The 144,179-nt window shown below is 40.3% G+C and overlaps 1 protein-coding gene across 2 annotated transcripts; it reads left to right on the forward strand.

Moving 5' to 3' along the window:
* The first annotated feature begins 19,961 nt into the window (after nucleotides 1-19,961).
* On the forward strand, nucleotides 19,962-22,149 carry LOC132396325 (general transcription factor II-I repeat domain-containing protein 2-like). Of its 2 annotated transcripts, none has more exons than XM_059973843.1 (2): nucleotides 19,962-21,069; nucleotides 22,034-22,149. In XM_059973843.1, exon 1 carries the CDS (start codon nucleotides 20,463-20,465, stop codon nucleotides 21,063-21,065), a length of 603 nt encoding a protein of 200 aa, XP_059829826.1. In that variant the 5' UTR covers nucleotides 19,962-20,462; the 3' UTR covers nucleotides 21,066-21,069; nucleotides 22,034-22,149. The 2 variants fall into 2 exon arrangements, with proteins under 2 accessions (XP_059829826.1, XP_059829825.1); XM_059973842.1 differs by lacking the exon at nucleotides 22,034-22,149 and adding an exon at nucleotides 21,155-21,505.
* Nucleotides 22,150-144,179: the final 122,030 nt, after the last annotated feature.

Here is a 144,179-nt window from a genome sequence, read left to right on the forward strand (position 1 = left end):
TCCCTTCTGTATTTTTTGTGACAGTGTGTATATGGTCATAACCTCAAATGTGCATTGATTAGGTGGTATTGGAGTATTATGGGTATAGTATCTGAGGCGGTTTAACCTGCATAATAATCAGCCAGGTCTTGTGGCTCTCTTGAGAAACAGCATCACCAATCATGCCCATTTTTGTTGTACCCAATGCTGACCACAGCCTCCTTCTGCCATGTGACTAGTCTACCAGCAGATGTAGTGTCATTAACTATTCCCATGGTCTCCACTGAGGTTCATATATCAGCTCATTATTACTAACTTGACCTCAGTTGATCTCACAAAAAGCTCCAGAACTAACTCTGATTCAGATCACTTTTTAAACTCTGATTGTCCTGCCTCACAATTAATCTCCAAATGGTTATTGCAGTTCATCAATTTGTCATTTTATTTCAAAAAGAACTGCCAACCTTGCGCATGATTGAGTAAGTCATAAGTATAGTTTTGTTTGGGTATGTAACTAGCTTTTCCCTCAGGGAAATAACCTTGGAAGCAACCCAAGTCCTTGAAACACGTGTATTGACTTAATGTGGGGACATGGAGGCTGAACTGAAATATTTCTTTTTCCATTCTTTTTTTGTTGTAATGTGACTAACCTAAATGAATCATGATCAAGCTAAAATGAAAATTAAAAATGCTTGCATTATCCAGCTCTTAACAGTGAGATGTACACACATGAAGCAGTCACAATGGGTACAGTTATAACTTTGTTCTTAGTGGAAGGCTTGAAGGCAGACTCAGTATTCAAATTAAACACTGAAGAAGGTTAAACTGCAGCTTTAGGTTTTCTGCTTTGGCATTTGTCATCCAGCAGTTGGCCTGCAATTAGGAATGTTGTCACGCGGCAGATTTACAGCATTGTCTGACCTTCCTTCCAATAAGTAGTCCCTTAGAGTCAAACTAACTTACTTACATTCCAGTTCTGTGGATTCCAAGGTGACCATTCAATGTCCTGATAGTTTCCACCCAATGACAGACATTACCTTCGTTCTGACCATTGCCCAACTTCTCTGCTGCTTAAATTAACTTTCTCTCTTTCTTAGTTCTGTTGAAGCTTCTTTGATCTGAAACATTGACTGGTTTCACTTTCCACAATGTAGCTATGCTGGCTGAGTTTTTCCAGCATTTCTGTTTTTGTTTCATGGCATCTGCCCGTCCACCACAGATGAAACATGAGTGGATGACCATGACCTCTTCCATCACTTGAGATCCTGAAGTATTTTCTTTCATACCTAGGCCAGCAATTGCATGGTTTTCAATAGTTCTGTCTTAGGAAAGGGTCTCTCACATGCCATGTGTATTTCTCAGATGGGTTTTCCTCAAGAAACTTATCAACTTGCAAATCTACATGCCATTTAGATCCAGAGCCTTTTGCAGTTGCCTGTTTTCAACTTCCTCTGTACCTAGGCAACCATCTCCCAGCTTGGCTGTACCCACAGAGGGGGTAATAGTTATGAAGGCAAACAGAAGACAATGAGTGTATGGCTTTGACCTTGAATGCATGAAAATGTTTGCCATGCTGATTTGGTAATTAACTATAATGGCATCTAGGTTTTTAATTTTATGCATGACTTGGGCTCAAGTGGACCCTGAGATCCCCACAACAGAGTGATGAAAGGAAGACTGGTTTCCTTTAAATCAATCTTCTTTCAGAGGTGGGCTAGATGGGAGTCAATCATTATCAAGGTTGAGAAGCTGTATTTATGACCTATTGCGAAACTTCAGGTAGAAAACCTTCACCTGTTACGTAGGCAGCTCGACCAGATGAGAAACTGAAGAGGAATGATAACACATTTCCAGGGCAGGATCACAGGCAACTTAGAACACAGGAACACTGGAAAATTGGAGTAGCACAGCCAGGCTCTCAAGCCTGCCCAGCCATTCAATATCACCATGGCTGCTCTGACCATAGTCCTCAATTACCTGATATTTAAAAAAAGATCTCCCACCCTTAAATACTTCCAACTATCCAGTTTTTATAACCCTGTTTGATACAGAATTCCAGAAATCCACAGCCCTCTATAGACCTGATTTCTAAATGACTGCCTCTAATTTTGTAATATTGCCCCTTATTGAAATTTCTAACACAAATGGAACCATTGTAACATCTACACTGTCACATTCCCTAAGGAACTTTAATGCTTCAACTTACTGACCAACTTGTAGTGATCAGCCTAATCAAGTGGTTGCTGTCTTTGCCCTATGAAGTGAAAGAGGTGAAGATTTTTCTTGCGTTCTGCCAAGTTGCTGATATTTAGCTGGAAGCAGAAAATTGCACAGGAACTTGGTAGATGTAAGAGAACAGTGAGCATGGCTGATGTAAGTGAGGCAGGGTTTTACTTTGTACATTTTCCATTATCTGGCAAAAAGAGGCAAGAAGGGTAAGAAAAGGCAAGAATATCTTCAGTATTTGGGTGCTTCTCCTGAAACCATAACTATTCAGGCCTCAGATCTAGTGGCAAACCTTAGGAAAGTTGGCAGCCAAGTTCCAGCCCACGACAGACACTGGTATTCTCTTGCAGCCTCAGTAACTGATCCATACCTGCCTCTTGATAGCATTGTTGCCTGAGATGTTGACAGGAGGGAGAAATGAGTAAAAGCCACCGTGTTGAATGCAGAAAATAAATGAAGAGACTTCCATTTCATGGAGAAAGTGATTGGCTGATGCTAGTGTAGCAAACCTGAAAAATGCCCAGATACTTGTTTACAGACTGCCTGTGCAGGTGATCCTCGTTTGAGCTGCAGGAAATTAAGTGTGCCTGAAAGCCATGTAGAGAGGAGTCTCTTTATCACAGCTTCCTTTATTCTTTGTTTTCCTCTTCTTCATGGTGCTTTGAAATGGGCAAGGACATTGTCTGAATTATGATAACTTGGTGGAACTGACCTTCATTCTTGATACAGGTAAACAATGGAGAAAGCAGCAAGTTCCTAATAACAACCCCTCTGTAAGTCTTGGGCTCTTATTCATTGCTCTTCGAACATCAGATCATCACTGCTGGAAGACTCGGCGAGTGAGGGGGTTTGGGATTTGGGAGCTTGTGGAAGCTACTTAACTCCTCAGCCTTTGTTTTCTTCCTCCATCGCTCCATCAGTATTCTCTTGGTTATCCAACAATCTCCAACAAACCCCTAAGCAATCCATAGTCACTTTAAACAAGCAAAGTGGTAGCTGTCCACTCTCTCTGTGTGGCTTTAACCATATATATGCAACCGGTTGGCATCCGTCTGTCTCAAAGGACAATGGCTACTGATTATCAACCATCACAAGCCTGGCGGAAAGTATAGAAATTCTGAGATGCCCAGTTGTCAACATCTCTCTCTCAGCCTCACCAGTGTAGTCCAAAGGAAAGCTAATGAAACATTACGTTTGGCACCAGGTTGGCTGCAGAAGCTGCTGGAAGGATGTTCAATGACATTCAGCCATCTTAGGGGCTCCACTCCAGATTTGCTGACTGGGTTTACTCAGTCTCTTGCAAGGCTGTCCACAAGGCAATGGCTTTATTTACCCATACAGGGGATCTGGTTCATGAGCACCAGGGTGTGTCTGTAAGGGCCTGCATGCCATGTGTGCAGGGGCCAAACCTCCTCCCTGTCCTCTCTAGTTCAGCCTGTGTCTGAAAGGAATTCTGTTTCCATGTGTTGCCATTGAGGAGGCACTACATGAGGCTTGCTGTTGGAGAGGCTGTGTCCTGGCAGGGAGAGACCTACACACTCAGCTCTCCTTTTTGCAAGACTGCTACCCAGCAGTGGAAGCTGAAAGTGAGAGCGACAAGCACTACCCACTACACTACCACACTAGACATGTCACAACAACCATTTTGACACCATAAGCAACTACCAGATATTTAAACATAGCAGAACTCCAGTGAACATCACATAAACATACATGCCAATGCTAGGTTATGATGTACTTTTTGCAAGTACAGGTGTTCCTTTCTCAAGTTGTGTAACATTGTCATCAAAATTTCCCACATTCATGGAGCCAGAACATTTTAAAAACCAGAAACTCTAAGAATGAGTTACTACCTTAAAGAATTTATTTCTAGTCTTTTAATTTCTAATGCTTCATTCTGAAGCTTGCTACTTTAAGTTAACTTTCCTGAAAATGAATGGTATACATTTTATTGCAGGTATTAACAAATGGGACAAGACAAAAGTCGATGACAGCCACTGGATTTGGTGTGCTTCTGGCTTAGTTGCATGACTGGGAGAATGGTAAGACCAAGGAAAGAGGTGTAGGACGCATTATTGCTGTTTGAATTGATCCAACTGCAATGCCATATTTGCTTGGAAGAGAGCAAGAAAAATATTTCTTGATCAATTTCTATAACAAGAGCTAGATTATGAAAAGGATGTGGAAGCCAGAGTTCTTTTTAAAAGAGAAAACTGTGGTTTCAAGATTGCTGCAAGCATGGAAACCTTGTCTGTGAGTTGTAACTGGACATGCTGGCTGAATAACAAGCTCACATTCCTGCTCACCACTCTAAGTGGTAAAGGCCGCACGCAGCCTGATCTTGGCAGCTGTAAGTAATATTTCAAAGGGCAGCATTGAATGCTTTGGTATATCCATCTAACCATGGCCCCTACAGCTCACAACAAGCAGTATGATATCTTTGGCAATATGCCTCTAGCAAAATGGGAAGAGAATATCTGCTGATATTGACTTCTACACAACCAGAGGCCTCAACATAGCCTCATTTGCAATGCAATATCAGAATGGAACTGCTGGGAGCACTGTCGTAGAAATTTTGCTCTAGTTTTAAAATTCCATCATGATCCTGATATTTTCATTTCACCAAATACATGAGGACTCTTCTTTGAAGAGTCTTGTCTGTTGTGTTCTTCAATTATGTTTGATAAAAAATTTAACATAACAGTTGCACAGCTGATTGCAAGAATCAGACTGAAAAGCCTTTTATCACTTAATGATGAAATTATTGAAGAGTTATCAGGGATGATTCTGTCAATACACCTGATTAAAGATGATTTTCTTTATGCCTTTCTTAAACTCTAGTATGAATTTCTTTGTTCAAAATATAAAACATTAATGTGATGACTATTTTACAGTGCTTACAGAATCCTTGAAAAATATTATTTTGAGGCTATTCAGCCAACTGCTCCTCTGCCAGCTTTTCAAAACTAATTTGAAACATTCAGCTGTCTATAGACTAACTTTTATCTTGGTCAACCTCTACCCACACACTCACCTGAAATTTGCTGCAGAATCAGTTTCAGGCACTACATCCCACAGTATGACTATAGGTTCCATAATAGAAATTTTCAACACCTAATCTGCAACCCGTGCTTCAATATATTCTTGAATATTCTTACATCAAATATTTCCAAAAACCGTCCTTTAGGTCATGAGAGCGAGGATAAGGGAGAGACTATCAGAGTTTGGCAAAATATCAGCTTGGAACATAGATCTTTGTTTTATCCTTCCTTTCTTATAGCAAAATGCTTGTAAAAGCATAAACATTATATAGTAATGAAAGCACAGCACAAAGACTACTGAAATATTAAATACAGTTGCATAGGCAGAGAAAACATTAGGAACAGGCCATAGTTCTTTTTATCTGAACGAAATTCATGAAGATCAGCAAAGAAAACTAATGTTTTGTGTCAGGTATCATCTGTGGATTAGTGCTTGGGAGACCTGAGACATATTAAAATATTCTTCCTTTTTGAATTCTGTTGTGTCCTATATGTTAGTGAGTGACATAAGCTGTAATTTTGAACAGTGGGTCTCCAGTTCTTTTTTTAGTGAAGAAAACTACTGCAGTGCAGTATATTCAAGCCACAATAAATTTTCCATTCAGTGAAGAGTAACGTCAATTTGTATAATAACAGTAATATAAACATGCATCTGCATCTATTGTGCATTCAACCTTCACTACAGCTTTGACTGAGATCATACCGGTTTACAACGGATGAATGGTGATTAGGAATCAGTAGGGAAATGAAAGCTCAAAGTTGTACGTCCACCTGAAAAGTATGCTAGAAAATGTAATAATCTTATTATAATAGTTCAAAGTAAATTTTATTATCCAACTGCATACATGTCACCATATACAACCCTGAGATTTAGTTTTCTTGTGGGCATGGTCAGCAAATGTATAGAATATAAACTATAACAGGGTCAATGAAAGATCAACCAAAGTGCAGAAAAAAACAAACTGTGCAAATGCAAATATAACTAAAAGGCAATAAATAATAGGAACATGAAATGATGAGATAAAGGTACTTTAAAGTGGGATCATTGGTTGTGGGAACATTTCAATGATGGGCAAGTGGGTGTAGTTATCTTGAATAAAGGTCCTGATGGCTGAGAGGTAGTAACTGTTCTTGAACTTAGTGGTGCAAGTTCTGAGGCTCTTGTACCTTCTACATTTTCTCTGTACTCTTTCAACCTTATTGACATCTTTCCTGAAGGTAGGTGACCAAAACTACAGACAAAACTGGTCTTTCAGGACTTTTGGGATGTGATGTGCACTGCCACAAAATGTTATTTGAACTTGAGGTAGTCACACAGGCTGTGATTATGAGGAGTGGGTCAGGAGGATGGTGTCCCAGCTGAGTGGCACTTTATAATTGGATTGTCTCCATGCTACAGGACTGCTTTGATGACATCAACTGGAATATCTTTTGTGATGAGGATGTCACCGAGTTCACAGAAGGGGTCATGAGCTTCATCCGGAAGAGCATCAAAGATGTTGCCCCCAGAAATCGGTCATTGTCTCTCCAAACCAGAAACCCTGGATCAACAGTTCCATGCGTGCTGCACTTAGCGCATGAGACAGAGCTTTCACTGCCGGTAACCACCAAGAACTCAATAAAGGCAGCTACCATCTACATGAAGTCATCAAGGCAGTGAAACAACAATACAGGAACAAGACCCAGACACAACTCTCTACCAACAACACAGGCAGCTTATGGTAAGGTTTTCAAACATCCACCATTGTCCCTATACATAAAAAGACCAAGGCAACATGTCTAAATGACTGGCGTCCTGTCACACCCACCTCAATAATAAACAAATGCTTTGAGAGGCTTTCAAGGACTACATCTGCAACATGCTACCACCCAAACTGGACCCTCTACATTTCAACTACCGACACAACCAATCAACAGATAAAGCAATAGCCACAGTTCTACACACTGTCCTTGCACACCTGGAGAAGAGGAATGCTGTTCTTGGACTACAATTCAGCATTCAACACCATAATTCCCTCCAGGCTTGACAAGAAGTTCAGAGACTTTGGCCTTCTCCCTGCCTTATGCAGCTGGATCCTGCACTTCCTGTCAGGTCGCTGACAGGTGGTAAGAGTGGGTTTCTTCACCTTTGCCCCTCTGACCCTTAACATAGGAGCCCACCCCCCCACCCCCCCAGGGCTATGTCCTAAACACCTCCTTTACTCTCTGTGCACCCATGATGTGTCGCCACCTGCAGCTCCAATCTGCCAATTTAATTTGCAGATGATACAACATCGATTGGCCTAATCTCAAACAATAACAAGACAGGCTACAGAGAAGAAGTCATCACCCTGACACAGTGGTGTCAAGAAAACAACCTCTCCCTCAATGTCACAAAAACAAAGGAGCTGGTTGTGGACTACAGGAGGAATGGAGATAGGCTAACCCCTATGGACATCAATGGATCTGGAGTTGAGAGGGAGAACAGCTTTAAGTTCCTCTGTATACATATCACCGAGGACCTCACGTGGTCTGTACACACCAGCTGTGTGGTGAAAAAAGTACAACAGCACCTCTTTCCCCTCAGCCAGTTGAAGAAGTTTGGCATGAGCCCCCAAATCCTAAGAACTTTCTACAGGGACACAATTGAGAGCATCCTGATGGGCTGATTCACGTCCTGGTATGGAAACTGTACTTCCCTCAATCACAGACTCAGCAGAGAGTGGTGTGCACAGCCCAGTGCATCTGTGGATGTGAACTTCCTACTATTCAGGCCATTCACAGTGACAGGTGTGTTATAAGGGCCTGAAGGGTCATTGTGGACCTGCGTCACCCCAACCACAAACTGTTCCAGCACACAGAGTCTTTCAAATATTTGGGCATCATTATGCAAAAAGATCTGGCAAAATTATCAGAATGTAATTATCAGCCTTTATATAAAAAATTAAGGAAGATGTGGCAAGATGGAGCCTGATTCCTTTTTTCAGTCTCAGTTCAAGGATTGAGGCTATTAAAATGAATATACTGCCCAGACTGTTATATCTCTTTTAGACCCTACCAACAGAGATTAATCAATTCAATGCAAAGAATGGAACAAGATGCAATCAAGGTATATTTGGAAGGGTAAAAGGCCTAGAGTTCATCTCAAAACTTTGCAATTAGCAAAGGAAAAGTGGGGATGGGGCTTGCCTTCTCTTAGAGATTATTATTTTGCAGCACAGTTGAGAGCCGTGATATGTTGGTGCAACCTATCATATGACGCTCAATGAAAGAACATTGAGGTGCAGGTACTTCCCATCCCCATATAAGCAATTTTGGCTGATAACAACCTGCAAAGGTACATAAATACTATTGATAACCCATGGGCAAAATTGACTCTTAAAATATGGAAAACCACTATAAAAGAATATAATCTAGAGGGAGATATTGCAATTCTTAAATGGTGTGCATATGACTCTGATTTTACACCAAATAAGTTGGATGCTAGATTTAAGGACTGGACAGCTAAAGGAATAACAGTTCTTTGCAACATAATGAAAGAAGGAACACTGTTCAGTTTTGAAATGCTTAAAGAGAAACACTTATTAGAAAAACAAGATTTTTATTTACAGATGCGACAATATGTTAATAAGACGCTTAAAAATGTAACCAAGGCAAATACATTCTTGATAGAGCTCTTTAGAAAAGCATATAATTCAGATAATGGTAGTAAAATCATTTCAAGCATGTATAAGGTGTTGTCAAATCTTAAAACACATTTGATTTCATACATTAAAACAAAATGGGAGAAGGAAGGAGGGATAATTATATCTGAGGAAGAATGGACAACAATATGGAGATATCAATGGAAGTGTACCAGTTCACAGAAATGGAGGGAGTTTGGATGGAAAAACTTGATAAGATATTTTATTACACCCTCTCAGAAATCCCATTATGATAGTAACCTCACTGTTTACTGGAGAAATTGTGGAAATCAAAATGCAAATCATTATCATATTTTTTGGGACTGTCCTGTTATCAAAAACAATTGGAGGGGGATACACAATGCCCTACAAGACATCTTTAAATGTGAAATACCCTTGGAGAGTAAGACCATATATTTTGGATATATACCTCAAGAATGGTTGAAAAGAGATAAATATTTAATGAATATACTGTTGGTGGCTGGTAAAAAGACTCCTACGAGGAAATGGTTATCACAGGAGAGCCCAATTTTAAATGCATGGATGGAAATTACAATGGACATTTACAAAATGGAGAAGATAACAGCATCTGCTAATCATAAGCTGGAACAATTTGATTCATACTGGGAAAAATGGTTTAGCTACCTAATGCCTCATAGGCCTGATTTTATTCTCACATATCAATGAATCTGTTGTAAAAAAAAGATCACTCCCTACTTGTACATAGTTCTTTCCTTTCACTTGTTTTTTCTTTCCACTCTTTTCTGTAAGTGTATACCTCAGATAAGTACTTTGTGAAGATTTGTGATATATATGATTATATGATGTATATGTACAATGTTTGAAATACATCTTATGGAAATGTTTGTTTGATGAACTTCAATAAAAAAAATAAATTACAAAAAAAAACCACAGAGCTGTTCTGGCTGTTTTGTTGTATATCTTATTGTACATACGATTTATTATAAGTTACTATAATTTGCATATTGTCCACTAAGACAGAGATGTAACGTAGAGTTTTTTACTCCTCATGTATGTGAAGGATGTAAGAAATAAAGTCAATTCAATTCAATTCGATGTGTTCACAACATTTAAAGAGTTTTCTGTTTTAATGGTGGATGTTGAGTTTTGTTGACATTATATCTGCACACTGACTTCATCAATGATGAATAAATGAAAATAAAATATTACATTGATTCACATCACAATTGTCTATTTATGAATCTATTTATTATCTATGGCCATATAGTCACTAATTGGGTAATACAAATAAGAGAAATACATTTTCCCCAGGTGCAGACTAGATAATAAATGTATGCTTGAGATTTGTTGGTTTTTTTATTTTGCTGATTTCACTATGATGCATCTGTGTTCCTATGCATTTCATTACATGTGTATACCCTTTGAATAATATTCTTGAGAGTTTGAGGTAAAGAACAGCAAGAATAATTTAGGAGAGTGTAATAACTGCTCTGTTTGTTGAAGTCAGAGTTCAACCATTGAGCAGAAATGAGCTTGAATCAAGGGACTAAACCAGGGGTTCCCAACCTGGGTTGCCCGCACCCCCAGGGGGTGCGAAATGGAACTTCAGGGGGTGTGACAAAGAGTGGCTTGTGTGCTTGAGTGACGAGTCACGAGTCATCACTCAGCCAGCTGCCAGTGTGCCTTGAGAAGTGGTAGTTACGTCTGTCCCAAGCACACTCCAGTCTCCCTCTGCCCGAGTCGAGAGAGACGTAAACTCACTCCAGTCTCCCGCTGCCTGAGTCAGCATTGAGGATTCTCATCAGTGTTACATGGGAAGTTACACCTCAGAGTTGAGGAGTCTCATCGGTGTTAGCTAGACGGTTACGTATTAGAGTTAAAAATCATCTCATAATGTCAAAATCTTTATACAGCCCGAATCAACCATTGAGTAACAACTTTGCATTAAAATCAAACCTGTAGACAGTAGGTAATTTTGGATTGTGTTAGTTGAGGAGGTATCATGGTTAGCACTGAGGACTTTGAATCGTGTGATGGGAGTTCATATCTCCGGTAATCATCGGAAATAGGTGTGTAAATTCAGTAGAGAGTAGCCTAATAAGTTGTGTTGCGTCCCCGTAGCATTTCCACCTGACGATTTATCTTGGCATAACCGCAGATAATATCATAATATAATATTCAAAAGCATATTTCTCGCAATACATTGCTATAGGCGTCACGAGTGAATCTGCAGATGCTGGAAATAAATAAATAAATACTCAAAATGCTGGCAGAACTCAGCAGGCCAGACAGCACCTATGGGAGGAGGTAGTGATGACGTTTCGGGCCGAAACCCTTTATCAGGAGTGAAGTAACATGGGATGGTGGAGAGGGGATAAGAAGTGGGGGGAGGGATAAAGTAGAGAGCTGGGAAGTGATAGGCTGAAGGGAAATGGGCTAGGGGTAAGGTGGAGAATTATGTGAAATAAAAGAGAAAGAAAGGTAGGGCTGGGGGAGATTATAGTGAGGGGGGAAAAAGAGAGAGAAAGAGAACCAGACTAAAATTATAGATAGGGATGGGGTAAGGGAGGGGCAGGGGTATCAACGGAGGTCTGTGATTTGAATGTTCATGCCGGCAGGTAGGAGGCTACCTAGGAAGGCGATAAGGTATTGCCCCATCAACCTGCGTGTGGCCTCATCTTGACAGTAGAGGAGGCCATGGACAGACATGTCAGAGTGGGAGTGGTCTGTGGAATTGAAGTGTGTGGCCACGGGAAGATCCCGCCATTGTTGGAGGACTGAGCGCCGCTGATCGGTGAAATGGTCTCCCAGTCTGCGGTGGGTCTCCCCAATGTATGAATGGCCACATTGGGAGCACCGGATACAGTATATCACCCCAGCTTGTCTGGTTGAGTAACGCAGTCATCCCTGACTTAGTCAGATAGTTTTTCTCATATTAGCTCATACTTTTTTCTTTACCTTTAACCCTTCATCACGTCACAATAAAGGAAATGGAATGATGACTATGTGTGCTTTGGTTTCACTTGCACAACAAGAAATGATGGCTTGCAAAAACCCCAGTGCATTCTTAGTAGCGTTGTGTTTTCCAACTCAACTCTGAAGCCATCCAAGCTTCAAGAGCACTTCAAGAACAAGCATGGCGGAGCCGATGTTGAAGGACATGATGTCGGGTCATTGAAAATCAAAAGAGCTAGTTTTGATTCACAAGGAACTCTTCTAAAATTAGGTTTTGTTTCTGTTGAAAAACCACTACTTCTTGCTTCATACCAAGTGGCATATAAAGTGGCCAAATCCAAGAAGCCCCTTACAATTGTGGAAGATCTCATCAAGCCATGTGCACTGGAGATGGCAACAATTATCCTGGGCAAAGAAGCAAGAAAAAAAATTGAACAAGTGCCCCTATCAAATAATGTCATTCACCACTGAATCAGTAATTTGAGTGAAGATATTTTGGATCAAGTCTTCTCGGATGTCAGAGCTAGTCTTCTTAAAATCTCTATTCAGTTGGATGAGTCAACTGATGTCTCCAGTTGTAGTCAACTCATCATGTTAGTGAGGTATGTCAATGATGGTGCTGTGAAGGAAGATATCCTGTTTTGTCTGAAAACAATCACAACTGCAAAGGATGTGATGCAGCTGGTGAAAGACTTCTTTGCCAAACATGATTTAGATATCAAAGTCATTGGTTCTGTGTGCACTGATGGGGCACCTGCAATGCTTGGAAATAAATCTGGCTTTTCTGCATTGATGAAAAAGGAGATTCTAGACTTGCAAGTTAGCCATTGTTTTCTTCATCGGCATGCTTTGTCATCAAAAACATTGCCTCAAAATTTGAAGAAAGTCTTTGATAATTGTGTGAAGATCATCAACTGGATCAGGGGCATGCTTTGAACCATCGCATCTTCAAATCATTTTGTGAGGATCTGGGAAGTGAACATTCAGTTTTGCTTTTCCACACTGAAGTCCATTGGTTGTCACGAGGACACGCTTTAACCCGCTTCTTTGAACTGCGGGAAGAAATCAAAGGTTTTTGGAGGAGCATGAATGTGGTCTGGTTGGGGCAATGGAATCACAGGAATTCGCCCAAATGCTGGCTTACTTAGCTGACATTTTCACTTGTATGAATGACCTGAGTGTTTCTCTTCAAGGAAAAGGGATAAACATATTGCAGGCTTGTGAAATGTTGAATGTCTTCAAAGAAAAGTTACGTCTTTGGTGTTGAAGGATGGAAAGAGGCAGTCTCTGAAATTTTCCTTCACTAGAAGAGATGGTTGATGATGCTGGATCCATAACTCCTACTGTGCGTGAAGAAATTGAGGCTCATTTGGAAATGCTCTCAGAGTTGTTTGATGGATATTTTGCTGCCTGAGACCTGAAGATTTCAGAAGAATGGATCATGAATCCATATTCCTACAATTTGGAGAAAACGTCAGATGATGAAGAGCTGAAGGAAGATCTTATTGATTTGCAGACAAATCAAGCTCTTGAAATGCAATTTGAAAGCAAGACTTTGGAGGAGTTTTGGTGTGCAGCACTGGATATGTTCCCAAGACTTGGTGGAAAAGCACTCCGTGTCTTCATTCCATTTGCAATAACATACTTGTGTGAATCTGGGTTCAGTTCTCTTTTGTCAATCAAGACAAAATCTAGGAATCTCCTGAATCCACAAGCAGACCTGCGGATCGCAGTCAGCAAGAAAGTTCCACGTTTTGACAAAATTATGAATGGGAAGCAGGAGCAAAGAAGTCATTGAATTTTATGTTCACAATTGGGATTGATTTTACTGTTTACAATTTTTTCTGAATAAATTAGAATCTAATTGCTTGATTTATATTTGCATTTTATATACTGAGTTCAAAGCTTATTTTTTTAAGTTCAATTTGTTCACCTGCAGTATTGTATGTGGTTCAAAAATTAGAAATTAGACTTCTTCATCTTCAAATGTGATATTACTTTTGTAGCAGGTGCAAACATTAATCAAACATTTCCTAGGGGTGTGGGGCATAGAAAAGGTTGGGAACCACTGGACTAAACAATTATTGGTCACTCTTGAGTAGCACTCTCCCAAAGCTTCAAAAGTAATCAAAAGTGACAGTACTGCATAACCCAGGAAAGTGCAGAATGATGGGTCATCGACTCACTGACTAGTGTGCATGCTTCCTACTAATCGCCCAACTGCAGTCTGTACCACTGTTATTTCTGCAGATTGTTTCAATGTTCAATTTGTCATATCATTTCATGTTAGTATCAGTGTCCAGTTCTCAATGTTGATTGTATTTAAAGAACAACAACTTCCTTAAGTGGTTTGGAACAGCACTGTACAATGTGTCTTCTTTATTCAGCCAATACTACATAAGTATGCATTCAAACACAGCATGATTTTGTGTCATGTCATTAGGTTCAAAGCTCAAAGTTCAGAGTAAATTTATTATCTAAGTACATCTATGTTGCCATGACCTACCCTGAAATTCATTTTCTCACAGAGATTCCAGTAGATATGCAGAAACACAATAGAATCAATGAAAAACTGCACACAAGCAACCAATGATCAAGAGGTCATCTTATCATTCTGAAGGCTCATTCGATAATCTTATTACAACAGGATAGAAGTTGCCCTTAAGGTTGGTGATACATACTTACTGGCTGTTATTTACAGTGGGGGACAAAGAGAGAGCATTTGAGGTGGTCGGGTCATTTTGTTGGCTACTTTATTAATGGAGCAAAAAGTGTAGACAGAAGGAAAACAGATTACATCTCTAAAAGCAGTTTAATACCTAGAATAGTGAAAGTCATGATATGCTTGCTATCTTGACATTGTAATAACATGAATTTTCCTGAACTAAAGACAAAATCAAGTGGATTAACCCACCTAATATTGGTAATTGGGGTAACTGCTTAAAATCGCATTATCAACAATAGGAACAAACTACTGATAATTCCTGTTTCCTAAGACCATAAGACATAGGAGCAGAATTAAGCCATTCAGCTCATTAAGTCTGCTCCACCATTCCATAATGGCTGATCCCGGGTCCTGCTCAACACCATACACCTGCCATCTCGCCATATCCTTTAAAGCCCTGACCGATCAACTTCTGCTTAAACCGATCAACTTAAATATACCCATGCACTCGACCTCCACTGCAGTCTATAGCAGAGTATTGCACAGATTCACTGCTTTCTGGTTAAAAAACGTCCTCCTTACCTCTGTTCTAAAAGGTTACCCCTAAATTTTAGGGCTGTGCCCTCTAGTTCTGAATAACCCCACCACAGGAAACATCCTCTCCACATCCACCCTAACTGGTCCTTTCAACATTCAGAAGATTAAAGAAGCATATTTAGGGTGAGAGAGGCAGACAACAGAATAAAACATATGATAAGGATGGAAATAAAAATCACCAATGGTATCAACAAATTTAACGTATGCAGTTACAGGATTTGGATGCTCAATTTGACAAGGGCTTAGATGAATTGTATTATGAGGAATCAACTCAATAGAACTTGATATTTTTACTGATTGGCTGGCCAAGTAATTCAAGTCTCAATTAGCTGGCTGAGTTATTGAATTTCAATTGTTCCCTGTCTGAGACAGAAAAGCAAAGTGCCATTTTAGGGACTTCAGTTTTATCTCTGAAAGAGGTCCTTCTGCTATCAAAATCAGTTGTAATGTTTTGCAGTGAGTTTACTGGGTAGTTAATCTGCCAATGCATTCATCCTTTTCAAATACTTTGAGGAAGTTAATGGCAGAACAGTGTACATCTTTCAACAGTTTGCGATGTCTGGCAATTTGCACAATAGCTTTTGCTTCACTAAATGTGGACCTCTTCCTTTCTCTAGATTAATGAGTAACTCATGGTTTACAAGCTGCAAATCTCACTAAACTCACCACTGTTTCATTTGAAAATCTAGCTCAATTTTTTGGATAGATTGCAGTGGGAAATTGTTGGATTCTTCAAACATATCCTGACAGACAACCACTTTATCACTACATTCTCCAGCAATTTTCCAGCTATTGACCTTTCCTCCACTGTAGGCTTTGATAAGCAAGGGGGTGATGAAGTCGGCTGGGTCCGCTGGAGCAAATGGAAAAAAATTATACTGTACAGAGTCTAACATAGCCAGTCTTCCAGAATTGTGTTGGAGTCTTAAGGAATTAAAAGCTAATCTCTATTGCTCTGGTGCAAATTGTTCTGGAATAATACTTTAGTGGTATCATTTTTTTAAAACATCTGTTTTGCTTCAATTTGCTTTGCGCACTTTCATTTGATAAGAATAAACATATTAGGCATGGCAAACATCTGACTGTTGACTGATAGCTAAGAAAAATGCAATGGAGTACAAGATGCTATTTGTCTTTCAGCTGCTGCAGAATGAACAATTTGGTAGCCAGATGCACATGTGTGAGGCTAAGACAGAATATCATTAAATATTTCCAGGAATAAACCCAAGGTGGTAAACTTGGCTTAGTTACACGAAGAACAAGAAAAAGATAGTGAAGCTAATTTCTAAACTTGCATTGTCAACAGATAGCATTTGGATGAAAGTTAATAGGTTTACATAACCCACAAAAACTGAGATAAAACACTCAAAAATCCTACTACACAAAGAAGAGAACTAAATTAACTATAGTTGAGTCATTCACTGCATGGAATCAACTTTGTAGCTGTACACTGTAACAGTGTACATGAATGGCAACTGAAATAATGCACAAGGTAATGCTGAGGGTGAGATTCTGAGCTACAGTTTAGTAGGACAAGATATTCTTGTTGCAACAATGTTTGTTATTGACTGTGATATGCCATACTTCTGACTGCAAACTGATCTCTTTCTCCTCCACCATCGTTAAGCTTTCAAGAACAAAACCAGCTTAATTTGTCACAAAGACACACACACAAACAGGATGAAAATCTATGAGTATGCAAGCATTGGCAAAATTCAACTTATTGTGTGTATAATTTCTTAATTGTAATTAAAAGTTTGTGGAGAAATAATTATATTTTTTTCAAAGCTTTCACACTGGCCCTCCAAATACTATTTGAACACCCAAACTGACTTTAGAGAAGTTAAAGTTCTTAACATTTCCAAATGGTCTGCTCGTTATTCATTTATGCAGTTTATGAAAAATTGCAAAATGATCTTACCGAGCCTCACAAACAACATCTGGTATTGATTTAAGCTTTGCATCTTTCCAGTGAAGTCTAACTGTAGCCATGCAAAACCTACCAATTGATTTAAATGTGTTTATTTATTTTGTTGATCATGTTATAACCTAGGGGTTTCTTTTATTAATGTTGGCTTGTAGATTATCACATTGGATATAATCTATTGGAATAATCTAAACTCTTGTTTCCTTGGAACTGCTTGCTCTCCATCACTGTAACCTGGCTGGAATCCAACAATCCTTCAGTACTCTGGTAAAGTTATGGCAGTGGAGTATCAGCAGTTCTAATAAAATTTTCATCTTTTTGTTTCTTCTCTCCACTTCTCTCCTCTCGAAAAGCCATTTTTTTCCATTAAATTTCTGCAGAAATTACAGTGTTGCCTGGGGTAGTGCATTAGTTGCTACCATAATTGCCCTCATTAAATTACAAATTCTTAGTCTATCAGTACACAGAGCTGGAAAAGTGACTGAATTTGTAACTTGTTTTATATATATATAGTACAAAATGTACAATTTTATTAAGAGCTTGACCACTTAAATCTAGATTGCTGTGTTTGCAACACTTGTTGTTTCTGGTTTGATAAACTGACAACAGCCTGCTCGAATATCATTTTTATTGCCTGTTGCTTGCTGCTATTTTCTTTCAATTTAATGTTCCTTCAGTGCACACCTCCCATAACAGCAGTCCAACTTCCACCAGTTTATCCTACAGCTGCAAGCAATGGAAAGACTGTGCAGTCTATCAAGTCTGCCTGTGGTGTGTTTTTGATTTCTGAGACTGAGTCCTCAGAGAAAAGCCAACGTGGGATAACATGAACCTAGCGCCAACCTGGAGGCAGGCAAAGAATTTGAGAAGTGGTATTTGGAAAGCCTTATGAAGACCGGATGTAGACAAAAGCAGTGCCGTTAGTAATTATCACATTCAGCATCTATTCTGCGAGTTAATTTAAAGAACTAATGATTGCATATCGGTTAATGATATGATCAACAAAACAAGATGCCAGAAGATCTCAATGGATCAGGCAGCATCTATAGAGGGAAATAGTTAATGCTTAGCATTTAGCGTTCTTCTTCCAGAAGAAGATGGCACCAGCAAACAACGCTACCAAGAGCGACGTCCTCAAGACTGTTCACAAAGCAAGTCTTTTCACTTATTTTACATTTACATTTTGTTTCAGATGTGAGCCTGCCATCTATATTCTGTGTTTTCGGGATGATCGGGTGATCTGGTGCTTTGCTGTCTCTGAGAGGGTTCCACCGGCTGCGAACAAAGTGTGTGACATGGAGGCCAGGTATCCTGGAGATGGGGCGCCAACCCGTGATCGGCTCCATCTCTTCGGTTAAAATGCCAAGGAAGGTTGAAATCATCAAGGCGGGTGCAGAGGGCGAGCGAGTTATCGGTGCCATCTACCGGCCTCTCGCTTGCTGCTGGCGGAGGAGTATGCCTGCATGTGGCAGTCTCCCTCTCTCTCTCTTCCTCGCTGCTCTCAAAGGAAGGTCCCTGTGTTTGAGTGATCTCTCTCCCTCTCCCTCGTTGCTGTCAGAGGATGGGGGAGGGGTGAATGGGTTGTTTCCATGGTTCTTTCTTTCGTGGCTGTCCATGGGAAGATGAATCTCAGGGCTGTATGCTGCATACATACTTCGATAATAAGTGCACTTTGAATCTTAACCTGAAATGCCAACTGTCTATTCCCCTCCAAAGTCACTACCTGACATGTGAGTTCTTCCAGCAGGTTACTTGTTGCTTCAGACTCCACCATCTCCAATCCCTTGTGAGTCCATAGTGATATGAGCACCCTTGGACAATCCAGACCACCAGCTATTATTTGTTCAATTCTCTTTCCATGACAAAACATAAAATATGGAAATATACACCAATTGGGTACTTGAGAAACTGCTCATTGTTAGAGATCTGTCCTTTGTATGAAACTTAAATCCAAAATCCTATCCAGAGTATTCACAAATGTTCAAAAAGAGATAATTTGTTCCATTGTCCCTCCTGGTTATTGATATCCTGGTATATTATGCTCTCTCTATGTACATCTAGACTCTAGACTGTACCTTCCTGCTCACTATTCATTTTCTATCCCTTCATCTCTGACATAATTCTAGAAGCTTGCTTTACACACACACACACACTCACCAAAGCTTTGACAACATTTCTAAAGTGGGGACTCAATATTTCACCTGCGGCTCAACCAGTGATACCTCCAAGAAGAGAACGCTCCCCTCTGAATCAGCTCCAAACACATTAACTGACCATTTATAAAATGTATTTTCATGGTATTTGCGGCGGGTAAGGCGTCAGTATCATTTCCGTGCTTACTGAAAATTACTGTTTAGCAGAATTGAGATAATATCATACAGTGTAAATAACCTAGAAATTCTGCAGTGCATTACTGCAGTATGCAATGCTGAATTTTTAAAAATTATTAAATAACTAAATACTGTTAGATATAAGGGCTCAGTAATCCTTTATAGACGTCTTTTTTCTACAATTGCAAGACAATGTTGGACATTAAGAACTTCAGGTATTGCAGCTCTACTTCATCAATGAGTTTTTCTTTGGCAGAAGAGCTAGAGGAGCTGGATTTGGTGTGGAAAACGTTACTGCCTGCTACAGAAAAGCATCAAAGTCGGTGCACGCAGTCGGTGTGCAGTCTAACAGCAAGTGATTGTCTGGAACGTTTTTCTTGCAATCACAGCACCCTGTTGGACATTATAAATGTAAAATACTGCAGGGCAGGTTCACTGGTTATTGGCGAAACCAACGGTAGGGTAAGCTGCCTGGCCTTGGTTGTAGCAAGGAGAAAGCCTCATGCTGTGGGCTTGCCTGTTGCAGTAGTTCAGGAGGAGAGACATCAGAAGTGATGTGGAGCAGTGTCCATGTTGATTTAGGGCGGGGGTCGGCAACCTGCGGCTCCCGAGCCATTTGTGGCTCTTTCACCTCTGTGCTGCGGCTCCCTGTGGCTTTGGGAAATAATTGGTCAGTATTTAATTAAAATGTATTTTATGTTAGTTTGTTAGCTTTTGAAATGTAATTATGGTGATCTTGTACAACCTAAGTGTAGCGACACATTTCCTGCCACATCATAAAACGGCTCACAATTAGCCAGCATTCCGGCTAAGGGAGATAGCCTACGGGGGTTTGTGAGTACGCGTCTTTTGCAGCATCTGCGTCCATGGGGGCTGGGTTGAGGGAAGCTGAAAAGCAAGGCTGTTTAGTTCGAATAAAGCTATCTTTGACTGCAGTTTACTGACACCGCTACAACGTGTTTTTATCGCTGGCTGTCCAGACGGAAGGTGCTGAAACGCTTTGTCGCGTGTCTGGAAGAAGTGAAAACTTTCCTGGGCAGCAAAGGGCTCACCTTTCCTGAGCTGGAACAGCCAGAGTGGCTGGAAAAGCTACACTTCATGGTAGACATGACAGCACACCTGAACACGCTGAACACAGCTCTTCAGGGGAAAGGACGTACAGCCCTGCACATGTTGGAGGATGTTTTGGCATTCGAGCGCAAGTTGACAGTGCTTGCCAGAGATTTACAGAAAGGCACTTTGTCTCACTTCCCCAATTTGAGAGAGTTCAAACAAGGTCACGACATGATAATTTCGGAGTATTTACATTCTGCAATCATCGCAATGCAAACATCGTTTGGGAAACGCTTCTGTGAGTTCAGAGAGGAAAAAAACACATTATCCTTCCCGGTCACTCCCTTAAGCATCGATCCTTCCCTACTGAATACGACTGCATTGGCAGGTGTGAGTCAACCTGATCTTGAGATGGAACTGGCCGACATAGCCGACAAAGACATATGGGTGTCCAAGTTTAGACGCTTGACAGCAGACCTTGAAGATGTTGCCCGTCAGAAGGCCGTTCTTGCTCAGAAACACAAATGGAGTGATATTGAAAACCTCACAGATGACAGCTTGCGATCCTGTGTAAAGATGAAGGTGACATCATACAGCCCTGATGTGCAGACGCTGTGCGCTGAGGTCCAGGAGCAGAAATCCCATTAACCAAGTATGATAAATATTTTAATTGCCTATTATTTTACTTATATTCATATTTTTTCATTGTTCAGTGAAATAGTCCTTTCATTTTTCAGGATGACAGCTGGCTGACGTTATTTTTGGTTTGCTGCTGGCGGAAAATTTAAGTTCGGCGTTTTTCATAAATACAAGAAGGACTCAAATAGACATTGAGTATTTTACTTAAAAGTAACTTTCAACCCAACGTCTTTTTTTCGGAGTTCAAAATGTTTTTGTTGCATGCAGAAATGTAATTTCGTTTTCTCTGCAGGAGTTCATCAATTTCATAAATGCAACACATTATAGTTTGTTTATACTTAGCATAAAGGCAAAAAAAATGTTGTATGCAGTGTTATTTCATTTTAAATGTCAAACGGGTTTTGCGGCTCCCAGTGTTTTCTTTTCTGTGGGAAACGGGTCCAAGTGGCTCTTTCAGTGGTAAAGGTTGCTGACCCCTGATTTAGGGGCTTGCTCCTCCCATTGGTACTGCCCCCCCAGTGTTCACTTGGTAGAAGACAAGCTGGATTGTGTGTGTGTGTGTGTGTGTGTGTGTGTGTGTAATTTACAGGACATGTCACTCAGGAATTTTGGATATGTAAATATTTGTGTGACTGTATGTTTACTGCTATCCTATATGTCCTATATGTGCCTTATACTGTGTGTGACTATTGGTACTGTGTTTTGTACCTTGGAACTGGGGGATCACTGTTTCGTTTGTCTGTATTCATGGATATTCATGTATGGTTGAATGATAATGAAACTTGAACTTGAACTAATGCACCGTGGGACATTAAATGTGGGGTATCAGTGAGAATGGGAGTGTGCAGTAATGTCATGAGGTGTGCAGGCTCAGTTTGATAACACCTGCAAAAAAAATAATTGCATGTTCGTATAAATGACTGAAGAAATGTTCTGGTCATTGATGTGGAAAATTAATTCTGTTTTTCTCTCCACAGGTATTGTCTGACCTGTTGACTACTCTGCTATATTGCTAGAAATTGAGATACAGTACATCCTCTGTAAAGTTATCAGAGATGCCAATAGATGATACCAGTCCTAAAGACAGTCCCACACTAGCTGTCAGTTGTGGCAGGGTTTACATGCTATAAAGGGCTACAAATAAAGTCAAGCAACATCACTACAACAGCACATCCCTTCCCTGATGGGCTTAACACAGTCTCAGCACATTTTGAACAGAAGATTGGCATGTCAGCACGCATCCTGTTAGTATCCAATACATCTGAACACACAGTCACCACTGCAGACATAAGAGAGTGAACCCATGGAAGGCAATTGGACAGGATACTGTCCCTAGCTGTGTCCTTAGATACCATGCCAATCTGCTGGCTGGGGTATTTGCACGCATTTTTAACCACTTCCTGCTTCAGTCCGGGTTTCCCACCTGCTTTAAGACCACTGCCATCCCAGTACCTAAGAAAAACAAGGTAAAGTGCCTTAATGACGACCACCCAGTGGCTCTGACAGTCACCATCATGAACTGTTTTGAAAGGCTGGTCATGGCATGGTCATCCACTCCAGCCTCCCAGGCAACCCCATCCCACTACATCTGGTCTACGGCAGATGCCATCTCCCTGGACCTACATTCATGTCTGGAGCACCTGGACAGTAAAGACATTAGATTATTGCTTATTGACTACAGCTCCACCTTCAATACCAATTCCAAGCAAACACCTCATCAAATTCCAAGAGTCAGCACTTCCCCCTGCAAAGGGATCCTCGACTTCCTGACGAACGGATCACAATCAGTAAGAATATGCTGCAACACTCTTTCCACAAATATTCTGAACACTGATGCTGCACAAAGTTAGGTCCTCAGTCCTTGCCCGTACACTAATGACTGCATGATCAGATTCTGCTCCAACCCCATCTACAAATTTGTAGATGACCCCACTGTAATGGGTCATATCTCAAATAACAATGAGTTGGACTAGAGGAAAGAGAAAGAGATCCTAATTAACATGGTTTCATAACAACAATCTTTCCTTCATCACCTTCAGGAAGGGGATATTGCACATGCTCCTGTCTATATCAATAGTGCTGAAGTTGAGAGCTTCAAGTTCCTAGGAGAGCACATCACCAATAGCCTGTTGTAGACTTAAACTACTCTGCAGATGCTGGGGTCATAGCAATACGCACAACACTTCAGTCCTGACAAAGGGTCTCAGCCCAAAACGTTGACTGTTCATTTCCACGGATGCTGCCTGACCTGCTGAGTTCCTCCAGCGTGCTGTACGTGTCGCCAATAGCCTGTCCTGGTCCAACCTCTTAGACAGCACAGAAAATAAGGATCACCAATGCTCCTGCTTCCTCAGAAAGCTAAAGAAATTTGGCCCTTACCAATTTTTATCTACACTTCATAGAAAGCACCCAATTTTTGAATTCAAAATATTAAATTAAACCTTTTTAACATAAACACGAACTCTTTGGCAAATTGCAATGGACGAGCTAGGGGGGAGGGAAATTGGTGGACAGACTCTGTTCCAAGCATTTACATAGGTGACTTCAGCATAAGTCTTTTTCTTCCCTCCTCAGAGCATTGCATTATTTTCAGGATGAATTAAAGTTTATAGACAAACCTCAGAGGGTAGAGAACAGCATCTGTGGGGATGAAGGAATTTTTCCTTCAGATTGTTTATTGAAAGGAGTAGAAAATGCTGGAAATATTTAGTATATCAAACAGTTTCTATGGAGAGTGAAGTTGAGTTAATGTTTTAGGTCAATGACTTCCTTAAATTTTAAATGCTCCCAGCACCTTGTCCCCAGTGCCTGATGTAATGGGAGAACAGGAAGCAAAACATCAGCTGCAGCAATTTGTCAAGACTTGTTCCTTGGTCCCTTGGCAACACTGCTGTGGAATGTGGCTAAACCAAGACAATAAATTAGAATTACAAACATAAAATGCTGGAAATACCTCAGTAGTTCAGGCATCGAAAACATCTGTGGAAAGAGAAACAAGAATTATTTTTCAACTCCAAAACCTTTCATCGGTCTGGGTTGAACTGAAGTACTAGCCTTGGTCAAGTACACAGCATGAATATGAAGTTGCTGCAGCTACAATAGAAGGACCCAGAAACTACTGAGTGACAGAGAAACTCAAATTACCTAGCCCAGTGATACCAAGGGAACTTTTCCTTCCAGCTGTGTCCACAGTTGTAGTGGCAAGCTTGACTGTGAGTCTGCAATCAGAATCCATGGCTGTAAATAGAAGCAAACTTGGTCTTGCCTTGTCTTAGCATTTTTGCCATTACTTATTGAATGAATTCCATGATTGGGAGTTGTGATTTGAATGACGTATATAGCTTGCAAATTTGGTGAAAGTTCTGCATAGCTTATTGGCAGTCCTAAGGCAGTGATTAACTTGAGACCACAAACATAACTGTTACTTCAAACACCATATTCTTAAGTTTCTTCTAACTTCTCTACTATTGTTAATTTAAATTTAAAATATACATTAACATATCACATGTTTCATTCTGGTCAATCACCCTTCTGAGCAAATCCAAAAACTGCTGCAAATCAGTCCCATGGGTTTTCAGAGAGCTGTCATTCCTTCATTCCCATGCCTTACCATGCATCAGGGGGTTATCACTGACCCTGATCAGTGACAGAAAATGTTTTAATGTTGGCTTACCATCTGAGTTCTAGTTCCTCCGTAGCTTTATCAATCTCCTTTTGATACATTTCAGTTGTTCTTCCACTTCATCAGTTCAGCTTTTCTCTGAAGGCATTATAGAGTTTGCTTGTCTTCTCTTATTCAGACTGTTTTGTTTATCTATTCTCTGTCCTGCATGCACAGTCAGCATCAACCAAAGCTGGCTCTTTACTAAGGAGGTACTTTGAAGTGTATTCATGCCATCTGTTGTGATCTTCAGATTTTGGGTCTGTAAAACATGATTTGTATCATTTTGGGCTCTCTTCCAAATTCACTGAGAAATAAAGCACTCCACAGCTGGATTGATGCCCTGTGCACCATTTTTATTCTTGAAGCATCTGCTTAGCTGATTCAGCAGTTATGTAATGGATGTAAAGGAAGAGGTGGAAGATATTTGACTGTAGCTGCAAAACAGTTTGCTGGAGGACTGTGTCAGGTAGCATCTGTGAACTGAGGTGGGGGGACAAGAGGGATTGTTGAAATTTTGGGTTGAAACCCTGCAGCAAGGCTAAGTATGGGGAGGGAAGATAGATACAAAGAGGAGAAAAGGAGGAGAAGTGGGAGATAGGGGCCAGTAGGTGATTGAGGAACTAAGGAGGGGTGAATGTTAATGGGCAGATGGAGCCTGTTAAGTGAAAGAGGCAGATGGGTAACAGTGGGAGACAGACAAAATAAAATAATTTACTGTGAATTAATTTGATTGTGAATTGCACTGTATTTCAGCAAACTAATCCCCAATGAGCAACAGACCAATGACAGAAAAACACATCTACAAGACAGACAGGGACAGAGAATCCTCTTCTAAGCTTCCTAATAATCCTAACTCTATCCAAGGATGTACCACTGCTAAAAATGAAGTTACCCTACAACCAAGAACATTGTATATGTTTAGCTACTTACATAATTTTAAGAAAATGTCATCGGACTGTTTACTTCTTTGATTTGCCTCATTGCGTTATGCAATGAATTGGAGACCACAAAGCATTTTTCTTCTCCAGGACAGGAGGTTCAACAACCAGAGAACGTAAGTTTAAAGTGAGAGGGGAAAGATTCAACAAGAGGGGAAAGATGGAACTTCTCCATTCAGAGGGTGGTGCACATATGGAATGAGCTACTAAAGCAAGTAGCTGAGGTAGATACAGTAACATTTAAGATACATTTGGATAGTGCATAAATAGGATAGGTTTAGAGGTGTCAAACATGGGCAAATAAACTTGCTTAGATGGGCATCCAGGTTAGCATATACTACCTGGGTCAAAGGGCCTGTTTTCAAGCTGAATGATTTTATGACTTCCAGTGTGTGCACACACGTAGTTCTGCATAGAATCTCTGGGACTCCTTGGCCATGACGTTGATGCAAGTTCCAATGGACAGAACCATCCTCTGAGTTATGCACCCCTTTTTTCCCAGTCCAACCATTTCACCAATAAAACAAAGTAGACATATATTGAGTCAGAACAGACCACCGCTGGAACCCTATCAAACACACGGAATTCTCCTCTCATCACCACAGACCAACCATATTATCGCTGCTACTGTACTCTCACCATTCTCTATTGAAAAACTTCCATGACATTTCCTTTAACAAAATACAATGTTTACAATCTCATTTGAGAAGGACTTGAACAGAGCAAGTGCCGATTGATTCATCAGATCCCCAGGACACTGAGTGAAGTCTTTCGTTTCCACTGCGATGAAGCGGATAAGATTGAACCTCAATGTGAGTATTATTTTATTCATTCACAGATTACATGTAAACAAAAATAAGATAATTTGTTTGTTTTTAATTGCCTCCATCTAATTCCAGGATGGAGCAAAATCACTCAACTCAGATTTGTAGATTCAACATGCCAGTCTTCAGTACATTTCAATGGTTTTTCATATTGTGATTTCTATTTGAGTAAAGACTTCTCTGAAGAAGTCTAATCTCTGTTTACAGGACACTGAGGATGCTGAACCTGGGAGGGTCCACAGCATTGATCAAAAAGTTGCAACACCAAACTGGATATTGTGTCCATCAGGCATTCTGACTTTGACATTACTCTAATCCAGGAGCAGATTATTATAGTCTGATGAGAAATTCTTAACCGCCTCATAGATGTGCTGAAAAGATTATGATTGGAAGGTCGGTTAGATCTACATTGTTATGCGCTTACCAAGCTTTTTGCTGCCACTAGAATAATTTTATCTGATTTGAAAGAGGTAGGCTGGCATGTCTTCTACTGAAATTAGTTGTAGTTAACTTTCTAATTAGTCCGTGAGCCAGGACCCCAAATTTGGGCCACTGATACCATCGGGGGTGGGGGGGAATCATTCTTATAGTGATTTTTGGCAAGGTATACACCCCTAGTGCTAGAAAATATGTGATAGCATTGTAGCAGTGGTGGCTTTCTGTGTTCTGTGTGGGATGATCAAATCATTGTTAGACCATGTGAACGACATGGCCAGTGACTTGAACCAACAGCAGTTGAACAGTCTGCTGCAAAGTCCACTCTTAGCTGAGCTGATAACCCTGTGGACAGACTTTCTGGAACAACTCCGTCACAACAATGGAGAGCTATCCGCATTCTGGATATCATACATTGACATGGTAGAGAACGTAGTACTTGGGTTTCTGCACACCTCTCGTGAGGAGGACTGGGAGTTGCACCTCCATGCTATAAGAACCACAATCCCATGGTGCTTTGCCTATGATAAGATGAATTATGCCAGGTACCTGTCCCCTTACTTTGCTCAGGTGATGAACCTCCCGGAGAGGGATCCTCTCGTGTATGAGGCCTTCAAGACAGGCCAATTCTCAGTGCAGCTGTCAAGTAACAACCCCTTTGGGCAGATCCCTGTGGACCAGGCTGTTGAAGCTATAGTGAACAAAGACACATAGACTCCTTGGAGGCACATCACGATTCAGCCTGAATGCTGGAGTTATCAAGCGTTATTACACAACAGCTGAGCACCGCAGTTCATTCCTGGGACGGTTAAGGGAGACGGTGCAAGGCAACAAATCAGAGCTTTGTCATGTGGAGCTACAGAAAGATGAGGAAGCAGTTTCAGCAGTGGTTAGCCTCCTACCTGAATGGATCAACCCATTTGCAGAGAAGCGGGACCTCATTAGCATCTCTACAGCAAAGGCATCCCCCAAGGACATTGCCTCCGACCTGATGAAGGCATATGAGATTGGTGAGCAATGCTATGCAACCTTCAAGGATGAGAGACTAGAGGAAGACCCGCCAGCAAAGAAATTCCATGACCCATTGAAAACCAACAATCTGAAAACATCCAGTAACATGTGTAAGAAGAGAGAGGTGAAATCAAATGGGAGGGTGATCATCTTGAAAGCAGACAGGTCTTTGTTTGAACGCATCATAGTGATGGCAGAAGGGTGCAGTCTACGTTTGGAGGATATCCTTTCCCATCCCCTTGGACCATTGCCCTGGGCCCTGTCCACACCAGAAAGATTGCTGAGAAAGACAAATAAAACTACTTTAGCCACAACCTTGCAGAAAAATGTAGCAGCAGAAGAGCAACTCCCAGGAAACTCTGCCACAGTGGTTTATGGAATGAACTTGGTCCAAAGAGTGAAAGGTGATCAAGTTACTTTCAGAGATGTTGTATGCCTGGGAACTGATGGCAATAATTCAATGTTGATGAGAGTTTTTCCATTTTGACAGATTAGTACCTTGCCAGGGATTTAGAAGGTAGTGACAAAACAGTGTAATACTGTCTCATGCATTGAAGTACAGAGCTCAATATTACACCTACGGCCTCATGATTTCTGTTTGCTCATGGTATGGATGGAGACCAGCAAAATCTCAATGGCAGTTCAGACCAGTTCCTTGCATTGATAGCAAATGAATTTCTTTACTGAATTTAATTAAAGAAAACAAAATATCCCTGATTTTGTTGAACAATACAAAGTGAAAATATGACTTTTCAATGAAAGCAAAAGGACTGGGTGTTTCTCCTAACTTTAATAGGTTCAACTGTATGAAAAGTGATTGTAAACTGAGCTATGGTTAATAATCCCAGTCCAATCAAATCTGAGATTGGAAAGACTGCCTAAGTACTATGGTCTGGAAGCAAGGTTTGACTGAACGTTAGGAATGTGGGAGTTAACTTCCAGCTCTTACATGAGATTCTGCTAAATTTAATATATAACTGGAAGTATTCCAGTATATTGACTTCAACACAATGCTGGCCACAAAAGCTAACCCCTTCCCAGGTGAATAGCCACTGTAATAACAGCAGACCTGAGAAGGACTCAACTTGAGTCAACCTCGCGAGGCAACCGGGTCAGACAACCCGGGTCCACGCTGGGTACTCAGGGACCTTGCACAGCAGCTCATACACACATTGGCACATTTCACACACATGTAATCTTGCATGCATTGATCTATAAATCAGCAAATGTACATACCTGCTCTAGATCAAAAGTTCAAAGTTCAATGTAAATCTATTATCAAAATATATATACTGTATGTCATCATGAGATTCATTTACTTCCAGGCATACTCAATAAATCCATAATAGAATAAAAACCACAATAGAAACAATGAAAGACCAAAACTGCAGCAAGTTGAGTGAGGTTTTCCCTTTAGGTCCATGAGGATGATCATTGCAGGGTAATGACTGTTCCTGAACCTGGTGGTGTGGGTCCTGAGGCTCTTCCCAATGGTAGCAGCAAGAAGAGAGCAAAACCTAGGTGCTGGGTGTCCCTGATGATGGATGCTGCTTTCCTGCAGCAGTGCTTCATGTAGACGTGCTCAATGGTGGGAAGGGCCACTAATGTTTTTAAGATTGTCTGTTCATGGGCATTGGTGTTTTTGTGCCACACTGTGAAGCAGCCAGTCAACCAAACTCCCACCACACAAGTTTATCAAAGTTTTAGATGTCATGTTGAATCTTCACGCATTCCTAAAGTAACAGGGGTGCTGTTGTGCTTTCTTCATAATTGTACCTACGTGCTGTGCCCAGGGCAGGAGCTGCAGAACTATAACACCAAGGAATTTAAATTTGCTGACCTTTTCCACCTCTGATCTCCCTATGAGGACTGACACATGGACCTGTGGTTTCCTTCTCCTGAAGACAATAATTGGCTCCTTGGTCTTGCTAACATTGAATAAGAGGTTGTTGTTGTGGCACCACACAGCCAGATTTTCAATCTCCCTCCTATATGCTGAGTTGTCACCACCTTTGATTCGGCGCCACTGGCAGAAGTTTGTGCCTGCATGCATACAAGACCTGCATGTACCAACCACAGACATGTATTAATGAGACTGCTAAAGCTTCTCATGATTCATACTCTGGTTCTTGAGATCATGATGTAATCAAAGCCCTCGTTGTTCAATAAAAAAACAAATGTAAAGGCAAACTCTTGATCTATCAATCTACCTCATCATGGCCTTGCACCTGCCTGCACTACACTTTTGCTGCTGCTGTAACACTACGCGTTCTGCATGTGGTTGTTGATTTCCTCGGAACTAACTTGATGTACTAAAATTTTGAAATGATCTGTATGTATGGATGCAGGTAAACAAATACTGGTGCAAGTGACAAGAGCAAACTAATTATCCATAATTTGTTAGAGCTTGTCTTGGACCTTTGGCTAACTCCTTTGGAGTCAGCTGACCTAACATTAAAGCTTTTCCATTGTGACAATAATAAACCAATTCCAATTGGTTCTTGACATCCATTGATCCTTTGCCTGACCTGATGTAACTTCACTGAGGTACTAGCAGAGATCTTTTCCAGCCATTCGGCCCATTTTTTTGTCTAACGCCACGAATATCCTTCCACTAAATAAAATAGGGTAATTCTTTGTAGCAAAGAAACAGTATTAAAATCTATCCAACTGCCAGCACACAAATAGTTAACTGCAGCAGCTATTATGCATTCTATTTCAGGAGTCTTAAATTGGATAAACAATAATCTTGGGAACCGTGTGCATTTAGCTTGGACATTGTTTTTAAATGTGGTTCAATAGCGCAAATTTACTTAAGGGCCAGGACTGATTCCAAGTTCATCCAAAGCTCAATTATAGCTACTTCAATACAGATCATGCACAAAGTAATGAATGTTCAAGGCAGTGCAAGAAATCCAGTGTGGTTATCAAATGAAGATGTAATCAAATTTGACCATGATTCGTTCCCAAGGTTTATAAAGGAGATTATTTTTGCAATTAATTCTTGAAGAAAGCTCTGGAGTTCACATAAAACATTACCGTACACAGGAAACATTTACAGGAACTAGGAAATGTCATTTCTTGAGATTCTGAGTAACTTTTGTGAAAAGAATGATATCAGTTGCCTATGAACTTAATGGCAACTTAGCAGGAAAACCAAATGCAATTAATTTGTAAAGCTGGAGGGTATTAAATGATTGAATCATCAAAATATTGGCTGAGCACACTTATAGTCAATTAACAAGTTGTTTGTCAAGAAACTGATGCATTCCTAATAATAGAGAAATCCAAAATAAAGTCTCCAGTTCAAATTACACAGAGTTTTTCAAACGGCTGGTGATGGCACATATCAAAACTCCATTCCTGCCACATTGGACACTCACCAATATGCTTACTGACAGAACCACTCTACAACGATGCCATAACCTCTGTCATGCACCTGGCCCTGACACATCTAGAAAACAACACTTATGACAGAGTGCTGTTTCTGGATTTCAGTTTAGTATTCAACAAAACTGTCCCTCGGCCCTTGCTGAACAAATTCCAAATCCTTGGTCTAAATACTGTACGCCACTGTGCAACTGGGTGTTGCATCTCCTAACAGCAGACCTCAGGTGGTCAGTCTGTGCAACCATTCCTCCCTTCTCATCACTCTCAACATGGGTGGCCCCAGGGCTGTGCTCACATATGATTGCACGACTAAACACCTGAGTAACAACATTGTCAAGTTCGCTGCTGACGTGACAGTGGTGGGGCTTGTCAACAATGATGAGATGGCCTATAGAGAGGAGGTCGAAGAGCTCAAGGCCTGATGCCAGGCAAGTAACCTCTTCCTCAATGTCAATAAGACTAATGGAGTGATTATCAACTTCAGGACGTCCTGCACCACTCACACTCCTCTTAGTGTCAGCTGCACAGCAGTAAAATCTTCAAGCACTTTCAAACTCCTAGGATTGAACATCATACGCAATTGTCATGGTCCATGAACACATTCTACCAATCAGGAAAGTTCACCAACACCTCTACTTTATGAGAAGGCTGAAGAGAGCTGGACTATGCACATCTATACTCACATCATTCTACAGACTTGCAGTAGAGAGCTTCCTCACTGCATGGTACGGAAACTGCACTGTGGCGGACTGGATAGCTCTACAATGGGTAGGCACCAGCCTGCTCACTATCAAGGACATAGATACAGAAAGGTAACAAAAGAGGGCAAGTAACATCATGAAGGATCCCACCCACCCTGTTGATGGACTGGTGTCCCACTCCCATCAGGCAAGAGGCTACATAGCATCTAGGCCAGAACTACTAGTTTCAAAAGCAGTTAATTTTCCTAAGCAGTAAGGCTAATCAACACCTACAGCTACTATAACCCACTCTCCATACCAGCAACCACCACTACTTTATCATTTCCAGACAGTCACCTTATGTACAGACACTCCCGTGCCCAGTGGCAATTTATCGACATACAATCGATCTATGCATATAAGCTATCATATGTATTTATACTTATTGTGTGTTTTTAAATTATTATGTTCTTTGTCTTATTGTGTTTATTTTGTGCTGCATTGGATCCAGAGTACTAAAAGTTCTGCCCCTTTTACAGTTGCATATTGAAAAAGACATTAAACAATCTTGACAACAGACAATAGGTGTAGGAGTAGGCCATACAGCCTTTTGAGCCAGCACCACCATTCACTGTGATCATGGCTGATCATCCACAATCAGTACCCGGTTCCTGCCTTCTCCCCGTATCCCTTGACTCCGCTATCTTTAAGAGCTCTATCTAACTCCCTCTTGAAAGCATCCAGAGAAATGGCCTCCACTGCCTTCTGAGGCAGAGTATTCCACAGAGAGTGGAATCTTGAACCTTAAAAGAAGAAATAAATCTAATTAAACAACCTTGAATTGTCACAGAGACTATCACACAGCAAAAAATTAACCTCGTCTTCAGACCCTTTGTCCTTTACAAAAGCTTTTCAAGATAACAAATGCCCACATGTTACCTATAGAATGCTGATGTAACATTTACTTTGAGGGAAAAATGTTACCATACGTAAATATAACTTTCACTCCATAAGGGAGACATGCTTGTTTTGATTATAGGTATAACGTAAGAACATCATGGGGTGACTAAGTTTGTCAACAATACAATAATTGGTGGAGTTATAGATAAAGAAGGTTGTTCGAGGTTACAGTGGAACATAGATCAGATGGAAATTTGGATAGAACGGTGGAAGATGGAATTTATTATAGATAAATGTGTCATAATACACTTCAGGTGATCAAATTTTGGTTGAACATATAAAATAAATGGCATAGACCTTTGCACTGATGTACAGAGGGACCTCAGAGTGAAAATCCATAGCTCCTTTAAAATAGTGACATGTGTAGACAGGGCAGCGAAGAATCAATTTACTCAGTTGCCTTCATAGGTTGAGCATAGATAAGAATAGGGATATCATCTTGTAGTTGGACAGCACTTAGAGTAGTGTGTATAGTTCTGGTTGCTACAGTACAAGGATGTGGTAGCAATGGAGGGTACGGGAGAGATTTTGCATAGAGCGGAGGGCTGTAGTTATAAGGAGAGATTGGATAGGTAGGGTTTATTCTCACTGGAACATTGGAGGCTCTGAAGTTTATAAGGTTATGAGAAGCATCAATAAGATAGATTGTAAAAGCATTCTGCATCCCCATCCCTTCCTTCCCCACCCCCTCCCCAAGGCAGTGGAGTGTAGAGCTAGAGGGCGTATGTTTAAGGTGAGATGGGAGAAATTTAAAGGAGATCTGAGGGGGAGTTTTTCCACAAAGAAGGTGGTGGTTATCTGGAATGAGCTCCCAGAGAAGATAGTAGAGGAGCAATTACATTTGAAATGCACTGGGTCAAATACTTGATAGGAAGAAAACAGAAGGACATTCACCTAATACAGACAAGTGGGATTAGATGAGATACGCAACACAATTGGCCATAAGGATCCCTTTCTGTTGTGATGAGATCATAAGGTTTATTCATTATGGACTGTGCCTTTAATAAGAGAGAGGGAGTGTGTGCCACTGATTCAGAGAGAGAGAGAGCATCAAGCAGCTCGTGAGTCACTATGGTGATGGAAGGGCGGAGATATATAACGGACAGCTGGTATTCAGCATGTTTGAGATAAATACAAGGTCAGCTGGCCTTTCAGACAGATACACAGAAGACACAGACAGAACTACAGAAGAAACAGACACTGGATGACCTTTGAGTGCCCACGAAAGGGTGGGTTTTGGTCGCCATGTGGAAAAGGGGTGACCGGTGGGAAGCTATCAGTGTGTTTAACCCTTGCTTGAGTTGATAGCTTTACTGCGTGAAGACGGTACCCGTTAGCGTGGTCACAGTCAATGACTTTGACAGGACTTCGGAGGACAATGTGGGAAGATTGACGGCACCAACTTATTTGGAAAACAAATCATCTCTCTCTCTCCCCTCAATTCTACTCAACTTAGTATCATGAACTGAACTGACTTCATTCCTATACCATCATAAGACTGTATCATTTACCACCTGAGCTTGAAGAAGTTTGGGGTTTCATATTTACACACCATATATATGTATAAACTCTACTAATCTGTTTGATTTATCTGGTTTTATATTACGTAGATACTAATAAATAGTGTTTTGTTAGTAGCAAAACCAGACTCCAGGTGTGTTCCATTTCTGCTGGTTCTTTTAACCCGTTACAGGGTATGTAACGTTGTGCTGTATGTTTCTACAGTTCTACATTCTAAGGCCTGTTCAGAATAAAAAAGAGATGGTGTTCTAAGGAAGAAGGGCCAACTTAGGGTCAGTGTGACCTTAGATCAACATTTCAACTTGACAACCTTTAATCTAAAATAGGATCAGGCATGTGAAATACTAACCACTTCTCTCCTCACTAGGTCAAAGTTGAGTTTATCATCCTTTGCACAAGCACATGTATGCAGAAGTGTAATGAAAATCAAATGCAGCAGGGTCACAGACAGAGTATCATAACTAGCATTAAAAAACAAATTATATACCTTTTAAAAGAAAACACAATTAGAAGAAAAAAACATTTTAGTGCAAAGTGGGCAAAATTTTGTTAAACTGTGGTGATTAGGGTTTAGCCAGTTGGTTCAAGAACCAAATGGTTGAAGGGAAATAACTAGTCTTGGTCTCGCTGGACTTCAGGCTTCTGTACCTTCTGGTACCAGATGGTAGGTGTGAAAAGATGGTATAACCCAGATGTTGGAGATCTTTGATGACAGACGTTGTCTTCTTGAGGCAGAACATTCAATGGTGGGGAAAGATGTGTTCATGATGCATTGGACAGAGTCCACTACTCTTTGAAACTTCTTGCATTCTTGCGCATTCAAAATCCTGTAACCCGATGCAACAGTACCATTTGTAGAAGTTTGTGAGAGTTTTTGATGATAAGCTGAACATTCTTAACCCCAAAAGTAAGGAAAGCATGCCAGCATTTTATGTCTGCTGTACTTGCTGGGCCCAGGGCACCAGACTTGTAAAGACTCTGATTCTCTCCAATGCTGCATGCTCACCTTTCGTCTCCTTCCTGCTGCTTCCCACAACTGCTGACTGGCCCGCTACGTGTTTATGTTTGTTTTCTGTGTTTTTTAATTTCAGGTTTCCAGAATCTACTTGCAAGTGAAACTTACACAAAACTGACTCCAGTGCATGGAGATTTGAGGGTGTGAGAGAGTGAGGAAGTCTAATTCCTATATCAATTGCACAGTATTCTAAAGAATACTTTTGCTTGTCTTGATTTTAAGCTTTCTTTCCTCTTCTCCTTATTCACTTTCTTTCTCCAAATGCAGCAATCTCCTGAAGTTCTACAATTCAGCTAGAGCCATGCCTGGACCTTGATGTATCTATGAATTCCAATACAAAAAAAGAGAAGCTGTTTTTTTTAACTGATCGGGGCAAAGAGGCTAGACTGCGCAGGTGCGTGACGAAGTGTGCCAAAGGTTTAAAAGAAAGACCGCCATATACAGCGGCCATCATCGTAGCGGCCATTGTCAGAGTGTACTGAGGCAGAGTTGAACGGCTTTGGCTCAATCAGGCTTCAGCAAGAACAGGCAGAGGCAAGGTTGAACGGGGCACGACTGCGCAAAAGCGTGAAAGTCGGCCTCTGAGATCAGCAGGGGGACTTTAAAAAGTGAGCAGAGGCTGAGTATGAGCTTCACTCCAGGTGATGTAAGGCCGGGTAAGCTCCTTTAATTAATCTAATTAGTTTAGGAGTAGGTAATAGAGGCAGCAGTTAGGGCAGTCGAGTGCTCTGTCTGCAGTATGTGGGAAGTCAGGGCGAGCACAGCTGTCCCTGATGACTACACCTGCAAAAGGTGCATCCAGCTGCAGCTCCTGACAAACCGTGTTAGGGAACTGGAGCTGGAGCTGGATGAACTTTGGGTCATTCAGGAGGCAGAGGCAGAAATAGACAGGAGTTTCAGGGAGATAATCACCCCTAGGAGTCAGGAGACAGGTAGTTGGGTGACCGTCAGGAGAGGGAAGGGGAATAGACAGGAAGAGCAGAGCACCCCTGTGGCAGTTCCCATCAACAATAAGTATACCGTTTTGGATACTATTGGTGGGGACGACCTACCAGCGACGTTGCAGTGGTTGCACCTCTGGTACCAAGACTGGACCCTCAGCTCAGAAGGGAAGGAGGGAAAAGAGGAGAGCAGTAGTGATAGGGGATTCGACAGGGGGACAGATAGGAGGTTCCGTGGAAGAGATCGAGAATCCCGGATGGTCTGTTGCCTCCCTAGTGCCAGGGTCCGCGATATCTTGGATCGAGTTCTCAGTATTCTCAAGAGGGAGGGAGAGCAGCCAGATGTTGTGGTCCATGTAGGGACCAATGACATGAGTAGGAAGAGTGAGGAGGTCCTGAAAGGTGAGTTTAGGGAGCTAGGTGCCAAGTTGAAGGACAGGACCTCCAGGATAGCAATCTCAGGATTGCTACCAGTGCCACGTGCAGGTGGGTTTAGAAATAGTAAGATAGTGCAGATCAACACATGGCTGAAGACATGGTGCAGTAGGGAGGACTTCAGATTTATAGATAATTGGGCAGTTTTCCAGGGAAGGTGGGACCTGTTCCGGTGGGACAGTTTACATCTGAACTGGAGGGGGACAAATATTCTTGCGGGTAGGGTTGCTAGAGAGGCTCCAGTGGATTTAAACTAGATACGAGAAGGGAGGGGAACCAGAGTGTAGGAACAGATGTATGGGAGAAGGAAGAAAAAGAAGACAGTAAAATTCTTTGTACTGTTAGAGTTAAACAGAGAGGAAGAAGTGGAGAGTTTCTTAAATGCATTTATTTTAATGCTAGGAGCATTGAAAGAAAAATGGATGAGCTTAGAACATGGATTGATACCTGGAAATACGATGTTGTAGCTATTAGTGAAACATGGTTGCAGGAGGGGTGTGATTGGCAACTAAATATTCCTGGATTTCGTTGCTTCAAGTGTGATAGAATTGGAGGGACAAGAGGGGGAGGTGTTGCGTTGCTTGTCAGAGAAAATATTACGGCGGTGCTCTGGCAGGATAGATTAGAGGGCTCCTCAAGGGGGACTATTTGGATGGAATTGAGGAATAGGAAAGGTGTAGTAACACTTATAGGGGTGCATTATAGACCACCTAATGGGGAGCGAGAATTGGAGGAGCAAATTTGCAAGGAGATAGCAGATATTTGTAGTAAGCATAGGATTGTAATTGTGGGAATTTTTAATTTTCCACACATAGACTGGGAAAGCCCATACTGTAAAAGGGATGGATGGTTTGGAGTTTGTAAAATGTGTGCAGGATAGTTTTTTGCAGCAATACATAGAGGTACCAACTAGAGAAGGGGCAGTGTTGGATCTTCTATGGGAATGAAATAGGTCAGGTGACGGAGGTATGTGTTGGGGAGAACTTTGGATCCAGTGATCACAATGCCATTAGTTTCAATAAAATTATGGAGAAGGATAGGACTGGACCCAGGGTTGAAATTTTTGATTGGGGAAAGGCTAACTTTGAGGAGATGTGAAAGGATTTAGAAGGAATGGATTGGGACAATTTGTTTTATGGGAAGGATGTAATAGAGAAATGGAGGTCATTTAAAGGCAAAATAATAAGGGTACAGAATCTTTATGTTCCTGTTAGGTTGAAAGGACAGGTTAAAAGTTTGAGAGAGCCATGGTTTTCAAGGGATATTGGAAACTTGGTTAGGAAAAAGAGAGATATCTACAATGAAAATAGACAGCATGGAGTAAATGAGGTGCTCGAGGAATATAATGAATGTAAGAAGAATCTTAAGAAAGAAATTAAAAAAGCTAAAAGAAGATACAAGATTGCTTTGGCAAGTAAGGTGAAAATAAATCCGAAGGGTTTCTACAGTTATTTCAATAGAAAAAGGATAGTGAGGGATAAAATTGGTCTCTTAGAGAATCAGAGTGGACAGCTAAGTGTGGAGCCAAAAGAGATGGGAGAGATTTTGAACAATTTCATTTCTTCGGTATTCACTTAGGAGAAGGATATTGAATTGTGTAAGGTAAGGGAAACAAGTAGGGAAGTTATAGAAACTATGACGATTAAAGAGGAGGAAATACTGGTGCTTTTAAGGAGTGGATAAATCTCCGGATCCTGACAGGATATTCCCTGGGACCTTGAGGGAGGTTAGTGTAGAAATAGCAGGGGCTCTGACAGAAATATTTCAAATGTCATTAGATACGGGGATGGTGCCGGAGGATTGGCGTATTGCTCACGTGGTTCTATTCTTTAAGAAGGGTTCTAAGAGTAAACCTAGCAATTATAGGCCTGTCAGTTTGATGTCAGTGGTGGGAAAATTAATGGAAAGTATTCTTAGAGATGGTACATATAATTATCTGGATAGACAGGGTCTGATTAGGAACAGTCAGCATGGATTTGTGCGTGGAAGGTCATGTTTGTCAAACCTTATTGAATTTTTTGAAGAGGTTACGAGGAAAGTTGATGAGGGTAAAGCAGTGGATATTGTCCATATGGACTTCAGTTAGGCCTTCGACAAGGTTCTGCACAGAAGGTTAGTTAGGAATGTTCAATCTTTAGGTATTAATATTGAAGTAGTAAAATGCATTGATTTAACAGTAGCTGGATGGGAGATGCCAGAGAGTAGTGGTGGATAACTGTTTGTCAGGTTGGAGGCCAGTGACTAGTGGTGTGTCTCAAGGATCTGTATTGGGTCCAATGTAGTTTGTCATAAACATTAATGATCTGGATGATGGGGTGGTAAATTGGATTAGTAGGTATGCAGACGATATTAAGGTAGGTGGCATTGTGGATAATGAAGTAGATTTTCAAAGCTTGCAGAGAGATTTAGGCCGGTTAGAAGAATGGGTTGACTGATGGCAGATGGAGTTTAATGCTGATAAGTGTGAGGTGATACATTTTGGTAAGAATAATTCAAATAGGACATACATGGTAAATGGTAGGGCATTGAAGAATGCAGTAGAACAGAGTGATCTAGGAATAATGGTGCATAGTTCCCTGAAGGTGGAATCTCATGCGGATAGGGTGGTGAAGAAAGCTTTTGGTATGCTGGCCTTTATAAATCAGAGCATTGAGTATAGGAGTTGGGATGTAATGTTAAAATTGTACAAGGCATTGGTAAGGCCGAATTTGGAGTATTGTGTACAGTTCTGGTCACCAATTCATAGGAAAGATGTCAACAAGGTAGAGAGAGTACAGAGAAGATTTACTAGAATGTTACCTGGGTTTCAGCACCTAAGTTACAGGGAAAGGTTGAACAAGTTAGGTCTTTATTCTTTGGAGCGTAGAAGGTTAAGGAGGACTTGAAAGAGGTATTTAAAATTATGAGGGGGATAGGTAGAGTTGATGTGGATCAGCTTTTTCCATTGAAAGTAGGGGAGATTCAAAAAAGAGGACATGAGTTGAGAGTTAGGGGGCAAAAGTTTAAGGGTAACACGAGGGGGAATTTCTTTACTCAGAGAGTGGTAGCTGTGTGGATTGAGCTTCCAGTAGAAGTGCTAGAGGCAGGTTTGGTATTGTCATTTAAAGTAAAATTGGATAGGTATATGGACAGGAAAGGAATGGAGGTTTATGGGCTCAGTGCAGGCCACTGGGACTAGGTGTGAGTAAGCGTTCAGCATGGACTAGAAGGGCCAGGATGGTCTGTTTCCATGCTGTAGTTGTTATATGGTTACAAATCAATCCAGCATGGATATTGGCTTGATATTGCATTAATTAGCAACAGCAGTCAGCATTCACAATCATTTTTTCCCTGTGTGGATGAAGGCAGCAGCCATTAGATTCTGAGTCTTTCACATGAACTTCCAAAGGAATTCGTTACTAGTGCAAACTAGAACCAATCCTATTGCCTACTCTTAAACACAAGAGATTCTGCAAATGCTGAAAATCCTGGTCAACACACACAAGATGCTGGAAGGACTCAGTAGGTCTGGCAGCATCTATGGAAAGGAGTGAAGAGTCGAGGTTTCTGGCTGAAACCCTTCATGAATTTCTGATGAAGGGTCTTGGCCTTAAACGTGAACTCCTTATTCCTCTCCAAAGATGCTGACTGAGCTGCTGAGAACCTACAGCATTTTGTGTGTGTTATGTTGCCTACTTCTCCCTTCTTGACAGTTTCTTCCTCTGCTTCAAATTTTGTAGAGTCAAACTATGTATTTGCTCATACATTCCACCAAATGGGTTGGCATAGGCATGGTGAACCAAAAGACCTCTTTCTGTTTATGTAAGATCTGAAGACCAACTGCTAAATACTAATGCTATTTCACTTTGCAGTTGATGTAAAATTCCTTAAGAACTATTCACTAATCACTCATGTATCTGACTGGGCTTTATAACTTATTTTAATAAATCCTTCATTTTGTAATAATGTTTGCCAATGCGCATCAATTTACATTTCACTCATTAACTTCCATTTATAATTCAATTTCCAAGTCACTGAGCAATTAGTCTTTTCTTTGAAACATTACAGCTTATTGCTAAACTGAATAGTCACTCCAAGTGAGCTTGGATCGAAATCTGTGTAGTTCAAACACAGAGTTATTCACTACACCTGTGCATATAAGAATTTGTGCAAGTGACAATAAACTCAACATTGACAATTGATCCACCCGTCTTAGTATTTAGCTGTTGATTGGGACAGGTGCTCTCTAGGTTAAAGCTCAGTTTCTGTTTGTACCTTGATCAATTTGCAAGTTGGAAATGCATCTACGAACAGAGTTCCCTCATGTCACAAGATGCCGGCAGCCTCGCAGTAACCAGTAAAACCATCCTGCTGGACTCCCTGATGTTTGTCTGTATATACAGGCTGTACACAAGTCAGGTGCTGGTAAGATAGGAGAGTCTCTACTTGTAAAATGTTTAAACGACACTATCTGCCAAATAGAAATCAGGAATTAAAATTGCTCCTTTGTCAAAGTTTGAAGTTTCTGCACCATTCCAATAGGATTGGTCAATTTTGATAGTTATTAATGCTGTCTACATTGCTACAACTGTTATATACTCCTGAATGATGCAGTCCTCTAATTTAATATTGACTATTAAAATCTGCTCTTGTATTTATCAATTTGAATCAATTTAATGACATGACCAGAGAATTATCCTAATTTATTATTCACTCCTGGGAAATAGGCACAGGTGAAAAGATAGCAGCTGGAGTTCACCCTGGTTACATTAAACTAGCTTCCCAAACTTCTGTGCAATGAAATATGTTTCCTACTGCTGCAAGCCTTGTCAAGGTGAGTGGATGGGTGTTTGGTTTATTGTCAAGTACAGCAAGATACAGTTACAATGAAAAACAGGTTTGATGCAACACTGATTCAGTTTTAGAGAATTTTAACACCGTGACAATGAAGGAATGGCAAAACGTAGGCCAATTCAGAATTGTGACAACTCTCGGGGGAGTGTGGGGATAACGGAGGTTGTTTGGTTGTGTTCCAAAACTTTGGCTACCCTTGTTCTGCATGGTAGTGAAGGGTACACTAGTGGGGTGCTGGAAAATTATAGTAAGCTGAACTGTCAAAGTGCGTTCTAGATACAATATACTGTATGGTGATGGAGGAAACACTTTATAATGGTGATAGATGGGATGTTTAGGGCAGTCTGACCTTACTGAAAATGCCATCACCAAATGTCTCTTCTGAGCACTCAAGAGAACTCACAATGGGTCAAGGATGGCTTGATAATCACAAATTTCCAGTCTTTAATCATTTTGAAAATCAAGCAGAGTGTGCCTATAAATTTCCCCGTTTGGGCAGCAAACAGTCGAAGCTCTCCTCTAGGAGCATGTCCCTCTAAAGGAGACTTTTATTCTGTTGGCAATAGAAATTCTTTCAGAAAATCACCAGCACACTAACTAGCTTCTGGGTTTTCTTTTTTAAAATGATAGCAATATTACTAAATTTCTAAGAGATTTTCAAGCACACTGGATGTGTTTGGTATTGTCTTAACATGGATTTCTGGCTTGGTAAGATGTAATTGTTAAAGCATTATTAATCAGATACATTTCTGTTTGTGCAAAAATCAATTCCCGAGCTGGCTGATGGCTACAAGTTCTATAATCAATTGAAGTGATCTCAGCAAAGGCCTGTTATATATATCTCCAGGCAAACTCATCATTGCAGATGGAATGCGGCAGGGAGCAGAAAAATCTTTTCACCTTTGATTTCATAGGTAGCATTCACTATTGATAGGATTGTAAAGGGCTGAAAAGGGAAGAGAAAAATCACTCATTCTGAAGATCTACATTCTGTACAGCCCCATTTTTCCTTCCAGAAAGCAGAGTGCTTAAAGCAGATCAGAGAATATTTCTCAACTGCTGGGCATAATCCTGCTTCAGAAGAAATCAGAGTTATGCTTGAACTGAAAGAAATTGCCAGCAGGCTCCCCCTGGAGGTAGTCATCAGCTGTAATGAAACCCTAAATAGAGGCATCCAGATGGTACCAATAAAATCTTTTGTTTCTATTCAATCAAGGTCAGTGCAAACACTAAAATTCGTGCAAGGCAATGGAGTGGAAAGGAAATGGGCAAGAGATGAGTCTTGCTGTTTCAATAGGCACAAAGACATCTGGTTTACAGAAATGTACCATGAAGTTGTGTTTTAAAACTTCAATTTCGATTAACTGCCATCTTCTTACTTGGGTAAACTTTAATCTTAAAGTATCTTGCTGAATTTGTCTTCTACCTTCATGGAATATTGTCCTGACACTGAAGGGTTTGTGCGGGTGGTGGGGGGGAAGGGTAAGAGTGGACTAATAGGGTTAGGATTTTTATTTGTCATTTTAAAAGTGGTTTCAGCATGGTTCATGCATATAAGGGTTATGCCTATTTGTTTCTAGCCTTCCCTCTGAAAATCAGCTAAGAAGCATTTTTAGATATTACTTGCTGTTGCCTGGAATCAATTCTTTGGTAATACTTGATACTGGCCAATATTCCAGTATATAACATAACAGCAAACATTTCCAATGGAAATGGAAATGTTTAAGCCCGTGACTTGTTCCTCCCTTACACACTCTCTGACCAGATACGACAAGGATGAATGATCTGCAAAGTGTTCTTGATGATCCAGTATACGGTAATCAAAAGTTGAAAAGGACTGGTCTCTAAGGGAGACTTCAGCGAAGGAAAACCTATACTCTCAGTAAATGTACTAGTTGGGGGGAAAAAATGAAAGGGTTGAAAACCTGTGGCCAGGTTTATGGTGAGAGCAGTGTTCAATTCGTTACTGGTGGGCTCGGTTGGAGCAGATTCTGCTCCATTTTCAGTAGTCTAATACTGGTAAAGCAGGAGACTGTGAGCAAAGTATGAGGACTGGAAAGCCAGTCAGGGGGAAACCAGAGGACATCAACAAGAAGTAGGTTATTTGATCCCTCCTATAGGCTGTATTGTTTGGCATCATGACTGATAAGATAACAGCCTCAATTCTTTGCCAGTCTTCCAAGATATTCTTGTGAAACTTTGTGCTGCTTCAGTAAACTGCATATTTATTGCATCTCCAAATGAGGGAGGAAGAGGAAATTCATGCTAGACTCTTTTGGAATGCCAGGTTTTTTGAGACAAGTTTGGAGAACTTGATTCAAATGGATATGCCCCATTTTGTGATTTTTGTGGGAATAGCTGGTTTAAAAATGGTGCCAGAATGAAGAAGGGGTTAGGGGATGGACATTATTGTAGAAGCAATTTCCAATTCTTCCCAAACCTGAAACTCAAATGTTAGTTCTAGAGAATTTTTGGCAATTTGCAATGGTAAAGCCCAGCTGAAGGCTCAAAGTAGATACAGTTGATTTTAATTTTCCAGCTTCATTTACTTCAAGGTCAAATGTTACAAGTTCCCCCACCTTGTCTGGGTCAAAAGTCAGGATGCGGCCTTGGGTAAATAAGTAATCTGGGCTTAAAACAATTTAAAGATGGAGCCTTTTATTTGAATTCTGACATACTAGGAGATCTTAATTTGTCAATTTAAAAGAAGGATCCTTGGACCATGATTTAAACCTTTGTTAAGCAGGCAACATTTTTTTAAAAAAACCTAGTCATGAATCCTGAAAGTGTTAACTGTAATGCTCTCTTTGTGAAAGAGAGAAAATGAGTACATTTTTGGACAGACCAAACTAGTATGAAAGTGAATCAGAGTTGAGACACAGGAGTCTGCAGATATTCAACTCTAGAGCAATACACAAAAACAGGGGAATCTTATCAGGTCAGGCAGCATTTATGGAGAGAAATAAATAGGTTATTGAGACCTTTCATCTTGACCCAGAATTTCTTTCAGTAGATACTGCCTGACCTATCTGGTTCTTCCAGCTTTTGGTGTTGGAGGCAAATCAAGGCTGAACAGATAGATTTGTGTCCATGATTTTACCTCTCTAACCTTCAAGTAAATCTTAGTCTTCCTATCAGTGATCTGTTCTCCTGATCAGTACATTATGAGAGCATCATTTGGCATCTGATGCTGAAGTCATGAAGTGGACAACTCTAGGTCAATTATCATTCCTGTCAACTAACCACTAGGCTGTAGAATTGGCACGACATTTAGAAGACTTGAAATACGCTCCCTCTTTTTATTCTATTCAGGCAAGTTTGAACTGATTCCAGAGCAGACCAACTGAAAGCAAGGGCCTAGTTTAAAATCAAGCTGTAATCTATTCTTATCTATTCGTTTGTGAGACCCTAAAACTCTGGAATTCCCCACCCCATGAACAACCTATTTTTCACAAGTATATTGCTAAGTTTAACTCATGGCAGACTCTCTCATGGCCTCTTTTCCAAGTTGTTCAATGGGAGACACTTCGATGAACCTTTGGAGAATTGTTTAGGGGAAATTCTTCTAATTAAGTTCCAAGATGCATGGATAAACTTATCCCTCTTAAAATAAACTTGCTGATGTCTAGATTGCGGGTGTAGTAATTCATTCACTTTAACAAGCAACCAAACAGATTTTCAAGTCTTTTCTCCTTCTTCCAGTAAAGTTGGCTTCAACTTTAATTTTTGAAAATGTGGTTGATCGCTGAAACGTGGCAAAATGTTTGCAGATGTTTTGGATCCGATCAAGAAGCCATCGTCGGTGTGCAGTTGAGGGTGTTGCCTCCTCAGAATGCTGGCTTGTACACTCCTCCAGGGTCTGAATGGACATCATGATCTGGCTGGCTGGTTCAAAACACTGAACAGTTTAGCAGTAGAAGATTCTGACTGGCTAGTTTCAAGGAAGATTGAGTTTTGAACTTCAATGGCAATCACCCAAAGTGTTTCAAGCGAAGTTGCATGAGGACCTTTTTCAAGAGGATTGAGTCCCACTACAACATCACAGACACAAACCTAGAAGAAGAAAAGCACCTTTTCAGGACTTTACAGCAGAACAGATATCCAAAAAGTTTCATCTGAATGTACCTCAAGGTAAGAAACTCGAATATACCAAGTACACGTGTGATGAATAAACTAGTTATACCTCCATCCATAAAGACAATGTCATAAATGACAGCAAAACTGCTTCAGCATCATAGTTGTTCACAAACCAACTGCAACTTTGAGGAGGAACCTATCAAAATTCAAAGCGCAGCAAAATGTGAACAAATGTTATCTACAAAATCCAGTGCAGTGACAGTGACAAGTACTACATTGGTCAAACAGGAAGGAAACTACAGGAGGAAGGTTACAGGAGCATCAGCCAGTGAGCAGAAGGCACGGCCCACTCTCACTAGTATCAGCTCCATGAAGATGAACTAAGGACACCAATTCAACTGGACAACAGCCAGCATCTTGACTCAAGCAAGAAACAGAGTAGAATAGGAATTTCTTGAAGTGTGGTTCTCTACAGAAGGACCTATCAACAGCACATCACCACAGATTAGGTATATGAACCCTTATGGAGAAAGGAGAAACAACTGTATTGACAATCAATGAATCACCGATAATCTTGGTTTCTAGACAGCAAAGCAAACACTTCCAAAGGATTGCCCTTGAAACTAGCCAATCAGAATCTTCTACTGCTGAACTGTCCAGTGTTCTGAACCAGCCAACCAAAGCATGAGTCTAATCTGTACCCATTCAGACCCTGGAGGAGTACGTAAGCTGGCATTCTGAGATTCAACAGCTACAACTGCACACTGATGATGGCTTTTTGATTGGAGCTGAAACGTCTGCAAACATTTTGTCAAACTCTGCAATCAACCAAACTCCAAAATAGCTACCAATATTCCACATTTCAAACTTCAGTCTTTATTGGTTTATGTCATTGTCTCTGAAAGTGTACCCAATTTGGCAATATTGTTGAATGGACACAGGATATGACTGATGGACACGGAGTCGGGTAATGGTGAAAGGGAGAAGGATGGAATAGGTTTTTCTGATATTGGGTTTTTTTAGGTATAATTGAATTGTGGGGGCAGGATACGTGAGGCTTTACTGTTGCATGAAATGAAAGTGTAAATGCATGACATTGATTGCTGGTGGTGTGTTCAAACCCACCTGGGCCCCAGAAAGTTGACCTGCATTATATCAGATCAGTGAAGATAAATTCAATCTTGAAGAGCATCACAATAAAGAAAGGAAACTTATTGCAAATATGGCAGGTCCTCTTGAACTAAGTGAACACAAAGGTTTTCTGAATTACAACTTCATGGTTCACTCAGTTTGTTACATCTGCACTTTGTAAACACAATTCACTTCTTGGGATAATGTGGTTTTGCTGACCGTGGAGGGCAGAGGTCTGGTCCTTTGCATATAGAGTCCAGTTATGATTGGTATTTTGGAAAAGATTTGAGTTAAATTTGCTAGCAGTTTGAAATTAAAATACCTGTGGTGAAACTACGTAATTCTCAATCCAAATGTTTTTGGTGGCTCAGTCCCAGAACACAGTGCTGGTGGATATTGATGATTTCTTTTCATGCTACGAGGAAGGGAGGGATATGGGACTAGTACAGGAAAATGTCAATGAGATTATGTATCAGTCAATCAACAGGCTAAAGGGATTGAATGGCCAGATATGCCTCTATATAATAAGCTCCTGTATGATCAAGGAGATAGTATAGAAATGTTCCTCAGAGATGCTCAGTAAGTCAGCTGACCCCAGGAGGCCAAACGCTTGGAAACACAGGTGAAATTTGGCACATATTTCACAAGAAAAGCTGTAGAATTTTCACCTCTCTGTTCACAAAGACTTGAGGAGAAAGTCAAACATATAAATTAGCACCCACTGTTTCCAAGAGCGTTGAGAATCCAACACAATTCATTCTGATTTGTTTGTATGATTGGTACAAAAGCAATTATTCCATGTACAAGATGGCGCCAGTGAACAATGCGACAAACAGCTACATCCTGCAGTCCATTCACAAAACAACCTCTTTCAAATATGAATCTACTACTAAGTTTTCTGCAGCTGGAGCCTGTGATTTACATTTTGATGATGTATTTTGGGGCTGATTGAGCAATTTGTCTCTGAGGGAGGTCGTTGAGGGTTGGAGTGGTGTGTGCAGCCTGGAGACAGGGTGCGAGCCAATGATCAACTCGTTACTACTCTCTGACTGAGGTGTTGAGCGAGGTTGAAGTTGATGAGGATGACAACAGAGGATGAGCGGATGTTCAGCACCTTCTGATTGCATTTGACTGGTCTTCTTCTCCCTCTCACTAGCTGCTTTCAGAGGAAAGTGTAGGAGTCCTGGGATCCATACGGCAAGGATTGATTGGCAAGGCTGTGGACTTGTTTTGAGGGACTTTGATGTTCATGTTGTATGTGGTTCTGGAGTCTGGTTACCTCTATTTTTGCTGCTTTTGAGCAGTTTGAATGGGGTCATCGATGCAGACTGGGCACTTCGGTGAAGAAATGGCCCAGTAGCCTGCAGTGGTGTAGTGCTGAACTGAACTGAACGCGACTGGACTCCCGGCTTGATACTTGTCATTCCATATGTTGTTCACTCGCTCTTTGCCGTTTGCACAATTAGTTCTCTTTTTGCACACTGAGTGTTTAATATTTTCTTGAACAGGTTCTATGGTGTTTCTTTGTTTCATGGCTGCCTGCGAGAGGATAAATCTCAGAGCTGTATACATACTTTAATAATAAATGTACTTGAATGTATCCTGAACGGCTACATGTGAAAGTATAGGGTTTGCTAAACACTAAGTTCTAAACTCAAACAAAGACCTTACTCCCTATCAATTACAAATAGCCAAGGGTACCATCACTAAAAGGAGGTTATACTGTAACTATCCAATCTTCAAAGACTAGTTCACTCCTCTGTTTATCTCCATAGTGAATTTAGATATCAATATCCACTATTTGAGCAGTAGATCCCCTCTCCCTACCAAGGAGAAGGTACTTACAACTAACTATATATATATTTATCTTTCTCTCTCTCACTGTCTAACATTTTGTACAGATGTCAGACTCATTCTTTCCTCATGGTCTTTGTGGACAAAGACAAACGTTTGATGCCACTTTTTATCATCTGCCTTTTGTAGCTTGAACCATCGAAGTACTTATCTGAATCTTACGTAACAGAGCCTGTCTGGGAGGTAGAAACTCACTTTTGTCTTGGGGTCATTAGTTTTCCATTTCTTCTATCTCAACCCACCTCGATTCTATCTGAGCCACTTTCTAAGCTGCATGCATTTTACATATCTGTGTTGGCACTTGTGTTGCTTATGGTTCTTCTGACCAGACTGCAGTCCTGGCCTGTCTGAGAGAAGACAAATAAAGCAATGTAGGGGTTTACTTGTGGAGAGAGGAGGTGTGTGTTACAGCATCTGCAACCTGCAAGATGGAGATTATTGGATATGGTGAAAGAGAGGCAAATAAATAGTTTAGTTATGATGTTACTATACATGGTAAAGTTCCTTAAGGTTGTTATAGCCAGGAGTGGGAGGGGGGGGGGATGACTTTTGGTAGTGAGGATAAGTTCCCACTACCTACTAAATGCTCCCAATAATGTGCATCTTAAATGGCCTCTGACAACCAAGTCCAGCACCTGGCTTTCACATAAGGCTTGGCTACTAAGCCCAGCGGAACCACTCAGATTTCAAACCTCCGCTGCCTTGTGGCTATACCCACTCATGGGGAAGGCTTCGGAGGCAACCCCTGAGGGGAAAAATCCAGAGCTGGAGTCCCTAAGGCAGTTCTACTGTGAGTTCTACATTGAGCGCCGACTCCTGCAATGACACTGGTGCCAAACAACATCAGATTCTGACACTCCTTTGGATTCATCAGCTGCGTGGAGGGGGGTAGTCTGCTGCATGGTAATAGCTTGCTCTCCATATTGAACTGCCCTGGATTGCGTATCATGTAGACTGCTTGGGTGCAACATCCATGTAGCCAGCTTCAGTACTGGCTACCCTGATAATGGTGATATAGTTTTCCTTTTGTGCCTGTCTGTATTTCAGGTGGTACATGGGTTTGTCCTGGAAAACCAGGGATTGTTAATGAACATCTGTCAATGTGTATCATTTGTCTGTCATGGTTGGAAATCTGCTGCATGTAAGTTATTATGGGTGTAAGTACATATTAGTGCTTGGTGTGTGGCTGATAAATCAAGATGAGTGGATATCTACTGAGCAGTGTTTGAGAGCTGGGGGGGGGGGGGGGGTGGCAGCTGGTGGAATAGGGTATTTGAAGCTCCAGTCACCAGAATGACTGTGAAGCAAATTGACCTTGTGCTATTGTATTGTGGTCTTTGGGGATTTATTCCTGGTAACAATTACTTAAACCGAACAGCAAAGGCAGCTGTGTAGGTACAGGGAATCCAGCCTAGCTTCTGGATAATGTGCATCTCTCCTCCACAAGTGCAGGGTTAAAGTCAGACAGATGGAAATGGGGCTTTTGGTCCATCACATCCACGCAGACACTTTGCCCATCTGCAGAATTCCTATTTGCTTTCGCTCCGTCTGTACCCTTCTATACCTATCCTATTTACATTCCATGTTTAAATGACTCTTAAATGCAGTGATAGTAATGGTTGTAGAATAATGCAGCACAGATACAGGCCCTTTAGCCCAGTGAGTCCATGCTGACCATCATGCCTACCCATCTAATCCCAGTTTCCTGTGATTGGTCCATATCCCTATAAAACCTCCCCCTGCATATGCCAATAAAAGTGCTTAAATGTTACTTTTCTATTTGCCTGAACTACTTCCTCTGGTTGCCTGATTTATATACTAAACACCCTCTGCATGTGGGTGGGGACAGAACTTGTCCTTCAGGACCCTTTTTAAAATCTTTTCTTCTTACCCTAAATCTACATCCCTTAATTTTGGACTCCCCTACCCTGTATCCTGCATCCACCTTGTACAGTGTATGACATTCATCACCTTCGTGATTTTATACTCTATAAGGTAACCTGTCATTCTCTTGCACTCTAAGGAATAAAGACCTAGCCTTAGCCTGGCCAACCTCCCTTATAATTCAAGCTTTCTGTCCTGGCAGCATCCTCAAATCTCTGCTCTTTCCAGTTTGATCATGTTTTTCCTATAGCAGGGTGGCTAACACTGTACTCTGTTGCCACATGTGGCTTCATTAACAATTTGCACAACTGTAACTGTATGCCCACTACCATGGGAGAAAGATTGACTACTGTACTACCCTATCTATACCTCTTGTAATCTGATGCACCTCTATCAGGTCTCCCCTCACTTCAGGGAAAATAAATCCAGCCTGTCCGATCCCACCCCGTAACTAAAGCCCTCTAATCCAGGTATCATTATAGTGAATCTCTGCACTCTCTATAATGCAACAGCATCCTTCCTGTAGGGTGGTAACCTGAAATGCACACAATACTCCAAACGAAGTTTGACCAAGTTCTGTAAAGTTGCAACATAACGTCGTAACTTATTTATTCTGTTCCAGCCTCCTAATATTAGAGTCCCAAGATTTATCATTATTTTCAATGTCAGAATGACTTAATCCTTGCAACAGGCATCATCCCCCTCCTTAAAAAGTACTCACTAGCTTTAAGTGGCACTGACCGTGAGTCTTGCTATTTTGACAGTGTGTTCAGCCACTCAAAGTGCATGTTAGCTTTGGCTCCACACAGAAATTACATCTGGGGAAAAAATATCAGCCAAATACTCTAACTTAATTGTATAAACTCTTATCAGATCTCCCCTCAGCCTCTGCCACTCTAGACAAAACTACCCTGGTTTGTCTAACCTCTTCTTGTAGTACTGGTCCTCTAGTCCGGACAGCATCCTGGTTAACCCTCTTCTGCACCCTTCCCAAAGCCTCCATATCCATCCTATAATGGGGTCACAAGAACTGGATGTGGCCTAATCCGAGTTGTATAAAGCTGCAACATAACTTCCCAACCCTTGAACCTCATCTCAACTAATATGCCTCCTTTAGTGAACATGGTGATTTGTACGTGTACAACATCAACGAATCTGTGGTGCATAAGTGCACTAAGTGGGCTAATGATCTTCAGTTCAACAAGGCAACCAACCTGTTTAATTTCCAATGGAGAAGAGGTAGCAATACTTTACAATCATATGCACAAATGGAATTCTGAAGGTGCAAAGGGTAACTGATCAGAATGTGAAGTGACCTATTAACAGCAAGGGCTTTCCAAACATAACTGTTCACACATGATTGGCGGGCAGCTTTGCAAAATAATCCTGGTTAATGCCTCTTCCCAACCATTAGCAGAGATTCCTTTAAGGTCCTATGCCACAATTAAATTATTTGAAGCAAGATAGATGTTTAGGAATTGCTTTTTGGGAATTATAACCAAAGACATGTTTCCTAGATCCATAGATTAAAGGTCAATACAAAGATAAAGAAAACAATTCAGTTTGTTTTGGGTATTGGCAGAAAACAATGCATTTCTTGCTATAGATTTCCACCATTCTCCGATCATTATTGTCCTTGTATTGGACAATTTTATTACTGAAAAAGATCTATAAAGGCATTGGAGCTGTAACACGGTGGGTTAGAATTTTTTGCACTGGTCTCATCCTGGTTGTGTATGAGTTAAAAATCTCCCTCAGCACATTTTACCCTCACATGTAACAAGTTGACATAAACATGTGGTTTTCTATAGCCTTTTTAATGTAACATTTTTTGTATTGTCATTGGACTGTTTCTAGCACAAAGTCAAAATTGACAGAAAACTATGAATAATAATGACTGCAAAATTGTATACAGTTGGCTCACTCATCATGACCATACTTTGCACCACTTTAAGCTTAGCTTGAGCCAGCCTAAATCTTTCTGTTTGAGTTAGTGTAGGCCATGAGTTGAATTAAATCTCGATTTAATTAATTTCTAAAAAATCAGCTTAAAATAACACTATGACATATTCTCTGGCTTCATTTGGGTGGTATTGGTTAATGTGAATTGCCAAAAAATGTAGATCATATACTGTTATTCTATACATAAACTTCCAAAGTGTTAAGCAATATGCAATTTTTTCCCCTTTAATTAGTAATGTTTTACAATGCAATTCTACATTTTTGAACAAAACAGTATTATAAAATACAGCAAAAATAAATAACAGCATAGAACATAGAATAGTACAGCTCAGGAACAGGCCATTTGGCCCACAATGTTGTGCTAACCTAGCTAAAAAGCAAATCAAAAACACAAACACTAATCCCTCCTACCTACACAACGTCCTTAGCCCTCCATCTTCCTTACATCCATGTGCGTATCCAAACACTATCTTAAAGCCCTACCACCTTACCAGACATCCACAGCTTTGATTTTAAAAAAAAAACTTGCGCCTCACATCCTCCTTGAGCCTAGAGAACACAGTTTAGATTGGAGAACTAGAATGAAGAGATGAAGTTATGAAGAGAGATTGGAGAAGCTGGGTTTGTTTTGCCTGGAGTGAAGGAGGATGAGGGATGACCTGATAGAGGTGAATAAGATTGGGAGGTATAGATAATCCAAAATCTTTTCTCCCTTGATGAGGATATCAAAGACAAAGAAGCATGATTTTAAGATGAGAATTAAGAATTTTAAAGGGAATTTTGAGGCACTGATGTTTTGTACAGTGATGGATATCTAGGATGTGGAGGTGGTGGGATCATGTACTGTTATTATATTTAACAGACAGTTAGACAGACAAAGCATAGAAGGATGCAGTCCTAATGCAGGCAAACAGGATCAGTATAGATGACCACCATGGATCTGATGGGTCGAAGGGACGGCTTCTATGTTTAACTCTTAACTCATAAATCATTGGCATTTGCATGAGAATTAAAGTTGCATCAAGGTTAGATTTGTATGTTTACTGTAATCAGTTTTCAGAGTACAACTCATTGTTTTCCCAGCATTTTGTCAGGGGCAAACTACAGGCATAGTGTATTGATGTTGACCTGCTACATGCTAAATTGTTTTCATGTTCTGTTCTTGGGTTCTTCAGTTTTTTTTTGTTTTTCCATGACAAGTTTGCAATAGGCTGTTCATAAGATCTGAAAAGTGCTTTGCTATCAATCATAATGTTGCCTCAGGATTTTTAATGTGACCTGCTCTGTAGAAGGTTAAGCAATGCTTTAGATACGCAAGGTTCCTGGTATTTTTGGTCCTTTTGAATCAGATCAAACCAAGAGGTTGTTTTGCCCGTGGAACTGTGATGCATTTATTTCTGTATAAGTAATGGTATGATGGAACATGGGAAATGAATAAAGTATTCCACAGTTTCACCATCAATAACCATGGTTTCTCAGTGCTAATCATGTCTCCCTCGGAGAATCCTTCTTTGGCTAGATTTTCAAAGCAGACTTTCAAATCTCTGAGGAAAGGAATTATTAGTACATCCCTCAACAGAATATTCAATGTGTTGACTAGACTGTATATAAATTATATCTGAATCCTTAACCTTCACCTCCATTTATCTCTCACTAAATCACTGACATCTGTTTTAACTTGTGCACTAACAGTATACAGGCTTAACCTGGTTCATCTAGTGTTGACTATTTCTGAATTCTAAATCACTGCAAGGTAATAATTTCACAATTTATCAGCCTGTGTAAGCTTTAAGTAAGTTTCCTCATCCAGATCTGTGAAAGTAATTAAATCATATTCTAGAGCAACACACGCAAAATACTGCAGGAACTCAGCAGCTCAGGCAATATCTATGGAATGAATGAACATTCAATGTTTTGGGCAGAGACCCTTCATTAGGACTGGAAAGGAAGAGGGAAGATGCCCGAATAAGAAGATGGAGGAGGTTTATAAGTAAAAGCTAGACCACCTTCTAGTTTGTACTCCTTCTCCACCCCTACCTTATTTTGGCACCTTTTCCCCTTCCTTTCCAGTCCTGATGAAGATTTTAGCCAAAATGGCGGCTGTTCATTCATTTCTATCGATGCTGCCCGACCTGCTGATTTCTTCCAGTATCTGCAGAATCTCTTGTGTTTAAATTGTATTCTATGGCCTTGGACATGAATTTCCTGTACAGATATAACAAAAAGGTTATAGATCAAGTGCTAGTAAGTGGGATTAGCGTAAGTAGATACAGGGACATGGTGGATCTAAGAGCCTGTATGTGCTGTATGAATCTATATTTCTAAATCCATCTTATTGCAGCTCTCATCTCGTTCACGTAGATAGAACTTTGTTTGTTGATTTGTGTAACCATTTGGTTATTAATATAGTAATCCCTCCAAGTGGCTGCAACACTTTTTTTTTCTCTGTAGCATAGTCATGTCATATGCCTATGAGTCCAGAAATGTGAATTTGAAAATTATTTTTCCAACATTCTGTGACAATGAATTTTATTCAATTCTAGGTAGTGATCTGTAATTTCTATAAGGGTGGATTTCTTAAACCCAAATGGGTGTAACACAAGGGTCACCAGCACAGGTAATATGTAAAGCCAAGTATAAGCATTGTCTTTTGAATCTGCCCCATAATGTTTTGGATAAGGGCTCCATTTCCTGACAGCCTAACATTCAATGTTTGAGTTATACTTTACATCATCAAATTGTCATTGGAAATCCTGAGGTCTGTGGCAGGAGGGAAAATGTTGAGTGGAGGTTGTAAATGGGTGGGGATGTGAAATAGCAGAGTGTAGATTGTTTAAACCTATTTCCCAACCAATTGCCAACTAGAGTTGAGGGGAGGGATTGGTGATGCAAATAAATTGTGATGGGTGTAATATGAAGATATAGGTAGAGTTGGAGAGGGGAATGTTGTTACTTTGAAGAGATCGTGTCTGTGGAAAATTCAATAGGTGTGTTCGTGGAAAGATGCAGGCTGTTGTGGAATTTGTGTGAAGGCATTAGGGGCAATAACTATGGAGAAATCAGGACAGGCTGTGGTAAACTTTGCAGAAGTGTGGAAAAGGATATGTTAAGAAGGTGATGTCAGGTCGAGATGGACTGAAAGATGAAGAAGAGATCAGGTCAATGGAGATGGTAGGAAGAGGAGGGGATGTCCAATGTGGAGTTTGGATTATTGGGCTGGGGAGCTGTATGGAATCTTGGCTGATTTGGTTAAAAGCTTCTTGCTCTTCACTCACAGACTATTCAGGAAAGACATTCCATGGTTACACTCAAACTTTCTCTCCTTCCTCATCTGTTGGCTCCCAGGACCCTACATTTGCAAACAAATCCATGCTAAAACTGGAAGTATGTTGCTTCTTTGAAACATTTGAGGGAAGTGAACCACCTCAGGAGAACAGCTTACTTAATGGCTGCCATCCAAGCCAAAAGCAAATGTATATAGAGATATGATAGGTGGGGGGGGGGGGTGGAATGGTAAGTCCCCTTACTTGTATTTGTATCCTTTCCATCCCTACAATCAACAAGAAGCAGACCTATATTCCATTGATCCCTTTATTCTAGAAATAATACTAAATAGGAATATTTGTCAATATTTCTTCATATTCCAATAGTTCAATCCTGATGAAGGGTCTTGACCCAAACATCAATTCTTTATCCCTTTCCATAGATGCTGCCTGACCTGTTGAGTTCCTCCAACATTTTGTATGTGTTACTTTAGATTTCTCGAGTTCATCTTCAACATTTAAAAGATGATTGGATAGGTACATGGATGGAAGGGATATGGAGGGCAATGATCTGGGTGTAGGTTGATGAGACTAGGCAGTTTGGATAGTTTGGCACAGACTAGATGGGCTGAAGGACCTATTTCTGTGCTGTACTTTTCTATGACTCATTTCAGTCATAATTGTGCAGGATTTACTTTCGGTTACCTTTCACAATAATCAGTGTCAAAACTTGTTTTTTAAAAAAATGGTGTAAATGGTTATTAGCCTGAGCCAGAGCCATTTAAGAGAAAGTAAAATTGTCAATTTTTCCACCAGATCTTCTCTATGATTTCCATCAGCACAGGTGCCCCAAGGGTTGTGTGCTGAGACCATTCCTACTCTACTCACTTTACACTTCTGTCTGTGTGGCTAAGTACAGCTCCAACGCCATCTTCAAACTTGCTGATGACACCACTATCATAGGCTGATTCAAAGATTATGATGAACCAGCATATAGGAAGAGACTGAAAACCTGCCACACCATCAGCTCTTACTCAATGTCAGCAAGACCATGGAGCTGACTATTGACTTCAGGAGATGGAAACCAAGGTCAATGAGTCGGTTCTCATTGGAGCATCAGAGGTGGGGTGGGGGGGGGGGGGGGTTGGTCAGCAACTTTTAAATTTCTGTGTTATTATTTCTGAGGACCTGTCTTGGGCCTAGCATGTAAGTGCAATAATGAAGAAAGCTTGGCAGCACCTTTACTTCCTTAGGAGTTTGTGGAGATTCAGCATGACATCTGAAACTTGGACAAATTTCTATAGATGTGCAGTGGAGGGTATATTGACTGGTTGCATCACAACCTGGTATGGAACCACCAATGCCCTTGAATGGATAACCTACAAAAATTACTGCATATGGCCCAATGTATCATGGGTAAAGCCCTCCCCACTGTTGAGCACATCCACATGAAACACTGTTACAGGAAAACAGCATTATCAGGGGCCCTCACCACCTGAGGCATGCTGTCTTCTCACTGCTGCCATCAGGAAGAACATACAACAGCCTCAGGACTCTCACCACCAGGTTCAGGAGCAGTTATTTTCAATTTTCAGGCTCTTGATTGAAAGAGGTAATTTCATTTGCCCCATCATTAAAATGTTCCCACAACCAATGAACTCACATTCAAGAACTCTTCATCTCATGTTCTTGTTATTTATTTATTTCTTATTTATTATTACTATTTTTTGTATTTGCACAGTTTGTTGTTATTTAGACATTGGTTGAATGCCCAAGTTGGTACTATCTTTCACTGATTCTGTTATAGTTATTCTATTATGGATTTATTGAGGAGGCCCACAAGAAAATGAATCTTGGGGTTGTATATGGTAATGTATTTTAGTATTAAATTTACTTTGAACTTTGTAACCCATTTGTTCATGTTTATAGATTTCTTCCAGAATATTTTGATTTGAGTTAATTCCTTTCTGACAACTGTTCATCGTATTAATGATCAGATGTTAAGTCTTCCTGTTACTCCAGAGCAGTTTCCAGTGTATGCTACAATTTCACAGAACCTGCCAATATATCAAAAGTCAGTGTTTATTGTCACGTTTAAGTACATGTATGCAATGGGGGCAATGGAAAACTTGGCATGACAGAAGCATTCAGAAGAAAAACATTAACATTATTTGTACATCAACTTTTACAAGAAAGAACACAACTAGAACAACACACACAAAATGCTGGGGCCAGGCAGCACCTTTGGAAAAGAGTAGACAGTTCACAGTTCAGGCAGAGTCCCTTCATCAGGACCAATTTCTCAAGATTTTCTCATGTTTGTGATGGCACAACTAGAAAAGCCCATTTCATAGGTTTCAAAGCTACAGTTAATGTCAGAGAAATGTATACAATGCACATCCTGAAATGCTTTATCTTTGCAACCATCCACGGAAACAGAGGAGTACCCCAAAGAATGAATGACAGTTAAATGTTAGAATCCCAAAGTACCCCAGCTCCCCCCACGTAAGCAGCGACAAAGCAACGACCTCCCCTTCCCACTGAGCATTCAAACGTGTAGCGAAGCACCAATAAAGACAGACTTGTAGTACCCCAAAGACTACTCATTTGTCCGGTATTCAACATACTACTGGCTCTCCCTCTCTCCCTAATTAGGGAAAAAAGAGCTGTCCCCGTTTCACAGCGAGAGGGGAGACATAACAAACAACTCACTGATTTATGATGTTAAAAGTCTGTTGTGTCACTTTTACTGAGCTCTGTGCCCAAAGAACTCTGGGCACACTGGCAGAGATCTTCTGTCTCCGACGACACACCAACCTCGGGTCTGCTGGCATCCAGAGCCAGGAAATCCTGAAACTCCAAAGGTGAGGTAATCTACTAGGCCGCATCCTTGGCATATCGTGAGAGCCCGAGAGATGGTCCCTTTCCCGCAAAGAACCAAAGTCAGCGTATAACACCAGGTCAGGGTCTTCAAAAGAACCCTGAGAGGGAAAATTAGAGATATTAAAGATAGAAGTAGAGCTGTTTCCGAAGATGCAAGCAAAGGAATTACCATTTGTTGACATTGTCTCTCCTAAGCCTTTTAGTGAAAAGTAGTCATAGTGTTGCTAAATTAATGATGGGGGTTGTGCAAGAACCAAATAACTGAAGGGAAGTAATTGTTCTTTAACCTGATGGTGTGGGACTTTATGCTTCTGTAGCTCCTGCCCAGTGATTGCTGTGAGAATGCGGCAAGGCATGGATCATGGGGATTGTTGGATTTTAGTATCTTTAGGCAACACCTTCTGCAGATACTACTGGTGAGGAGGGATGCACCCATGACATATCAGGCTACGCCACTATTCACTGCAGCAGCTTGTACATTCAAATTGTCATACCTGGTGTGTTTTAACCTAATTACATGTGATTCCTACCTCCGCTGTAATTTGTGTTATTTCAGCTCTCTGTGAAATAAAGTACCACTTATATGATCTATCATGTTCATTACAACAGTTTTATGGATTTTTGGATTCAGATCTTGTGCAATTGGCACAATATATAACCTGGGCCCCGACAGGATAATTGCATCTGCAAAATATTTATTGGAAAGTTGAATCACTGGGATTCACCCATTCAAAACAGACTGCAAATATAAACTTTTAAAAGTATATATAGTATATGTATTTTTGCATTAAGCTCACTTGTATACCGTAACTGCATTTGTTTATGTGAAGCAATTAATATAACAGCCCAATGAATAATGACCACCCCCTTTAAAAAAAAGAGAATATCTTCTTTTATAAAAGTCCTCGTATCAATTCATGGTACAGTTGCTTGTAATGGCCCTGAAGTTCCACATGGTTTCAATTTGTTTTCTACAGAAAAATAGATGCATTAGTGCAGGGTTTCCCAAACTGGGGACCACAGACCCCTCAGTTAATGGTAAGGGTCTGTGCTGCTGGGGATCCCTCCTTAGTGTATGCCACACTCCTGTATCCGGGAATTTCCTCAATTATGCCTGCCCATTAAAAGCCAATTAACAGAGCAACCTGGAGAAAGGAAGTCCTGAGAAGTGAACTGAATTCTCATGTTTGGTATCAAGTACTTGCCAAAGGTTGCTATGTTGACTAAATGCTGGCCTTCGTAGAATAAGTAGGCCTTGGCAATGCGTTCATTCTCCCAGGCTGGTAAACTGGTTTATTATTGTCACATACTGAGGTACAGTGAAAAATCTATTTTGCATGCCATCCATAAAGATCATTTAATCACATCAGTACATCAAGATAGTGTAGCAGAAAACAATGTAACAGTTACAAAGAATGTGCAATGTAGGTAGAAAACAAGATGTAAGAGCCATGAGGAGGGTAGCCCTTGAGGTCAAGAACTCATCTTTATTGTATGAGGTATACTCAATAGTTTGATAACAGTGGGACAGAAGCCATCCTTGAGCCTCAAACTTTTGAATCATGTGCCTGATGGGAGGGAGGAGAACAGAATTTCTAAGGCGGGTGGGCTCTTCGATTTATGTTGGCTGCTTTAACTGAGCCAGGGAAAATTGTAAATTGGGCTGTACCCAACCTTTTTTTAATGCCATAGACCCTTACCATTAACCGATGGTGGACCCCTGGTTGTGAATTCCTGGTGTAGACGGTCTATGGAGGGGAGATGGGCTTTCATGTTGTTCTGAGCTGTGTACACAACTCTCAGCAATTTCTTGCTATTGGGGCCAGAACACTTGCCATACCTAGACATGATGATATGTTGCTTGGGCAGCCAAGTTGAAAAGGGAGGTGTGGTAAAACATTTAATAAACAAACTGCTGACTACCTGAAGCCTTTCAGACTTATCCATTGGACAGAACTTGGAATAGCTAGTATCCTCTTAAAACAGGCATAGGCCTTATTAAAGTATTTAAGACTGGGATTATTGGCCAGTGTAGCAGAGCACCTTTAGTGTCAGGTCATGGATCTAGCAAATGCTTTCATGAATTGTCCAACAACTTATTTCTACTCACAGTAATAAAATGTATACCAATCCAAATCTGTACATGATGGAAATGATTGAAATTTTTTTTTGCATTCCATTTGTGACAACAGCTGCAATATAAAATGAAATATTTTGTTTCAATTATTGAACTTGTACATTGTACTGCGGACAAAAGCCAGCTGAGAGTTTCTGACATGCTCTATTTGTACTCAGTTATTGATCAAGTGTTGTGTCTCAAATCTAGTCCAACTTGCCTAGGTGAAATATTTGATGTTAATAAAAATCAGAAATAATTGGAAATTATGTTGATTTATTCCCAAAGCAATGTAGAAATGTTAGTTTGATTTGAGTAGTTGTAATCAACTACATCTTTAATCAACATCAAAATATGCACTGCCTAAACAGACTCAGCTACTGGTATATATCAGATGAAAAGTAATAGTTTTGGATTTGCTTTTTTATATTTCACTGTAAATGATTAAAAACACTCTTTTAATTAACAACATCAGTGTATTTAATCTTTCTATTTACCATGTACATCTGAATTATTTTAATCTTTCAAGTATTTTGTTCAGTTTTGGTTGCTTTTCGCATCTAACTTGAAGTAGAACAGATGTTTAACATTAAAAGTTCTTTTCTGGCTGCATAATAAAAAGCAAATGTGTAGCATGACTCTTGCATTGTAGTACCCAATCTTCTTTGTTAGAGGATTGCTGAATTCTGGAAGTTGGGTTATATAATAGGTTATATTAATAAGCATTTGGAAGAACCTTCATCTCATTATTTAATGAAGCACTGAGGATGAGAAGGCGGAGAGCTTCAAGCTTTTAGGAATGAACATCACCAATCGCTTGTTCTGGGTCCAACCACATAAATGCCATGGCTAGGAAAGTTAACCAACTCCTCTATTTCCTTAGAAGGCTAAAGAAATTTGGCAAATTCACATTGACAGTTACCATTTATAAAATTGATGCACCTATCTGGAAGCATCATGGTACCTTCTCTGCCCGTGACTGCAAAAACCTGCAAATTTGTGGACACAGCCCAGCACATCAGAAACTAGCCTCCCCTCCACAGTCTCTGTATATACTACTTGCTGCCTTGGTAAAGCAGCCAGCATAATCCAAGACCCCACCCACCCCAGACATAATCTCTTCTCCCCTCTCTCATCTTGAGATTGTTGCAGAATGTTGGGTATGAATGGTCCCTCAATTGGAATACATGTTCTCTTAAAGACTTTGAGAAAATGAAGTGAAATCACTTCTTTGAGGTAAAATTTACCCTATGAGGGCAAATTATTCAGTTAGTATTAAAGCAGGACAGAATGGGTGTAAGCTGCAAGTTAACTGGAGATGTGTATAATATACATATGCCACATTACAGCATGCTAACAACTTGTAGACACCAGACATGTTAGTCTGCTATATACTGTTTTAAGCAGGAATAAGCATTTAGGCAGCAATAAAGTCAGTCCAAAAGTTTAATGACACTAGTATGTAATTTTTAAAAATTGAAAACCTAGGACCATTTTTTTCACCAGGTGTCAGTGTATTTATAAATGTACTGTCACCACAATTAGGACAGGATGCTTGACACTGCAGACTTCATTCCAATAAATTGTAGGAGAGTAAACTCTGTAAATTCTGATGCTTGGCATAATCCACTGTTACAACAGAATATATTGCTAGAGCACAGAAACAGGGCCTTCAGCTTCACCATGTTCTTGCCAATCTCATTGCCCATCCACTCTGATTGTACTTGCCTGCATTCAGTCGGTATCCCACTGTCTTGCGTATTTGTGTCTAAGTCCTCCTCAAATGTAATCCTTTCATTTGATTCCACAACATCTGATTCAACTACTAAAGAAAAATCATCAACTCTCAGGTCACTTGATAATTTCTTCAAAGTCAAGTTTGTCATCTGCACAAGTCTATGCAGACACAGGTGAATAAAACTACTTGCAGCACCTCTATAGGCACATGGCATCAGATAAAGTGGCATTCACAAGTGAACTGTATACAATACTAACACAATAATACAATTAGAACCAAAAACTCAGTTTTGAGAAGTGATTAGTTGAAAAGTGTAGTGATTATGGCTGTGCCAGATAGTTCAAGAACTGAATGGTTGAGGTGAAGTAGCTGTTCTTGAACCTGATGGTGTGGGACTTCAGAAACTGAAGTCTTCTATGCATCTCACTGCAAGAGGGTGGTTCTGCTGATAACTAGTTGTGAAATCATGAGCCTCATCGTCTGGGCTGATGAAGTACACAAGTTATCCATCTAGCAAGCAGATCCTTGCTTTGATTCCTTGCGCTGAATATACCACGGCTTGATGGGGATATATCAGTTGTTGGCTGTGTTTGTGACAAGCACAACAATAAGAGATCTATGTATTTTTTACAATAGTAGCTGGGGGAGGAAAGAGCCTTAAATAACAAAGAACCTTAACTTTTTGTCAAAATAGGAGTGAGAGACTAGAGAAAGTGCAACAAGAGAAAACTTCCAAGTTGTTTCAAAAATGTGTACATTTGTCAATTAATTTGCCACGAAGTTGTCCTTAGTAGTTTGATGGGTGGTAGAATTAAGGGAAATTGAAGAGACTAGAGGAAAGAAATGGGAATTACGTAAGATTAGTATAAATGGGTGTTTAAGGGCCAGCACAGACTTGATGGCCAAAGGACTTATTTCCTTTCTCTATCTGACCATGACTGTTTACTGACTTTCACAGTAATAGATGTAGAATATCATTAGCTTCCAGCTACTTGCGTCTCAAGACCTTTTGTATCCAGCAGAAGCTGTTCACACCAAGTAAAGAATTTAAAATAAATCCCAGTCTGCCATTTCCAGCTTTGATCCAATTCATCCTGAGAAAGTGACGCTGAGAGTAGGAGAAATTTGTGACAATCAAATGCAACCCATGCTTGCTCTCAAATAAAATGTACCTGGCTATTAGTTTGGAGCTTGATTTGTGGGTTACTTTCTCTCTTTTCCGCCAAACTCAGATGATGGTAATCCCTGATTTTAAGTGACATTAATGATGCAGTGCAACTATTGTCAGACTTGAGTAGAGATCTGCCTAAATCCAACTATTGAAGAGACTCTGAACAGTACAAGACTCATACAGTATATTTCCCCTTTCTGTTTGAGATAAGGTGTTGTGTTCTTTCTATTACCATGGGTTACTAATAACAAACCATATTCTGGAAAAATTAGAACTTTTATTTACAACAACAAAACCAAACCACGTTTTTAACAAGCCATGTTCCAGATCATTCTAACATTTCTGCGCATGCTCGGAATTCTTTCCAATCACGTTCTTAGATGTCATTACAAGCAATATCACTACATCTTCCTTTCCTTAAAAAGAAAAACCATTAACAACATTAACCAGAATAAATGCATAATTTAACATGTCTCCATCAGTCTCTCTGGGGGTTTACAAACACGAGTAGACCTTCTAAGTGGTTCACACAGTTCTTGTGCTTTGTTGTTATTTCCATGTTTTATCTGGTCTGCATCAGTTAACTCTTAGCTCAGTTAAGAAAGTTGGCTCTTTCTTAAGGTCTTCGTGATTCTTCTTAACACTGTTTCTTCTTCTGTTTAGACCATGTATGATCGGTGTACCCATCTCAAATTGGCTTGCATCACTCTTGGATTTGCAAAACCTTGAAACATGGGGGAGTGTTGAGATGCAGGATGTAGGTCAGGGTTCATTTCCTTGTCAATGTGTTCATGTACTATGTAGAAGTTTTCCCAATGAGTCTTTTGAAATTGTTGTACTACAATTCCACTGCCATGGCACTCGGGGACTTATGCTAAGAAGTTTTGTGACTATGTACTACTGTAACTATCTGTACTGTGTGTGATTGTATGTACTGTGTTTTGCACCTTGGCCTTGGAGGAACACTGGCTCATTTAGTTGTATACGTGTGTATGGTTGAATGACAATTAAACTTGAAGCTGGTACTTGTGCTCTGCCCCAGGAAGGAGCAAAAATTCTGCCTGGAAATTAAACTCTGTAGTGCATCTTTACACAAAAACTTGGAGCAGCAATTAACCTTCTGACCTTTTCAGCTTTCTCTGCCACTCATCAAGACCATGGCTGATCTTCTACATAGACTCATTTTTGTACGCTGTTTATCGACTTCCCCTAATGTCCTGAAATCTACTAGTACCTGTTTAGAACTTACTTTGACTAGAATCCAGAGCCATTTAGGGTAGAGAATTCCAAAGTCTCGCACGCTCACGCAATCTGTGCCTTATTCTGAGGTCACAAACCTGATTCTAGTTTCCCCAAGCTGTGAGAAATATTCTCCCTGCATTCCATCTAGCCCCTGTAGCACTTTTGTTGGCTTCAGTGCAATCACTTTTGTTCTTCTAAACGTTAGTGAATACAACACTTACCTGATCAATCTCACCTTGTAAGAAAAACTGGTCATATGACAGGTGGTTCACACAACAATTCACAGTACAGGTAACCCGGGTTCAATTCCCATTGCTGTCTGAAAGGAGTTTGTAGGTTCTCGCTGGAACTGCATAGGTTTCCTCCAGATGCTCTAGTTTCCTTCAACAGTCCTATGATGTAACGGTTGGAAGGCCAATTGGTCATGGCAAATCATCCCGTGAGTAGGCTGGGATTACATTGGGTGATTCCAGAGTGAAATGGCTCGAAGGACCTTTTCCATGCTGCATCTCAATAAATACAATAAATTTTCACTTCACTTCATTTATGGCAAGAATCTTCTTTCTTGGTTAAGAAGAAAACTGTATATTGAGCATTTCATAATATTCAATATAATTGCAGTAACATACCTTTGGTCCTGAATTCAAATCCAGTCCGAATAAAACCAACATAACATTCTTCTTCCCAAGTTGTGATACTTTGCAAATTCAAAACATTAAATTAATTCAAGAAAGACATGGCAGTCCAGGAATGTTTTTCTGACTTCCTGTTTACTTTAAGCGAGGTGCACACATATCACGTGGTAGCGTGATGATGTTTGGCAATTCACACATTTATACATGTAACCCATAATTATTTAAACAAACAAGAATGCTTATTTAAATATACACATTATTCAAATATTATTGACACATTATTACACGTCTCACTGCTTAGCTATAAAATCCAACTCGACAGTGTATACATCTCAGCTGTACACTTTGTATATTATGTAATACAACTACTATATAATGACTTCCACTGTCCTATTCAGTCCTATAGGTTTAATCACTGTGGAGGATTTCTTACTCTTGTGGGATAATGTCTTTCCTGAGTAAGGAGGTCACTCTGACAGGCAGGTTGGACTTAAGGCTATGAAAACAATTTCAGGTTCCTGGGCTGCCTCCATGGTGGTTGTGGAGTTGACTCTGTAAGTGGTTCTGGCAGCTCTGGATACCTTTCTTCTCCTTCCATGTCCTTCACAGCAATTTCTGGTTCTTTATACTAACAAAAGCTAAATGCATGAAGCTTTCCTAAAGCTACTTGAACTCTCTCTTAGCTTAAAACCAAGCCACATTTCACAAGTAATTGATTAATATATCAGAAGCTTTCTCAGATGTATTGCCAACCAAAACCGATGTAATCCGACCACTCCTTTCATTATTTTCACGATTCCTCGGAACAGCATGGTCCTTCCTTGGTCCAATATGTTTTCCAACCAGAAGCACAGAGGTTGGCATCAACACAAGTTTGTCCTCTGTGGAGCAATGGTTCATGGTGTTCAGCATGGAGACGGTTGTGGCATCATCCAATACCTTCCTTCATCCACTTTTATTTGGCTTCATTGTGGGGATGTAGTGTGCAAATTGTGGATGGATCCATAATCAAGATATATTTGTCTCAGCCAATCACCTCTCCACAATGCTGATCCTTCTGTTTTTACCACATTCAAGTTCAATGTGGCCTGTTGGTTGTTGTATTCACTGTTACAGATATCATTTCAACAGGAATTATCTTTACTTCGGTATAAGTTCTTAGATGGTTATCTACACGCATCAGTTTAATATCTTTGAAATGCTTCTCAAACTTATTTTCTGGAATGACTGGAACAGCTGAACCAGTGCCCAATTCCATTTTAATTAATTTGCCTCTCACTTCTGGTGTAAGTCATATTGCTTCTCTACTGTTAATTTTCACAATGTAAATCTCAGGGCTATGTAGTCCTGTTGCACTCATATCATTATCAGATTTTTCAACAGTATGCAGAATAGTGCTCCTTTTGAAACTGCAATTTAACTTTTTATCTTTTTCTCTTCCATTCATTTTTCGTCTGCCCAACATACTCTTTGTACGTGTCCTACTTTGTTGCATTTTCAACAAGTTTCACCCTTAAACCTGCATTGGTTTGGAGTATGTGAGCCCCTGTCACAATGGTAACACAATTTGTTCAGCCAGCCCAGTTTCTGTTTAGACCTTACGATTTTGTTTACACTCCCTTTTATTCCTGACTGCAACTCAATTGTGCCTGTTTGCTGTTTTCATAAATATAACTATTTCAACTGCTCTTCTAAATGCAAGCTGTGCTTCAGTTATGAACTTTTTTTGAATGCTTTCTTGTAAGATTCCACAAGTTAAATCATCTTAGTGTATCATTGAGCCCATTATTAAACTGACAATGCTCAGACAAGCTCTCCAATTCAGCCACGTACACTGAAATGGACCCCTCTTCCCTTTGATTCCGCTTACAAAACCTAAAGCATTTTGCAATCAATGGCTTCTGTTCTAAATATTCTGGCGTTACTTGACAATATCAGCAAAGCTAATTTCTGCTGTTTTGGTTGGGCCAATAAACTTCAAAGCCTTTAAACCCAATATACTCAGCAAAATTGGAATTTGTTTCTCAATGGTCATTTCACTTGCTTCAAAATATTGTTGAACTAGCTCAGTATACATATTCCTGTTATCTCTTGTATAATCAAACTAATCAACTTTTCCAACATAGCCTGCCATTTCTGCTTTTTTTTGAATTATTATCAGCACTAGCTTCTCATTCTTTATGAACCTGTGAATTCCTCCATTTACTGTCTTTTTTTAAAAAAAATTGACAGTCTGCACATGCTAGCAAGTGTATTTTTTACCTGCTGTTGTTTGTTTTTTTTTTAATTAACCTCTACCGCTTGCACTGTTTTAATGGGTTGGTAGCTGTTTCAGGTTCATTTTAAAAATACTTTCTTGCCAGTGTTATGTTTTGCTACTTCAAAACACTAAATTCAAAGGAAGATGAGGGAGTCTGGAAATGCAGGGGTATCTTTGTGTTTACTTTAAGCAAGGTACACATGTACAAGATTACTCAAATATCATTGAAATAATAAATATACAACATAGGTTCTTGCTCTATTTCTGCAGTAGTGTTCAGTGACTTGTGTTACAAGGGTCCTATCGAATTCCTTTAGCCCTTTACCTCTTCCACCTATCACCTTCCAGCTTCCCACCTCCCCCTTCCCCACCCCCTTCCCCCGATTGATCTCATCTATCATCTTCCAGGTAGCTTTGGTTCTGTTTTTATAATAAAGACATTGTCAAGCTAGAGAGGGCTTGGAAGAGATTTATGAAGATGCTGCCTGGACTGGAATACCTGGTTTATAGGGAGAAGTTGGCCATACTGGTGATTTACTCTCTAGAGCACAGGCAAATGAGGGGTGATTTCAGAGGCTTAAATTCCTGAGGGAAATGGATAGAGTGGATGGTCATGGTCTTTTCGCCAGGGTGACAGAATCCAAAACTAGAGCGCATGGATACAAGATATTGAGGGTGAGATTTAAGTAGCAACTTGTTTACACAGTGGTAGTGAGTACCTGGAATTAGCCCCCAGTGGAAATAGTTGAGGCAAACACAATTACAATATTTGAGGCATTTATCTAGGTACAGTATGTGGAGTGGAAAGGCTTGGAAGCTTATGGGCTGAAAATGGGCATCAGGGACTAGCAAGGAGGATGCTGTGTTAATGGCTCTGCTTCCATACTGTACACTGAATCCTTCTCCACCGACTTCCCCCACAGATGCTGGCCAGCCTTGCCACTCCTCTTTTTATGGGCTACCCCCCCCCCCTTTTTTGCTTTCAGCCCAGATGAAGGGTCTCGACTTGAAATACCAAAATCTCCATTTCCCTCCGCGGATGTGGCCTGACTGATTGACTTCAACCAGCTTTTGTTTTTTTTTTGGCATGCGCAATATCTTGTGCCTCTATATAAATTGTAAATCTTGTATGAATGGCAGCAATATTTATTTAAAAGTCAACCTGAGTATGTTGACCTTTCTCTTCAGGCAGCTGCGACCCAGCTACATATCCTGAGGAGCTGTGAGCTGCATGCCACTGAGCAAGCAGAATTTTAGAAACACAAGTGATTCTGGAGATACTAAAGAACTTGAGCAACACACACAACATGCTGGAGGGACTCAGCAAGTCATGCAGCATTTACTTTGGAGAATATACAGTTAATATTTTGGACTGAGATCCTTCATCAGGCCTGAAACAATACTTCACTGGACTCCATTGAACATTTCAGCATTTGGATGTTGGTTCTGAGGAGCAAACATTTTCTATTTCATTATTTATTGGGTTAATTTTTTTTAAATGGGGCAAAGGGCAGAAGTCATGGAGTTGCCTCCATCTTCATCTCCCTTATCTTGATTTATGCCACTTTTTAATTTCATTGAAACATTAATCAAGTTAATTGTCATGTACACAAGCATACTGACATAGAGCTACAATGAAAATCTGAGAGCAGCTTCTCAGGTACATAGCTACAGACAACACACAGAACAAAGTATAAGACATAGAAGACAATTAGTGCAAAAACACACACTAAGAGACAACCCCATGGTAGAGCAAGATGTGGTGGACAATGTTTAATTGCTGAGGCAAGGTTGGGGTTATGCAGCTCAGTTCAAGAACCTGATGGATATAGGAAAGTAGCTGTTCATGAACTGGTGTATGGGACTTAAGATTTTTCTACCTTCTGCCTGACAATAACAATGAGAAGAGGATATGATGCAGATGGCAGGGATCCTCAGTGCTGCCACCTTGAGGTGTCAATGGTAGGGAGGACTGTGCCTATGGACCAATTTTGTCCCCTGCTCTTCAGACTTGTGCTTATCTATGCACTGGGATTGTTGTACTAGGCCAGGGGTGGGCAAACTTTTTGACTTGAGGGCCACAAAGGGTTCTAAAATTTGACAGGGGGGCCGGACCAGGAGCAGATGGACGGAGTGTTTTGGTAATACACCTCATAAGAGAAAATAAAATATCATGGGATATGTAGAAAACATGTGCTTTAATTTCAATTGAAAATAAACAAATGCATTACAACAAAATATCTGTCTTTGAAGTCCCATGGTATTTAGCTATTTATTGAAATGTCTTTTAAAACACTGAAAATTAAATGAATAAAATACAGCTTTTTTAATAGTAACAGTTATTATTTTAAAGCACTGAAAATTCTGTTATCCTTCAAGATATTATCATCATCACTCTCCTCCTGACTGTCTTTATTTCAAAAACTGTAGGAGATGCAGGTTTACTTGTCCTGCTCCTTCTTATTCAATTGTCCCCTGTGCCAAAACTCAACAACGACCCGCACAATGACAGAACAGTGAGAGCGCGCCAATATGCGGAGCTCTGTGCTCGCAAATCCCCGCAGGCTATCTCCCTTAGCCGGAACGCTGGCTAATTGTGAGCCGGTTCGGATGTGCCAGGAAATGGGTCACCACAAGGTCACAAAGTAAAGCGCAAATGTGGAGTAATACGCTGCACCTCAACAAAGGTCAATGTATATAGAGTGTGTCATCTATTGGGAAGACGCCAGAATTGCGGGATAAAACGTTAACAAGGTTTATTAATATAATTTCATCAAGTTCTGCGGGCCGGATTAAAAAGCTTAACGGGCCGCATATGGCCCGCGGGCCGTAGTTTGCCCATGCCTGTACTAGGCTATGATTGTGATGAGTATTTGCTTCCTGGACAAGGGTGCTTGTGTTTTGACACACTCCCTTTCTAAACACAGGCTCACATGGGTGTAATTGGGTGGTGCAGGCTCATTGGACCTAAAGGGCCTGTTTACTGTGTATCTGTGGTGAACTACTTATACCTGTCTGGACACTCTCCCCCCCCCCCCCCCCCCGCTGACTACTCCTGTGGCTCCTCCCACTGACCGTGGCTCCTCCCATAGACCCCGGTATAAAGGTGATTGAGGCCTGAGCCCTGCCCTCAGTCTCCAGGATGTAGTATGGTGGTCAATTGCTGCTTGTTCTTTCTTCCAGTCAATAAAAGCCGATACCTCGCCTCACGTCGCAGAGAGTTATTGATGGTGCATCAGTATCTCTAAATAAATCAAGGCAGATAGTCATAGTCATGTCTGGGTCTGCAAACAGAGCAGAAGACTACAGGCAGAATGTCATCTTTAGAGTCCCAGGCCTGAAATTAATTTTTTCACTCTTTCCAGAGTTGCTACCTGAACTGCTGAGTGTTTCAAGCCTTTGATTTTCATTTTCCAAAAGAAATTTATTTCTGAAATGGTTACATTTCCCTGCTTGTATTATTGAAAAGAATGCAAGATGGTGTTACCTTGAAATCTCCTGAAGGTGGCAAACTTCTTCCAGTTCCTCTGTAGCAAGTCGTGCCAATTCTCTCACTTTGTCCTGCAAGGAGACTACTCCAAACAGAGCACGATGATATCTGAGTTACTGAATTGCATGCTCTGCTGCTCTTTTCAGAGACTTTTGTATTTTAAAATTAACATTGCATGTTTTGTCTAGCATTTGTCCATTTAAAGGAGTGGAAAACTATCAAATCCTGAGTCTTGGCACTAAGGAACATTGATATTAATCAGAGAAAAACACATGGCATTGGCAGTTTTGAAAATATCTAAGTGGCAACTAAATTTTCTAATCCTACTGAATAAGCAACAAGAGCAAGATATTTACCATATTCTGCAGAACTTAACATTAATTATTTCATCAAAAACCATGCAAGCTTTAAATAAGCTACAAAGATTGAAAAACTTAATGCCATATTTGCATTAAATACAGTCACTCTTGAATTTGACAGACATGAACATGTTATGGCAGGCCAGTCAGGAATATTCTACATTTTTAAAAAAAATATGCACACCCTCAGGCTGTCTTTCCATAGGTGGCATATCTAAGGAATTCTTTGGTTCACCTTTGTAAACTGAATTGCTTGCAAGCGTGCATTTTCGTTCTTCTGTAACGAGACATTTCAAGCTGCTGTCTCTTCCAGAATACAGACAGCATGCACGCTGAAGTAGAAAGACTATTGTCTGGGTACTACGGATTTAAAAGGTTTATGTTGCAAGACTGCATAGGAAATAATAGAGCACGTATTGATTAACAGCCATCTTCACATTTACACCATCAGAAAGCAGGTTCACAAGGCTTAGCAAATAGGTCTGTTTATTATCTTTGTTTAAAAGCCCCCTTTAGACTTGCTCAATCTCAGGATGAACACCGGGATTAAAAAAAAAGCCACAATCATTTTCTAATGCACATATCAATACTCTGAACCAAGGAAGCTTTAGAATAAGCATTGCAGACACAGTATTACCCTGTGTGTTATGTATTCTTATATACTTTGACCCTTTTGGTTTGCTGACAAGCTTCCCTGTGTTACGTACTGATCATAATGTGAGTGGGCATTGTGAAGATGACTTGCAAGCAAAATAAACAGCTGCATGTTTGTTCTCCACCTCTCTGTGTATTACTTACAGCCACCCAGCTTCCCTGCACCATAAACTGAACAAATGGTGATGAGAAGACAAGTCCTCATGATATTTATTGCTTTGTTCCTTTTGGCAAGAAAAGTCCGTGTGCAAAACTGGCGGTGTATTGCTAAGTAATGTGAGCGAGCAGAAAGGAGATGGCCACAGGAAGCATGGTGAGGGAAGAATCCAAGGGAAGAGAATGAGAACAGGACAGTTAAATAAAACAAATGGGGGGGGAGAGAGAGACCAATAAGACTAGTTAACTTTTCTGGACTGTGATTGAAAATCACGACAATGTTTGGAAGTATGGGACTGTATGACAAAACGATGGAGCAATGGAGTTCATATACTGAAAGATTTGAATATTTTGCACTGGCAAATCAAATTTCAGATTACATTTGTGTTTCAACTTTTCTGACTGATGGGTGTAAAAACACTTAATTTGTTACTCCATATAACACAACCTGCTAAGCCTGCTGATGAGCCTTGTGAAGACATAGTTAAAGTTAACTAAACCGTTGATTATGCTGAGGGGTTTAGATTTCATTAAAAGAAATCATGTGGAAGTAGAGTCTATTTCAGTTTTTGGTGAAGGTGAACACTCATATTGGGCAGTCGCTGAATGACAGGTCACATGATAGACTCGTATGTGGTATGTGTAGTGAGGCAATACGGAAATGATTGCTTCCAGAAGACAGACTAAGATTACATAATGCAATTAAGAATAGTATGTCTATGGAGATAGCAGCTAAAGAAACACAGCTATCAAGTGCATTTTCCCAAGTTCATAAAGTTTCTACTGACTAAGAATAAGACACCTATTAACAATGTTGCCACCGTAGCAAAACTGGGCATTCAGTAAAAGAATAATGATGTAAATATTTAGATTGCTGATGCTGTGACAAAAAGGACACGTTGAATGTGCCTATGAAAGTAAAAAAAAGACACTGTTAAGCAAAAGCGCTGCAATAAAGATAACCTTTTGAAAAAAAGGAACGTGCTCAAGATTGAGCATACTGAGGATGGGCCGAGTGGCCCTCACTCTGTGTTTGAAGCTTTGCACGTTTTATCTGTTTCAGGACACAAGGGTGGCTACGTTCTGATGGGAACAGGTGGACACAAATGCAGCAGTATTGCTGGTGTCCGAGACCGCTTACAAGAAGTTTCAGCATGTTCCCCAGAAGGGCAAAGGTTGATTTTAAGGATTTGCACAGATGAGGTTGTTCCAGTGAGGAGAGTAGTAAGTGTTACAATGCAGATTGACAAACAGAGAAAGGAACTTCCACTGTACACCGTTAAGGGTTGTTATCTGGCACTTCTGAGACGCTCATGGCTAGAGCAGCTCAAACAAAACCAGCATGAAGTGTACTTGATTGGGGTGGGCACTGGCCTTCAAGCAGTATTGAAGAAACATGCAGAAGTATTCTACAGGTACTGGGCAGTGTGAAAGGAGTCATTGTTAAGCCTGACACAACATCTAAATGTCTAAAGGCAAGACCTGTTCCATACACCCTCAAGCTGAAAGTAGTGGTTGAATTGGAAAGACTAGTCTAGATAAGGTATTGGAACCAGTGTGTGTAAGTAAATGGATATCTCTAGTGGTTCCTGTCTTAAAAATGGATGGATCTTGAAGGGTTTTTTTTGAAGACTTCAAGGTAAACATTAACCTGGCTCTTAAAGCAGAACAATACTCTCTTCCCCTCATTGATGTCTTTTTAGCAGGTGTTACGAACCCATAGGTTTTGTTTACTGTGGACTGTCACTTTAAAAGAGCACTTCAGTGAGGCAGGACTATGATGTTGTTCGCTGACTGACTTTAAAACAAGGACACAGACAGTCACAGTCCAGAGTCAGAAGAAGAGAGAGAGGAGTGAACCTGGAAAAGGTAGCAGTTCCAGCTTGTCAAAGCTGGGGAATTCAGAACTCTGCTATACCCACAAGGATGGGTTGATTATCAATCCAGTGCACACTGAATGTGTGGCTGTCACTTCGTATAATCCATAGGAGTGGATTTAGGAATGTCCTGAGGAATCACTTGAAATTAACCCTTGTCTGGGTATGTTATGTGGTAACCCCTTGAAGACGACATCCCTGTGACAGATCAGGTTGGTGGTAATTTGTGGATTTGGAACGGCTCGATCTTCAAGAACTGATATTTATTAATTACCATCATGGAACCTGTGGAATTCAATGTAATTGCCTTCTCTCTACATTTTACCTTGGATTACAAATACCTCTCTCCCATCATTTATTCCGTGGATGAACTGAACATTTATGTTTTACTATCTCAAGACTCTAAGCCTTGTTCCCCCAAGCTCGATATATTTACACACACATACGCATAACATTGGTAACTTTTGTTTATCTTAGTTAAATTACTATATTATAAGTAGATACTAATAAAGATAATGGTTTTAACATCAAAACCAGACTCCAAGTGTGAACTCTATTGCTGCTGGTTCGTTTCTAAACTGTTACAGTTCATAACAGCAGGTTTGAACAAAGGACAGATATTTAGCAAGGCTGACTTGTGTCAAGGATACTCACAATGCATGTGGAGCCAAAGTCACAGGAACCATTGACCAAAGTGACTCTCAAAGGGGCATTCAGATACCGATGGCTTCCATTTGGCATCACATCAGCTCCCACACTCTCTCAGTGAGCAAAGGATCAGATCCTGAGTGGGTTGATACTGAGCACACATACAGTCACAAAAAAATAACTTTTATTTATATATACACATACACAGTGCCTCTAAAAATATTCACCATCCTTGGAAGTTTTCATGTTTTATTGTTTTACAACATTAAATCACAGTGGATATAATTTGGCTTTTTGACACCAATCAACAGAGAAGAATTTTGTGTCAAAGTGAAAGCAGAACTCTACAAATTGGTCTAAATTTATTACAATTATTAAACAAAAAATAATTGATTGCATAATTACTCACCCCCTTCAAGTCAGTATTTAGTAGATGTTCCTTTGGCAGGAATTACAGCCTGGGATCTGTGTGGACAGTTCTCCACCAGCTTCACACTCTGGACACTGCAGTTTTTCCTCATTCATCTTTACAAAACTGGACAAACTCTGGCCTCTCCAGGACATTGACTTTGTTATTTTTAAGCCATTCTGGAGTAGCTTTGGCTTTATGCTTGGGATCATTGTCTTGCTGGAAAACAAATCTTCTCCCAAGTCACAGTTCTCTTGTAGACTTCATCAGGTTTTCCTCCAGATTTTCCCTGTATTTTTCTCCATGCATTTTACTCTCTACCTTTGCAAGCCTTCCAGGGCCCTCTGCAGTGAACCATCTCCACAGCATGATGCAGCTGTCACCAGGCTTCACAGTAGGGGTAATGCATTTCTGATGATGTGTAGTGTTTGGCTTACGCCAAACATAGCATTTACTCTGATGGCCAAAAAACTCAATTTTGGTTTCATCAGACCATAGAACCTTCTTCCAGCTGACTTCAGAGTCTCTCACATGCCTTCTGGCAAACACTAGCTGAGATTTCATGTGATTTTTTTTTCCCCAATGGTGGCATTCTCTTTGCCACTGTTCCATAAAGCTGTGACTGGTGAAGCACCCAGGCAACGTTTGTATGTGCAGTCTCTCCCATCACCGAAGCTTTTGTCTCCGTCAGAGTTGTCATAGGTCTCCTCGTGGCCTCCCTCACCAGGATGGAGTGAATATTTTTTACAGGCACTGGATCAATAAACTGAGATCCCTGAGTGACATGGTGTAGTTCCCAGCATTCCTCAAGACAAACACATAATGCAATCCAGCTTTGTCATTCAACCAATTAAACACTGGAGGACGGCACTGATGGGAGAGGCCATGTGCTGTACCCAGTGGAAACTTGTAACGACAACATCTGGGGAAGGCATGTTCGTCAGCAGTTGCCCATTTCTAAAGCAACTGAAAACCAGCACAAACTGACCAAACCAGACTCAGCTGTAGAAATGAGAATGGATTCTGAGATGACTGCAGAGCCTCTGTTAAGGTCAAATGACATAACAAGTGCTTCCCCCCATCACCACTGCTTTCTGAGATGCCCCCTAGTAACAATGTAGTACCCAAACCAAGAATACACAACCAAGAGATAAAATGACTTTGCTGACATCCACAGGTCGTTGGTACCCTTACAGGATCAGGCAGCCTCCAGACAGATTGAATCTCTATCTTGGTGACTAACCCTCAGCACGTGGGGCAGAATAATCCCCAGAGTTATGTAGGGGACTAGAGGCAGTCTACCATCTTTCCCTAGTTTAGAAAAATGCCTTGTGTGGTTGGATGATTACTCCATTGAATATTGATAGCTCTGCAGCTGGTCTGTGAACTGGAAATGGGAGAAACCTTTAAAATAAGAGGGGAGTGATATGTTATGTATTCATGTATACTATGACCCATATGGGTTGCTGTCAAGCTTCCCTGCATGTTACATACTGATCATACTGTGAGAGGGTATTCGGAGTAGATGACTTGCAAGCAAAATAAATAACTGAATGTTTGTTCCTCACCTCTCTGTCTCTCCTGGGTGTTACTCATGGCCACTCTTCAGTTCCGCAAACATAACACTGTCTCTTGAATTTTAGGCACAAAATCACAGTAGCAGAGACCCAAACTGTGAAAAATGAGTCAATTACTCTTCTACTGACAATGTGTTTCCATTTTCTGTGTATTGTGTGTATATTTGTGATAGGTTCAGACTAAGAAATAGCATGAGAAAAGTCCTTGAACACTGGAAATATGCAGGGAAGCCTGGTACCTTAATGAGGGGAATGTGTTTCTCATGGTAGTCCAAGATCTTATAGTAAAGCATTAAGCCTGATTAGAACATCGACACCCAAGGGAGCAGAAACCAAGCCGCCGTGGTCAGCTGCCTGCATTTGACCAGTCTCCCTTTCTTCTCACTACTACCATCGGGATGGAGATGCAGCATTCTTAGACTTCATGTTGCCAGGCAACCATTGCTACCCTGCAGCCACTGGGCTGCTGGACCATCTTCACTCACCTCATACCATAGCTGTGGGCTCACTTTCAGGGGCTCTGCAGCTCATGTTCTAGGTATTAATCGTTTACTTTTTATTGCTATTTGAACAAATTGTCCTCTTTTGCACATTTGCTAGTCTTTGTTGTGGATTCTACTGTGTTTCTTTGCTTTGTGGCTGCCTCCAAGAAGACAAACCTCAAGCTCATATATGGTATACATACTTAGTTTTGAACTTAAGTTTGTCTGTTCTCTTACTGGATTTGCACAGCAGCCTTTAATTGTAATTTTGGAAGAGCTGGAATTGACTTATCTTTATTTGGTTTGATTGTAAAGATGGTTGACCTGTGGTCATGCACATTAATAGTATTCACACAAGAATAACCAACTGAAGAACTGCACATGGGAATGTTCCCCCCCACCCTCCCCGCTACTGCATTTTCTTACAGGAAAGAAATAACATTTGACGAAATAGCCTTAAAACTGCAAAATATTAAGTTTTTGAAAATTGAATCTATAATTAACCACATTCATTTTACCAATACAAACTTAATATAGCCTTGAGATTCAGGGGAGTAAATTTAGGATGGATATGAGGAGAAACTACTTTTCCCAGAGAGTGGTGTATCTGTGGAATTCTCTGCCCAACGAGGCAGCGGAGACTACCTCAGTAAATGTATTTAAGACATGGTTTTATAGATGTTTGCTTAGTAGGGAAATTAACGGTTATGGAGAAAAGGCAGGTAGATGGAGATGTCCATGGCCAGATCAGCCTTGATCGCATTGAATGGTGGAGCAGGCCCGACAGGCCAGATGGCCTACTCCTCCTGCTATTTCTTATGTTTTCATGTTCTAATGACAATTTATGAGTCATATTGAAAGCCTCTGACACTTCAGTTCATTGGTCTGAAGAAGCTTTAAAAACACCTTGGTTAGAAATTCATCTTGATGATACCAGAAAATTACTCTATTACAAAGATGTCTTTTCTGCTGGCTTCCCAAAATTCAGTTCCAGTTAAACCAACAGAGCTGAACAGGCATGGAACTAGCAACCAGCAAATTCCATTTATGCTGATGTATTTTATGGTGCTTATGAGATTCAATGGGATGACTTCAAGTTTAAGCTTTGCTCTGTTAATATCCTCAATTTTATTAATTAAAAGGAACCATTGAAAAATAACTGAAACTTGGAACTTTATTTTTCAGCTTCAACCAATACTCTCAATTCTTTACAGATCTGAAAAAACAAGTCAGTATTAAAAAGTTTTCCATCAAGTGTATCAGCTTGATGGTGTCATATTGGTGATAGTGGCACCCTGTATTAGAAAGACTGAGGAAGGGTTTATTGATCGGCCTATTTAGAATCCTGTCTGAGCTGCAGTGTTGTACCAGCCAAAACAATTGTAGTTTATCCTGTGAAGAGGTACAAAGGGTGACTTAGGCCAAATTATTGGGTGTCACAGAAGCATAGCTGTTAGCACGATGTATCACAACTTGGGGTGTCAGAGTTCAGAGTTCATCCACTGTAAGGAGACCCTGTACATCCTCCCTATAGAATACATGGGTTTTCCTAGGATGCTCCCATTCCCTCCCATAGCTCAAAGACGTACCTGGTAGGTTAATTAGTCATTGTAAATTGTGATTAGGTTAGGGTTAAATTGTAGTTGTCTCTGGTTGCCAGGGCTATGCTGAACAAAGGGCTGGAACGGCCTATTCTGCATTGTATCTCAAAATAATTAAAAATAATAATTGACATTTAATCAGAACAAAGCATGTCCACTGACACAAGAAGCTGTGATTACCCTTCATAACAGCCAAATGTAAGGCAAGTCCCAGCCATGGACAAGACAATCAATAGCCAATTCATTCCTAGAAATAACACGTGCTTTGAATTTTCTTTACAAGGATAATGAAACTTTACATTTGATACATGGAATAAGAAAACTTTAACCAAGCTATTGAACAGTTTATTTTTGTATTGAGAGGAAATGAGTATTTGCAACCAAAAATCATGATGTTGTGATATTTTGTTATTAAATACTATTTGACTAATTCAATTTCAGGCATTCAATAATCTCTACATTTTAAGAAATTTTTCAGTTTAAAAAATATCCTCACAGTTAATAAAAACAAATACAAGATATGGAAACAAATTCTGCATAATTTATAAAAATGCTTTATACTTTATGCTTTTGCAATGAGAGTTATTTAGCAAATCCCTCTATGCTGGAAACTGGGGAACAGATGGACTATGTGACTGATGATTCAATAATTGCACTCATTAAAAATCTGCCTGTTTTTAATTTTTCTTGCATTCAGCTAAAAAAAATAAGAATGAGATGGTTTTGTCATTGTCAGCACACAGTTAATTAAGTCTTGTGTTGATTTCCTGTGACTATCTACCATCAAGTGACAGCTTCTTAAATTTAACTGAGTATAGCATCATTCCTAGCACAGTCCAAGGGAGGCAAGGGCTTTGCTGGATTGGTTCACAGTCTGCCAACAGAGTTCTGGTTTGCTCTAAAACATCAGTAAATTCTCTTTTCACTTTGATTTTTTTGTCACAGAGCAACTTCCATAGGAAGCACACAACATGGATAATTATCCAGAAAGGGACCGTTAATATTTCCAGTGCATTATTAATAGTTTGAAGCTACAATAGGTTACAAGGATACATTTATCTACTTGTATCTGTGCACTTGGAAACATGGGCACAAGCTTACATTCCTCACCTCCCACTTGCAGGAGATTTTTTTTCTGACTGCGGGGTGAACAGCTTAGCAGACGCTTAAAATATCACTGGTGTGTGGGCTCAATTGTAACTGAGTTGAGTCTGCAGCAGCAACAAAATTTCTCCAACTTTCATCCCTGCTAACTTGGTTAAGGATAGGTGTAGGTTATCTTTGCCCATGAATATTGCAGTCCGCCTTCTTAGTGAACTTAATTAACAGCGTTTCATGTTGTCCAGTTGTTAGAAAATCCGAAGAGTTTGGCATCTAGCTCACTGACACCACTACCCATTCACAGAAGAGACTATTTGGAGCTTCATGCCTGTTCTTCTATTTAAAGAGATGGTTGATCTTTTACCTCAGCAGTACCTCTGTGCATTAATCCCATAGCCCTTGATTTATTTAACTTTTAAAAACCAAATAGTCTCTTTCTGAAAATGCTCAGTGTTCAAACCTCCATAGTCTGCTTGAGAGAGAATGCCAAAGATTCATTTTCCTTAGGGTGACATTTCTTGTCATTAGTCACAAATGGCTCTTTTGAGTCTTGCTTCTGATTATAGACTCCTCAGCCATTCTCATAATAGTGTTTCAGTGAGATCACCCTTCACTCTTCAAAATGTAAAAGGACAAAGTCCCATTTATACAATTTCTCCTCACACTACAGATTACCCTCCCAGAAATGTGCTTGTCTGCTCTGACAACCTTCTTAATCTCATTGAAACCTGGAGGCATCCTGCACAAAATCACTGCTTGTTTTTTGTTGGTGGCAAGCTTGCAAATGCAATATCCCTCTTTCAAATAATTTGTATCTATTGTTAAGGATCTGGACCCCAAGTTTTGCAGTTCCTCACTCGTCACCACCTGGCACCCTAAGTTTCAGCCCATGACAGAATATTAGTTCAACATTCAACACCCAAAGGACCAACTGAAATTAAATATTCTGATTGCATTGGTTCTCCCTTAACTAATTCTATTGATTACACACACAATAAATTTTAAAAGCTTTCCCTTTCATATACCCATGTTGAATTTGTTAAATTCCATTGATATTTGCCAATATGCTTTTATTGAATCTTTTGTATGAGACTTCAGTTTCTCCCAGTTTAAAATTCTTTCACCATTCTTAAGTTATAAAGTAACAATTACCACGTTCCAGTTTACAGAAGCCACTCCATAATTGATAGAACTTCACAAAATTAACAACCAAATTGTCTACTATTTCCAAAGCTACCCCTTTCTGTACTCTTGGCTGAAGACAATCAGGCCCTGGAGACTTATTGACTTTCAGTCTCATTAATTTTGGTAGCACATTTTTTTTAACAAATACTAATTTCCTTTAATTCCTCTTTTTCGTTACAGTCTGGCAAGTTAATTGTGATTTTTTTTCTGTGAAGACAACCAAAATAATTCTTTAATACTCCACTATTTGATCCCATTGTAGTTTCCTGTTCTCACTAGAAAGGACTAACATTTGACTTCACCATATTTTCCTTTCTACTTCTACACTTAGAAGCTTTTAGAAAACTGTCAGATGTTTGTTTTTATCTATCAAGTACAAAAAGATTTGATCTGTGGTTGTATTTTGCAAAGGTTTGCTGCATACCTACATCTACATAACTGACTCTGGGTAAACACCCACTTCCTTTGCATGTCCAGATTTGGATAAAGCAGTCTTTGAACGACTAAGATGCACAGCAAAGTGTGAATATAAAATACAGAGATTTCAATCTTCTTACAGCAGTATGACAACACTTCAATTGGTTATATCTTTTGCTATTTGGAAGCAAACTAGTCTTAAAAATAAACATTCACAATCATTAACCTCTTTAGATTTTGTGTGTATCTTGCAAGTATAGATACTTTGGAGAACTAAAAGAGGAAGCTTGAACGGTAAAACTAACCCTGATTATACTCCTGACTATCTCTAGCCGATTAAAACTGACCAGTATGCACACAAGAGGGGACAAATTGAGCTTCATGGCTCCCAAGGCATCGGTCATCCCCGGTTCAAACACCAGTATCTACTATGACCACTGCGCTGCTTGTTGTACGATCTAATGTATGTTTATTCAGTAAAACTATTACTACTTGTTATGCTTCATTTACAAAGGTGACACCCAAAGAACAAAATGCAATAATAACCATTTCCTAAATTTACTGTATATTTCTAGTATTACATTTCAAAACCAATGAATTTTATTGTACAAGTTTACACTCACATTGAGGCAATGGTGAAGTTCCCATTTTAACAAATTTCATATCAACTAAAAATCACATTTTAGATTTTAAAAAATCAGTTCAATTAAGGTAGAGTGAAGGCCAAAAATGAGAACTTATTCTTGAATTTTCATTATAAATTCTCTTTCTTACCGAAAGAGGGTCCAACAACCAAGTGATATTTGAAGAAGCCGAGGATTAGAGTTGTGGTTTTGGTGGAACCGACATGGAAATGATTTTGTATGTTATTGTGTGGTGATTGAAGAACAAGTCCTGTGTGTCGGCTGCAGTGTGCTGATAGGCACCAAAATAAATGGTTAGACCCAAGTCTAATTAATCAGTTGAGCTGTGAATTACAATACTGATACTAATTGATTTTAAGTACTTTGAACAAAAACAGCTTCTAACCTTTTATTTTATTAGCAACAATTAATTGCACCTTACATATATTTATCGTAGCTTGTTTTAAAAAGTCTCCTGATCACCAAAGGATTAATTTTTTCATTTGCTCCCCTCACAAATAGTCTTTCTTTCCTTCCCCTATTGGTAAATACCACTGTATATCTTGCTTTCTCTCTAAAAATGAATTTGCTGCTGAGTTCCCATTCAAAATTTTTAACAAGCCTTCAACACCACTCCACAGTGATTATTTTTCATGCTTGTCTGTATGGTAACTGTTGACAGACTATTATTATCAAGCTGGCCTGCCTCAGCACTCTGAGCCCAATGATAATGGCAAGAGCAATGTGACCATGTTTGATGAGACTATTGTTTTTGACATTGATGGGATTTGCACAAGATTGCAATTATTTTAAGTATATTGAGTACGTTTCTGAATTATAAACATCTGTTTTATGGCCCTAGTCCTGGTAGGTTTTCCCTCAATAGAACAGACAAATTTACTTTACTGTCACCTTTACTACCCTGATCTAAAATCCCTAGGTTTCATTGTTTTTGATGTGCATATTAATCTAGCAAAAGCACCTAATAATTCATCAGGGCACTAACATTTTCTTACAAAAGGTCACCAACACTGACACGAAGACAAATATTTATTTAATTAAGTGTGACAAATGTAACATCTGCTCTATGCCTTTGAGCAATCCATAGAACAGCTCAAGTTTCAGATAGTTTAGGCAATTTTGTAGTAAATATGCATAAATCTAATGGAAGCAAATCACAATTTCATTAAATATGTTTCTCCCAAGCAGAATAAGGTGATCTTTAATAAGATCCTAATGCACTTCAAAACATTAATCTATATGCAGTTTATCCAAAGGTTGTCATATCCAAAAGTACTAACATTAACTATTTTCCTTCATTTGTTAATTCTCTCTCAAACAAAGTTTTAATTATTTATTTTAATTACATTAGTCATTGAATTACTATCCTCTAGTATTCCATCATTTTTTAGATTATCATTGAAGTGTTGCAATAAAAAACAACAGTTCAGGTTTGCAAAAGGATTCAATGCCAACTAGATTTTGATAAGATTAAAGTGTTGCTGGATTGTTAAATTGGCATTTTCAGCATTTCATCGTGTTATTGGCAAATCTTGGAAAATTTAAGCCTTCTAAAGATTGCTTACCTTTGGAAGTGCAAACTGATCAAAGTTCAAAGTAAATTTATTATTAAAGTCACCATATATCACCATATACAACCCTGAGATTCATTTTCTTGCGGGTATTTGCAGTGAATATAAGAAACAATAGAATCAAAGAATAACTGCCTCCATCCACTGTAATAAATAAACTGCAAATACAAAAATAAAAACTTAAGCCATAAATATTCAGAACATGAGATAGTGGAGTCATGAGTCCTTGAAAGTGAGTTCAAAGGTTGTGGGAATAGTCCAGAGATGGTATGACTGAAGTTATCCCCTCTGATTCAATAGCCTGATGGTTCTATTGAACTGTTCCTGAACCTGGTGGTTCCAAGAATCCTGCACCTTCTTCCTGATGGCAACAGTGAGAAGAGAGCGTACAGTGGGATGGTGGGAGCTCTTGATGTCTGCTTTCCTGTGACCATGTTCCACATAGATATGCTCAATGGTGGGAAGTGCTTTACCTGTGATGGACAGATCCATTATTTTTGGCTGGCTCTTCTATTCAAGGGATTTGCTGTTTTCATATCAGGCCATGATGCAACCAGTCAACATACTCTCTGTCACACCCCTATAGAAGTTTGTCAAGGTTTCCGATAACATGCCGAATCTTTGCAAACTTCGAAAAGTAGAGGTGCTGCTGTGCTGTCTTCATAGTGGCACTTTTGTGCTGGACCCAGGACAAATCCCCTGAAGTGACAGCACCAAGGAATTTGAAGTTGCTGACCCCCTCTACCTCTGATGGGGACTGGCTAATGGACCCCTCTCCTGAAATCAATAATCAGCTGCTGGCACTGAGTGAGAGGTGATTGTTGTGGCACCACTCAGACAGGTTTTCAGTCTCCCCCCCATATGCCGATTTGTCACCACCTTTGATTCGGCAGATCTAAAAACTGGCATTGGAGACATGCAGAGCATCACAGTCATAAGTTTAAAGTGTTAAGTACAAGTATAAAACATAACAAAATAAACTGGAAGCATCCCATTTGACAGTGATAAATGATTGCAACTAATTTATAGCCAGGGCATCAAAGAGTATGGGGAGAAGGCAGAACAGTGAGGATGACTGAAAGAATTGGATCAGCCCATGATTGAATGGTGGAGCAGACTCGATGGGCCGAATACCCGACTTCTGTTCTGATATCTTATGGTCTTATATCTCTCCATTAGGGAAATGCAAAATAAAAGCAATCCAGAGAACCTGATCTTTGTATTTTGCTTACAGATTTAGTTTTATTAAAATTATTGTTAATAATGTATTTATGTGCTGACTCAGCTATGAAGTTGAAAAGTATTTAAACTACTGTTAAAAAAAAGTAACTCCAAAAAATTAAAACAATTGAAAGGAAAAGACTGGAGTCTGAAATGTGAGTCTAACTTCGTGTTTACTGTAAGTGAGGTGCGTGCGTATCTCATGGTGGTGTCATGATGTATGCTATTTACATGCTTCTATATGACCTGTAATGAATTCTATAATATTACTGAAATATTAAACACACAATACTCCTCGCTGCTTAGCTATAAAATTCTAACGATACTGAGTGGTGGCTATTTGGAGTTGGCTTGGGATTGCAGGAAGTGGTTCTGACAATTCTGGATACGTATCTTGTGGTCATGTTGGCATCCCGAATAGCGCATGGCAAGCTTTACTGGGTGATAGGCCTCAGTTGTTCACTTTTCTGAAGTCCTTCCCTCCAGAAAGGTTTGTAAAGATATCCTCTGTTCTGGGCTGAGGGTATTGATTTACTTTCAGTACTGGGTTGATGGTAATCTTAATCATCACAGATCCTGACAGACTCATTCTTCTTGGCTAATAGGACTACTGCTGTTGCCCATGGGCTCTACTCAACCTTGGAAAGAATTCTTTTGACCTCTATAAGATCTAGCTCAGTGGCTACTTTATCACAGATGGTATAATGAACTGGACAGACTTCACAAAACTCGAGTGTGTCGTTTTCATTTAGCACTATTTGACCCTATATATTGTATGTTTGAGTTTTCCAATGCTATTCTTGAACACAGCTGTGGCACTATCCAGTACTTTTCCTTATTTGCTTTCAGTTGACTATTGCAGGGGATGGGGCATGCAAATGGGAGATAGATCTCGAATCAAGCTGTAGTTATCTCAGCGAATCACAACGCACAATGCTGGCCCTCCTCTTTTTATTTTTAATCACATACACACACAATGTGGCTAGTTGGTTATTATATTTCACTGTTGTGAATTTTATCCTGTGGGAGTTACTTTTCTTCGGTATAAATTCTTAGCTGGATATCTGCAGGCTTCATTTTAGCACCTTATAAATATTGTTCAAACACCTTTTGTGAACCGACTGAAATAGCCGAGCCAGTGTCCAATTCCATTTTCGTTAATTTTCCATTCACTTCTGGTACAAGGCATATTGCTTCTCTATTCCCTTGTCCATTTATCCCTCCCCACTAATCTCCCCCTGGCATATATCCCTACAAGTGGCCAAAGAGCTACACCTGCCCATTTATGTCCTCACTCACCTCCATTCGGGGTCCAAAACAGTCCTGCCAGGGGAGGCAATCCTTCACCTGTGAATTTGCTCAGGTTGTCTATTGTGTCCAGTTCTCCCAATGTGGCCTCCTCTACATTGGAGACACCCTTGGTAAATTGGGTGACAACTTTGCTAAGTACCTCCGCTCCATTCACCAAAAGTAGAACTTGCCAGTGGCCAAATATTTTAATTCCCATTCCCATTCCAACATGCCAGTCCATAACCTCCACCTGTGTCAAGATGAGGCCACCCTTAGGGTGGAGGAGCAACACTTTATATTCCATCTCAGTAGCCTCCAATCTGATGGCATGAATATTATTCTCTTTCTGGTTAAAAAATATTTCCTCTTCCTCCCCCCTTTTTCTATTCCCTACTCTGGCCTCTTACCTTTTCTTACCAGCCTATCACCTCCCCCTGGACACCCTCCTTCTTCCCTTTCTCCTGGGATCCACTATCCTCTCCTAACAGATTACTTCCTCTTCAGCCGTTTATCTTTCCTACCCACCTGGCTTCACCCATCACATTCTAGCCATCCTTCTACCCCCTCCCCACCCTTTTATTGTGGCATCTTTTCCTTTCCTTTCCAGTCCTGAAGAAGCACCTCAGCCGGAAATGGAAACTGTTAATTCATTTCCATAGATGCAGCCTGACCTGCTGAGTTCCTCCAGCATTTTGTGTGTGTCACTTTGGATTTCCAGCATCTGTTGACTTTCTGGTGTTTAAGATTTGCTTGTCTGTTGTTAGTTTTTGCACTGTGAATCTCAAGGCTCCTCAGTCCTGTATCACTCTCATCATTATCAGATTCTTCATCAACAGCATGCAGGTGATTGCACTTTTCGAAACTGCAACTTAACTTGTCTTTTTCTCTTTCCTGTGCAATCCATTTATTTTTGTCTGCCCGAGATGTTCTTTGGTCTGGTGTCTACCCGAGATTGGTCAGGTGTACGTAAGCCCCTGACACAATGCTAACACAATTTGTTCGGCCGAGCCGGTTTCGGTTTAGTCATTGCAATTTTGCTCATGCTCACTGTCATTCCTGACTAACCGAATTGTGTCTTTGACAGCTGTTTCCATTGACACAAGTATTTCAACTATGCTTTTAAATGTAATTTGTGCTTTAGTTAGGAGCTGTTTTTGATTGCTTTCTTGTGAGATTCCACAAAGTAAACAATCTCAGTGTATCATTAAGCTCATTACTAAACTGACACTCTTCAGCCTCATTTGCTGAAATAGACTGGCCCTCCTTTTGAATCTGTTTATGAAAACCAAAGTGGTCTACAATCAACAATGACTTCACTTCTAAATGTTCCTGCACAATGAATATTAGTTTCACAATATCAGGAAAGCTCATTTCAGCTGATTTGGTTGGAGCAGTTAAACTTCTAAGTAAACTGTATGCCTTTAAATTCAATGGTCTGAAACTAGGCACTTTTTTCTCAATGGTTATACCGTTTGCTTAAAAATACTGCTCAATCCTCTCAGTTCAGAAAATCCAGTTATCTTTTGCCAATCAAATGCGTCAATCTTTCCGCTTTAGCCAGCCATTTCTGCTTTTGTTAAAAATTATCATCTGGTACTCACTGTTTCTCAACCCGTGAATTCTTCATGTTTCTGCTTTTTTTAAAAACTCAGATGTTCTGTCTCCTTTTTCTGAAGAGATACATCCTACACTTTTTTTTACTCAACTGTTTTTCTGTATTCTTTACAAAACTCTCAACATCTTGCTGCACTTCAACAGGTAGTTGGTAGTCTTGGGTTCATTGTTATGTTTAATTCCAATACATTAAACTGATTGAAAGGAAAAGGCAAGAGTTTGAAATGCGAGTCTAACTCAGTGTTTACTTTAAGTGAGGTGCACACTTATGTGGTCGCGTTCTACATGTGGTAGACTTCTACATACGGTGTAACCCATAACTAATTATTTAAACAAATAATGCCGAAACAAATTTAGAATAATAGTCAACTATTAAGGCAGGGACTGGGTATTGATAGTGAATGATCAGCCATGATCTCAGGATGGCGGTGCAGACTTGAGGGGCCGAATGGTCTACTTCCGCACCTATTGTCTATTGTCTATTAAATACACAAGAACCATGAGGTCTCAGATCAAAACTATGGGAAGCTACAAAGCCACCTTTCCACCACCCAATTTGTAAGCTCTCAGAAGACATCTGTTCCTCCTTTTGACCGGCAAGCCGCTCCCGCAGCAGCCATTGATACTTGCAGCTTGCTTCCATCAGCAGATGAAATCTCCCTGATCCTGCTGTCAATCATATGTGGCACGATCTAGCTTACCACCCCCCTCTTCTGCTGAAGTATTCAGACCATACCATGTTGTCTCCTTAGAGAATCCTCCATTTTTAAATGCACAGTTTGTTTGTCTGAGTTGGAATTAAGGAGTCAAGGATTGGTATCCTGCTCATTATCTGATGGGCTAATTTGTTATCCAAAAACTCATTCAATGAATACAAACAATAGTGTCATACAAGAACAAAAGGCTACAAAGAAATGTGGACACAGCCCCCTCTACCATTGACAGCTTCTACCAGAGGCATCACCTCAAAAAGGCAACATCTATCAATGGATCCTTACCATTTGTGTCATGCATTACTGCTACCATCAGCAGAAGGTGGAAAAGCCTGAAGTTCCACTCCGACAGGTTCAAGAACAGCTACTTTCCTGTAGTCAGTGGTTTCTGAACTAACCTGCACATCCCTAACCCTACATCAATGGGACATCGTAGGTCACATCATGCACTACCATAGACTTGTCTAACTTTGCCTACTTTTGGAAAACATTAGGGCTTTGCTTATGCTCATCTCCTCTAGCTCCCACATCCATAATTAGATGTATTACATATAGTTTATATTCTGTGTTGCCTGGATCCACATGCCTGTAATGCTGCTGCAAGTTTTTTTGATTATACCTGTACCTCACTGTCCCTGTGCACAAGACAATAAACTCAATACAGCAGAGATTCTGGCTACCAAAGAAAATTTAGAGATGCATCTGGCTCCTATTTCATAACTATCAGAAATCCATGTGCATGTACAAAGTACAAGGGCAGAATTGTCTGCTGGTGTTATGTTATAAAACTTCAAAAGAATCCTTTTGTTAAAAAGTGAAAGTATGGTTAGAATTGATTCTGGCATCTCTGAATCACAGCTCTCAACTTGGAAGTTGGGAGTTGGAAAAGAACCGGTCATTTGGAGAGGAAGAGAAAGGATGATATGGAAGAACCAAGGGGAATGACTTGTGCATCTTGTCCTTTAGGAAGGTATTAATGAATAATCGGGCCTCAAACTTGAGGCAATTTTAATTCCATCCACCAACTGTAGATTTGCTCATCCCTTTTTCTCCTAATGCATTTACAGTATTTATAATGCTGCTTTTCTGTGCATTTGATAATTACACTGGAAAGTGGTTGAGCTGTGCCAGATACTGTGAGAATTCATTCGGAGTATGGCAGCTTAGTTTTTGTCACATATACTGCAGCGCAATGAAAACCTGTTCTGTATGCCATCCGAACAAATCTTTTCATTATGTCAGCGCACCGAGGTATAAAAGAGAAAAGCAGTAACAGAATGTGGAATCAAGTGTTACAATTGCAGAGAAAGTAAAGTGCAGTCTGACAATGAGGCAATAAAGAGGTCGATTGTGAGGACAAGAGTCAGACTTATCATACTAGGGGACCATTAGTGATTTTATAACAATAGGATAGAAGCTGTCTTTGGGTCTGATGGTACTTATTTGCGGGCTCTTGTATCTCCTGCCCTATTCTGAGGGTTGGGGGCACATGGTGGAGGTGACAGAATACAAGTGGGATCTATAGTTATACTGGCTGCTTTACAGAGGTGTGGGAAAGTGTATCAAGTACAGTGCATGGTTCTGATTTCCTCGCTGTAGAAAGGATGCGATTAAGGTGCAAAGAAGGTTTGCAAGATTTTTCTTGAACTGGAGGGCTTGAGTTGCAAGGGAAGAGCTAGGCTGAGATTGTTTTCCCCAAAGTGAAGAAGGTTAACATGTAACCTTGTCATTTTTACAACACTGAGTACATTGATAAGGGAGGTAGTCATACACTCTCCCCTGGGATAGAGGAGTGTAAAGCTAGAGGGCATAGGGTTTAAGGTAACAGGAGAAAAATTAAAGGGTATCTGCAGGGCAGCTTGTTCCACACAGATGTTGGGTACATGCACCAAGCTCACAGAAGAAATGGTAGAGATGCACACCCTTAATTCTTAAAGATATTTGGACAAGTACATGAATAAAAAAGGTTTGAGAGCTTTGGATCAAATAACTGTGACTAGCTCAGGAAAGGAATCTTCACCTGAAGCCAACATCATCTTTTAAACCTACCAGTTGTACATATATAATGTGCACTTATCAGAATAAAATTACCATTGACTCATTATAAAAGTCTCAGGGGATTATCCTGGTGGAAATTCTAAGCAGACTTTTTTCATTGGAAGCCCAATACATTTTATGTTATCATCCAGAAACCAACGTCTTTAACTGCATTGTCCTAATGCAAAATAGTAATACACATACAATTTTAAAAAAATGTTTGCTGTACTTCAGGCAGCTCAAAAGGGCAGCTCTGAATCAAGTATTTTATATCATTACAATTCCTTCCAATTTACTAACTATAATGACTTATGTACGCTATAAAGATATTACAAAAGGAGCTTTAGTTAAGTCTAGAAGGTGAAATATCACAATTTGTTAAAAACGGATAGCTTTGTAAAATAGTCTTGCCTCGGTACAAGGCTTTTGACACCAGAAGATAGTATTCTGGTAGTGTCAATCACTTTTATTCACTACTATTCTTGATTTAATATTTTTTGGCACAGCTCTTCTTGTAGACAGATTGGAGGCCAATTCATCAACTGTACTTATCTTAAGCCACCACAACTTGAACTGACGCCAGTAAGTTCTTTCTCATTCAGAGTCAGTTTTGAGGGGCAACTACAAGCAGTCTTGGGCAGTTTTCAGTTTGATACTGTCACTGGTGGTGAGAATGGACAGCAGTTATCTTTACAAAAATCCTGTTTATATTCTACACAGATGAACAGGCTTCTAACTATGCAATGTTATTCCAAATACAAACAAGTGAGCCCAATTCCATAGGAGAGTTAAGAGTTACTGCACTTAGCTTCCTGATAGCATTTTGCCATTAGAAGTGAAGACAGTGGAAATCAATCTATCCATTGGCTCAATTCATACACAGTACAAAGGAGACCAGTCCCCTTTCCCAAGAAGTAACTGCAGAAGTTCCTCAGTCCAAAAGCCAATCTGCTCATACAGCCTTAACTTAGCTTCCAATTGCAAGATAGGCAGCCTCAAGACAATATTAAATGAGCAAATTGCTTCTTATGATCATTTGCCCCACCACGTTACAATTATCTCACCACTGAGCATATCTACATGGAGTGTTGTTGCCGGAAAACAACATCCATCATCAGGAATCTCACCACCCTGGTCATGCTCTCTTCTCACTGATGCCATCAGGAAGAAAATACAAGAGTCTCAAGACTCACCACCACCACCAGGTTCAAGAAGAGTTATTACCCCTCAACCATCAGGCTCTTGAACCAAAGGGGATAACTTCACTGCCCCATTATTCAGATATCCCCACAAACTATGGACTCATTTTCGAAGACTCTTCATCTCATGTTCTCAATATTCATTGCTTATTTTTTAATTTATTATAATTACTTTGTTTTTGTATTTGCACAGTTTGTTGGCTTTTGCATATTGGTTGAACATCTGGCTGGTGTGGTCTTTCATTGATGCCATTATGGTTATTAGTCTATTATGGATTTTTTGAGTGTGCCTGCAAGAAAATGAATCTCAGAGTTGTATATGGTGATATATATGTACTTCGATAATAAATTTTGCTTTGAACACAAGTTAAGCTATAAAATGGGTGGCTGCAAAGACATTTCCATCCCTGTTCTAAGTTATTTATAGTTTCCAAAACAACCTTGTTTCTGTGAGCAAAATATATCTACTGGGTGTGGTAGTGGAATAGTGGGAATTAGGCAAGAAGGCTATGATTTTTGTTTTCTATTACAGTATAGCTTGCCAGAGGTCATTATTTTAAAAGTCAAGCAGTCTTTGCCTTTGTTTATGAATACACATTTTACTGACTGGAGCGACACTGAAAAACAGGGTCCCATCCAGAAGTCAGACAACAGCATGACTTATGACTTCCCAGTTCTCATGATCTAACAATATTAGTTATAAAGTTGTCCATCATAGTACACTTAATAGATAAATTAACCACTTGCACTGTGACTTTACAATATATCTGGCAGAATATTTCTGGCAGGAGGACAGTTTTACTATTAGCCAGGCAAAAAATAAATATCAAAGATTAGCGAACGCTGTGGGTACAAACTTCAGCCAGAAGCTGAAAGCATTCTGGTGCAAACCAAACAAATATCACTTTTATAGCAAGTGCAAACACGGATCATCCCCTAATTCAACAATAAACAGTGCAGGATTGCAAGCAGTCCTGATGAGATGTGTTGAGAGCAGTCTCAATTAACAGAAAATGCAGACAGAATTCCATAAGGGATTACTTCCTCTTATTGATGGCCATCACTGGCATTGAACACAAACTGCAAGTTTTCCCATGTTTTCTATTTTTGGGTATTTTTGGCAACCAAAGGAAATCTTTCCCTGTGGTTTAAATGCCACCAGCATATTGCAACCCATGTAAAAACACTATCAATGATGCAAGTGACAGCTCCCACATACATTCTTGAAACTGCTAAGGATCAATTTCTTTCAGTGGCAAAGTACAAGGCTTGGGGGAGTCATGGAGCAGAGGAAGGGGGGAAGCTGCAGTTTGAGATATCCCAATTCAGAGTTTGCCGTTGAATAGATGAGCTTGTGCAAATTAGAATGCTTGAGGTAAAAAGAATTAAATTAAAGGCAGTTCAGGCATTGCAGCCAGTGCAGAGGCAGTTTCTGGTTTGGGATATGCTGACAATGGAAATAGAGCCAGCAGGCAGGATTATATCGGCAGGATAATTATTTTCATGGAGCTGCAGAGACTAGTTTTGCATACTGTGTTGCGACACAATTTGACACAGGGTAATAAGAGACACTGCCTACAGACTGACTCTTTTTCTAAGCTAATATTATGAAGCCTGTTAAAAATTTCATACCCCAATTACTTAAATATTCATTGAAATTTCATTAGAGCAAGTGATGACTGGTGTGCACCTCAGCACCAGCAGCAATTCACATCAAAGGATATGAGTGTTTATTTCTACCCCTCTCTTCTTCTAAGAAGACAGGCTTGGGACAAAAATGCAACATTCCTTCAAAACATGATCCCTGTCTTGGAAGTCAGCTCAGACTTTTGAGAAAAAAAATTCAATGGCTTTAGCAATAATTCCACTCAGATTAATTTCCATTTTGCCTGTGTAATAAGAGGGCACATAGCCTGAGGTAGAAGTGTGACTGTCAATGCAAACATGCTCACATTTCATTATTAAAATGCAAAAATCAGGCACAACCTTTACAAACCTGAGTGCTATCATCAAGCTATTATAGAATCATCTTGATGAATGACACTAATTAAGTATAATTTACATATGTATGTTAGGTTAATGATGAATTAGACTTTCACATACAGACACTGAACTAACTTTAGGGAAGAGGCTATACATTATTAAACAGATGTTCAGCTCTACATTATCTTTACAGAAGGGAAAAAATCTTTTGCACATCCCTGTGTAAGAAGAAGATTCATTTTTGAGTACCTCAGTTCTCCCTCACTCTCAACATTTCTGAATTAAGTTAACTCACCTTAGTTTTGATTGCCATTATCTGGTACCTTTCTCTGCCCACCCTTCATAGCCAAGTGGAAAAAGGTACCAATTATCCAAGCCTCATTAGTCCTGTGATTACCAGGCAGGTCTGGTAACTGAGAGATAGAAACACTGGCCACTCACTGGAGTGGAAATGGCCAGGTACCTTGCTCTTAGTTTGGCAAATTTCAACTAAAGTAAAACTAACACTGATGTTACCACAAATGGAAACGGGAACAAAGCCATGGAGTGATATATTGGAATGGGTGAACAATGCTTTTGTAGAATAGGCATGTGCTAATATCACAGATGCAGAAAACAGTGGTGTAGCAAAGAGACAGAGAGATAGAATGCCACAAACAGGCCAAGGTAGATGAGGACATTGTTCACAGTTACAAATTCAATTAGATAGTTTTAACATGGTTTGACCAATCAGGTTTTCTTCCCTGCTATGAGCTTTCTATGATGCCTCCTAGTGTTTCTGCTGTTATTGTTCCTTTATTAACATTGATGTTCAGCCTTAGTATGACAGCTTTACAGATCATCATTAGGTGACCCTAGGTTCATCAGCAGTGCAATTTTTGTCTTTAATACTTCTCAGTTGGTCTTCATGCAACTCTATTAAATATAATGTTGAATAGCACATTAAAAATCCATTTAGAAATAAATTCTGTTTTACCCATTCAAAATGACTTTCCAAACCTGACTCACATAAATTAAGAGCAACATCGGAATTTCAGCTGATCAATTTGCTCATGGACAACACCTGATTTAAACTAGACTGGAGTCTCAATTGAAGAATCTGTCTCATCAAGTGCAATTTACCCACTAATCATCTTAAAGTAAGAAATCCAAATACTCAATTATAATTAATCAGAGTTTAGATATTTAGATTTAAATTCCATCATACCGTAATCTGCATAAGTTTCCAAAGTTCTAACATGATAGAAAGACCATATCTTCTAAAATATTTGCTTTTCTTAATTTGTACTTTGTACCCTAATTTCGAATTCTGTTTTCAATCAGATCTGTAGATAGTAATGGGGATAGATTGAATTAACTTACTTGCTAATAGTGCTACACACATTCATCAGGAAAATGTCTCAGCCCTTGTTTCAAAATTGTTGATTTTAAACCTATATCGTTATGGTCTATTCACAATCTTAATTAAATAGTTTGTTTACTTCAACACTCACCTCTCCAAGTCCTTTAATATCTTGCATTTGGGGTTGTTATTGAAATTGGATTTTATTAATCTCAAACTGAAGTAGGTTGTTCTTGACCACAAAGTTGTCCCTGTATGCAGGTGAGGAGTGGGGAAATTTATAGGAAAGTATGATAAATAAAATTAATTTAGTGCACAATTAGTGTGAATGCATCCTGGATAGTTGACATTGATTTGGATTCAAGGGATTGATTTCATGTGTATGGCTATGAATTACCTGTACCATGATTGTTTCTGGAACAGCTCTATATTTAATGTAATTTTGTATTCTTTAGCTCACTTGCAGCAAACCTCTTGCACAAGTTAATCACTTCAATCCATAAGCCAAAGAGATGTGAATGTTATGGACATAGCAGCTGCCTTCCCACAATCGAATGCCTGGTCTTGTCCATCTTATTGGGTAGATGGGGAAAATTTTTCACATTTCCCTGATTCATTCTTATCCCTGTTAAAAATGGATGAAACATCATTAACCTTAAACAATACCCCTCTTCGTCTCTCCTCACATTCTGCCTGATCTGCAGAATACTTCCAGATCACTGTTTTTACTTACTATATTATTTAAATTGAAATTCAATTAGATTTTTCCAGCATTATATAACTTGAAAATGTCTTATGTTTCCCCCAAGTGAAACCCACAGGATTTCCTTTTGTATCAGTGCAGAAGTACTGGGTCCACATTGCCTTTGGAGTGCCCATGATGTAACTACCTTGTCCCGTTGCAGGGTTGGATACAGACATGTAAGTGATACAATTCATACTTCAACATGAGCCCCACCGTCATCGTCGATCTATCTCCTGGTTGCTGACAGGGATGTAGTGCTGCCGGAGCACCACTCTGGCACCTCAGTAAAACAAAAGTCAAAATAAACAAGCGGGGAATTTAACAGCAGCCACATATTAAATAGAGGGAATTTTACGGAAGCGGGGATTGGGGAGAGGGGTCAGTGGCTGGTGGGGAAAAAAAACACTAATAACATTAGGATAGGACATTTGATCGTTTTTGGTGAAATCCTGGAGCCGTGACCGTTTTTTATTTAGGTATCTGTGAAATTCATCCTCCATCGACCCGCTGTTTTCCCAGCATATCCTACTGTAGCCTCCCGTCATTTCACGGATCCTCAGTCTCTCTCCAGCCGAGGGATGACTGTAAACATTTCTCCGCTCTTTCCAACGGGTACCATTGGATTCCAGGTAGGAGCTATATTAAGCAAGGCACGGACATCGAAACCCAAGGTTAAAAGTCGAAAATAACGAAAGAAAAACTCACTGCTCGCTTATCTTTGGCCTGATTTTGATGAAATATTCAAGGTAATCATCCAAAATCCTCTTCTACACCTGGATAAAGTGAATTTAGTTTTTTTTTAACAAGCCAAATGGAAAAAAAACATTTCTAGCTAGTTTTACGTCATTTCAACTATCATTAAAGGCGGATAAACCCCCTAGCTCCACCAACCGCAGTTGATTAGAAAGAGGCTCTTTTTCTCTTTGTGTTGATAGGAAAAAGAATAATTTAGTGAGGCAACGAATGAGATGAAGTGCATTTCCAAACCTCCCAAATGTTTGGTCTCCTCCCTTGTCACTTCCAAAATACAATATTTTTATTCGTATAGATATGATAATAATTTATGTAAAGATTCAAGCTTCTTTAATTTTCTATATATTTAAAGACTAAACAGGATCTGTATTGGTCGTGTGAGGATATTGTGAGTATTGACACTCACAGGTACGCTTCCTGCCAACCACTTCTGCGAGAGAAACGGTACGAGGCAGAGTTGCCAACCTACCGCTTTTGTTACAAATATTCGGCAATATTCGTGGCTTCATTAGTTGTTCTTTTTTCATACTTGATTACTTGGTTCCAATTTAGGTGGCTAAAAGTGTAAAAAGCTTATTTGCTTTATTTCTGTTATTTTCATACCTGCTTAGGAACACTGCAAAGCACTGCGGGCCCTGCTGTCTGCTCTGACTCAGTCGAATTAGTAAGGCTACATCTGTGCTGGTCCGTGGATTACTCGCTAATACAAAAATAAATTTTTTTCTCACTAACAACCCTGTGGCTTCTAAGCAAACAATGTAAATTTTTTTCTTTCGTAAACAAGCTGAGGAGTGTAACAAGAATAACGAACAAGAGACTGATAACAGTAAAAGGGACAAAAGCTGCGTTTCGCCTGCTTCTAGTTCAAATTTTCTAACCAGGTCCAAATGCAGTTCTGAAAGTAATGGTCCTTCGCAGTCAGGCTTGTATTTACTTCGTTTACTGTCAGAGTGTTTACAGAAACGCACTACTACGACTGTTTATGCAGATATTTGGACTGTTCAGATGTTTGGACTGAAGAAATGTGGAAGAAAAAGAAGGAAACTTATCCCTGGTTAGACTTCAAGGATGATAAGCCCGGGTGTAAAGCCTGTGCAAACAAAACCAATCTGACACTTTTCACTTCTGGAGGTTTCAGGCTGTCAAATGAATGGCTGATGTACCCAGTATCCAATCATGGAGCCGATCGCAGCACACGCTTGAAGTCTCTCAGAAAAAAAATTGTTGATCACAAACTATTAAAAGCTCACACTGCTGCTCTAAGTGTTGAAAATATCGCTAGTGAAGATGCTCTATGGAAAATTATGTGACACCATGAATGCTTCGCATCTAAAGGCAACTTGGTCAATTTTTCGTTCCGCTTATTATTTAGCTCAGAATGACAGCCCGTACTCTGATCACTTTGGCTTATTGGAACTTCAAAAAATTAATGTATTGACATTGGAATCGGACTGCATTCCCACACCTGTGCTACAGAGATAATTAATCACATAGCCATTATTATGAAAAAGAACATTTGCCAGCATATTAAGCCGATAAATGGCAAATTTTCTGTTCTCATTGATGAATCAACAAGCCTGAAGGCTGCCCTAATAGTTTATTTGAAATGTGAAAGGAATAAGGAAGGTGATCCCCTAATCGAACTGCCTGATCAGAAAGCTGTAACTATTGCTAAGCATCTATTGAGCTGTCTCAATAACCATGGGTCGGATGACTTTTACCTGAAACAGAACCTTGTAGCATTTGCTAGTGATGGGGCAAGCTTAATGCTTAGTGTTAAATCTGGTGTTGCTACAATTCTTAAGGAATTACCCTGATGTGATAATTTGGCACTGTCTTAATCACAGATTAGAACTTTCAGCAGGTGATTCAGTGAGAGAAGTTCATGGAATAAATCATTTTCAATCGTGTATGGACAAATTATACTCTGTTTGCAGTAGATCACCTCTAAATCAAAAGGAACTGTCTGAATGTGTCTCTCAACTAGAACAACAAATTTGCAAAATAGGCTGTGTTCTGCACACCAGGTGGGTAGCTAGCTCGTTTTGAACAGTTTCAGCAGTGTGGTAAAATTATGAAGCACTGTGTTTTCATTTTGAAAAAGCAATGAAGGGTGAAACAAAGTCTGGGAGTGACAGAAAAACCTATAAAGGTCTGTTGAAAAGACTCTTCAGAACAGTTTCTATTGGACTTAGCTCTAATGTATGACACCTTGCATGAACTTGGTTTACTGTCAGAGTGTTTACAGAAACACACTACTATGATTTTTTATGCAGACAAACTGATCCAGTGGAGCATAAGATCACTGCATGGACTGAAAGAGCAATCTGGTACAAAAACTCTAGAAGCTCAAGGAGCAGCCGAAAAGGGGAAGTTTAGAGAAATTACCTTAACAAGCAACAACAAAATTGTCTCCATTAATTATTTACAGTTTCTTACTAGTCTTATAAACAATTTGAAACACCGTATGTTCACGGCAACATCCTTGAAAGGTTCTTAAACTTCTAAACCTCAAAGAATGTAGAAATTCCTGCTAAATGAAATGTGTGTCCTTGATAAAGATAACTGACCTGCTGAAGTACCACCTAATTATGGAGAAGATAACAATATCATCTCTCTGTAAGAGGTTTAAGCTTTCTTCTTCCTCTGTAATAAATGACTTCAGAGATTACATGGAGAATCGTGTACACTGTCCCCCCCCCCCCAAGATTTACACCCGTTACTGTGCTTTTCACAAGTTATTCCTATTAGTACTGCTGAGTGTGAGAGTGGATAATAGACAATAGAGAGTAGGTGCAGGAGTAGGCCATTCGGCCCTTCTAGCCAGCACCGCCATTCACTGTGATTATGGCTGATCATACACAATCAGTACCCCGTTCCTGCCCTCTCCCCATATCCCTTGACCTCACTATCTATAAGAGCTCTATCTAACTCTCTCTTGAATGCTTCCAGAGACTTGGCCTCCACAGCCTTCTGGGGCAGAACATTCCACATATCCACCACTCTCTGGGTGAAAAAGTTCTTCCGCATCTCTGTTCTAAATGGCCTACCCCTTATTCTTAAACTGTGGCCTTTAGTTCTGGACTCACCCATCAGCAGGAACATGCTTCCTGCCTCCAGCATGTCCAATCCCTTAATAATCTTATATGTTTCAATCAGATCCTCTCTCATCCTTCACATCCTTCAGATTCAGTCACATAAACTTGATAATAACAACAACATGCTCAAAGTTTCTCATTGATCAAGTATCAGTGCTTACATTTGTTAAACTACATGGACCTCCTCTAGTTCAATGGAATCCTGAGCCGTACGTCACATCATGGCTGCGGTACCACAGATCAGCAGATGACACCAGGACAAGAGTTGCTTCAGACCCCCAAACACTTATTATGCTTGACCATTTGTGGAAAGGGTCGTTAAGAGGTAATAGGGTAGTTAAGAAAGCTTGTGGGGTGTTAGCTTTCATAAGTCAAGTGATAGAGTTTAAGAGACACTACGTAATGATGCAGCTCTATAAAACTCTAGTTAGGCCACACTTGGAGTACTGTGTCCAGTTCTGGTCACCTTACTATCGGAAGGATGAGGAAGCATTGGAAAGGGTATAGAGGAGATTTACCAGGATGCTGCCTGGTTTAGAGAGTATGGATTATGATCAGAGATTAAGGGAGCTAGTGCTTTACTCTTTGAAGAGAAGGAGGATGAGAGGAGACATGATAGAGGTGTACAAGATATTAAGAGGAATAGACAGAGTGGGCAGCTAGCACCTCTTCCCCAGGGCACCACTGCTCAGTACAAGAGGACATGCCTTTAAGGTAATGGGAGGGAAGTTCAAGGGAGATATTAGAGGAAGGTTTTTCACTCAGAGAGTGGTTGGTGTGTGGAATGCACTGCCTGAGTCAGTGGTGGAGGCAGATACACTAGTGAAGGTTAAGAGACTACTGGACAGGTATATGGAGAAATTTAAGGTGGGGGGTTATATGGGAGGCAGGGTTTGAGGGTCGGCACAACATTGTGGGCCAAAGGGCCTGTAATGTGCTGTACTGTTCTATGTTCTATGAAATTATTTTGAAACTTCTCATTGGTGGCATTTGGTAAGTAGGTAATTACTTTTAAATTGGTAAGATACATGATTACCATCTTTTCCTTTACTTGTTTGATCATATTTTATGATAATTAATGAATGCAACCGTGCAATACTTTGTCATATTATTAAATTAAGTATTATATGTTTTATTGTACCAGTTATACACTGAAATGTAGTGATAGGCTACAACCTTGTTAATGTCTTAACTATCACTATATTTCTGTGGAGCTCTGGAATCCATATATTTCTTTTATCTTGGTTTAATGCTTGATGTTATAAGAATATATATCACACCGTATATATATCACACCCAATTTTTGTACCAGCTCATTACACAAATTGGGTGTGACATACGAGGGGTGATTTATAAGTTCATGGCCTAAATTGGAAGAAGTCAATTTTAGAAAACCTAGCAATTTTCAATTACCTGAAACAGAAATACCACAAAAGCTATTAACTTCAAACTTTCTGCATAATCACTCAAAGAGTTGAACTGCACATGCATGTAATAAGAGCTGTATAACCTTAGGCCTTCTACCTAAGGCCACAAACTTATCAATCACCCTTTGTACAGCTGTGGCAAGTAAAAAATTGGCACTGCACCCCGGTTGCTGATCACTAAAATACAGTTCCCTCAGCCCCAAATGTAGTTTGCACTGCATGTTGATTTCACCAGCTCCTGATTTTAATCACCATGATCCTACGACTACAACATCCATGATACTAATTCTGGTCCCTCAAATACCCATGAATATTGTGTGGAATCTGAACATTTTCCACATGGTTGTGTGGAAACTATCCAGATCCCATGGTTCCAGCACCAATCATAACACCACCTATGATCCCACACAACATTGTAAATACCAGCACTTACTGTATCCCACATGAAGTCTGTGATACCAGCACTTTTACAACATCTACACAACATCCAAAATTTTGGCCATCTCTAATACTGGGGGCACAAGATGCTGTAGACACAGGAATATGGACAGAACACAAAGTGCTAGAGGAGCTCAGCCGATCAGGTGGCAGCTATGAAGGGAAATGGACAGTCATTGTTTTGGGTTGAGACCTAGATGAAGGGTCTCAACCCTAAACATCAACTATCCTGTTGCTTTATAGATGCTGCTTGATACATTAATTTCTTCCTGCCTTGTGTGTTGCTCCACTCCTGATACTGCCCACCCAATACACAGAGATCCCCAAACTTTACCTCCTGACAGTCAGCCATGCTTCTATCCTGTAATATCAAGGGCTCTCATCGTGTTTAGCAACCTTAGGTGTGGCATCCTGTCAAAACACTTCTGAAATTCCAAGTAAACACCATTCACTGACATTCCTTTGTCTATCCTGCTAGTTATTTTCTCAGAGAATTCCAACAGATTTGTCAGGCAAAATTGTTGCTTAAGGAAACCATGCTGACTTTGGTTTACTTCATCATGTGCATCCATGCACCCTGAAACCTCACCCTTAATAATGGACTTCAACATCTTCCCAACCACTGAAGTCAGACTAACTGGTCTATTACTTCCTTTTCTCTGTCCCCCTCCCTTCTTAAAATGTGTGTCTAGTGATTCTTCTGAATCTACTGCCTCCACAATCTCTTCAGCTACCTCTTTCAGAACCCAAGGGTGTAGTCCTGCTACATTTCAACTCATCCTACTGACTGCAATTTTGCCCTGTCATCTGCCTGGCCTTCCTCACAGTCTTACTACGTACTGCATCAATGTGTATACCAACAGCCCCATCCTCGGCCCCATCACTCCGGTTTCTGATTACAAGGGAAGATAGAAAAGGGCAATGTTGCAATGGTCATCAGGGCTTCCAAGATGCAAGTAGATTGGGAAAATCAGGTTGGTACTGGAATCCAAGGAAAGGGACTTGTGGAATGCCTACACGGTTGCTTTTTAGAGCAGCATGTCATCGAGCCCACTAGGGAAAAGACAATTCTGGATTGGATGTTGTGTAGTGAACCACAGTTTAAGGTAAAGGAATCCTTTAAAGTCATCATAATATGATAGAATTCACTCTGCAGATTGTGAGGGAAAAGCCAAATTTGGATTAATCAATATTGCAGTGGAGTAAAGGTAGTTACAGTGTCATGTGAGAGGAGCTGGCCAAAATTGATTGGAAGGAAACTCTGGCAGGGATGATGGTAGAACAGGAATGACTGAAGTTTCCGGGAGTAATTTGACTCAGGATTGGTTCATACCAAAGAAGAAGCAACATTTCAAAGGAAGGATGTAGCTGATGAGGGAAGGGGAAAGAGTGGATAGTAGAAAATGACGCTGGAGAGGTAGTAGGAACAAAGAAATGGTGGATAACCTGAATAGGTATGTTGCATCAATCTTTGGAAGACAGCAGTAGGATGTCAGAAGTTCATGAGTGTCAAGGGACAGAAGTGAGTGTAGTTGCTACTACTGAGGAAAAGTTGCTTGGAAAGCTGAATGATCTGCAGGAAGATGGGTCATCCAAACTAGATGAACTGCTCCCTAGGGTTCAGGAAGAAGCAGCTGAAGATTGTGGAAGCATTGGTAGTGATCTTTCAAAAATCACTAGATTCTGGAATCATTCCGGAGGACTAGAAAATCATAAATATCTCACCACTCTTTTAGGAGGGAGGGAAACAAAAGAAAGGAAATCATAGACTGGTTAGCCTGACTTTAGTGGTTGGGAAGATGTTGGAGTTCATTATTATGAATGGATGAGATCTTGGGGAATTTGGAGGCACATGATAAAATAAGCAGAAGTTTGCATGATTTTCTTAAAGGAAGCCTTGCCTGACAAATCTGTTAGTATTCTCTGAGGGAATTACAGTCAGTAGATGTTGTTTTCTTGGATTTTCAGAAGGTTTTCAGAAGATTTTCAGATTTTCAGAAACTAGAGACTGCCTAGAATTTCCATAGTGCATAGTCCTCTATTGTTTTGAAGCTCCAGGTACCTATCTAAAAGAACCTTAAAAGATCTTATTGTATCTGCTTCCACCACTGCTGCTGGCAGTGCATTTCATGCACCCACCACTCTCTACATGGAAAAAATTACCCCTGACATCCCCTCGGTACCTACTTCCAAGTACCTTAAAACTATGCCCCCTCGTGTTAGTCATTTCAGCCCTGGGAATAAACCACTGGCTTTCCACATGTTCAATGCCCCATCATTTTATATACCTCTATCAGATCACCTCTCATCCTCCATCACTCCAAGGAGAAAAGACCAAGTACACTCAACCTATTCTCATAAGGTACACCCTCCAATCCAGGCAACATCCTTGTAAATCTCCTCTGCACTCTCTCTATAATATCCACATCCTTCCTGTAGTGAGGTGACCAGAGCTGAACACAGTACTCCAAGTGGGGTCTGACCAAAGTTTTGTAAAGCTGTAACATTACATCACGACTCTTGAACTCAATCCCATTGTTGATGAATGCCAAAACACCATACGCCTTCTTAACAACACTGTCAACCTGCACAGCAGCTTTGAATGTCCAATCAACACAGACCCCAAGATCTCTCAGATCCTCACTGCCAGGAGTCTTACCATTTATATTATATTCTGTCTTCAAATTGAACCACTTCACACTTATCTGGGTTGAAGTCCAGCTGCCACTTCTCAGTCCAGTTCTGTTTCCTATTGATATTGCGCTGTAACCTCTGACAACCCTCCGGACTATCCACAACTGTCCCAACCTTTGTGTCATCAGAAAACTTACTAACCCATCCTTCTACTTCTTCTCCACATCATTTATAAAAATCATAAACAAGAGGGGTCCTAGAACAGATCACTGTGCAACACCGCTGGTCACCAACCTCCATGTAGAATATGACCCATCTACAACCACCCTTTGCCTTCTGTGGGCAAGCCAATTCTGGATCCACAAAGCAAGCTCTCCTTGGTTCCCATGCCTCCTTACTTTCTGAAGGACCCTTGCATGGGGAGCCTTAATAAATATTTTACTGAAATCCAGATACACTACATCCACTGATCTACCTTCATCAGTGGTGTTTTGTTACTTCCTCTAAGAATTCAATCAGGCTTGTAATGCATGACCTGCCTTTGGCAAAGCCATGCTGATTATCCCTGATCAGATTATGTTTCTTCAAATGCTCATAAATCCCTCCTCTCAGGATCTTCTCCAACAACTTGCCCACCACTGAAGTCAGACTCATTGGTCTATAATTTCCTGGGTTATCTCTACTCCCTTTCTTGAACAAAGGGGAATATCACTTGCAACCCTCCAATCCTCTGGTACTTCTGCCGTCCCTATTAATGATGCAAATGTCATCACAAGAGGCTCAGCAATCTCCTCCCTCGCTTCCCAGAGTAGCCTGGGGAGTGCACGGTACCTACACTTGGAGTATTGCATGCATTTCTAGTCACCTATTACGGGATTTGGAAATGGTGCAGAAGAGGTTTACCACGATGCCGTCAGGATTAGAGATTATTAGTTATTAGGAATTTTCTCTGGAGGCTGAGTGGAGAGTTGATAGAAGTTACAATGTTATGAGAGGAATAGATAGAGCAGATCAGCAGAATATTTTTCCCAGGTAGCAATGCAAGCACCAGAAAACATGCATTTAATATGAGAGGGGGAAATATTAAAGGTAAGGGGACAAGATTTGAAAAACAGAGAGCGTTGGGTGTCTGGAACACGCTGTCAGAGTAGTGGTGGAAGCCGATATGATAGTGGCATTTAAGAGGATGTTAGATAGACAGATGAGTGTGCAGGGTATGGAGGGATATGGATCATGAACAAGCAGGAGAGAATTAGTTTAATTCAGCATAATTTTTAGCACAGACATTGTGAGCCAAATGGTCCTGTGCCTCAGCATTACTGTGCTATGTTCGACGTTCTATGGCTATGATGAGCATGGAAGGCCTTCAGCTTATCCCTGCATTACAACGAAAAGCACAGTTGTGACAGGTACTATGAAAATGTAAGGTCATTCTCTCTCGAGTTACTAAAATTGAATGCACCCAAGCAGCCATATTTTTGAGAAACTGGCTTCACCCCCAGCGACTGTAGCCATGCCGAAGCTCTAAATCCAATGCAGCTGAGACGTTTATGATGATCATTAATCATGAAACACATGAGCTATGGAATGTTGAAATCTATTTCCAGTTAGTAAATGGTGCACAAAGCATATGGAAACATTATAGCTTGGTTTATTTTCTTAAGGCTTACACTTAATAATTAGTTTCCTTGTGCACAAAACAGGATAAGTTTAATTCATTGTAGAACATGCAGACAAACAGTCATGACATGCAATAGACATTGTTATCAAAGTAACTGCCCTAATACAATTTAAGGTTGTACTTAGGGCTCATATGTCTAAGGACAAACTTGCTCGATTTTATTCTCATGTTAATCCAGTCTGCGACAGATGTCATTCTGAAGTCACTTCATTGACTCACATGTTTTGGTCTTGCCCCTGTTTGCAAAATTACTGGAAAGGTATTTTTGGTTTTATCTCAACAGTTCTGAACATCAAATTGCAACCGCATCCTATTACTGCAATTTTGAGTTTACCAATGGTGGAAAATAGTTGTTTATCCCCCTCAGCCTGGTGGATGATTGCATTTGTCACATTAATGGCTAGAAGATCTATCCTATTGAACTAGAAAGAAATTAATCCTCCAACTACACTTCAGTGGTTTTCTCAAACTATTTCTTGTTTGAGTTTAGAAAAAATTAGAAGTGTTGTCTTCGACCCTTCAGTTAAATTTGAAAAGACTTGGAGACCATTTATTCAACATTTTCATATGAGCTAAACTGACTTTTCCTAAACCTTATTCTCATCACCTTTAATTATTTGGATAGAGGTGCAAAGTTATTGACACTACTGTGTATATTTAATATAATGCATGGCCCATGTTGGTTAGGTTTGTTTTTTTGATTTTTTTGTGGTGGGGGGGGGGTTCTTATTTTTTCTATTTTCTGTAACCACTATGAGTTTGGGAGGTTATTATATGTGGATTATCAACTTTTGTATTTGTATCTTAACCTATTAATTATGTACTTTCAAGCTCTTTGTACTCGATGTTTCATTTATGTTTGTTTAAAATTAATAGAAGATTTTTTAAAAAAGTAACCATACAAGACGGATAGGGATGAGGAATGATATCTGATTCAGTTCACCCATCAGGATATTAATTGTTTTTTCCTGTATTACTAGTTTACAGATGTTCAACTATTTATCATATTTGGTTATTACTGAGATCATGGCTGTGCATTTTGACTCTTAAAAAGTGATGGTGCTTAATGTAGAATGTAAACAATCATTGTTACTCTCATCTGACTCCAGGATAACTGGCTTCATTGTGAAGGTATTGTCCTCATCAAAACTATATCAAAAAGTCACATCAGTAAGTGATGCCCTTCAGAGAGATTATGGCCAAACTTACTGGTAGTATTTGTTAAACAATTTCCCTAAAGCTAAGTCTCTGCATGAAAAATGGTGAATTTAATATAACAAACCATGTGCGTGCAGACAAAAAGAAACCTGATAGTTGGAAGGCAGTTCTCCAAGTCGAAAGTGTTCAGAAGGAATGGAAGCTCTGACGTGTTCGTTATTGTGAATACTGTCCCAGGAAACTTCATTTGTGGTTTTGCTAAGATGGAAAGCAGAACCAAAAGGTTTTCCACATCTTGCAACATGTTTGTGTCCACTTTGTACTGGAAACCTTGGATTCCTCTCCTTCAGGACATGACACAGCTATTTAGAGCCATTATTGTTTAGTTATTGGTAAACTGGTAAATTGTTAAATTGGTTTACTAATTGCCACATGTAGAGATGTGCAGAGAGAACCTTTGTTTTGCATTCCATTTATACTGATCATTTCATAACAACAGTGCAATGAAGTAATACAAGGGAAAACAATGAAATGATGCAGAATAAAGTATTACAGTAACACAGAAACTGCAGTGGAGGCAGACAATAATAAATTAGCTTGTGAGGCCCAGGGTCCATCCCTTATTATTAGTGGACTCTTCAATATTCTTCTAACAGTGGGGTAGAAGCTGTTCTTGAGCCTGGTGGTACATGCTGTCTAACTTTTGTATCTTCTCCCTGAGGTGAGGGAGTGTGATTGTATTGGTTTTATTGACTGCAAAGTTCTAAACTCAAACAAAGACATTTCGCTCTATCTGATATTAATAACTACAAGTACTCTCACTAAAGGTATATTATTCTGTAACTACTTAATCTTCAAGGACTAGTTTACTTTCCTGTTTATTCTCCATGATGAGTTGAACTGCCAATACCAATCATTCGAGCAGTAGATCTCCTGTTCTTACCAGGAAGAAGAAACTTCTGTCTAACAAAGGAGTTTGAAACGCAGTTAATTTATTTATAGTGATACATGTTCATCCAAACAAGGTGCTTAAAACACATCTAAAACTCAGAGGATTTCTACCCATTGCAACCATTAAATTGATCTTCCTAGTGGCAGCTGTGCTAGAAAGCCAGCTTAGCAAATACGAGTCTAAAGTGAATATCTAACACAAGGAGGGAAGTGAGAATGTGTGGGGTGGATGGAGTCTTCGATTAAGTTGGCTGCTTTATTGAGCCAGCAAGAAGTGTAAGTGCAGTACATGGAGGAGAGGTTGGTTTCAGTGACATGCTGAACTGTGTCCACAACTCTGCAGTTTCCTGAGTTCATAGGCAGAGCGGACGCCGGACCAAAGAATGAAACTTCCAGATAAGGTGCTTTCTATAGACATTGATCAAAATTAGTGATGGTCAAGGTGGACATAACAAGTGTCTTCAGACTCCTGAGGAAGTGAAATGTTGCTGCACCTTTTTGTCTCTGGTGTTAATGTGGTTGGAATAGAACAGGCTATTGATAATGTTCGTTCACAGGAACGTGAAGCTTTCAACGCTCTCAACCTCTACATGATCATTGTAAACAGAAATGTGTGCACTGGCCCCTTCCCAAAGACAATGCTCAGCTTTTCATTTCCTAATGTTGGGGGAAATATTCTGGTGACACATGCTACCAAGCTGTCTATTTCCTTCCTGTACTCCAAATCTCCAGTTGAGATTTGACCCACTGCAGTGGTGTTACCTACACACCTGCAGATGGAGTCAACATTTGGATTTCACCGGTAATACTTTAAATTTCTTATTATTATACCAACATTAGTTAATGTACCCCTGTCTGTGGATGTCCTTGATGGACTGGTGTTCAGTCAAACTTATCCAAATCAGTGTAATCCCCAGAATTTTATGCAGATCAAAAAGGGAAAAGACGTTGTCCTGAAGAAATTGAAAATATGCAGAACAGCTAACTTGAAAAAGTCAAGGACAATGGACAAGTAGACAAAAGAAATTTCTTTGCTTTTGCCATGTGGTGAAAGAACAGGAAGCTGTCCAGTTGTGAGTCTTTAGTTCTAAGCAGCATTTTGTAAACTAGTTTTCTGAGTTACCTACTTCTGGATTGAAGAGATTGAAAGCAGACATGAGAAAAACGCTACTAATAATTTGCTAAATCAGAGAAAATCTATTTCTGGGATGCTCTTTGATAAAGTAAAATAGTCAACACAGGTTTATCAGAAGAGTAGTCTGTGTCCATGAACTGAAATAACCCAAATCCAGAGTCTGATATAACTGGTATGAAATGGCCTGATGCAAGGGAGAGCAAACAAACAAAGGAATTACATTACAGATGTTTCCTTATTTGAAAGAAAAATAATGAGTTAATTCTACCTATAGTCATGGGTTAGAGCTCGTGAAAAGTAAATCCAAACTTTTTTGATAAATCAGAGCTAAAGGAATCAAAGTATAACTGGAACTCCTCATTATTATTCTTTTTTTCATAAAAATTTATTGCAGAACTTATATATAAAAAAAGAATAATAATGAAGGTTTCCAGAGGTAGGGTAGTGAGACTTTGGAGACTAAATATCACAAGGAAGACCCTATGCCTACGTCAGGGAGAAGAAGGATCAATTGTCTGGCTAATGTCAGATCTGTTATTCCAGTGTTGTTGATAGGAGAACACTGTAAGTAGTTTGGGTGAGTACCGGAACTAAAGAAAGAATAACATTCAGGAATTGCTAACCTGAGGTCAACACAGCTTAGTGAATAATTGCATAGATACTATGAAGCTGATACATTAAATTTGTGAGTGTATTACATTAATTAAGATTTGTGTGGCCATTTATTTAGCTTAAATAAAGTAAATGACCACACAAATTCTAATCAAAGTTAGTTGACCAAGATAAGGGTCAACAACGCACTGTTGTGAGTGTATTGGGAGTAGAGCAGGGGCCTGAAGATACAGCCTTGAGGAGCAGCAGTGCTGAGAAAAAATACGGCAGAGCTGATGCTGTCGATTCATATTGATTGTGGTCTGTTTGTCAGGAAGTCAAGGATCCAGTTACACTGGGAGGTGCGCATTCTTGGATCTAGGAGTTTGGAGATGAGCTTGCTTGGAATTGTAGTACTGAAGGCAGAGCTGTAGCCAATAAACAGTAGTCTAACATTGATGACTTCACTGTTCACATGCTTCAGAAATGCATGTAGGGCCAGGGAGATGGCATCCGCCATAGATTTATTTAGTCTGACCAATGGCTTATTCACCCTAAACTTACAAAATAACATCCGCTTCCAATAGCAATATATGTATTTAAAATACCCTCCCACTTTATAAAGTTTAACAATGAAAGCAAAAATTGCTAAAAAAATAATAAGAATGTCAGGCAGTTTCTACAGAGTTTCAGAGAAAAACATTTTCTTTGGATGCTGGGTCATCAAACTAAAACATTGATTCTGTTTTTCTCTCTCCAGATGCTGCCTGACCAGCTGAGCATTAATTTTAATTTCTGACCTCCATTTGCAGTTACATAACACATGCACAGTACAGAACAGAAACAAAGGACATAGTATAACACAGGACCAGGCACTTTGGCCAATGTACTTTGTGCCGAACATGAAGCCAAATTAAATACTTGCTTCTGCGTGATCTATATCCCTCTATTCCCTGCTCTTCATTACCTATCTAAAAGCCCTTGAAACATTATTATCATATCTGCTTCCTGTACCTGTCTTAGTAGACTGCTCCAGATACCGATCACTCTTTCTGTAAAAAAAAACTACCTCGTTAATCTGCTTTAAATTCTCCCTTTCTCAGCTTAAAGCTGTGCTTTTCACTGTTTGCCAGTTTCGTCCTGGGTACTTTATTCTTGAGCATATTTTGGGAATTTAATAGTCTACTTTCAATGGAATTTGACTTCTAATGAAAACGTTTTGCTGTGCTGTCCTGGTTTGTCTACCCTTGGAAGATTTTGACTGCCACACTAGAGATTCTGTCTTTTCTGAATAGTATCTACTCACACTGTATAACTTCACAGGAACACTTGATATTGGAACTGTGGTTTGCAGAGCTCCCCACCAGTAAGATTTACTCTTGTCATTTCTGGGTGTGCAGTAAATTAATTGATAGAGGATATTATTAGTTAAAAGCCAATGTGTAAAACAGAAGACAATGCAAGGCACAGTGATAGAACAATACAGTCCAAATGTGGGCAAAAGTGTTCAGTACAGATGGACAAAGGTTGACACACACACAGAATGCTGGTGGAAAACACAAAGGGCCTGTTTCAGTGTTGTATGACTCTATAAATCTAAATAGATAGATTCAAGGATCAAGATTGAACACTCAAGCTGCAGTGAGAGGTGTTATTTGCATTAACAATCAACACACTTGAGGGTGTGCTGGGGGTGGGGCGGGATCCTGCAAGTGTCACCAAACTTTCCAGAGCCAATGTAACATGGACTAACATTTGACATCCGACCACGGATGATTTATGTCTGCCTCACTGGCTTTGAAATGTAGAGTGGAGACTTGGACTCAGGCCTGATCTCTACTTCCACCACATCCCTGTCCATAAACCCTAACATAACCCCAATCGAAAGTCAACTAAATCTGAACCACAACTCAACAGAAGTCGCAGCTCCGGTGTCATCTTGTAGGGGAGCTGGATCTCAATCCTTTTTTATCTGACAATATTTTAAAATCATGTAAATCTCTATAACGCATTAACACATAATGTTCACATCATCAGCATGGTTGTAAGGTTAAGTCAAATGGATACAGAAAAGAAGATCTTGCCAGTAAATTTCCTTAGTTGTTTTAAAAGTTTAAGGAAAGCTTAGGTTTCTAGAAAATAGTCACCAGAACAAAACAAGATGAATTAAATTAAATGTGGTGAGGACTCGAGGTAAAACCTGAAAACCAATGAGAAATTAGCTGAAGGATAAAAGTCATCTGTTAAAGGAGTGAGGATGGAGGACCTGGGGTGCAGAAAGCACCAGTTCTGAAAGGGGGCAAGTCATTAAGGGAGTGAAGTTGTGTTAGTAATGAGCATGATACCAATGATTCAAGACAAAAGATCATCAATTCATGTCCAGATGAAGGGTCTCATCCTGAAATTTTGATTGTTTCCCTCTGTCTATGCCACCTGACTTGCTCGGTTCCTCTTGTTTTTTAATGTATTGCTACACAACATCTATAGACTCTTACATCTCAATCATAGCCTAACGAAGAGACCCAAGCACATAATCTGTGCTGTGACCAAGAGAATACTATACTGTCTGAAGTTCCATATTTGTCTGAAAAACTATATCACATGTAGCCTTCCAGGGTAAATGTAAAGAAATCCCTTCCCACTATTAGCTGAGATATTCCATTCAATGTTTATCTGTCAACAATTCTCACTAAGCAGGTGAAAATGGAAATGCTGGAAACACTCAGCAGATCACACTGCAGCAGCCGTAGGGGAAAAAAAGAGTTAATTTATTGAGCCAGGGACTCTTCAGCAGAACTAAACCAGAGTTCCTAAATACTGCATTATAGAACCGACGGCTGCATTTCCTTTGGTCATTTCTAAAGTCATTCAGTTTCTTTTGAGTCTGAGGCCGAAGATAATATTTAAGTATAAATTCAGTTTCTTTCTTCAGAATGGTCTGTGTGATATGAATGCTGCAATATTGCTTAAAATTAATCTGCTGCAACAGATAAGGTGGAAAGTTTAAAGGAAATGTGCTGGTTAGGCTTTTTTTTCTTTACACACACACACAAAGTGGTAGGTGCCTGGAGTGGGTTGCCAGAGGCATTAATGGAAGCAGATACAATAGTGTTGTCCAACAGACTTTTAGATAGGCACATAAATATGCCAGAAATTGGCAGAGCGGGATCATGTGCAGACAGAAGAGATTTGATTAATTTGACGTCATATATGGCACAGACGTTCTGTGTACATCAGTCAATGAAAGCAAGCATGCAGGTACAGCAGGCAGTGAAGAAAGCTAATGGCATGCTGGCCTTTATAACAAGAGGAATTGAGTATAGGAGTAAAGAGGTCCTTCTGCATCTGTACAGGGCCCTGGTGAGACCCCACCTGGAGTATTGTGTGCAGTTTTGGTCTCCAAATTTGAGGAAGGACATTCTTGCTATTGAGGGAGTGCAGCGTAGGTTCACAAGATTAATTCCCAGAATGGCGGGACTGTCATATGTTGAAAGATTGGAGCGACTGGGCTTGTATACACTGGAATTTAGAAGGATGAGAGGGGATCTGATTGAAACATATAAGATTATTAAGGGATTGGATACCCTGGAGGCAGGAAACATGTTCCCGCTGATGGGTGAGTCCAGAACTAAAGGCCACAGTTTAAGAATAAGGGGTAGGCCATTTAGAACAGAGATGCGGAAAAACATTTTCATCCAGAGAGTGGTGGATATGTGGAATGCTCTGCCCCAGAAGGCAGTGGAGGCCAAGTCTCTGGATACATTGAAGAGATAGTTAGATAGAGCTCTTATAGATAGCGGGGTCAAGGGATATGGGGAGAGGGCAGGAACGGGGTACTGATTGTGTATGATCAGCCATGATCACAGTGAATGGCGGTGCTGGCTAGAAGGGCCGAATGGCCTACTCCTGCACCTACTGTCTATTGTCTATTATTGTCAAATTAAAGTCACATTTTGTGTTCTGCACACAAACAATACTAGTGGAGGCCTAAGCAGTAAGTGTACTTTGTACATTGGATGAAGGTCATTGGAGAACCAGAGACATATCCTGTGAGGCTTTCCTTATCAGTATCTGCCCTCCAAGGACAACTATTATCAGTGATCAACTAAAATTTATCTAATTAGAGCTAATGGTATCATAGGCATAGTGCGCCACAGCTCCGGCGACCCTCGTTTGATCCTATCATCACATGTTGTTAGTTTGTAGTTTTCACATTCTCTTTCTCTCTCTCCCCCTCACTCCCTTTCTTTCTCTTTCTCTCTCCACCCCTCTGTTCCTCTCTCTCTATCCCCCTCCTTCACCCCTAATCTCTCTCTCTTTCTCTCTCTCTTAGAATCAGTGGAAATTGAGAGGCAAGTGAGAGAGGCCTAGCATAGATCAATGGTCCAAATGGTTTCATACATCATACAATATAAACATGAAAGATAAAGATGCCCATTTTAACCTTATTGCCAAGAATACTGTACAACTGCAAAAGGCAAATGTGAAGTGGTCCTCTGCACACAGGGAGAGTCTGGACAAACTCTAACACCAATGTTCAGCTGGTGATTGTTCCCAGAAAGGTAATTGAAAGTATTGCATGACTGTAATCAGAAGTTTCAGGTCTGCTAGCTTCAGCCTGGCAATAGCTGTTGGATGCACTGTATCAAATACTATTTAGCATAGTTACTGTGGCATGAAATTCATTTCAATATTATGAGATTAAGGAGATTCCACAGTATTATTTGACATTGTCCTGGTTAACTATAATGAATTCTACATTCTATTTCTTCTGAGCTCCAGGGATGTATTGAATTGCCCAAACCACGTGAACAATTAAAAACACTAATTACACAAATTGAATATAATGAGAGCGGATTATTTCTGGTGACTTTCAAAACTAGCTGAAATTTGAAACTTGTCAGTAACCTTTAAAAGAAACGTGCAGTAATTTTCTTTAGCCACATGTACGTAATTTTGAACGAACACCGAAGAGCTGAGCTGTTTTGTAAATGTACAGTAAAATGAAGATCTGCGAAGTTTGTAGACAAAGCATGAAGCTTTCTATGAGAAATATTTCCCATGACTTATCCTATTCTGATACCATAATTCCAATGAAAGTCAAGCGGAATTTTTGGTGATTATTTGAAAGAGTAAGCAAAATATATTCTTCAGAAGTTTACTTGTGTTATAGGGATTTCTTTCCAGGATTTACATGTGTACATATAACCTGCATTGAAGAATATAGGTGGAGTACCCCTCATCCGAAATTCCAGAATCTGAACACCTCCAAAATCTGACCTTTTTTAAAACTCTGGCATGACATCACATCTGAGATATTTCACAAGTCACTGGAAAAGTTCCCAGGTGATGCGCAGGTCTCTGTGCAACACAGACCATTCTGAGTGGTAACCTCACGTATGTAATGAACACTGCATAAAGTGAAAATGAAGATCTCAATCGGTATTGAAGAGTGAATTCATCAGTGTCAGAGTGAACATACAGAATGCAGCTTAACATATGCTGCTCATGAAACAAGGAAAGGTCTATCATGACAAACTAAAACTTGAAGGTAATTGTGAATATTCAGCAGGCTGAATGTGGAAATCTAGGGAAGGCACGGCATTACTTTTTAAAGATCTGTGGTGATAAAGGTCATGAAGGAGCAGAGAAATTCATTGATAAGTTTGCCATGATCGTTGTTGACGAAAATCTAACAGCTGCATCAGGACATATGTATGATGAACAAGCATTAAACAATGATTGCTTACCTGTAACACATAAATTCAGAATCAGAAATGATGGGAACACCGAGGTATCTCATTATATATTCCAAAATCCAAATAAAAAGTCCAAAATCTGAAACACTTCAAGCCCCAAAAAGTTCAGAAAAGGTTTACTCAACCTGTAGAGACCTGATGTAATTCCACTATATTTTCATAATTCAAGGAAGAGTACTAGAATTGTGTAGGAGAGGGTATAGGGGAAGCTGAGAAGAAACAAGGGTTTAGTATTGAAGGGAACTTAATGGACATAATTGGCCAAAAAGCCAACTTCTGTGATATATTGTTCTATGACTCTAATTAGTGAGCATATTTTCAGTGATCTGCCTATTATTAAATAAGTTTAGGTTTGTATCATTTTCTATTTTTATATTAGAACTTTAGCATCTGCATGCTTTTTCTTCAGATTTCATTTTGGTCCATCCATGATGGTATAATGAAATTGAAAATTTAATTGCCTAACATTTCATTAAGAAGGATTAAATTAATACAGTTTTAATTCCCAAACTTGAATTTATGATTGACAAACCTAAAATCACAAATGGATTACATTGTTAAATAGAAATTTCCAGGGAGCACGAAGCACAGAATCAAATATCGTTGTGATGATTGTACGCTCTAGTGTCAATTGTTTAGTGACAATAAAGTAAAGTAAAAGTAAATGAGGTTCCCAAAAGTGTTGGAATCCTAAAATCAGCATGAATTTATTTGGGTCTGATGGTCTCCAGTTCAATTGTGTAGGGTCCATTTTCCGTCAGGGTTAACTGCAAAGTTCATTATTGGGTAGAGTAAGTGGCTTGGAGAGCAGCCATACATAAAGAAAATTTCAAACAAGCTTTTACATAAGCTTTACACACTTGAAACATGTAACAGTAATGTTAATTTGATGGCATTCATCTGACACTGCTTCACATGCATGAAATCAAAGCACCAAGCAAACTTAGCACCTATGCAGTTTATATAACTATCAAGTTTATATTACTGTCACACACACCTAGTTAATAATGTTATGAATGTGGAGCAACTCTGATGGGCCGAAGGGTGCAAAGTCGCCCCCTGCTTTTTGAGAATCGCAAGATCGCTATTATTTCGGGTCTGTGACCCAGGAAATGAGAGAGATACACAGCATGTCAGGAAATGAGAGAGAGAGAGACGCAGAATTCACAACCAGGTGGAATGTCTCCTGACATTAGCGGAATGGAACCACTGATTACTGCTATTGTCTCCTGGAGAAGGAATTGTGTATTGAGTACTGTGCTATTCATTGAAACCCCCCAGGGGACAACCAGAGTGGTCTGGTTGAGGGATTGCATCATCCCAACCTGATTGACATCTGAGACCCCGAGAGTGAGGATAAAAGACGGGTCTGGGGAACACCCCTCAGACACACAAGGAGAAATGTACGAGACCAGTGGGGGGCTTGTGTGTGTGTCCATCCTTGCCTGGGTGGCGAGTCCTCCACGGAACAGTCTCACTAAAGGACGGATGCGGATCAAGACCGTACCAAGGAAAGTTTTTCTCTCTCTCTCTCTCTCTCTCTCCAACAATTGCAACACAGCGACAAACAAACGGCTGCAGCCTGTATGAACTGAAATGAACTTTAGATTTCCATCGGACAATTCATTATCCCCTAGACAAAGATAGAGCTTATTTCTTATTGATTATTATTATACCCAGACTTTTAGGTTTAGTATTGACGACGTATATTATCTGTATATTTGCATTGATATTATTTTTGTGTATTTTTACTAATAAATACTGTTAAAAATAGTATCACCAGACTCCAATGGACATCTCTATCTTTGCTGGTAAGTAACCCAGTTATGGGGTTTGTAACAATAAGCAAACGCCTTGAGAGGCTGGTCAAGGACTGAATCTGCAGCTTGCTACCACTCACACTGGACCCCTAAAATTCACCTACCGACAAAACTGATCGACAGATGATGCAATAGCCACAGCTCTACACACCGTTCTTACACATCTGGAGAAGAAGGATGCTTATGTGAGAATGCTGTTCCTGGACTACAGTTCAGCATTCAACACCATAATTCCCTCCAGGCTCGACAGGAAGCTCAGAGACCTCGGCCTTCACCGTGTTTTGTGCAGCTGGATCCTGGACTTCCTGTCAGATCACCAGCAGGTGGTAAAAATGGGCTCCCTCACCTCTGCCCCTCTGACCCTCAGCACGGTTGCACCTCCTTTACTCTCTGTATACCCATGACTGTGTCACCACCCACAGCTCCAATTTGCTAATTATATTTGCTAAATTTGCTAATTTAAATACATTGATTGGCCTAATCTTAAATAATAATGAGGCAACCTACGGAGAAGAAGTCATCACCCTGACACAGTGATGTCAAGAAAACAACCTCTCCCTCAATGTCACAAAAACAAAGGAGCTGGTTGTGGACTACAGGTGGAATGGCTACAGGCAAACCCCTATAGACATCAATGGATGTGGGGTTTAGAGGGTGAACAGCTTTAAACTCCTTGGCATAAAAATCACCGAGGATCTCATATGGTCTGTACATATCGGCAATGTGGTGAAAAAGGCACAACAGTGCCTCTTTCACCTCAGACAGTTGAAGAAGTTTGGTGTGGGCCTGCAAGCTCTCCTCCCTGCTGCGTGTAAGCAGCAGCAAGAAACAATTCCCCCCTCCCCACACCGGCAAAAAAAAAGCATCGGCATCCGCCACCAAGCACTCAAGAGTGAGCAAAGCAACTGCAAAGACACGGACTTGCAGTTACCCCAAGACCACATTGTCCTCCCAGCATTCGACATACCACAGGTTCTCTCTCTCCTTAATAAGTGAGAAAGAGGAGTCTCTGTTTTCACAGCAAGAGGGGAGATATAACAAACAACTCACTAGTTTACGATGTTAAAAGTCCTTTACATCGTTTTTTTTTCAAGCTCTGTGCCCAAAGATCGAGGCACACAGCAGTAGCTATTCCATCTCCCCTGACGGCACACGGGCCATCAGCAAACTTACTAACCCATCCTTCTACTTCCACATCCAGGTCACAAAGAGGAGGAGTAGCAGAACAGATCCCTGTGGAACACCACTGGTCACCATCCTCCATGCAGAATACGAACATTCTACAACCACCCTTTGGCTTCTGTGGGCAACCCAATTCTGGATCCAAAGAACAAGGTCTCCTTGGATCCCATGCCTCATTACTTTCTGAATGAGACTCGCATGGGGAGCCTTACTGAAATCCCTATACACTGCATCCACTGCTCTACCTTCATCAATGTGCTTTGTTACATCCTCAAAGAATTCAATCAGGTTCGTAAGACAAGACCATACTGACTATCCCTATTCAGATTATGTCTTTCCAAATGATCATAAATCCTATCTCTCAGTATCTTCTCCAACAACTTGCCCACCACTGAAGTAAGATTCACTGGTCTATAATTTCACGGGTTATCTCTACACCCTTTCTTGAAAAAGGGAACAACGTTTGCAACCTTCCACTCCTCTGGTACTTCTCCCATCCCCGTTGATGATGCAAAGATCATTGCCAGAGGCTCAGCAATCTCCTTCCTCGCTTCCCACAGCAGCCTGGGATGTATCTCGTTTGGTCCTGGCAACTTATCTAACTTGATGTTTTCCAAAAGCTCCAGCACATCCTCCTTCTTAATATCTGTACACTCAAGCATTTCAGTCTGCTGTAAGTCATCCCCACAATTGCCAAGGTCCTTTTTACTAGTAAATACTGAAGCAAAGTATTCATTAAGTCCCTCCGCTACCTCCTCTGGCTCCATGCATATGATTCCACTGTTGCTCCTGGTTAGTCCTGTTCTCACACGGCTCATCCTCTTGCTCTTCACATACTTGTAGAATGTCTTGTGGTTTTCCTTACTCCTGCCTTCTCATGGCCCCTTCTAGCTCTCCTAATTTCATTCTTGAGCTCCTTTGTGGCACTCTTATAAGTTTCTACAGCTCTAACAGTATCTAGTTTCTTGAACCTTTTGTAAGCTTTTCTTTTCATCTAGAAACTAGATTTTCTACATCCTTTGAACACCATGGTTCTTTAACCATCCTTTCTGTGCCTCAATGGAACATGTCCATGCAAAACACTATGCAAATGTTCCCTAAACATTTGCCACATTGCTGCTGTGCATTTCCCTGAGAACATCTGCTCCCAATTTATGTTCCAAGTTCCTGTCTAATAGCATCATATTTCCCTTTACCCCAATTAAATATTTTCCCAAATTGCCTGTTCCTATTCCAATCCAGCAGTATAGTAAAGGAGATAGAGTTGCAATCACTACCTCCAAAATGCTCTCCCACTAAGAGAGCTGACGCTTGACCAGGTTTATTTCCCAATACCACCTCAAGGAAGGGGGGGCTAAGTTAGGACAGTGATAAAAGGCGACTCTTTTGCTTGCATCTTCAGAAACAGCTTTATTTCGGTCTTTGATATCTTTTTTTTTCCTTTTCAGGGTGTGGGGGGTTCTTTTAAAGACTCTGCCTTTGCAGGAATGGGATCTGCTCTCAGGGCCTCACAACCAGCTGCTTCTTGATATTCCAAGGACAAGGCCTGGAACATGACCGTTCCAGGATTTCGTGGCTCTGGAGATGCGTTGATTTTAGGCCAGTGCCCCGACCCACAATAACTCAGTAGACAATCCCTCCATGACTTCTTCCTTTTCTGCAGCCGTGATACTATCCCTGATTAGCAATGCCACACCTCACCTCGTTTGCCTCCCTCCCTGTCCTTTTTGAAACATCCAAAGCAGGCACACACAGCACCGAATCATCCAAATCTCTTTAATGGCCACAACATCATAGTTCCATGTATTGATCCACACTCTAAGTTCATCCACCTTGTTTACAATACTCCTTTCATTAAAATAGACACATCTCAAACCATTTGGCTGAGTACTTCTTTGCTCTATTGTCTGTCTATCCTTCCTCATAAACTCCCTAGAAGCTATTGTTACTTGTGCATCAACTACCCCATCCTTTGCCTCTTCAGTTCAGTTTCTACCCCCTCTGCAAATCTAGATTAAACCCTCACCAACAGCATTAGCAAACCTCCCTCCCAGTATATTGGTTCCCCACCAGTTCAGGTGAAGTCCATCCCATGTGTACAACCCGATGTGTGAATAAAAACCATCTTACTGAAAATGCTTTCTTGTAGGGGATCTCACTGGGTTTGTACACCAGCTCATCAATAATTGACCACTTCTGACACCATGTTGTGTTTGTTATTGAGAGATAGTGCAGAGCACACCAGGATACCAGCAAGCAGGATACTCCACTGAATTTTATTGATCACCCTGCTTGAACAGTGAGTGAACTCCTCCAATGCAGGAGTGACATAGGAACAACACTTATGTACCACCACACCAAGCCTACAGACAAAATGGTTGCTCCCCAGCACTTTCTCTACTATAGTGACTATTGCATTGATGCTGCTTCATTGCACACATGCTGAGCTCATTAATTTCATCAACTGCCTCCAACCTTACCTCAAATTCACTTGGACCTTCCTCCCCTTTCTCAATGTCTTTGTCTCCATCACTGGAAACAAACTGTCTATTAGTATTTTTTCTAAACCCACTGATTCCTACAGCTATCCTGACTAAACCTCTTTCTATCTTGTCTCTTGTGAAAAAGCTATTCTCTTTCCTTTGCTCCTTCATCTCTGCCTTATCTTTCCCCAGGATGAGGCTTTTCTTTCCAGGAAATCAGCAATATCCTCCTACTTCAAAGAATAGGGTTTCTCTTCCTCCACCATTGATGCTGCCCTCACCCGTATCTCCCTCATTTCCTAAACATCTAGGCTCACCCCATCTTATCACTGCCTTAACAGCAATGGAGTTCCTCTTACCTACCACCCATGAGCCTCTGCATCTAACACATCATCCTCAGCAACTTCCATCATCTCCAAGTACATTTTGCCACCAAACAGATCTTTACCTCCCCCATGTCTCTCCGCAGGGATCACTCCTTCTACAACTCCCTAGTCCATTTATTCCCTCTCTGCAAATGGCCAAAATGCTACATATTCACCTGCAAATATGCTGGGCTTGTTACACAAGTGTGGCAGTGGACGAACCCAAGTGCAGAACATGGACGCGGAGGCAGAATCAGGAGGTGTTATTGACATAGCAAGCGTGGAATCAGTATCCAGGAGCAACACTAGACTTAGAACTGGCAGTCCTAAGAACCATGAACCAAGGTTACTCACACCAGAGTCAACCAACAAACTAGCAGGTTCTTGTTGTGTTTCTAGGGTCTTTGTCCTGCAGTTACTGATGGGAAGCAGGTGTGTGTAATTTGCTGAATTGGGAACGATTGGAAATCAGGCAAGGGGATTTAAGGCTCAATTAAAGAGGTAATGGGGAATTGCCAAATGGGACCACGACAGGGCTTGCCTCTTGTGTCCGGTCCTCTGGAATGCAGCCTCCTGTACATTGAAAAGACCCATCGTACATTGGGGGTGGGGGTTGTCATTGAGCACATCCACTCCAGCTGCCAAAAATAGAACTTCCTGGTGGCCAGACATTTTAATTCCAAATCCCATTCCCATTCCAACATGTTGACACGATATGCCAGAATGAGGCCACCGTCAGGGTGGAGGAGCAAAACGTTATATTCCGTTTGGGTAGCCTCCAATCTGATGGCATGAATATTGATTTCTCCTTCTGGTAAAATAATTCTTTCCGCCTCCTCTCTTCTTCTATTCCCCACTCAGGCCTCTTACCTCTTCTCACCTGCCTATCACCTTCCCCTGGGTCCCCTTTTCCTTCCCTTGCCCCTATAGTTCTTTCTTATCAGATTTCTTCCTCTCCAGACCTCTGTCTTTCCTCCCTAGCTGGCTTCATCTATCACCTTCAAGCTATCCTCCTTCCCCTCCCCCCAGGAACTGGTGTCTTCCATCTTCCTTTCCAATCTTGAAGAAGCAGAATCAGAATTGCATGTGACGTGAAATTTGTTTAACTAACTTAGTAGCAGCAGTTCAATGTAATACATAATATAGAAAACTAATAAAAATATAAATAAATACATAGATTTATCCATTCAGTATACTTTATATAGTATACGTATGTTGATTGATTAACAATCATGCAGAAATATTAAAGAAAAGTGAGGTAATGTCCAAAGCTTCAATGTCCGTTTAGCAATCGGATGGCAGAGGGGAAGAAGCTGTTCCTGAATTGCTAAGAGGGTGTCTTCTGGTATCCATACCTCCTACCTGATGGTAACAGTGAGAAAAGGGCATGCCCTATGTGCTGGAAGTCCTTAATAATGGACACTGCTTTTCTGAGACACTGCTCCCTAAAGATTTCCTGGGTACTTTATAGGCTAGTACCCAAGATGGAGCCGACTAAATTTACAAACCTCTGCAGCATCTTTCAGTCCTTTGCAGTAGCCCCTCCATACCAGACAGACATTCCAAATCTCTTCAAATGCCCAATGAAGTATAGCCACTGTCTTGCCTTCTTTATAACTGTATCAATATGTTGGATACCAGGTTAGATCCTCAGAGATCTTGAACTTCAAACTGATCACTCGCTCCACTTCTGATCCTTCTATGAAGGTTGGTATGTGTTCCTTTGTCTTACCCTTCCTGAAGTCAACAATCAGCTCTTCCATCTTACTGGCATTGAGTGGCAGGTTGTTGTTGAGGCACCACTCCACTAGTTGGCATATCTCACTCCTGTATGCCTTCTCATCACCTGAGATTCTACCAACAATGGTTGTATCATCAGCAAATTTATAGATGGCATTTGAGCTATGCCTAACCACACAGTCATGTACAGAGTAGAGCAGTGGGCTAAGCACAGATCCCAGAAGTGCACCAATGTTGATCGTCAGAGAGGAGGATATGTTATCACCAATCCACACAGAGTATGGTCTTCTGGTTAGGAAGTTGAGGATCCAATTGCAGAGGGAGGTACAGAGGCCCGGGTTCTGCAACTTCTCAATCAGGATTGTGGGAATGATGGTATTAAATGCTGAGCTATAGTCGATGAACAGCATCCTGACGTAGGTGTTTGTGTTGTCCAGGTGGTTTAACACTGTGTGGAGAGCAATAAAGATTGCGTCTGCCATTGACCTATTGTAGTGATACGCAAATTGCAACAGGAGTTCAGACTAGTCATAACCAACCTCTCAAAACATTTCATCCCTGTTGATGTGAGTGCTACCGTGCAACAGTCAATAAAGCAGTTCACATTACTCTTCTTAGGCACTGGTATAATTGTTGCCTTTTTGAGGCTACTGGGAACATCCCCCCTTAGCAATGAGAGGTTGAAAATGTCCTTGAATACTCCTGCCAGTTGGTTGGCACAGGTTTTCATAGCCTTACCAGCTACTCCATTGGGACCTTCCACCTTGCAAGGGTTCACTCTCTTTAAAGACAGTCTAACATGGGCCTCCGATCAGATATCACAGGGTCATCAGGTGCAGCAGGAATCTTCACAGCTGTAGTTGTGTTTTCCCTTTCAAAGCCTGAAATAGAGGGTGTTGAGTTCATCTGGTAGTGAAGCATTGCTGCCATTCGTGTTATTGGGTTTTGTTTCCTAAGAAGTAATGTAGTGCAGACCCTGCCAGAGTTGTTGTGCATCCAATGTCACCTCCAACCTCATTTGAAATTGTCTCTTCGTCCTTGAAATAGCCCTCCATAGATCATACCTGGTTTTCTGGTAGAGGCCTGGATAGTCACACTTGAATGCCGCAAGTCTAGCCTTCAGCAGGCTTTTACGAACCCCGTAACTGGGTCACTTACCAGCAAAGATAGAGACGTCCGATGAAGTCTGCTGATACTATTTTTAACAGTATTTATTAGAAAAAATACACAAAAATATATCAATGCAAATATACAGATAATATACATCGTCAATACTAAATCTAAAAGTGCGGGTATAATAATAATCAATAAGAAATTAGCTCTATCGTTGTCTAGGGGATAATGTATTGTCCAATGGAAATATAAAGTTCACTCAGTTCATGCAGGCTGCAGCCGTTGGGGACCGCTGTGTTGCAATTGTTGGCGAGAGAGAGAGAGAGATAGGATGGGAACAGTTAGCGCTATGGGGTTTTTTCCAACCTTCCTTTACGATTTTGATCTGTCAGGTGTCTCGTTGCTGTGGCCGTTCAATTGTGACCTCTCCTTTAGCTAAACTGTTCTTCCGTGATGAGCCCGTCACCCTGGCAAGGGAGGACGCACATGAGCTCTCACCAGCTTTCGCTATAAAACGCTATCACGGGATTTCTAGCATTTCTCCTGGTGCGTCTGAAGGGGTTGTTCCCCAGACCCCTCTTTTATCCTTACTCACGGGGTCTCAGATGTCAATCAGAATGGGATGATGCAGTCTCTCAACCAGACCACTCTGGTTGTCCCCTGAGGGGTTTCAATGAATAGTACAGTACTCAATACACAATTCCATTTCCAAGAGACAATGGCCGTTATCAGTGGTTCCGTTCCGCTGATGTCAAGACACATTCCAAACCTTGTGTATTCTGGATGTCTCTCTCTCTCATTTCCTGGGTCTCAGACCCGAAATAATAGCGATCTTGCGATTCTCAAAAAGGAGGGTGCGACTTTGTACCCTTTGGCCCCTCAGAGTTGCTTCACATTCGTAACAAGGCACACACTCATACTCACAGGTTTTGATGAAGTTGGTAACAACTGCAATATACTCATCCAGGTTCAAAGATGAATCCCTGAATACAGTCCAGTTCACCGATTCAAAACAGCCCTGTAGGCGCTCCTGTGCTTCCCTTGTCTGAAACAAGAATACTTAATCTTATCCATTGAGAGTAGTGCTGCTACTCAAATCGCCCCTAGGCGCCCCGGAAGTCATGGCCCAAAAAGTCAATTGTTTATTCATTTCCATTATGCTACCTGACCTGCTGAGTTCCTCCAGCAATTTTGCGTGTTGAGTATCCCTTGTCAGAATTGCTTGGGGCTGGAATTGTTTCAGAGTTTGTATGTTTTTTGGGATTTTGGAATATAGATTGAAGTAGCTTGGGATCGCCATTATTTCTGACTCTGAATTTACATGCTACTGGTAAACAGTCTTTGTCTTACACTGGTTCATCACATATGTGTACTTAACAGTAAAAATTACTACATACAATTAATATAATGAAAATATAATGTGCGCAGAATAACAAAAGCAGAATAGCAACATCAGGAGAATACCTGAATCTGCTATTGAACACCAGGCTTTCAGTCCCCACCTATGATGCCCTGTTTTGATTAAAAGATTACAGTACATTGTATTTTACATTTTTTTGGTTTTATGTAGGGTATCAAAACAATCAGCATCATAGACTTATCACAAACAAGAGAAAATTTGCAGATGCTGGAAATGCAAGCAGCACACACAAAATGCTGGTGGAACACAGCGTTTGTGTGTGAGGCTAGGCAGCGTCTATGGAAAAGAGTATAGTTGATGTTTCGGGCCGAAATCCTTCATCAGGACTGGAGAAAAAAGATGAGGAGTCAGGGTTACAAGGTGGGGGTGGGGAGGAAAAGGCTCCAGGACATTGGACTCTGGCATGGTTCTAGAGGACTGGAAAATTACAAATGTTACTCCACTCTTTAAGAAAGGAGGAAGGCAACAAAAAGGAAGTTATAGACCAGTTAGCCTGACCTCAGTGGTTGGGAAGATGTTAGAGACAATTGTTAAGGATGAGTTGAAGGAGTACTTGGTGTCACAGGACAAGATAGTATAAAGTCAGCATGGTTTCCTTCAGGGAACATCCTGCCTGATGAACCTGTTGGAATTCTTTGAGGAGATTACAAGTAGGATAGATAAAAGGGATGTAGTAGATGTTGTAAATTTGGACTTTCAGATAGCCTTTGACAAGGTGCCACACATGAGGCTGCTTACCAAGTTCAGAGCCCATGGTATTATAGTAAAGTTAGTAACATGGTTGGAGCATTGGATGATGAGTAGGAAACTGCAAGTGGGAATACAAGGATCCTTTTCTGGTTGGCTGCCAGTGACTAATGGTGTTCCGCAGGGGTCGGTGATGGGCCCACTACTTTTTATGCTGTAAATAAATGATTTAAATGATGTAATAGATGGCTTTGATGCCAAGTTTGCAGATGATATGAAGATTAGTGGAGGGGCAGGTAGTGTTGAGGAAATAGGATGCAGAAGGACTTAGACAACAGATTAGGAGAATGGGCAAGAAAGTGGGAAATGAAATACAATGTTGGAAATTGCATGGCCATATACTTTGGTAGTAGAAATAAATGTGTGGACTTTTTTCTAAATGGGGAGAAAATCCAGGTATCTGAAATACAGAGGAACTTGGGCGTCCTTGTGCAGAACACCCTGAAGGTTAACTTGCAGATTGAGTCAGTGGTGAGGAAGGCAAATGCCATGTTAACATTCATTTCAAGAGGTCTAGAATACAAGAGCAAGGATGTGATGCTGAGGCCTCACCTTGAGTATTGTGAAGAGTTTTGGGCCCCTCATTTTAGAAAAGATGTGCTAGCATTGGAGAGGGTCCAGAGGAGGTTCACAAGGATGATTCTGGGAATGAAAGGGTTATCATATGAGGAACGTTTGATGGCTCTGGGTCTGTACTCGCTGGAATTCAGAAGGATAAGGGGGGATCTAATTGAAACCCTCTGAATGTTGAAAGGTCTAGACAGAGTAGATGTGGAAAGGATGTTTCCCATGGTGGGAGAGTCCAGGACAAGAGGGCGCAGCCTCAGGATAGAAGGGCACCCTTTCAAAACAGAGATGTGGAGAAATTTCTTTGGCCAGAGGGTGGTGAATTTGTGGAATTTGTTGCCATATGCACCTGTGGAGGGCAGGTCATTGGGTGTACTTAAAGCAGAGATTGATATGTTCTTGATTGGACATGGCATCAAAGGTTACGGGGAGAAGGCCGGGAACTGGGGTTGAGGAGGAGATGGAAAAAAGGATCAGCCAGGATTGAATGGCGGAGCAAACTCGATGGGCCAGAAGGCCTAATCCTGCTCCTATGTCTTATGGTCTTCTGGTGCTAGGTAAAACCAGGGGGGTTGGGGAGGTGTGTAAGCTTCGATTGGTGAAAGAGATACAGGGCTGGAGAAGGGGGAATCTAAAAGGAGAGGACAAAAGGCCACGGAGGAAACAAAAGGGGGAGGAGCACCAGAGGGAGGCAAGAAAGGAGATGGGGAATGCTCTGGTGTTAGGTTTTCATCAGCGCCCACCTTTGCAAACTTATCAATGTTTCCCAATCATCAGATGCTTTTTTTAAAATCTTTTAAAAATTAATGCTGTGCCTTTTCTTATATTTCTGCAACCAGCCTGCTGAATATTCACGATTACTGTCAATTTGTTTTTAAGTCTAGTGGCCTGACGCTGATGCGGCGTCACCTCTTCCCTGATGGGAGTGGGACAAACAGTCCATAAGAAGGCTGAGTGGGATCTTTCATGGTACTGCCAGCTCCTTTCTGCAATATGCGTCCTTGATGGCGAGTAAGCTGGTGCCGGTGATGTGTCGAGCAGATTTAACAACCTGTTGTAGAGCCTTTCTTACACTTTTGTAGTACTTCTTTAGCTGTAAAGTCCTTCAGGACATCCAGAGGTCAGAGTGTTTTCTGTAAATGGAAGTCTTTATTCCTTTTTATGAGGTAGATTAGAGATGTTGTTAGCACCGACTGCCTGTTTCAGTAATCTGTCTGGAAAGACAAACAATGATCTATAAGGTGACTGTGGGCTGAAGTACTGTATATTGTACACTCTTTCTGGCTGTTTGATTATCAATGTCTTGAGAGACCATTTTAAACTCACCTGAAGAATGTTAAATGAGGAACCTGCCGTCAATCACCAATAACTCCATCCAAGAGCAGGCTGACATTTCCTTACACTGTAACCACCAGCTCCCAAAGGCTCCATCCTGGAGAACTTGTTAGAGAACTGAAAATAATTAAAATGCTTTACTGTAGAAAAAAGAACCTTAGTGCTTAATTGTTTGGTGCACTATACCAATCTACACAAATCAAATCGGTTGAATCAGGAACTTTATGAGATTTCATTTTAAGTAGTGGAAATTAATAGAATCCTGTTTTATTCTGTAAGCAACCATTATCAAAATAAGCATGATCTTTGTGTTCACTGAAGGGTTAATTTATGTAACTAGAACAGGGTGTGTGTGAGTACAGATACCATTAAAACAGATCTCATGTGCTTAGAGACCAAAGTCTTACTGCTGTTTGGGAAGTTATTGCAGGATTTAATCCAATTCAAATATTTAATTCTGAAATAAATTGTAAACACCACATAGAATGAGGAACATAACTGGGTTATTTGGACCAGTGTGACACTGTTGCTCTCTGCTGAACTATCTAATTCATAATACATTCTCTTTTCCTAAGTCTTATGTTTTCTCCCTTTTTAGTAATATGCCCAATTTCTCTTTGGAAGTTCCTGTTGAATCTGCCACCACTACTTTTAGTCAATGTATGACAGATCATGATGACCAGCTAATAACAAAGATTATTTCCATGTCCCCACTGGATTTATCGAGATTTTTCCGAAACAAAATGTGTTTATTTATTGAGATTCAGTGTGGGACAGGCCCTTTGAGCCATGCTGCTCAGCAACCGCTGATTTAATCCCAGCCTAATCACAGGACAATTTACAATGACCAAATAACCTACCAACAACATGCCTTTGGACAAGGGGAGGAAACTGGAGCACCAGGAGGAAACCCATGCAGTAATGGGGAAAGCATATAAACTCCCCAGTGACAGCAGTGAGAATTGAACACAGGTCACTGGTACAGTAAAGCATTGAGCTGACCACTACTGCTAATCCACTCCTCATCTTCTTTTTCTCCAGTCCTGCCGAAGGATCTCTCCCCGAAACATCGACTGTACTTTTTTCCATAGATGCTGCCTGGTCTGATGAGTTCCTCCAGTATTGTGTGTGTTGCTTGGATTTCCAGCACCTGCATATTTTCTCTTGTTTGAACTAACCACTACACTGCCATGCCATTCCTCTATGACCTCTGGTTATTCACTTTCTTATAGATAGAAATAATTCTTCCCATTTACTCCATGAAAGCCTTAGAAAATGACCTCTGCCAGCTCTTCTCTTAAGCTTTATCCTTAAGCAAATAATCTCAGTCTCTCTAGTTCCCTTTTCACTGGTGTGTTATGAGTGAATGCCTCCTCCACTTTCTCCAAGTGCTTAATGCACTGATTAAATATGAAAGCCAGCAGAAGATACAGTGCTCCAGTTGAGGGATTCCAGTGAATCATGAAGCAAATGAAATATTATGCAGGTTCAGCTGGAAATGTGAAATAAAAGGTCTTTACAACTAAGATGTGTACGAACAGCGATTCTCTGGAATTCTCTACCTGAGAGTTGTGGAGGCTGGATCACTGGATGTAGTTAACAGAGAAAGCAGATAATTTTTGGAAGTCCAGGGTATTGTGGGGAACTGGCACAGAAAAGGACAGATCAGCCATGATCATATCAAAGGGTGGGGCAGCTTGAGGAGCCAAGAGGCCTATACCTGCTCCTATTTTCTTATGTGCTTCTAAAAGTAGAAAATGCAAGGAATACACAACAGTTCCATCAGCATCGATGGTGTAAACAACCTTTCCATTTTGATCCATGATGTTTCAAGACTGCTACAGATCATCCCCAGGTAACAGGTGCCTGACTTATGTACTCCCATACTGAGGAAAGAGCTGCAACACCATTTTAAGTTCAAAAGTCTGGCATACATATCATAAGACCATAACATATAGAAGCAGAGTTAGGCCACTCAGCTTGCTGAATCTATTCTGCAATTCAGTCATAGCTGATTTTTTACTTCTGTTCTGCCTTCTCGCTGTAACTTTGATGTTACCAGGTTCGGATATGTGGTTGTGACAACTAAACCCCTTATTAGTCAAGGATCTATCAATCACAACCTTAAATAAATCCAACAACTTGACCTCCACAGCCTACTGTGGCAATGGTTTCCACAGATTCACCATCTTCTGGATGAAGAAATTCCTCCTCATGTCAGTTTTAAAGTGTTGCCCCTTTACTTTGAGGCTATGCCCTTGGATCTTAGGCTCTCCTACTAATGGAAATACCCTCTCCATGTTGACTCTATTCCTGTCTTACATTATCTGGTAAGTTTCATTAAGATCCCACACCTTGTTATGAACTTCGTTGAGTATATCCCCAGAGACATCAAATATTCCTCATATGTCAAGCACACGTATATACTGTACATTCATTCCTACAAATGGTAGAACTAACTTCCTGTCCCTCTCACCTTCTCTCTCTCCCCTCTCTCTCTCTCTCTCTCTCTCACACACACACACTCTTTCTCTCTTTCTCCCTCCACTTTCAGTAATTGTTCTTGCAAATCAGTCTTACATGTTTCTGATGTGTTATGTTACCAACAGAAAAGAGCACTCCAGAGTTGGAGGCATCAGCTTCAAGTATTTAAACATCTCAACATCCAATATGACCCCCAAGCCTTCTATCTTTCAATGTGAAAATTCACTGCTAAAAATGCCTGTGCACTTGTAGTAGATTTAATCAGATATATTGTCTTCAGTCACAAAGCTTTGTGCATTTGAATATCTATTCCTGCAACTCCTTCCAATTTGTACTTATTAATGCTCCCATCATTAATACTTCCAAAATGCATGATTTCACACTTTCACTTCACATTTCTTCGCATCAAATTACAACTGATATGTATCTGTGTCAGTCTGTCAGTGCCCTCTGCACTCTCTGACTTTTCTTCTCACTATGTATCGTTTGTCTCTTCCTCAAAGACTGAAATTAGACTTAAAATATTGAAACCAATGTCATTAAGCTATAATGAGATTCAGTCTTGGTAGCATTTTTTCTTGTAACAAGATGAAAAACCAGTAACTCAAGCAAGTTACTTCGTACTAGGATAGGGGTTCCCAACCTTTTTTTATGTCATGGACCAATACCATTAAGCAAAGGAACTGTGGGCCTCAGATTGGCAAGCCTGTTCTTGGATAATTGTCAAAACTGAAATGTACTGTAAATTATTATAGAATAGCTGGTTATGTAGTTGATGCAATTATGTAATTAGCTGGTTAATTGACAATTGAGGAGTTTGATTCAAAATTATATTTTTGTCAAACTGTATCATTGAGACTAATGAAGAAGGTAGTTGCTATGCCTAAATGCCAGTGATTCTCAATAATTGAAACAAAACAAAAAATAATTGTGCTTTGTGGAAAATCATACTCACTACTCTAAGTTAATCCAACAAACTTTCAGGTACAAGATAACTTAGATGCTAATTCCAGATGGCGAAAAAAGGTTCAGCCTTATTAAAGTCCTTTATAACATGTTTGTGGCTCTATTAATTCAAGCAATTCAATTTCAGGTTTCAATTTACTCCAGAAAACTTCTCAGTTTCTGAAGCAGGTTTCTTGTCACATCAATAATATTCTGACTTACAGCAAAACTCAGCTCCAACATGACAAAAATCCAGAATGGAAAATGAACAATGATGTCATGCTTTTCCGATTTCTGGACACTTGGAAACGTATTTCAATCAGTGAAGTTATTCTGAAGTATAGCTGCTGTTATAATGAGGGAAAGAGACAAGTTATGCACAACAACTTCCCATCAATAGAAACAAACTGAATGGTCAGATCCCCCATTTTGAAATGGAGACACAAGAGACTGTGGATGCTGGAACCTGAAACAACAAACAATTTGCTGAAGAAACTCAGTGGGTTAGGCAACACCTTTGGGAGGAAAGGAACTGTTGACACTACAGGCTGAAACTTTGCATTAGGTCCCATCTGCAGAGCTTCAACCTAACATGACAATGACTGCTTTCTTCCCACAGGTGCTGCTTGATCCAATGAATTCCTCCAAAGGGTTGTCTGTTACTATGCTTCTGAATGATGCATAGCAACAATTTTGTTTCAGACATTCTCTTTGGGGGAGTCTCGAGTGAACTGCTGAGTTGACAATCTGCCAGTTTTCTTTTAAGTTATTAATTCAGAAAAAAGAACTATTCCAGCTTCAAGGATGCTAAGATCACCTTCAAAAACTGTCCCATAGATTTCCGGCCCCAGAATGGTGTAACAATCTCTCGATGACAGTGCGACGTGAGTGTGTCAGCCAGGATTCTAAACATTGGTCCTTGAAGTTGGTCACAACCTGCAATGTCAGAAGTACAGCTGCTAATGAGTGAGTCAGTCATCAAACACTGGCAAACTTAGAAGATACTGGGACTCATGTAAATGGGAAGTATCACTTTTACACCCTCTGGGAAATTATTGAGGCATCAGCATAGACTCAGAAAGAGTACAAATCAGAATATTAAGATTTCAGCTCACAGAATACTTCATAATTGTATTTAACATGTTAGGAATATAAATTAGAAGATACTCTGCAAGGAATAGCAAATTAAACTAGAAATGAGAGGTACACCTTTATTCCTTTTTTTTTATTAAATCGCTGCATCAGCTACTCCAGTATCACCTCCTAAACCTGTAACATCTAGCACCAAAATGAAGAGCAGCAATGACAAGGAGCATCCGGCAAGGCAGCTGCTGGGTTCCCCCACGACTTCCAAGTTATCTGCTGTGCTGATTTGGAAATATATCATTGTTGCTTCTTTACCAGTGGTTCTACTTCCTGGAGTTCCCTGCCCTCGAGTGCTGTGGGAGTACCTTAACTATGAAGATTCAACTAGGTGAATCACTACTGTTTTCTAATGGACAATTAGTGAATGGAAATAAAGACTAGGTTTGCAATGAATAATGAAAAATGAATAATTACATTAAAAATAAGCTTTTCCATACTTAAAATGACCCACCTGTTAAGCGAATGGTTTAGGAGCAAAAATCTGATTGTGGCATGCACAGAACATTATAGATCCCAGGTGGACACTTCAGGAATATCTTAAGATAAAGACTTTAAATTTGCATTTTGTCTGTGGCTACTCTGATGATCAGATTAATGAAGGATGTAGAGACACCTGGGACTGAAGATGCTGGATTCTGGAGCAACAGACAATCTACCGGAGGAAGTCAGTCCTTGTGCAGAATTTTGACCCAAGATGTTGACCTTTCCTTTCCTCCCACAGACGCTGCTGAGTTCTCTAGAATATTGTCTGTGGCTTTAATGAGGAATAGGTTCACCTTCAAGGGATTTTCTCATTTGTCGGGCAATCACGTAACATGGCAATGCTGATCTCACTGATACAGCTAGGCCCATCATTACTGTACTGGTGTTTATGCTCTGCACTGGTCTGCTGAAATGTCGGTTCATCTCCCTTATTTGCTTATCCTTCATGTATTTATTCACTTAACTCACTGGAAGTGGAAAAAGTGTGGAAAAGATCCACAGGGACGTTGGCAGGACACTGGACTGAGATATAGGGAGAGGTTAGACAGGCTGGGATTTTAATTCCATGGAGTGCAGGAGACTGAGGGGTGATCCTGTAGAGGTGATTAATATCACAAGGGGCATAGATAAAGTGAATGCACTCAGTGTATTTCCAGGGTTGGAGAATCAAGAACTAGAGGGAATGGGTTTAAGGTGAGAGGGGAGAGATGTAATAGGAACCTGAGAGGTGATCTTTTTCACACAAAAGGTGGAATGTTTGTGGAATGAGGAATTGGTTGAGGCAGGTACAATTGTAGCTTCTAAAAGACAGTTGGACAGTTACGGGGACAGAAAAGGTTCAGAATGTTACGGGCCAAACTGTGGTGAACTATGTGCCTGTCTGGACACGCCACCTGCTGACTGCTCCTGTGGCTCCTCCCACAGGCCCCTGTATAAAGGCGATCTGAGGCCTGACGCTCGGCCTCAGTCTCCAGGACAAAGTATGATAGACACTCACTCCTGGTTCCTTCTTCCAGTCAATAAAAGCCGATATCTCGCCTTACGTCTCAGTGTGAGTTATTGATGGTGCATCACAAACATGTGCAAATGGGTGAAGCTTGGATGGGCATTCTAGAAAGCATGGACCAGTTGGGCTGGCCTGTTTCCACGCTGTAGGACTCTAAGTGGAGTGAGCCACATGTTTTCACTACTTGCTGGATGCCAGTGCTTCGGCTGAATTTGAGATGGGAAATTATGATGCTCCAAATGGCCTCATGCGCTTCGATTACCTGAGAGAAAATCAGCCAACTGAGAGGGGAGGGAAGCACAATTAAATTTAAATATGCTTAGATACATAGTACACTTTGAAACACGTTAAGACCACAAAATATTTCAATTATCTTGGAAATAGAAAGAAAAAGAAAAATCAAAAATGAGCATCGAAACTGGGATCAGTCATACAAGTTGTCTGAATGTTATGGTTGCCAATTTAGTTTAAATTATGTGCAGCGAGTGTGCACGTACTTTAAGTGTATATTATGGGGCAAATCAGACCACCATGTTGGTAAAGCCAGTGTTGGTACTGTCAGATGAGCCTCTCATATGATTAAAATAAATGTGAGGTAAATAGTGATGCAATGAACACAGCAATTGTGCACCAGGTCTGCTAAGATGGACCTTAATGATGGAATGAGCAATAGGTGTTTGACATGAAGAAATTAGCCCTCGGAGGCAAAAGGACCACTCCTAACTTCCATCCATTATATTTACAAGGAATTTAGTAAATACCCTGCATTTACAGCTGGAAGTTGGTTCATAGTCTTATTGCTAAGTTAAAATCTTGGACCAGTGCAACTGTGCAAAATTTGGGTTAACAGCAACATCATAAAGACACAAGAGGTTCTGCAGGCGCTGGAAATCCTGAGCAACACAAACAAATTACTGGAGGACCTCAACAGTCCAGGCACCATCCATGGAGGGAAATAAACAGTTGGTGCTTTGGGCTGAGACCCTTCATCAGGACTGGTTAAGAAAGGGACACGCCAGATTAAGGAGATTGGGGAAGAGGGGAAGGAGTAGGAGGAGGAATACAAGCTGGAGGGTAATAGGTGAGACCAACTAAGGGAGAAGGTGGGTGGGTGGAGGAGGGAGGATGATGCAAGAAATTGGAAGCTGATAGGTGGAAGAGGTAAAGGGCAAAAGAAGAAAGACTCTGATAAGAGAAGATAGAGGACCATGAAATAAAGAGGAGGCAGGGAACCTGAGAGAGGTGTTTGGTAGATCATGAGGGCAAGGAAAAAAATAGGTAGGGATAACCTTTTTCATCTTGCTGTAATAAGCTCATTATTAATTTTTTGTTCGAATTATGTTCTTACATGTAAAAATGTTTAATTTATGATTTTTTCGCATTACCAGGTTCAAGTACAGCTACTTTCCTCCAAATATTCAATTCTGAACTAACTTACAAAACCTTAATCATTATACCAGAAGAGCAAGACAATGACCTCTTTAACCACTTTGCAATATAATGGACTTAGTTTTGTTTTGTTCCAATTGTGCTCTTTCTTGTGCAATTTTGTATAATTTACATTTTTCTTGAAAATGTTATGTCTCTGATGTTATGAGCCTGCGGTGCGTTGCAAGGATGTAGCAGCTTTCAACGTCAAGGACCTCCACCATCCAGGTCATGCCCTCTTCTTGCTGATGCCATCAGGAAGGAGGCGAAGGAGCCTCCCATCCACACCACCGGGTCCAGGAACAGTTACTTCCCCTCAGCCATCAGGCTCCTGAGCCAGATGGGATAACTTTACTCGACCTCACTCACCCCATCGCTGAAATGTCCCCATAAACCAGGAACTCACTTTCAAGGACTCTTCATCACATGTTCTCAATATTTATTGCTTATTTATTATTAGTAGCAGTAGTATTTCTTTCTCACTTTCACTTTGTATTTGCACGGTTGATGTTTTTTGTATGTAGGTTGTTAGTCTGTCCTGTTGAGTGTGGTCTTCCATCAGCTTTGTTGTGTATCTGGTATTTAGTCTGAATGTCTGCAAGAAAATATATTTTGGGATTGTATGTGGTGAGATTTAAAGTGCTTATAAAATGTATTCACTTCCCCTTGGAAGTTTTCATGTTTTATTGTTTTACAATACTGAATCACAGTGGATTTAATTTGTTTTTTTTTTGACACTGATCAACAGAAAGAGACTCGTGTCAGAGTGAAAATAGATCTTGACAAAGCTATCTAAATTAATTACAAATATGAAACACAAAATAATTGATTGCATAAGTATTCACCCCCTTAAAATCAGTTTTTAGTAGATACTCCTTTGGCAGCAATTCCAGCCTTAAGTCTGTGTGGATAGGTCTCTATCAGCTTTGCACATCTGGACACTGCAATTTTTCCCTGTTCTTCTTCACAAAACTGCTCAAGCTCTGTTAGATTGCACAGGAATCCTGAGTGAACAGCCCTTTTCAAGTTCAGACACAAATTCTCAATTGGAGTGAGGTCTAGACTCTGAACTGGCCACCTCAGGACATTAACTTTGTTGATTTTAAGCCATTCCTGTGTAGTTTTGGCATTATGCTTGGCGTCATTAGTTTGCTGGAAAACAAATCTTCTCCCAAGTAGCAGTTATTTTGCAGACTGCATCAGGCTTTCCTCTAGGATTTCCCTGTAATTTGCTGCATTTATTTTACCATCTACCTTCACAAGCCTTCCAGGGCCTGTTGCTGTGAAGCATCCCCATAGCATGATGCAGCCACCACCATGCTTCACAGTAGAGAAGGTGTGTTTTTGATGATGTGCTGTGTTTGGCTTACACCAAACATAGCGTTTAGTCTGATGGCCAAAAAGCTCAATTTTAGTTTCACCAGAACCTTCTTCCAGCTGACTTTAAGAGTCCCCGACATGCCTTCCGGTAAACTCTAGCTGAGATTTCAAGTATTTTTTTTTCCAAACGTGGCTTTCTCTTTGCCACTTTCCCATAAAGCTGCAACTGGTGAGGCACCCAGGCAACACCTGTTGTACGTGCAGTCTCCCATTGCAGCCACTGGAGCTTATAAATCCTCTAGAGTTATCATAGGTCTTGCGGTGGACTCCTTCACTAGTCCCCTTCTTGCACGGTCACTCACTTGTTGAGGACGGCCTACTCTAGGCAGATTTACATCTGTGCTATATTCTTTCCATTTCTTGATGACTGGCTTAACTGTACTCTAAGGGATATTCAGTGATTTGGAAATGTACTTGTATCCATCTCCTGAGTTGTGCTTTTCAATAATCTTTTCATGGAGTTGCCTGGGGTGTTCTCTTGTCTTCATGGTGTAGTTTTTGCCAGGACACTGACTCACCAGCAGGTGGACCTTCCAGATACAGGTGTGTTGTTACTACAATAAATTGAAACACCTTGACTGCACAGGTCTCCAAAAACAGATCTCCTTTTAACTAATTATGTGACTTTTAAAACCAATCGGCTGCACCAGTGGTGATTTAATGTGTCATGTTAAGGGGGGGGGGGTGCAGGTGAATACTTATGCAATCAATTTAGATCACTTTGTCAAGATCTGTTTTCATTTTGGCACAAGAGAGTCTTTTTCTGTTGATCAGTGTCAAAAAAGCCAGATTAAATCCACTGTGATTCAATGTTGAAAAACAATAAAACATGAAAACTTCTGGGGAGTGAGGGGAGAAGAGTGGGGGGAATGCTTTTTATACGTACCATATACACTTTGATAATAAATTTACTTTGAACTCAGAAGTTTTGAGATTTTCATTGCATGTGAGCATATGACAATAAACTTGACTTTGACTTTTCTGTTTTTGGTATAATACAGATTTTGTCTATATTTTAACTTGACTGAATTTTTCCATAGTGTTTTATCTATTTACCTTGCACCCAGCAGCAGATGTATTGAGCTGTTATTTGATATAGTCTAATGTATATATAGTTAAGGTTGAAGCAGAGTATAACACTTGTCAGACAGAATTCAATTCAAATCATCAGATTTCAAATTGAATCCAATCTCCTGTGTAAACAGGGTAAAACGGAAGGAACATAAGGTCTCTCAAAGTCTAGGAAGATGGTTCTTTTCCTGCATAATAGATAGCAAAAGGTTATATTTTTATTAGAATGTTTTCACATCATTAAAATACAGGTTTACAATAATGCCATTCTGCATCTGTAAGGCCATGCAAAGCTGCTGCTAGGCTGGAAGAAACTAACTTTCCACTGAGTATGTTCTATTTATTTTGTATCTGTGCTGTGTAACTAGCATTAACAATGATCTGTTGTGATGTATCTTGAATGGAATGCAATGCGAAATGCAGACCCTTGGGAGGAAATTGTTCATGGAGTCATGATTTAAAATAGCTCTGCCCCAAGATATATTTTGGATCATAATCCCAAATGATGGGGTTGTCAATGTGAAATATCCTGTTCCTTCTCAGAAATGGAGTTTTAACATGAACTAAAACCACGCTCTGTGCTATGTGACCCTTTTAGTAAATGGTGTCAACTTTCATATCAGGCGTGCATTAGGTGATCGATGGGCAGGATGTGTGCATCATCTGTTCCTGAATGTCAAGAATATGGCATCAAAAAGGTAATCACCCGAGCCACTGAGCTGCAGTTTGATTGGGGAATTGTCAAGGAAACATTGCTATTTCAAATGGGTAGGAATTCTAAACACACCCATCTTTGATATACTAGCTTATCCTTTGACTGATTGAAAAGCAGAACAAGACCTCAACCCAATACAAAATTCATGGTCCACCTGGCAGCAGCAATCCTTGCCCTCCTTATATTCCTGAAACCCATGAGCAGTTACCTCAAGGGGCTCCATTTACACTTCCTCCTTCTCTGGGAAAGCAGCCAGCATAATCACGGAGATCTGGAATCCCCATCATTCTACCCTCTTTCTCCCACCAGGCAGAAGATACAAGAGCTCAAAAGCAAGTGCTGCCAGGGCCAAGACCATCTACTATTCCACTGATATCAGACAGTAGAATGGACCTCTTATATGCTTAAAGATGAACTCAATCTTTCAATCTACCTTGTCATGGCTGTTACACTTTATTTATCTACCTGCACTACATTTTCTCTGTAACTATAAAATTATATTCTCCATTCTGTTTTCCTTTATACTGATTAGTTGTACTTACGTATAGAATTATCTGAGTGGCATGCAAAATATTTTTTACTGTATTTCAGTACATGTGACAATAATAAACCAATACCAGAAGACAAGAAGATGAAGCTGTTGTTGAACTCTGAGATGTGAGTCTTCACACCCTTGTCTCTCCTGCCTGACTGCAGCAATGAGAAAGGGGTTGGTGGGAATCCTTACTGATGGATGTTGCCTTCCTGACACCTTGTAAATGCCATACTTGATTAAGAACTTTCCCTTGTTTAGAACCTTATTCAATAGTTGCTGCCCTCAGCTGATATGCAACTGGGAAGAGCTCTCTTCTTTGGACCTTGTTTAAGTTCAAAGATCAATTTATTATCAACGTACATATACTTCACCATATGCAATCCTGAGAATCTTTTTCTTGTGGGTATATTCATTAAATGCATAGAATAATAACCATAACAGAATTAATGAAAGACTGCACCAAATGGGGCATTCAACCAGTGTCCAAAAAAACAACAAACTGTGTAAATACAAAAATAAAGAAATAATAATAATAAATAAATTTCGAGAACATAAACTGAAGTTATCCCCTTTTGTTCAACAACCTGCTGATTGAGGGTAGTACCAGTTCTTGAATCTGGTAGGGTGAGTACTGAGGCTCTTGTACCTTCTTCCTGATGACAGCAGTGAAAAGAGAGCATGTCCTAGTTGGTGGAGATCTCTGATGATGGATGCTGCTTTCCTTGCATCAATGTTTCATGTAGATGTGCTGAATGGTGGGGAGGGCACCATCCGTGATGGACTAGGCCCTATCACTAGTTTCTGTAGGATTTTCTGTTCAAGGGTATTGGTGTTTCCATATCAGGCTGTGACGCAGCCAGTTAATATACACCTACACTACACACCTATAGAAATTTGTCGAAGTTTTGGATATCATGACAAATCTTTGCAAGCTCTTAAGGAAGTATAGGTGCTGTTGTACCTTCTTTGTAATTGTACTTACATGCTGGGCCCAGGACTGGTCCTCGAAAATAATAACACCGAGGAATTTAAAGTTGTTGACCCTCTCCACCTCTGATCCTCTGATAAGGACTGGCTAATAGACTCCTGGTTTCCTTCTCCTGAAGTCAATAATCGGCACTTTGATCTTGATGACGTTGAGTAAGAGGTTGATATGGCACCACTCAGGCAGTTTTTCAGTCTCCCTCCTATATGCTGATTCATCACCACCTTTGATTCATCCTACAAAAGTATCATCAGCAAACTTGAATATGGCATTGGATCTGTGCTTCGCTACACAGTCTTAGGTGTAAAATGAGTAGAGCAGGGAACTAAGCACACAGTCTTCTGGTGTATCTGTGCTGATAGAGATCATGGAGGAGATGTTGTTGCCAATCTGAACTGACTGGGGTCTGCAAGTGAGGAAATCAAAGATCCAATTGCACAAGCTCAATCTCAAAGAGATTATTAAACACCTAGCCTGGGTATATTGGAGCTGATTGATTCATTTTGAGGGGATGATGGTATTTATTGCTGAACTGTAGTTGATAAAGAATATCCTCATGTATGTATCTTTGTGGTCAGATGTTCCAGGGTTGAGTAAAGAAACAATGAGGTGGACCAGTTGCTCCGGTAGGCAAATTGGAGTGGATCTAAGTCGCTTCTCAGGCTGGAGTTCCTATGTTTCATCACCAGTCTCTCAAAATACTTTATTACAGGTGATATAAATACTATTAACCGATAGTCATTGATTCAGGTCACCACTTTCTTTTTGAGCACTGGTATAATTGAAGCCTTGAAGCAGATGGGTACCTCAGGCTGCTGAAGCGAGAGATTAAAGATCTCAATGAACACTCCACCCAGTTAATCAGAACAGGTCTTTGCTACTTGGCCAGGTACCCTGTTTGGGCTGGATACTTTTTGAGGATTCACTCTCCTGAAGGCTGCCTGCATATTGGCCTCAGAGACTAAAATCACAGGATTGACAGGAGCTGTTGGAGGTCGTGATGATTCCTCCATGTTTTGAAGGTCAAAGCAAATATAGCAGGCATTGAGGTCATCTAGAAGCGAAGCCCTGCTGTCATTTATGTTGCGTGATTTAACTTCATAAGAAGTGACAGTATTCAAGCCCTGCCACAACTGTTGAATACCCTTTGTTGATTCAAATTTAGACCAAAACTGCCACTTTTCTGGACCTGGACCTCTTGTTACTTTCTTAGTCATCAGACCTGAATGCTCTGATCTGGCTGTCAACAGATTTTGAATCCCATGTATCATCCAGAGCTTCTGATTGGGGGAAATTCTGAATGACTTTATGGGGGCACACTCATCTACAGCTGTTTTAATGAAGTTCCTCACAACTTTATTCATGACAAGTGCATTCATTCAGATCCACAGATGAGTTCTTGAACACGGCTCGGTCCACTGACTCGAAGTAATCCCATAACAGCCTGTCCACATCCCATGACCAGCTTTTTTGTTGGTTTTGCAGGTAGGAGAAGGACAATGAGTATTGAGAAGAATTTACTAAGTATGGAACTGTTGGCATCTTTATCTTAGTGTAATAGTGGTCTGGTGTTGGGAATTCTGGTGCTACAGATTATATGTTGACGGTAACTGCACAGGGTTTTCTTCAAAGAAGCCTTATTGAAGTCACTGACTATGATTTGAAATGTGCTTATTTCCTTCCTTTTCTAGGGTGGTAGTTTCTCACCATGACAATGTTCAGGAATTGTCTGGATTTTACTGCATGATCCCAATGATTGGTACTAGCATTACAGTTCAGAACTGCAGTGGCAGAAGCTGTGGCTTCACGTGTCTTGTAGATGTACTGTTTGTCTGATACCATACTGATTTGAGGAGCCATGGAATCTGGCAGAAATTCAAAACACCTTGAGCTCTTCTTCCACAAAGTATGTTTGGTGTGGCAGCTCAAATATGTAATGGACTAATTTGGAACTGAAATTTCAAGTTCATTCTATTTACAATGATAATCGTCTGACTGTGGTTATACACACATTGTAGGTCAGGGAGTGAAAACCATTCACGTATTGGCATTTACAGTTATGTGGGGTCTATTGCCCCTATACCTTCAGGATCAGGATGTCTTCATGCCCTTGCAGCCTACTGTTCTTGGCTTAACAAAGGGAAAGTGAGCAGAGAGCCTCAGTTAAACTAAAAACCAAAGTGACAGACTGCAGACTGCAAGATTTGGCATCCACATTCTGCTATCTGAAATGGTCCAACATCCAAGAAACCCGAGGCCTTTGTGACCTGCACCGACAGCAGATGGGGAATCACAGCAACTACGCTTCGATAAGCTCGCCTCAAAATGCAATTTGCTCTCAGACTTGTAGTGGTCGTAGCATTGTTCCATGAAAACTCTTGCCTGACTTCCTCCTTCCCTCCATCCCCTCATCCTCTTCAACAAGGATGTCTTGCCTTCCGCCCCAGATCATGACAACTGATGATCACTTGAAGAAAGATAGTGGTCTTCGCAACAAGTGGAATTGGATCTGTAGTTCAACTGCTCCACAGTGCAGCCCCATGGCAAGTCAGTCCCCAGTGAAATCTGTCAGTAATTAAGATTCCCTTTAAAATAGTGCAGGTGTTGGATTGCTCAAGCCCAGTTTTACTGTGTGTTGCCTACATTAGTAATAGGTGCACTTAATGTGGCCCAGCTAGTATAAAGAGAGCTCCATAATCTGCATGCAAGTCTATGCCACGAGCAGCCCAGGGTACCTCTTTAAATTGCACACACATTAAGATATATCCTGTAGAAATACATGATCCCACAGTTTTCTCTTCAATTAAAGTATTTCCTGTGTTTTATTTCTCTGACCCTGAGTGCAAAATCCTTTTCTCGTCAGTGATTTGTGCGATGAGAATTGCTTTTTCTCCCACTGATTGCTCCTGAAGAATATTTCCTGCTGTTGTGTGGCCAATTACAAAGAGTTGTACATGTTATTTCATATTCCAGATGTAGTTAAGCAAGGTATAAGTATAAAATAACTTCTGTTTTTTCAGACTTTTGATTTGTGCTTATAATCATAAATCCTAGTGATGTATTTGCATTTTTAATGTGCCATATAGAGTGGAGTCATCTTAGGTTAATTTGTCAGCTTGAGCTATGTGTGTCAGGGGAAGTTAACGCCAGATGATCTGCTCAGTGAAATCTCCATTAATTTCACTTATTGGTGAACAAACAGAACTATAGACACCTTTTTTAGGTGCAAGTGACCAATAACAGATGTTCATTGAATCAACATTACTTAATTTTCCAAGACGGGAAACAATTGGTCCATACAAGAGCAATTTGCAACTATGGTTGCCCAACCAAATTTCCAAGATGGTGTGAATTATTCAGGAAAACCACA

The sequence above is a fragment of the Hypanus sabinus genome, chromosome 7, assembly GCF_030144855.1.
Source record: "Hypanus sabinus isolate sHypSab1 chromosome 7, sHypSab1.hap1, whole genome shotgun sequence".
NCBI classification, from domain to species: domain Eukaryota; kingdom Metazoa; phylum Chordata; class Chondrichthyes; order Myliobatiformes; family Dasyatidae; genus Hypanus; species Hypanus sabinus.

What these genes read in the sequence shown, in the direction of transcription:
- LOC132396325 (XM_059973843.1), top strand. Translation starts at nt 20,463, where the DNA reads ATGGTAGACATGACAGCACACCTGAACACGCTGAACACAGCTCTTCAG.